General features: G+C 37.6%; 1 long non-coding RNA gene across 13 annotated transcripts; it reads right to left on the minus strand.

The window, feature by feature from the left end:
• Positions 1-4,718: 4,718 nt before the first annotated feature.
• Positions 4,719-66,527, minus strand: LOC139594240 (uncharacterized). Of its 13 annotated transcripts, XR_011680556.1 has the most exons (7): positions 65,975-66,527; positions 36,171-36,275; positions 30,329-30,445; positions 18,720-18,843; positions 6,486-9,109; positions 5,755-5,828; positions 4,719-5,672 (listed from the first exon to the last, which is right to left on the minus strand). It is a non-coding gene; the product is annotated as an uncharacterized lncRNA (long non-coding RNA). The 13 variants fall into 13 exon arrangements; XR_011680555.1 differs by having other exon boundaries at positions 4,719-6,577; positions 8,007-8,117; XR_011680549.1 differs by having other exon boundaries at positions 4,719-5,828.
• Between the last annotated feature and the right edge of the window lie 77,652 nt (positions 66,528-144,179).

A 144,179-nucleotide genomic window follows, 5' to 3' on the forward strand; every position in this document is an offset into this window, starting at 1 on the left:
AGCTTGTACAAACTGGCATAATTTCACTGAAACTGTTGACTCCAAAACCAGCAGAGAATCTGAATTCATTAGGTAGCAGACCATGATCCACATGAACTTCTGGAACAATCTCCTGCGATTGTTTTGGGGATGTACAGAGGCATTCCTGGGGAGTCTACAAAGATTTCTTTTAAGATTTGCTGTAGGCCACAGCTGGCTGCTGTCTATAAAGTCATGTCTTTTTTTCTCCTGCTGTCTCCTACAGCTATATCCTGAATGTCTCTCCAAGTTCCTTTAGTTTTGTTATCCCTCTAGCAGTTTGTGGCCTCCCTGAAGTGTGTTCACTGTCCCTGTCTGTGGGAGAGCCTCATTTCATCATGTCTGTCAGTCTGGTAACCAGCAGCATATTGATACTGAGAGAACTGGATGGCATTTAAATGTAAATCTATTGTCATGAACTGAGGCTTACCACGGCTCATTATTTTGATGCAAGCAGAGTAATTAGTGTGGGGTATACTCTATGATAATTAGGAATGTTTTACACATCAGATGGTGATGTTGACTTTTGAGGGCAACCACCTGGACTCAACTCTCACTAGCTAAAACAAATATTTTTGTATTTCTTTTTGTTTCGGTGTTTCAAAATGCCTGTGGTAAAATACTTTAACTGTTTAATCACTAAATAATAGATCCATGCAATCAATTAGCTGAATAGTATGATGAGTTGGACAAGCTGCTGGTACCCAGAGGTGACACCGTAGCTGAGATATGCAGTTTACGTGTACTGTCGTTTCTCTGGAGTGCAATGAAACTTCCACTATCTTGAAAGCCAGGCACATGTTGCTTTCCAGCTCTCCCTCCTCTTTACCTGACCTGACATTTGAACCTTCTAAACACTGGTATCATAGATTTGTGCTGTCTGGTCCATTTTTCACATTTTTTTCATCATAAAGAGTAGTGTGACATTCCTAGTGGAAAAAAAAAAGGATTAAAAAGACACTCACAAGAAACCCCACCAAACAAAACACAACCCAGAAATTTATATCATCAGGTCTCATTATAATCTCTTTGTGAACTTGTTAGATTAAAGCAGATTCGTTAAAACAAAAAATTTTAGGGCTATGTTGGAAGCAGCTGTATTTCATGAAGTAGAATCAGGAAAGATAAAAATATGCAGTGTGGACTGTCTGCAGAACTGGGAGGATTATTGCTGATTTATGTTGAAATACAGACAGTTTCTGTTCTAACTTATGGCTTGTGTAGATTAGTTTTTGTACCCGAGGCTTTCCCTAAATTTCTGGTGTTAGTTCATGTCCAAATTGAGGAGGAGGAGGGTATTTTCATTTCTAGTGGCAATGCAAAGCAGGCTCATAAGATGTAGAAGCTGGGCATTTCTGTCAGTTTTCATAAGAATTGTATTTGAAAGCTGTGCAATTTGAAGATTTACCCCATTTCCTCCTCAGATCAATAATTGCTAAACTCAAACATAAACCTTCTGTTAAGTGTATTTGTCAGAATATTTGTATCCAGTGTGTGATTACTGGTTGTTATGAAGTGAAGGCTCTACCACAGCCATGGAAATACTGAGCTTGTAAATACCCTTTAGGTGCAGACAGCAGGAAAATTTAATCATTATGCTTTTGCTGCCTCTTTTTCAGTTTGTACTCCTAAAATAATGTGGGAGAAAAGCAGTACAATGGAAAGTTTAATTTTTAAAAATTAAATCATGATATGCTTCTGCTTGTATTCTAAATTCATCCCCACTTCTATGTGTTACCATGTAGTTTCTAACACTAATTTTCAAAATATTAGTGATTTAGGAAGGGTGGGGGGGAAGTAGGAGCTATATTATGGAAAAAAACCCTCTTAAATTCAAAAAATTGGAAGTGGTGCATTTCAAGGGGATAAAATAATCTATTTTAAACTAGGAAAAAACTTGTGGACACTGTATCTATGGAATAATGTCAGATAAATTTACAAGTGTTAACTGTGTGGTGCCGTTACAAATGCTTTTTTTGGCTGAAAAGGATCAGTGATTTCTTGTAAAATAAAGAGACATCAGACTATTTCAGCTAGCCCTGGCTGGGCTCTTTGGAATGTGGTCTAAGTTTCTGGCACTTGCACTTAAGGAGGATGTATGGGAAGAAAAAAAAAACTAAAGTTCAAACAAAATTATACAAACCTAAATAAAAGAGAAGGCAAGATGTAAAAATTATTCTGTAATGCTTGAAAAAATAATTGGTTACCATTGTAACTCTGGCAAGGAACAAAGATATACGTTAATAGGGAAAAAAAAGGTGGTTGGCAAGAAAACCAGGTATTTACATGAGGTAAAAGTCAGGATTGCAGGGGCATTCTTGTTTATTTTTTTTTTAATTTTCCCAGAAAAACATGGCTGGAGTCTAAAATTGTCTAGATACTGCTTCTATTTCAACTATAAATGACTTCTATATTTAACTCTTTAACTTACTGTGTCACTTCACCATCTGTAAAGCAAGAGATGTTAATGCGGTGGTGTCAGCTGTGCCAAAAAGCAAGTCTATCATATTCATCCTGCCATGGTCCTGAATATCACAGACTATTTCTACCATAGAAACTCTTTGACTTGTGGTTTTAGAGGTACAACCAAGTGTGTTTCTGTACTTGCTGAGCAGAATTTATAGAATTGATACAGAAGCTGTTGGGTTGGATGTTTTAAATCATCTTATGCCAGAAGCCAGGGAGAAAAAAAGAACTTAGAGGTAATTAAAAATCCCAACAACTCCAAACCTCATAACAAGCCCTTAGTACCACCTCTGCTGTACTCAAGCACAGTGTTGGGCACACTGGGGAGCAGCAGCTGATCTCTCATGGATGAGAAGTGCATTCCCTCTCCTCTTCCTCCACTGCGGTAAAAGCAGTGCTCCTATTATGTCAAGGTCCATTGCATTTACTGCAACTTTGATATGCTTGACCTAAAAATATTGCTGTGAGTGAATTATTTACAATGACAATGAGGAGCAATTTTCTAGAATGTTTCTGTGGCCTGTGGGCATTGTACTGAGTACATATGTATGTTATTAACAAAACCCATGAAAATTACCGTGAAACCTTTCCACAGTATATCACAGTTATCATTGCCAAGTTGGGATTGTTCTGTGGCTTTACAGCATAAGGAAACACATGTGCAAGCCAACATTTCTTGTGGGGAGTGGAATAATGGAATTGTTTTCCAGTGAATATTAAGTAACTAGTCTGTAGATGTTGATTTCAGGTTGTATGAAGTACTACATATCTGTGCACTAAGGAGACGTTTTTCCATTTCTGTATGAAAACATGGTGTAACTAAAATCACTGATAAATTCCCATGCTAGGCACCATTAAAAAGTCATTCTTCTCTTCAGAAACCTGTAAAAACTTGCAGTCAAGGTGGAAATATTTTATATTTGCAATGAGACTGGACTATCTGTGCCTAGGTCAATGCTGGCTGAGGTTTCTGCATCCTGACTTAGTAGGATGTGAATAGCTCTTCTTCCATTAGTAAGTATATGGAATAAAATGATGCCTGAAATCAGGAGAGATGTGTATTTTGAGGGAAAGTACTGCCTTAAAAAAGGATGTAACATTCTTTTTCTTGCAGTGGAGTCTGTCCCTCCTCAATGCTAATCATTCAGGCATTATCAGTTAGCAGAGAAAACATATATACAGAAACCACTCATGTTCCAGGACATTAGCTCTTCCCAGTGTTGAGAAATTCCAGATTCTTCTCTTTCGAGAAGTATTATTTCTGTTAAAGGCACATAACACATCTGTAACAAGCATTAATAAGTGTTTTGCAAAATGAAGAGCTGGTTTTTAAGTTTCAGTAAAGAACTTTGTTTCATAGCAAAAACATACTAGCTATAACTTAATTTGAAATTTTCTTTTACTAGACAGAACGTATACCTCTGAGTCGTCCTTTTAATATGATCTTTATCTCCCTGCAATATGTAAGTCTGTAGCAATTCAAATTCCCATTTTTGTAGAAATGGGTAAACATAAAGATACAGGCTTATCTCTGAACAGCGTTGCTGAGAAATCATTTATCCACAGCAACTCTTCCTTTTAATACTTTACTCTTCTGTCTCTGACCAGGATATTCAGTGAGCAACAGAGCATGTGGGTTCTTCTCCAGTAAATATTAGAATGAAAAAAGATAATCTTCCCAAACACCACTTTTAAATAATGTCCAAATAATTTCAGGATTGATATTGCTAGTGAGGTTATGTTTTTTGAGTCTATAAATGTTAGTTTCACAGGTGACAGAGGACTGATCTCTTTCATGATTGAACTGCTGAAATGCATTCCTACCATTTAATTAGACTGATAACTGTTCCAGGAGTGGCTATAGATGTATTGTCACATGATAGCCTTGACACTTTTCTGCTGTTCAGTTCCTACCCAGAGAAACATGGATAAACCAAGCAAGCTTAGTACACAGGACTACTTGTGTGACTAATGTGCTGAGGAAACTTTGTAAATAATCAGACTAAAGTACTGTTTATAAACATTCCCACAATGAGAAGAATGATATGAGTGATATGATGATATGCTGTGAGTTTTCCTGATTTTGTAAGCAATTCCTGCTGCAGAGTATTTGAGTTGCACTGAGTCTAAAGGTAGAACTTACCTTGGATGATTGTGTGAAGTGAGAAATGTAGACTGGTCCTTTTGTGTGTCTGATCAGGTTAATAAAGGGTTACAAAGAAATAAGAACACAATTGTGAGCTTATTTACGCTTTATTTTCTTATTGTAAAACTCAGAGTGTGACATAGGTACTCAGTTTACAATAACTTTAAAATTTAACTGCTTTTCCATTATTATTTCTGGATATACATTTCTTTGTCATTTTGCAGATCTCTAAAAATAGCAAATGCAATAGTATTTATGTTCTTAAAGTCAGTTTAATGTAAAATAAATTAATATTTTTTGATGTAACATTTTTATCCATAACTCTTAAATCCCATTTGTTCCCAGTTGTATTTGTCATGACAAGTATAGAATAAACTTTTGAACTCTTCAACAATGCTTAGTTAAATGACAATTAAATATTCTTTTCTCTTATGTCAGAATCCTTAGGAGTGGATATACAGAGCTTCCTATCCTGTTATTTTTTTCTGCACACATACTAAATAAGAATTTTCACATTTTCAATGGTACTGAACCCTGTGAGGACAATACTCCAGAAAAAGGCAGCAAGTTTTTTTTTCTAGTCAGCTAAGTTAAACACACTCAAAACCAAGCAAGCAAAAAGTGGATACCCCCAACTATTTTTCTGACCAGAAAACTGTAGCTTATAACAAGTGTTTGCTTCTCACTATTGCCTTCAGAGCTGCTGCTCCTCTCAACAGCAACTGTACAATGTGGGGCCACAGTTGCATTCATTGTTCAGTGAGCTTGTCCACATAGTTAAACCCACCGACAGCAATGAATGTTGATTGTGACCTTTTTGTAAAGCTTGGCAGGGTGAGGGAGAAACATCATAAGATGGTTAGGTTGCTATCTTCGGTGTTAAGGCCTGAAAGCATGAAGTAAGGAGGAGGATGGTTAGCTGGAGGGTACAATCAACGGTCGATGGTTTTCACTTTAATTCCAAACTCACCGACAGCGTTGAATGTTCACTGAAGCAACCACTACAACAGAACTCCATTGACTTGACTGCATCCTCAAATGTCTGAAAGTAGGGGGGGAAAATCAAAATTCACACAGTGATTTTAATTATACAGATGATGCAACTTGAATCATTTTTCTCTTACCAACACCAACACCCTTCTCTGCAGATCATGTTTCAGTCTTTCTGCAAGGAGCTGGCAGTTTTCCAGACTTCTTTCTATGAAAGGAAAATATGTTTCTCTTATTCAGGCTTTAAAAATAAAGGTTAGAGATTCAGGCATGAGTGGATTAATGTTGTCTGTTATTTCACAAGACTGAACTTCACAGTAAAACAAAACATGAGATCCCATAAATGAACAGAGCTGGCTGAGAGTTTTACAAATTAGTGTTGCCAATTAGAGATTGCTCAATTGAACAAAATTTCTTCTATTGACATGGTTCAATTGGATTAAAACTTGTTTAGGATTGATAAAAATAAATTTTCTTTAAAGAAGGCTTAATTTTTCAAAAAATATCTCAGAGACAGAAGGCCTTTTTTTCCTTACAAATTTTCACACATGCAGAACCTGTTGTGATAGTTTTCAGGAGGAAAAAAGGCGACTGTATATCAAGGCTTGACCTGTATTTATTGTATTTTTTTTTGTGTCAGCATGTTGTACGCGTTCAGCTGATCATCACACAGTAAAGTCTTTATTCTTAAAAATTTCCACAGTAACACAGCACTTTTTCCTAACCTTCTGAGCTTTCCAACTCAATTGTCCTAATTATTAATAAAAATAAATAATACTTAAAAATTAAGGTTGTCGGTTTTGTGTTGCAGAAGAATTTTAGAGGCCAGATAAGAAGACAAAACATGGTAATCCAGAAATTTTACCTTATTTTCATTTGTGAGCAGAGTTCTTATGCAGGTGTTCTTGAAGCTCAACTTGTCAGATTTCTTTTCTGCTAGGTCCACTCTTAACTGTGCTGAAATTCCATGACAGATTCATTGACTTACATGAATTGTTGTTTGTTTACCTTATCCTTTGGATAACGATGCCCTCTACTCTCTCCCTCTCCCAAATGTTTGGGTTTTGTCTGTATTTGTGTTAAGGGAACCCACACTAAAGGACTGGAGTTGATCAGTGTGCTGCCCCAGCCTATTTTCTAAACAAGCACTATGACAAGGACTTGGTCCTAACTGTTTCTTTCAACTAATTGTTCTGTGTGTGGAGGTATTTATTGCATTAGTTGACTCAACTGCATTTTCCATCTAATACAACTAAAAGAAAAAGTCATTAATATAGCCTGCTGGAGAACTAGACCAGAACAGAATCAACTATTTTGGTGGATTAGATGTGTTTTTTTTATGAAGGCCACTTTTGATCATGAATATAGCTAAATCAAATACATTTTAATTAAATGTAGCTGCCCACCTTCCTTTCCCAATACAGCAGCACAGGATATTTGCTGCCAATATTTAGCTGTGATTATTTTTATTTCTCCATTTATTTGTAGTGAAATTTCCAAGGTTTAATTCCATAGATGTTAGGAGAAGACCTCTGCACACTGGCATGAGTGATGAGAGAATAAGGCTCTCCAACTCAGTCTTACATGCATCTGTTCAACTTTGTTCTAGCCAAATGAATTAACTTTATGATTAAGGGTTGCTCATGTTTAAGATCTACCCTATTATAAGCTTGTTTTCTGTTCTCCATTTCTTTCAGTACTCATTCCTGTGCCCTTATTCCCTGCTTCCATCTGTCACTTCATATTTCAGTATGGGGGCTTGCCTGGTTGATATCTGGCAATTAGGATGGGGTGCAGGGGAAGGAGAGGAGCTGTGTAGAGCTTGTGGCTGGGTGGATTGCATCTTGGAAGGAATTACTTTCACAGGTTGTTATTAATGCCTCCCCACCCCCCACAATGGAAATCCTCAGTATTTCCTTGGTCACCTAGCCTGTGAAATGGGCTGAAACTTCTAAGCACAAAAGGTATTTCTGGGTTCCAGCCCTGATTCCTGATGTGTGCAGGTTATGCAGGGTAAATATGCTTTCATCTTCTTTCATCTGGTTTTCATTTTTTAAAAATCCCTTATTGGACTTAGCTAGCTGTTACAAATGCCAGCTTTATTTTAAATTTTATTTCAGATCTGCAGGCTTATGTGAACATTCAGATTGGATGTATTTTTTTTTTATTTAAGGTTAGTAGGTCATAAATAAACCAAAGCACTTTCCTTGCTTTGAGCAATAGGGTCATGATGTACATGAAATATCGCTTTAAAAAAACTGCAACCTAACGTGAATTGACAGAGGTACATGAGGAAGTAGTTCATCGTGTCGCTGCAAAGGCCATGGGGATTTGGACTGCAAGAGCTGCCTGTCTTAGGAATAGATTAGATATCTTGTCTGATGACCTGTACTTAATTTAAGTGACTGCCTTTGCAAGTCCTTCCAGAGGGCAACTGTGTGAAGTAGAGCATCTCATCTTCAGTCTTCAGTCCTTTTCCTCCTCTTGATGGCCTGACCTAAATTGAAGATATGGTTGTTGTGCTTGCACAAATAGACAATTATTTCAATACTATGTGAGCTGCATCTTCAGTTGTAATTAATTACCTTTCCCATTTTGACTTTGCTACGTTGAATCAAAAGACCAACATTCCAGCTTCAGTGTAGTGGTTAATGCTGGGAAGCTGTTATACAATGCACTCATGTTAACAACTGCCTTATGTAAAACAGAGGCAAAAGCTCCCTCTCCCTGTTTGGAAAAGCTGTCAAGTACTACTCTGCCCTGCTTATTGCCCCACCTTTTCCTTTCTTCCTCCTCTCTTGCCCACACAAATGAGATGAGATATGGAAGATGTCAGCCAGATCGCAGTCTGGCTTGCAGGCCGCTTCAAACAGCTGCCTTAGAACTGTTACCACTCTTACTGCTGGTGCAGCAGGGAGATGGCTTAGGAACAAATGCTTAGGTGAATACACAGAACTCAGCCTTGAGGCTCTTCTAGCTTTAGGTACTTTTTCTAATGGTGCATTAAAACAATCTATGTGTACTGCTTAAAAGGCTGTGTTAGCAAATGTTAGCAAATTTATGAGGTAGATACTTCATGTGGGTTACAGCATCATTTTTCTTTTGCTGACATGGATTTGTTTGTTAGTGGAAGGTGGAGTTAAAACTTTCTGAAGCCAAATATTCGTTTGTATAAAAGGAAGACAACGGAACAGTGTTCATACTGATACTGCAAAGTTATCTCATGGATGCAGTTGTTGGCTACTTCCACCTCCCACTAGCCCTTTCCCACAGTCTGTCAACAGATTTCCAGTTAAACACTTGGGGACAGGAAGAAATGCAATGTGTAGATGTGTTTTTTTAATTGTCTTGCAAAAGTGAATTCCAGTGGCAGCGTCTAAAAATGGCAGAGGCACACTTGGGATCAGATTCTCAGCTAGAGTAAACTGAGAAAGCTCCATTGACGTCAGTGGCATCTGGGTTTACACCAGCTGACACCTGGATGCTCATCTGGAAAAAAGTGAATTAGAATGATCAGTTATTGGTTCTTATATTTTCAATTTTTTGTGTTGTGTTTGTCATTTTTATTAAACCTTTCTAAAATGACAAATTTTCATGTTGTATTGACATTTTACTTTCAATAAATCAGCAGTAATACTAAATCTCAGTAAGTATTGACACTGCTGTGCTTCCACTGAAAGGAATTAAATCCAGTTGACTGTAGTTATTAGAAATTCAATTTGTTCTTAGATGACTTTGAGTTATATGCTGAAAGCAAAGAATCTGTGCAGCTATCAAGAGGACAAAATGAAAAGTATTTGTTTCTTCTGTGATCTAAAAATCTGCAAGAACAGAATCAAGTAACAATCACTGTAATCTAAGACTCTGTGTTCTACAGACACTAACTGCAGTCGTTTCTGCAGTGTGTTGGAGTGTAGCATCGGCTCCTAATGCAGTAAATCTAAGGCTAGTGTTTTTCAAGAAACCCAACCACACAATCACCATGTTTTCATGTTGCCTGAGACCTATGGAAACATCTCTGTTAACCTCTGTTGGAAAAAAAAGTTTGAGGGAGTATTTCACCATTTACTGGAGTACAGCCATCTCAGGGGAAGAGGAGCAGCTGCATAACATCTTGAAGCACTAGTGCATGCCAGCCTGAGACAGGAGCAAAAAATTGTGATTGCCATGTTTAAATTCTCCATTCTACAAGGCTGCTTTTTTTGTACATTCCTGGTTCTTGCTCATAGAATAAGAGGGTGGAAAAACAGAAAACACCTCGAGGTGAAATATTTTCCACAAAACTGGTTTTTAAACTAAATCAAACTTGTTTGACATGCACAGCCATCACAGAGTCATCTGAAGTTCACTGTCTTATCAGTGTTCTGATGGCCCAGAAACTGTGACATCTCCAAACATGCTGTTTTGTATGTTTGTAGACTTTGACTAAGTTTTTGAGTAAGTTTGCTGTCCAAAAATTGACTGTGCTCTTGAAATGAAACCCATCAGCTAATATTACATGTTTACAACACAGGCTATGAGGTGGGATACTGATTAGCCAAGCTAATTTAGGAACAGAACAAATGTGAGAAGCAGCAGTGATATTAGTTCAATCAGATATTTGATTGCGCTTCCAGAAATAAATTAATTGCAGAGCTCAAAACTATGTGCTTTGCCCATTAGAGTTCTACCTGATTGGTATTTTGTTAAATCTTGATACTAAAGAAACTTCCAAGCCCATATTTAATGTGAAAGTACACACAGTAATATTGGCTTTTTGCTTACTATTTAGATTTATTACATCTCAATCAATATAAATTGTTACTCTTACTTAACAAATCATAGTTACACTCATGTTCTAAACAGACTTTTGTGTCTGCCCATTTGAGCCCAACTGCAATTTATTACTGCATGTTGTTAGTCCTGTTTGACATTGTAAGCACTTTTCCAGCATTCAGGATTCAGGCCCTGGCTCCATGAGATTTGCTTTTTATTTAAAGCCAAGAAATTGGTAAATAAATTCTAATACTGCCTGCAACTTCCCAATCTTATGGATCACAATTCTCTACTCTTGGTTACTGGAACACATTACTATTTATGGAAGATATGCACATATTTCAGTGTCCATAAATCATATGCAAACATCTGTTCTTTAGATCAGTAGATGGAGTATGGTAACTGATTCTTACATTAATAGCCATGAAGTAATGCTCACCTATTGATGCTATACTTAAACTTTAATGTTTTAGCAAATATTTCAGTAATTCAACTTTTCAGACAATATTAATCAAAACAGTAGCAATTGCAAGCATAGTCTGGCATAGAGTTCTGTGTAGCCTGTACCTGAAAAATGCCAAGTGAAAGTTGTAAGATAGAGGGTAAATATTCACAGCAACATGATCAACCTGGCTAAAACACAAAAGGTTCTGTTAGTAATTCTCTCTGCACTCACTGCTGCCTTTGAAGAGAATTTCTTTCCTTCCTTCCCTCCCCCTTTTCCTGTGATGGCTTTAAATAGGCACCCTTTTCTTATTTGATGAATCTGGACTGTGTGTAGTGGTCTACATTGTTGTCTTGGTAGTATGATCTATTTCCCACGTGACCCTGCAGGCAAGGCTCTAAGGCCAATAACTGTGAAGCTGTGCTCTGAAAACATATGGTGTGTGTGGAAACCAGGGCTGTGTATGAGGCAAAATGTAAGAGGTGGGAAAGACAATATTGTAGGATAGGATGGGCACAGGATGGAAAGGCAGAGGATAAGAGTTTTCTTATTCTGTCTTCAATCTCAGTGTTAGGGTTTTTGGATCAAGTGATTTCAGTTGTAAAGAGAAGAATCTTCAGCATCTATCCTGTTTAGCATTTATGTCAAGCCTTTATTTGGCTGTCATATATACTGTGGATACATTGGTTGTTTTTCAGCATCTCCTTTGTGTTTGTATTCTTTTTCAGGAGCAGAGACTTGATACTTTGAGACTAGCGATATAAATGTCAGCATAGTTGAATTTTCATAGGAAGAACATATGCATAAAAATGGAGAGCAAAAACATTCTATATTTTTAAAAGTTGAGTCCTACTGTAGTCAGCCATAGGACACGAAACTGTAGTTCTTTTTCTGCAGAAAATGGACTTGCTTTTAAGTTACCTACTAATCTTGGTATAAAACCTCCTAAACTGCTTCAGAATGAATTCAGAACCCCCTTTTAGGATTTCTGGAGTACTTCAGTACCATTTGCATGTTGTCTTTTATGTTCTTCACAGTGAATATGTTAAATAGATAGATACAGAAAAACATGCTTGTGGGCTTTCAAAACCTTTTGTTTAACTTTTGCTCCTGATTATTTAAATAATTTTCTACTATTTTCTATAAAAGGTGCTGTGAGTGTAGGTTTGCTTAAGAGATCCTCCACGTGTCCATCTCGCTGCCGGCGCAGGGTGCGATCGCAATTGGCTTTAATATCCCATCCCCCTCTTCAATCTGTGTTGCCATAGGAATGGTCTGTGAGAATTACCAAATTCAAATAATTATAGTCCTGCTGCACAAAGTTTCTTTTGATCAAGAGCAAGTCATTTGAACCCTGATGTTTAGTGGGTAATACTTACAGCCTCATAAAAGTGTAGTGATGGCTGATATCTCATAGTGCTTTGAACATGTGAAGTGCTATATAAACAATATAGGGCTATTGCACACAACTCAAGCTATTAGCATTTGAGGCACAGTGCCCCAGGCCCTTGGAGGGGAAGTCACGTCTTCACTGGAAAAGAGGCACCTTTTTGAGTTTTGTCTGCTTCCAGATTAGGTATCAGGAGCTCTCAAGGTAGTGTAGAGATATGAAAGGCTTGTTTTTTCAAAAACTGTGTCTACTACTCTGCACTGGATTCTAACAATTAGAACTGTGATTCTAAAAATGTGTGGATGGTAAATCATTGCCTGGTTGCATTATTTCCTTTGCTGTAATTGTATTTTGACATTTCTGCATTTTTTTCCTTTGTGAAAATTCTGTATGCTAATCTATTTCTTACTAGCATCCTCGGTATTCTTCACGTGTAATTTGAAACAGATGAGAAATTATGCTTCATCTTTGTTCCCAAAAGCATCACCTTACTTTACAGAATTTAGAGCACAAATGCAGTTTGAGAATGTGTAGAACACTCCATGGGTGTTGGTGTGTACATGTTGGTGAAGCCTTGTTCTTAAGGTAGCAATTCAAGTTAAGAAAATAGGCCAGGGGCATTTGCTACACAGCTGATATTAGAGCCTGTTAGAGCTGAAGGTACTGCTCAGATGGGAACAGTTTTCCCAGGATTAATGGAATTGCCTGATTTGCTTTGTTTTGACTCTTTTCCACATTTTGCACACTCTGATAAACAAGGGCTTCTGCTTAGGACCCACAAGAGGCACCTCTCCTTGCAATCACTACAACACAAACTCTGGGGCAGTAGAAAGGCTCATGACTATCTTCAGGGAGAAGAGGAAATTCCTTGAAGTCTTTTTATGCCAGTCATTGCTCCAGTTTAAAAACAAAGCAATTCTTGGTCCAGAGTTGGCAAAACGTTCTTTTTGCTTTTTGATGGCGTAACTTCTTTTCACCAGTAGAGACTATTCTAAAGGATTGCATTTTTCTGTTTGCTTGTTGTGTGGCTTTTTTAATGTCTCAGGCTAAGCTCTTAGGCATGTTAAATGATGTAAACAAGTTTTGGATTTTTGTTACTGTTATCTAGGAGCAGCCATTCAAAACAAATATGCTATTGACTCAACTCTAAAAAGCTCTGAACACAGAATAAGCTCAGACTTTGAAGGACTGGGCACACAGTTTAAATATTTAGCATAGCAAAACCCATTGCAGTACAATTACTTGTACAGGATCCAATGATTTACAGCACAAATGTGAAGCATAATCCCATGTATTCAGGGAGCAAATGCCTACTCAGTTTACTGGTGGCTCTTTTTTGTCAAGACCGACACACACAAACACAAAATACCTTTTACTGCTCTGACAGAGGCTTTTTAAAGTAATACATATTCTTCTAAAGAAATAAATAGATACAAATTACAGAACTGTTTTAAGGCCTTATCTTTATTATTGAAAAATGGCATAGCCTTTAATGGTTTGTAATCTGCCTGTGTTTTTGTGGCTTTCTCAACATCCTCCTCCTTGTCCTTGTTGAGCTCATCTACCCTTTGAAAAGCTTTTTGCTCCAGTGACTACTTTAAACTTTCTGTTGACAAAATAAAGCTGGACTCCTAATTTATTTTTCCAACAGAAGGTGTGAGTTGAAAGTGGTCATTGGCCCAAAAACCTATCGTGAAGACAGAGTTGATTTTAGTGGGAAGGGGGAGTGATGTCTGGTTTCCTTTTCTCTGTCCTTCAATTCCCACCTCCCAGAGTCCCAACCTCACAGCAGCAAGGTTTCCCTTTTTTGCAGCCTTTTGCTACAGCAAGGAAAGGTAGGCCAGGAAATTGTATTTGAGTCCTCATCTCAAATTGGTTTGTGAATCCAAATTCTGTCTTTTAAAACTGTGGGAAGACTGACTGGGAGATTGGCCACGAAGTAAATGAGTGAATGGGATAAGGAAAAGCCTGTACAGCCAACTAAGTTAAGAAATTAAACAATTCTCTTTGCTTCATGTGCACTTGTGTAGCTTAAAAATACATGCAAGCATACCTGCAGATAGAATAATGTGAAAAAAGAAAGGGAAATATCTCTTTGTTTTGGAGATTTAAACAGATCAGTACATCTGTAGCACCCAGAAGCTTCAAACATTATCAAAATGCATTTTTCAGCCACAGGGTCTTGCTTTTCTGCAGTACCCAACACATTTAAATACAAATTCTGAAATGAATTAGTAGGTTCAGGAGTAAGTGGATGGCAATTTACACAGTCAGGACTTAGTGTAAAAGTCTCAAGAGATCCCCTATCACCATTGTGGTAACCACTCCTAATCACAAATCATGATCTGAACAATCATAGGTGATACTGGCTATTCTGAGGAGTTTTGTTTCTGCATCAATACCTCCCTGGATTTATAAACCATTCTTGTGTCAGTGCCTGCCTCTTTTCTTGCTAAAGGTAATCAGGGAGCTTGAGGCTCACAGATTACATTTTCTGTGCTGTTCAAAGGTGTTCTATTTGTATTTTTATTTAGAAATATCTGGATGACATTCCATTTGGAGGGAAGTTCTATCCCTTAAGCCCTATACTCTGAACACCTAAAGCAGAGACATTGTGCTGGCTCTTAGCAGATAGGGTGAATTTCATTCTTACTGAATACGACCCAGGTGCTAAAAAGCTATAGCTGAAAGTGCTGGGTTAAAAGCACGAGTCAGCTAGGTGCATAAATATTACATGGCTGTATCTTTAATGGGTTCCTGTCATAGACTTGCTTTTGTTTAAAGATTTCCATAACCCTGCTGATTTATTGCATCTTTTCTAGAAGTATGCTGTTAGCAGGAAACTCAGTTGAAGTACTTTCAATCATGTTGGAGGATCATTATACTTTCACTTGAATAACTAATTAGTTGCAAGAAATTAACCACTGCTGTTTAGCACAAAAACACTTTCAAGAAGGGCTTTCATTTTTGTTGTGGAAAATGACCTCAGGCACTTGAGGAGGTGGGGCAGAAAGGAGAAATAATGATCCTGCTGTCTTTTAATATAACTTTTGTTTTCAATTCTACCCAATAACTAGCAGGCAGCATAGCTGTCTGAATAAGGAACTGCACTTGGACTTTGGATAAATGTGTTCTGATCTTTCTGATCCCGTGGATCTGGCAGCTGAGCTCAACCTATTGACTGAGACTGGTTTAAGGTTCTAAAAGCTGTCACTGAAGGCTTGGGAGATGGAGTACAAGACTGAGGAGGAAATAAATTAGTGAATAGGATGGAAGGAAGATTAGAATATAGGCAAAGAAAGGTACAACTAGTCTCATGTTTCTGAAACTTAATTTTCTTATCGTGAAATGTAGATTATAAAATTTTTTTTCTTGGCACAGGAAGGTCCCTGTCTTGAGGTCAGTATTATTGTCATGTGGTGTTCACAGCACTCCTAATCTAATGTCAAACACAATGAGGTGAGGAAGGGGAACAAACAGCTCAAATACTTAGTGATTCACCGTACTTCTGTGGTAAAAACTGGGAGGAATTTGAAGACAAATGATTTCTGAGATCTAGATTCTTCTCTAACAAAATTCATTTAACAAGCCAATAAAAGTAGCAGGTCCTAGACACTTTTATGTCTAGAACTACAATTTTGCCTGTTATGGGAGAAATATATATATAAAATTGATCTTAATTTATCAAATAAAAGCATGATAGGATGCACTTACAAATCAGTTACCTTCTTTCAGTCTTCTCCTCTGTCTAGTAGGGGAATTCTTCAGATATTTGATAAAAACAAGAAATATTGGCCAGTAAGGTGAGGACAAGGGTGAAAGGGGGAGTTTATTGGTATTTTTTGCTCTCCTTCCTTTTCTCTAAGCACACTTGCAAGATTAGAAAGTTGTCTTTGATATGTGTATCTGAGATGTGATATGAAAATGCTGGGAATTATTCAGTGCCAAAAGGGAGTGGGCTGCTCATGACAAACTCCACCTGAATATAAAATATAAAGGTTCCTATAATGCTTTTAGCACTTCAACTGTCTCCTCTGTTCTTTGCATTCTTTTCCATCTTGAAGCAGCTATTTTGGGTATTTTAATGTCAGGATTAAAATCTCATTCATCTCTTTATGATTGTATTGAATTACCTGCTTAATGTGCCTTCTGAAAATATTTACATAAATGTAGTACATTCTGGTGGCTATGGGTTTTGTTTTTGTTTTGTTTGGGGGTTTTTTGTGTGGTGGGGGTTCTTTTGGTTTCTTTTTTTTTTTGACTAAATTTGCAACCTTTTGGTACATGAGAATGCAGGAGTCAGAGGTTTGCATATGTGCATATCAGGAAATCTAACTTTTTGCTTTCTAGAGAATTCCCTACCAGGCTTTTTAAAACAATACATTACTCTGAAATGGCATGCAGAGAATTTCAAAAGGACCAAGGGATTTAAAAATTCTCCTTCCCTGACGCTCAGGGGAATTGCTTCTTGATAATCCCAGTGCTTTTCTTCTGTGCATCACTGAAGATTGAAATCTGAGTGTAGGAATATCACAGAAATCTGTTCAATTCCTTGCAGTTGGTCTCTCAGGTGAACAGAATGCAATAGCCCAAGATACTTCAGTTCTAGACATGGTGAGAGTGTGATGCAAACACCAAAGCTGTGGGTTCAATCCCCTATGGGTTGTTCACTCAAGTGGGACTTGCTGATCCTTATGAGTCCCTTCCCATCCAGAATATTCTGAGATATAAAAACTCATTCTTTGTAGTAATCACAGTTGAGTAACATAGAACTCAATATAAGCCCATTAAGAGACATCCAAGTCAGATGTTAATGACAGATGTCTCAATTTCCCTTTCCCCTCTATGAGCATGTTCTCTGCTTTCCTCTCATTATCTCATTTTGCTTTGCTTGCTCTTTCATTTTGATCTGTTACTGTTCAATGAGTATAAAATGTCTTCAAATAACGGGTGCTGACTTTGAGGGTAGTTTCAAATTCTGGTTCAGACTTCTGCCTGTGGTTCTCATTGGGTGCATTTGAGTTCTTAGATCTAAATCTTAAAATTCCTTTCCACTTGGATACTCTTATTCATGCCATACCAAATACTTTTTAATCTTCAGTCATCCCATGTCCCCATCTCATGAAAAATATATGGTCCTTCTTAATATTGTATAACCAAAAGTATTGGAAAATGTGGAATCTAAAAACCCAGCATATCTAGGGAGAAGAAAACATAAGACTCTTCTTAGAATAAAAAACCTTTGAAATACATTAAAACACATAGGCAGCTATGCCTGTCTTGCATTTACACTTCAGTTATTCAATGATACCACAAAATCAGAGCTGATCATGAATGAATCGACAGCAGAATAGCTCTAGACCTCTTTACTGAGAAACTGCCTTGAATACATTACAACCCTGAGGGAGAGAAATATTACTTTAAGTGGATTATAGGAAAAAGCATGTAACTATGTTCCATTTTTTCCGTCTAGGAGGCTCCTCTGTGTTACTTGTGTGTAAATGTAGCTAATTTTCTATTTTCAGTGGCTGTGGTCACATGCAGTTGAAAAGACGAAGTGAGAAAGTGGGTTGGGCTTGTAATGCATTTGAGAATCCTTGCTTTTATTGGGCCTATGCCAAGTAAACCAAATGTGTAGGGATTAGCTCCCAAAGGACATTGCAGGTGATTTCAGGCAAATGGAAAGAAAGTTACACTGTGGGAATTGGAGAAAAGTTCTGAATTGGAGAGACTGTGCTCGCTGGTCTGGTATAGTCCAAAAAGATTTTTTTTTTTTTCTTTTTCCTCCTTTTTCTCTGCATTACCTCCTCTACTGAGGATATAAGCCAACCTTATTTGTCTTCCTTTCTAGTTTACCAAAGTGTGAGTCTGTAAACATGTCCTCATGCTGACAAGTAAATGTTTTTCTGCAAAATTTTACAGAGCACAAGCATCCAAAGGCTTCATCATCTCATCAGTTAATGAATTATGATGTTCAGCACAAAACATGTCTGCTTTTCTCAAATGGTCAGCAGTTCTCCATGCAGAGCTGGTGGTGGGGGATTGAAGTTTTCAGCATTCAAAACCCCTTAAGTGCAGTGAATGATTATAAATCCACTGTCTCATAGTTACAAATAATCGTTGGAATTTTGCAGTTCCTGAGTGGAATTAGGAATAGTTCCACTGGTCAAAACAAATCTGTTCTTTTCACATTGTACCATATCTCATGAAAATGAGCAATTAATAGTCTTGCTTGCATTATGGCTTCTTTTTGTCTAATACGTTTATATATATTATGGATATTTGGCAGAGTTGCATAGTCAGAAACTGAATGATAAACAGAGTCTGCATTCTCTTGGCTTTGGTATTCTGCCCAGGATTTTTACCTCACAATCTGTATTTGGAGGTGAAAAAAAAAGTAGATCTTAAGCCCCAAAACTACTTTATTTCTTATTCTTTCTTGTGCTGTCTTGAGTATTTGGATAGCACTAGTATCAATTATTCAATCTGTGTCTTTGAAAAGCACCTACCAGGCTGCCAGATTCCTGTTGCAGAGAAGCTAGATGGTGCCAGAAATCAGTCACTCTGCTAAATATTGCTGCTGGCTCCACTCCCCGTCTCTCAGAGTCGGTAGAAGTCTAATCTACTGTTCTCCTGTGAAAAGATGGCAGGATGTAAAAATGCCATGTGAAGTTGCTGTTAGGTAACAAATGTTTTGCCATCCTGCATGGTTGAGGAGTTAAACTGGTCTCTGGTCTTAAAGTGTGGGTATCTTCTGTTACATGGAATGCTTTTATGTTCAGCTGATGTGGTATTTGTCATTTAGTTCTTCACTTGCCAGACCTTTAGCTCTGTGAATTTAGAAATTCCGCTGTTTTATAGAACTGGTTTGCTTGCAGTCAAGTCTAAGCAAAGCAGATATCACGCTGCCTTGCACACGCACAGAACACCACCCAGCAAGAGTTCCTATAAAGCAGTTCAGCTACCCCCAGAATTCAACACCCAGATGATGCTTATGCATGGTTGCCATGCTGAAAATTAAAATGGTGTAATATTAAAATTATCTTGTAAAAAGGAATGCTGATGGCAAATGTGCAAACAAATTTGTTCATAATTTGTATCTTTGCAGCATTTCCAATTTTTATAGAATCCAGGGACCTTTCTAAAAATGCTAAGAGCCATTTGTTTGTATAAGAAGAAATAAAATTAATTTTTCAATCACACTTAAGATATGCAGATAGTTTTTAGTAGGCATTTAAAACAATCATAACAAAATTAGCCTACTGTAAGACTGATCAAGCTGCTGTATTTCTGTTAAATGTGCTCCACGGCTGGGTCAGGTGCTTAATTAGCATGCAGTACCAAAATAAAATATCTGAATGCTTAAAACAGCCCATTCAATGCTTGTCTCACCATGGAGAAGCCCAAAGCCACTGGCCACAAAGATATCAAAGATATGTCACACACCTTCTCTGTTGGTTGGGCCAGGCTGGAGCTGAGCCCCCTCTGCAGAGGAGCCCCACTGGCCTCACTTCAGCATGTCCAGCACAGCAGGCTGACACTGTGTGCAGCTCCCTTCCCCTCTGCTTTCTGCTCCTCTGAGCAGGCATCAGAGCAAATCCTAAACATGAGGGAAAACGGTGTCTCCATTACCAGGTGTGGTGTATTCTCTATTGCCAAGTCAGTGTTTGAATTGCTCTTTGCTTCTTGAGGAGACATTTGTGAGCACCCGTCAATCACAGTATCTTGTTATAGCTGGGGGTGTGTTCAGGTTTGAAGTCCAAGGTCTGTGCCCTGGGTGGGTATGTGGTTTCTTCAGAGAGAGGCAGTACAAGTGCCTGCTCCTTTGTCAGTTGGCAGAGAAGTGTTTTCAGGGCCAAATTCCAGGAGAGAATTTCTGGCCATATTGTTATAAGGCCAGCAAAAGTTTAAAGGCTGCAGTTCTAGGCCTGTGGCTCTATTAGTCCCCCAAATAGTTTAGGAGGATTATGTTCAACCTGCTGGCTTCTGAGAGTGTTTTTCTGTGTGCAGTTCTTTAGGCAGCTCTATGTATCCCCTAGATATAAATCTCAGTGGATATTTTGGGTATGGATGCTTGGAAGAAAACTGCGGTGTTTAGCTGATCTGTGGGTTCAGACCTTTGGTTGCTCTATTTCCAGGACTCTTCCCCTTTGCCTTCTAATTAGGAAATGTCTGCAATGACTGTGGGTTGGCACCCCTTGTCCTTAACTAGGAAGCTAATGTATTCTTTGCTGGGTGTTGTGCTTTCCTCATAGGTCTGAGTTGATATTGCTCCTTCTGCTGAAATGACAGCTCCTGGGTGAGGTGTGACACTGCACAGCCAAGAAATCTGCATGCAAGGATGTGTTTGCTCCAGCTCCATGGTTTTCCAGGAAGAGGTTCAGCAGGTAAACCAGAGCCCCAAAATCTGTTTCCATTATCAAAAAGCTTAGCTTTAACTGCTAATTCTGGAAATATAAAGGCATGAGCCCAGTATTTATGCATATGACTTTGATAGCTGAAAATGTTACCATATGAATTTGAGGGTCTGAAAGGAGTTTTAGAATTCAAATTAACTTTTTGCTAAATCTTACACTGAAAGTTAAACCTGAGAATATAAACGAAAATAATATTTATATGTAGCAAACTGTAGGGTTTATTAATCTGTCAACAAGACAGACAAAACCAGAAGGCTTGTTGAATCTTATAAGTTCTTTTATAGAGATAGAATGTTGGAAAACAGCTCTGAGAGAAATTTATTGTTTAAAGATTATTAATATGGGGAATTACTGGTGGGAGCAACTTGTAAACTTTAAGACAGTTTTTCTCCCTTTAGAGCCTTTATTTTGGATGCTATAATTTACCTTCAGTGTAAGAGAGTTTTAGCCTTTCCTATCTGCAAAGCTGAACCTTAAAAAGTGCACTTTTCTTCTCTCTGTGTATGTCAACTTGAGTTGGCCTAATTAAAGGAGCACTTTGCTTTTCAGGTGGGGATTTCCTAAGGTATTTTCCTTGTAAATTGACTTTGAAAGACGTGAATTGAGTTTTGAGCTTCCTTACTCATGTTTGACTGCTTTATTACTGAAACTTTATGCTGATTTTTGTTTATAGTTCAGAAGATTAGGTAATTGAAATTAATTTCGTTACTCTTCACTAGATGCCTTTTGGGCATACTTGGAAAAACTACTTGTACAAATGTGCTATAGTATGAATCTTGCTGACTTTCATTTGATTTTGCATTTGTTACTTTGAGACAAGGAGAACAAAGGTTGCTTATGTAAAATGAGAGCACAGAAACATGGCAAACATGCCTATTCTTGTGAGAGGTGTGGTGTGTAATAGCTTATGATGAGGTGCTTATATGAGGTAATAACTTATGCAGAGTTATTATGACTAAAAAGATGCTGCCTAATACACAGGTCTTGTGGAACTACTGCATCTACTGCTTCTGATTGTATTTTCCCCCTTTACTTTCCTGCTTCTCCCACCACTGCACCACCATTCTGCATTTTCCCTTCTTGGGGGAGGGAGTTTGTAGGGGAAAACTGGGGCTGCCAACAGAAGCGTGCTTCCAGCTGGACTCTGAAGATAAAACTCAAAAATATGTTGCAGAAATGCACTGGAAAAAGGGAAATAATAGCCTTGGGAGCTCTCTCTGTTGTGAACTGTGGCAGCTGGGCAATTGCATTGCAAGGGGTTATGTGTCTGTGGCTTATGACTAGTTGGTAATTATAAACTGAAGATAATTCAGTGCACTATTCATATAATTTTTTGTTAAAATTTTCATGGATGTTCACTTGTGATTCTGTTTAGGTTTGGCATTTTCATCATACTGCATTTACATAGTTTCCTGCTTTTCTTATGTTTGGGAAAATTATAATCAGAAAGATTTTCCTATATTAGGTATTTTTGCAGGACCAGAATGCAAGTATAGATGTTTCTGTGGGTTTGGAAAGTCTTTTTTCTTTTGGAGTTGGATTTGGTTTCTTTACTCTTCAGGTATTCTCTCCATATTTCTTCAACTCAAACATAGGCATTAATAATGAAAGCTGATAATGTTTCATCTGCCAGGTATGTGACTGAAAATGTTTGTCCAAACCTGCAGCTTAAAAAGAGATGTCTGGATGAACAGCAAAACAGAATTATGCGAATTCACGTTCCCTCCAGAAGATATCTAATCATCTGATTAAAAAAGTAATTAATTATTGAACTGATATGCAAACTCTTTCTACTGTAGTAGCTTAAATTTTACTCAAATTTATTAGATTTTCATATCATTAAATCTATAACAGTATTTAAAAATGATAGATATGGTAGGCCTGCTGCAATTTTCTCTACAACCCTATGGATTTGAGTGGTGGTGAGCAGTGAAAAGTGTGGACAGGAGGAACAGTTTCTACCTCCTTGTGTCCCCATCGGTCCCATCACATGTCCCTGAACATAGGTGGTTACTCCTTGACTCTGCAAGGAAATGATTAAACATGTGCAGCTGGATTTTTGTCTGTAGCAATTAAGCATTCCAGACAGTCAGGCTATCATTGTATGCAAGTTGGAATTAGAAGACGTGGTTGAAAGAGTTTATCTGGAGAAACCAGGGAAATGGCTGAAAAATTTGTAACTCATGAATACACAGAAATATTTTATCAGGAAATTCAAGTTGGTCACCAGGAACATGGCTGAATGGTCTGAATAAAAGAGGGTCTTTGAGACACAGTATAATAGATTTCTCTGATGGTCAAGAGTGGAAAAGGATTTTTACAGTGTCAAATATTTTTGTTTGTTTGTTGGACTTCACAGAGCAAAAACTTTCTATGTAGTTTAGAGGAAAACAAAAGTATTTGTATTGCTTTTTGTAAAGGCTTATTTGTATCAGCATGCCACCAATAATATCTGCTAGAAAATATACTGACCTAAATATTTAATTTTGTGTTTTTCTCTACAAGCATTGAAGAACACATGCATTGGAAATTTAATACACCCATTTCTTTGTGATACATCCTAAATGTTATAATAAAATGGTGTTTCCCTTCAATTTAAAAGGAAAAAGATATGAAAACATATAACAACGTGTAAAATGGAATGCATTCAACCATTAATATCCATGAAAAGCTTGGAAACATATAGTCTAACATGGAGCTTGTGATTTGTAAGAGGGAATGCAGAGGGTACTGTTCATTTTCACTTTGGTTTGTGTTCAAATGCAGTCCCCTTCCTATTATCAGTGAATTTCCTGCTGCCTCATCAATAGGACATATCAGTAAGTTTAAAAATGGACCTGATATCCCAATTTGGAGCACGGGGCAGAGTAAAAGGTATTCTAATTTTCCCAAGTTCCTTCATTCTATACCTGAAACACAGGTTACAGCCAGCTGATTTTGAGTAGGAATGAAATGTTTGCCAGGCAATACGACATCTTTTGAAAAGATGTCTGAAGAGAATATCTGGTATTTTAACCCTTATTTAAAGGTCAGAGATCCTGTTTACTGAATCAACTAAAGGAGGCAAGCTCTATGCAGAAGACCTCCAGTTTTTGAGAATTCAAACTACGTATCTTTTAATAGATTCTTTTGGGGGGGATTGATACATTCAAAACATAATATAAACGGTGAGCTGTTCCAGGGCTACCTCTGGGCTAAAAAGTATGTCTTCAAAGCAGGTTTGAAAAGGGCCTGATGTTACTTCACTTTCCTCTCAGTGAAGTTAAATGGAAATGTCTGTGCTGAGTTTAGGAAAGGAGGATTACTTCTGTGCAAGGAGGATTTTCTGTGTGAATTGTCAGAACAAACCATCAGTACTTGAATGAATCTTGTCTAGGCTGACTTCACCAACTCCTTAAGAGCCTTTGAGGTAGTTGTAGTGAATGACATGAATTGAAAAGAAACCATATATAAACCATATATAATTGGGGCATTGATAAGTATGGTCAGATTCAAAAACTGAAAGTATCTGCAAAGGATCATCCATATCAAGATTTGGTGATCTTGCCAAGTCACCTAATACACCATTATCTAATGATCTTGTGTAAATTGAGTGCATTTAGCAGTAGTTACCATGGGTAGTATCTGACATACCACAGCTGTTTCTTTTCACAAAGGAGAACACATGTCACGAAGAATAGTTAAATGTTACAGCTAAAATGTATATTTCTTTCAATTCAGTCATTGGCTAATATAAGGTCCTATGTACATTTTTTATCACATAAATATATAAAATCTTGCCTTGTATTATTACTGACATGTGAGGGGAAGCTGGTGTCCTCTGTCTTGCTGATACTTCACATTTGGACAAGTCACCCAGCACAGGGTAAGGCCATGTTTTCCTCAGGTTTGAGTAGCACACTGGACTAGTGAGGGACTGAGGTCCCTTCAAACCTCACTTATGTCCAGAGTGTCTCTGTATCTGAATGATACTGAGCTTTCTGTTCTAAAGGTCAGGAATAGCAAATATATCCTTTGATTATTGACACTTGAAAAAAAACCCAAACATTTGGGATCTTCCTATATATGCTTGAATTTCTCCAATGCCTACAGTGGGGTGGCCTTTTGCTGTGGTTTGACTGAAAAATGATGAGTGAAAAACTGGGTGGAATTTTGTTATGATTCCATAGTCCTCTGTCCAATGCCAAATCATTGTAACTTGGGATGATATTGAAAATGGAGTGTAGGAGGAGACAAATCACATCACATTGAGGGGGGAAACAAAGAAATAAAGGAACTACATTGCTAAGATATTAAAAGTTTTCTCATTTAGAAAAAAGTAAAATAATTTCAAGATTTTGAAAGAAAGTTGTAGGCTGCTTTGTCTTCCCTTGCTCAGCAGAAACAATTGTAAAAGTTTAGTTGACCTGTTAAACATATTCAATCGCCCTAGATGTTCTTGGCAAGTTTAGAACATGCACGAAAGTTTTCATGAATTCCTGATATTTATCTCTTCTGAATTGAGACTATGCCTTTAATAAGCAAAAATCAATGCTGGTTTGCATATGACATTAAAAATAAGCCAATACAGAATAAAATTAGCTGACTAACTTAGTATTGTGCATTTTTTTCTTAATGTGAATACTTTGAGAATCTGAGTGCTTGAAATGATGAATTACACACGCAGAAAGTAGGAAATAATGGAATCTTGAAGATTGTTCCATATATAAATATTTCATCTCAATGTAGATGGCTACAATGGGCTTATAGCCCATTTGAGGGCTACAAGCAGCAGACCAGCTTATAGGTGCAGCTGTCTCCCCACACACCCCTCAGGAGTTTTGTGACCTTGAAATAGCTTGCTTGAAGCTTTTGAGATTGAAAAAAGTTTTAAATGCTGGCTAAAATTCTGGATTTGGTACCCAGCTCTTCAGTAACTTGCTATGACCAGTTTAGCTTTTTATTAGTATAAGTTAGAAAAAGAAGTGTTTCAGATTTAGTTATGCAATTGTTTAGAAATGTCAATATATTTTCTTTTAAGGTTCTGTCAAAGAATAAGTTGTTATTTAATCAATATTTGTCATTGTGAATAACTGTATGTAAAGGTCAATACATAGAGTATTTTGCTTGTGGGAAACAGTATTTCAGCAAATATGAAATACTTCACTGGAAGTAAATACAAAAAATACCTAATACTCAAAATAACCCAAAAGAAATGAGAAAATCCCTCCTGATATAGTTTAGAAATTAGTTTGCTTTGAAGCATATTATTTCTGACTCCCTAGCCATATCCTGTATTTTTAAATTCTCCATGATTTTTTTAAATCTGCCTCTGTACTATTTGTACGTCTAAAAATTTCATTGCTGTAAACAGGAGACTTGGATATGTGATGAATGAAGTGTTGCAGCTGCCTGAGTAAGAAATTTTTGTGGAGCTAAAGATAGACTTGTCTCTTGTATCTATCCCTTTGCAGAGAAAAAGGGTGATTGAAGAGAAGTAGAGTATATGAAAGCACAGCTAAAACACAGACACACTGACATTATAATGCAGTGTCTCATCGGGTGATGTGGTGTTTTGACTACATGGCTGCAGCAGGTCTATAATTTAAATGCCATTAATGGCACACAAAACAATAGTGTGGAGACAGGAATACTGTAAAATCTCTGGGTCTGTACTTAAAATGCAGATGAAATAACCCTTTGAACTTGTAATGCCAAATGTTGTCCAAAGTTACCATTCTTCCATGAGGAAAGCAGTTTGTTTTTGTGGTGTTTTATGTCTTCTTCTCCTAGCACAGACATTTTCTGTTTAGATTGCTTGGCTTATGTCACTGCAAAAATCCCAGGCAAAGGGGAGCTGGTTCTATTTTGCCTCACTCATGTCCTGTTCACACATTCGGTACAGAATTCACCATTGTCCATAGTCGTGACTGTGTTTTCTTTGTGCTCGTTGTCTTTTGAATATGCTTCTTTATCCTTTTCCTAAAGTCACACACAGCACTAGTTTCACCAGAAGCTCTTGGTGCTCAGCTGTAACAGAGTTACACATAGTCCTGTGACTGAACCCTGGCTATAATATCTCATTTGTTTCCACTTGGCTGTTGTAATGTTTTCTACCACTTAAACTTCTTGTCCTTTCCCTTGCTCTCTTTTTTCCTTTTTCTTTCTTGCCCCCATTTAAAATTATATCTGACTTAGTTTTTCTTATTGAATTTAACTGTGTGCAAGCATATGTTTCTGTACCCTCACAGATGTCAAACATTTAATGCACCTTGGTGTAATGTTTGCTCTAATTATTTGCCAAATTGGAGTGAGTCTTTCCAGAAACAGTTCCTGATCTTTGAAAACCTTGCAAAATGTATACAATATCTTAATTGTGAAGCTTTTTTCAGAGCATATTTCAAAGGAGGAGAAGAAATGCTGTGTAAGTAAAACTTGTTTAAAGTGCTCCACCACTTCTAACAGGAGACTGTTACAATAGTTGCATTATTTCTTTATCCTTATCGAATGTCTTTGTAAAATCTCACTGAGGCTTTTTTCCCCCTTTTAAACTGGTTCACTGTGTGTAGGTCTGGTACTATACCATGTAAATACTTAGCTGCTTCTAATTTTGGCTAAGTGGATGAACTCTTGTCAAAATATTCATGCAGTGTTAACAAAACTTAAAGCCAATTTATACTCCATGAACTAAAACAAAATATTTGAAGTTGTTAAAGGCATAGGTATGGAGTTTCAGCAAAGTGGTTTCTCTTTATAGTACAAGTCTCAAATTTGAATGTGGGTAGTTAGGTATGCCTTTCTTTTCTCACTTAAAAACAAATAATACATAATATTCAAAGCATATGGAGTAGACATGGATCTACTTAATACTGAAGGTAAATAGAATTGAAGAAGAATAATTAATTCTTATTAATTTTGTATTAATTTAGCAACTTTGCATCTTAGCAGAAGTAATTTATTGGGCATTTTCTTTATCTAGTGTGTCTCAAGTGTATAGAAACAGGGTCTTTCAAGTCTGTGATCATCAAAATGGCTTTCTACAAAACCTATGCATTCAGAGAACAACTCAGGTTCTTCCAAAATATTCATGTGCAATATGTGCAAAGAAGGTATCTTATGAATGTTTTGATCTCGGAAGGAATCTTGATCAGAACAGTCAATAAAATACAAAATGGTATGATTGGCCAACTGAAAGCAAATGTCTTTGTTTATTTCTTTCTCAGTGTAGTGGGTTCAGTGCTGGCCCAGCCTGCTTGGTTTTTCCCTTAACCAAAAACCAAGTCACTTCAAACCACTACACTCAATAATATTAATAAATAAAGATTTTATGTAGGCCACTATTCCTGGCTACTGAGATCAGTACTTTTCAGTTTTGTCTGAAGTGAAGCTAATAATTTGTCTTGCACTTTTTGGCACAAACTCTGAGGAGTAACATGAAACCAAAGCAGAACCTGAGAGAAGTGACAGATAACATTTACCCAAACTTGGTTTTAGTTAGATCAGAGTATGAGTTAGTGAAATAACTCTCCTTAGTGGCAGGTTTGGTAAAATCAGTCTTAGTTATCACACTGTTTTCCTACTTACGAAATAATTTCTGAAATGAAAGGGAACTCAATGGGATTTAAATATAGAGTGAATCTGCACAATTTCTCCGTGTCAGAAAAACACACCATGCACTTTGACAAATTTTCCCTTATACCTTGTACACAAGTAATTTCTTCAATACCAGGATGGTTGTTAGTTTTCTGTGATCAGCCCCAAGTATATTTTATAACCTGAGCACAGTTCATTTCCTGATGTAGCAGTGCAGTCCCAGCTGCCCTCACAAGAACAGAATTCCAGATGTTCCTGTTTTTGCTCTATGGAGCAGTGCTGTAATTGTTGGACAGCAAGGATACAATTTGGCTCTCTGATAATGCTGTATCTGTAGAAATAATTTCACTGTGGCTGTAGGAATGTGTGTATACATTAGGAAGGAAATTCTATTATGGATTTCAGTCTTTAAATGCATTCATATGGCCCAGGTGATGGCAAGAACCACTTGCATTTGAGAATATAATTATGACATTTTAAGTGTCATATAAGGAAGGAATTAGCCATTATCTAAAGCAGAGTACATGGTAAAACAGCCAGTGATTTGAACCTGTCATTCATTCAATAATTCACATTGGAAAAGGCATGTGAGATCATTGTGTCCAGCAGCAAACCTACCACTGCCAGGTCTACTACTTAAGTCTTGTCCCAGAGCACCATGTGTGCGTGTCTTTTAAGTACCTCCAGGGATGGTGACTTCATCACTTCTCTGGGAACCCTTTTCCAATGCTTGACAGGCTTTTTGGTGGAGAATTTTTTCCTAATATCATATCTAAATGGCCCCTGGTGCAACTTGAGGCCATTTTCTCTTATCCTATCACTCGTTACTTGGGGAAAAAGGACACTTGATACTCAGATATGCTCTGCTGCAGCCTCCTGTAAGGTACTTATAGAGAGTGATAAATTCTCCCCTGAGCCTCCAGACTTCATAACCCCACTTCCCTCAGTTTCTCCTGAATGAGCTTGGGCTCTAGACCCTTCAATTTAATCGTGCGAGTTCTTGCTCTAGTCATGATTACAGTTTGTATCTATCTAAGAGTTTCTGGACGTTCAGCTTTCGTATTTCTCCTGCTGTTTCATGGAGCTGTTTTTATAGGACACTAAATGCTTAATAAAGCTTGGAGTCAGTAAAAACAAAGCATGTGAGAACACCTTTAGTTGTGGTTGTTCCCATATTTTTGGTATTATTTCAGAATATGTCCTTCTATGGTCAAATGTGCATCTATTCAAATTTCTTGAATGTATTCATGACTGGGTTGGGGGCTGGTCCCAGGTTCCTTCCATACTTAATAGCTCCATTAAATACTGTGAATATTCTGGTTGTGGATTATTTCATTTTAAATCATCTCTACAGATGATTTAAATGCCTTAGTGATCAGTTGATTAGGACAGAAATCTTGTCATGTACCAACTATAGTTGCCACTTGTGACAGAAAAGATCAAATGTGAATTTTTTTCTGTTCTGAAACTCTCTGTGGCCATTTCTATTTTCCAAATTGGCTTAGGCTGAAAGTGACTTTTTTTAGCAAAATTTAGCAAGACAGATTCTTGATTTCATGTGATGATACTGATGTTTTATTGTAATAGAAATTTGTAATCAAGATTATAGAAACTGTTAACAGTATGCAGGTCTGCCTTCAGGATAAGAAAAATGGTGATGATTCCTGGAATCCTACTTTGTGGGAGAAAGATTGGAGGGGCTAACAACATGAGCTTAGGAGTGTGGAGAAAAGGATCTTCTCTCCCTTCTGGGCATGTAGAGTTGAACATTCAGTTTGCTTTGTGGTCTAGGTTTATTACTAAACTCTTGAGCAGGCCTGGAGGCATTTCCTAAATGAGACTGCAGCTACACAGCTTTTAAACTCAATTAGCCCTCTCTCCTGTGCTCTGCATGCCCTGCCAGTTCTAATGGACTCGGCTCTGTGAGAAAGGGAAGGTGTGGGGGTCTGCAGAACCAGCCCCCTTCTTCCCCCAGACTGGGGGGAATTCCCACATCTTATTGTGGCCCTTGGACAGCAGCAATTTAAAGGCTCTCCAGAATATTCAAATGTTAATTTTGCCTAATGAGGAAGGCTGGGGAAAAAATGGGTAGTCATTCAACAGCAAAGAAATAAGTTAGCTTCTACTACCTGATGTGAGACTCCTTCAGGGTGGAAGGAACACCAAACTGGGCTGGACTTTGTCATATCAACAGAATGGGTTGGCCCAGTGTCTTTCTTCCACAGTGATCTTCTGAGTCTTGTGGTCTGCAAAATGCAAACATGAGAGAAAGCAATCCTATCACAACTAATGGCAAAAGAAGTGTCTTAAGAAAATTGCTATTTCCAGGAATACAGATTAGAGTGTATTAAATAGAGGGATAGAAATTATATATTACCATTTTAAAAAGTAACAAAAATAAAGACAAAACACCTAATGACTACCTTATGGAAAATCCCATTTGTTAGTCTACAGGCACAAGAAAATACTTGACCTGTTTTGAGCAGCAGTGTTTTTATAACATGCTTTTGTTGGATAGAAATCTTTTTTTTCCTTCTCTGTTTGATCTAAAAGTCCAACTGTGTTAATTTAAAAAATTAATGTAATGCATTAAGCTTGTAATATGATTAAAAGTATTACCAGAACTTTATAGAAGTTTTTTTGTTTTTCTCATTCTGTTAGTTTTTCCCTGCAATTGCAGTTCTATGCAAAACTGTAACTACATCTGGTTGAAAACTGAATATTTTTTTTCCTCTGTGGGGAAAATGCAGGAGGTTTTGATGAAATACATATTTTAATGGAAATTTTTCTGGGAAGGCCTTTTGTGTGAGAAAAGGAAAAAAAGCCCCCTTGCTGCCCTAGAAGGGTTGATGGCCTGGTGTTTTGGTGTGCATCCAGAATGTCAGAGCTCTGTTGTCTTTGGAGAAGGGCTTGGAAACCTGGGTTTCTGATATTTTCTGTTCAAGTCTTGATGATCAGATTATCTATCTGGAAAGTGATCATGCTGCCTAAGTTTTCTCCTCCTCTTTCTTTTACGATAAGCTCCTTTTCCCAAAAGAAAATTAAAATAACTTAGACATACTTCCCTTTAGTCTAATAATAAAATTGCAAAAATCTTTTTATCACTCTGAGAAAGGAATATTATTTTCTGATCAGTCTTAACAGTAATGCATAGATCCATTGTTCATGTTGTCCAGGAATGAGAAAAGTATAATAAGGATATAGTTTGCTCTCAGTAATGAAATTGAAGCAACTGTATGTAAGGAGGATGCTGTGGCTGAAGAGCTCTGGAGCCATGGAAAATTCTTGTGTTGATTCTACTGAGTATTGCAAAGAAACACCTTGCTGTCTGTGCACTTGTAGGTGTACTTATTTTACTTTTTGTGGAAAACTAGAGCTAATGTTTAAAATGTGAGAGCTTCTTTAAAAAATTCAAAACCAAACAGAAGTAAACAAGTTTGAGGGGGAAAAAAACCCTCTTCATAAAGCCACAGTGACTCTCTTTGGAAGATGTGTCTGATGTGTCTGTGTCAGTCTGATGTGTCTAGATCTCTTTTCCATTCATACAGAAACATGAAAAAAATCTTAGCTGCTCTGACTTACATCATCTCTTTTGAAGTACAAATGCTAATTGAAATCAGTCAAATATCTGTCTAAAAGCATGTGTGCTAAGATACTCCAGATTGTTTTTTTAATGTACTTGAATACTGATAGATCTGATTTTCTCTAAAGCTTCTATCAGTGGGGGAAGAAAGGTGATCCTTGGATCATGCTCCCTTGATCCTCACTTTCATTACTTCATGTTTTAATGTTTACCACTTAAATGTGGTTTTGAATGTGCTTCTGAATCACTATTTTGCAAAAAGAAGCAGACATTGCAGTCCATCTCCAGCTGATTTCCCACCTTGCCTAAAGATTGGTGCTTTTCTCCTTTATTCTTTAGAAAAGATATTTTAAAAATTAGGTTCTGCTTTCCAGATAAACTGCTCTTCACTTTTAATTCAAGGGAACAAGAGGTAACCATTGGTGTATGTTTGATCTCTTTGAAATATTTCAGTCTACGATGTCGTTCGTTCAGATGTTTGTTGGATGGACTTGAAAGTATGCTTTGGTTGCTGTTTAGAAAAATCTAGTGCCCTGTAGGTGCAATACATAATAAAAAGAAGTAATGCTCAAGACCTATTGTGTGTGGATTGCTGCAAACTGCTTTTTCCCTTACTGCTTTTAGCTTGCTGACCTGCAGAAAAGGTTGTCTCCATGTTTTCTTCCTGTTATTGATGTGAAATTCTTCATTTCAAGTACTTTTTCATTTTGCTTTGACCTGTTTTTATAGTTTTTAGTGCTGCCTGTTTAACATGTGTGCAGCAAACTGCTGCACTACTGAGTTCCTGCAGATGTTGGGAGCCAGTATGGCTTTTATAACTGCCTCTATAATGTTCAGTCATGGAAGCCTTGATTTAGGAAGAAGAGACCCAGTTCAATCATAGATGTCTTAAAATGTCCTGACCTATACCTGGAAAAAACAGTATGGCATTTTCTTGTCTGTGTGCTGAGCTGTCTGGGATAGTTTACTTTTGTGGCTTTAAACGCGTTAGGTAAAGTTTGGAGCCATCCAGTAATTGCATGTTCCAAGTTCCTTTTTGCATCTACAGCAGTCCTGTTAATATTACCTCTTTAAAATTCTTTGTTAGTAAACATTATCAGATAAAAGGTTTTTGTACTCTGTATTTCTGCTCTGAAAAAGTCCATGAAATGAACGCAGTCTTACCAGCTAAGTGACTTCTGAGTTTAGGTTTACTGGGGGTTTTAGCAGGTTGTTAACAACTACAGTTATGGCATTTTTAACCTTCTGATTTGGGGGGAATTTTGTTTATCAGATCACCTCTGTTTTCCTGGTTACCCTGTGTATAAACCTGCCCTAAAAGAGAGCCATCTCTGGCTACATTTTGTTTATTATGAGTTCAAAAACCTGGAAATCTGAAAATTATTTTAGCAAGAGCCTTCCACTGTTGAAACAGTGGCCAGGACAGTACTATTTTTCATCTGTATTTTGATATATTAATTTCATGTATTTAGCAAATGATAATTTTCATTACTTTCAAGACAAATTTCAGAAAGACAAACCTTAAAGCCATATCAGTGCATTTTTCTGAGAGCAAAGTCAGACGTCAAGACTGTGTCACAGCCTGTGTGCTTGTGCCTGGAGGGGGGAGTTAAACTGTGGGGGGGGTAACCTTTCACGTGAGCGTGCTAGGCAATGTTTGCAGGACATAACATCTTTCTTTGTATGTTTCAGCTGGGTTTTATCTCCCTCCTATGGAAAATAGTGTTTTCTGTGGTGTACCCTAGAACTTTCTCATTACTCCCATCTCTACCATCATATCCTACGTATAAATGCAAAATTTTTCTTTCTTTTTATGGCAGTTTCTAAATAATGCTGCCAAGTTTGTCAAGTCATATATTGTTTGTCAAGTAACCAACATTGTGCACAGCAGTTTTTTAGGAAGGGGGATAGAGAGGGAAATTAAATCAGCACTACTGGTCAAGAGTTGCGTTGAGGTGTTTTCCAGGGGAAAGAATTTTACAGTAAAGCCAGGACCCATTGGTCCTATTCTCTGTGCTGGTTCACAGATTGTTTTTGCCCCTTCCTTAAGTCCCACCAAAAATCTTGGCTGCAGGCACCTCCAGTTTGCGGTGGGGAGGGGATTAAAATAGAAAGATTTAGTATTCACTCTTTAAAGCTGATATTCTAGCTCTTTTCCTTGCTAAGGTAGAATGAAACCATAAACTGCTGGTAAATGTCAACTAACCGCTAGACTTGAAAGAACCAGCAGCTGCTTTCTGCTTATGAAGCAGAGAAACTGTGTGGGAGGAGATGTAAAGAACCTCCTCAAATACCCACTATAACAGAGGGGCGGGGGAGAGACTGTACTGAATATGGGGTTTAACCTTTAGAATTCTTCTTCTGTTTTCTCATGCTCTTAGACTTGTATGAAAATGCAAAATGGCAATTGATTTGTTTCAGGTAAAAGCATCAGACAAAGGCCCCATGCCACCTAAAACTAATTGCTGATAAAAAATGGAGTGCTCAGCTTGCCTGTATCAATTTTGTGTCTGTTAAAGATTTATGGTATGAATCTCATAAACAGTTTTCAAATGTATTTAATGAATAATTGTTTGCAAAGGGCTTGAGTGTACTTTAAATCAGATGCAACGTTTCAATGTAGCAATATTATTAACAGCATCATTAGTGTAGTACTGAGATGGCAACACTTAAAAATTCATCCACCACACATCTGAAATGATGAGTTTGTCTTGAATACAAATAAACATAGAGGAAATAGATTGGGAGGTATTCATTCATGATGTATAAAATGAGATTAAAAATAGCCACAGGTTTATGTTAATATAAATTGAGACAAATTCTAGCTTAGTAACACTGACCTAAAAGCTGTCTAAACAAAGCAACTAATGTTTATTCTGCTTCTAAAAGGAAGTCATATCTGCTGTTGAGAGGTTGTTCTGGGATGGTTTTTGGGTCTTTAAGTAACTTATTTATAGATCCTTCACCACTTTCTGATATGGAAAAAATATGCATAGCCTCATTAGCTCATGACAAAAACTATTTTTAGCCCTTTTAAGATTATTTGTGAAAACAGACCAGAAAATGTAGAAAGAAAAAAGGTTGGATTGTTAGGGGGTTTTTCCCCTGAAAATAGTCAATTACAAGACATTTATTAAATGTATCTGGAAAGTGTGGTGGCAACCTGGCTTTTCTAAATGGAGACCTTTCTGTAGCTAGATGCTGACTGTACTGGGCAGATGAAACGGCTCTCAAGGAATGATCAATATTGTTCAGTATGAGAAGACTTTTTTTTCATATGAGAGTTGTTCGTATAAAAACAAAGAATAGAACTTCAACTCTGTTATTTCACCTGCTCTTCTGTTAAACATGTCCATTTCTGTTTGCTGACTACTCCCACTATGGAGCACTTGTCCACAGTCCTGGGAATTACTACTAACTCCCTAAGATGGGGGTGGGAAACTAGAACTGGTGAACAAGGGCTGGAAGGGTACCAGCTGGAGGACATTTGTGACAGATCAGAATAACAGGAAGAGAGTAAAAAACAAATGGTCAGCACTTTTGGTTTTTTAAAAGTGGGGTGCAAATGACTTGCTGTTATGTTTTTGCAATGTCTTGTTTCCAGACTGCTGGCTTAGTCAGCCAAATCTTTAATTTGCCCAGTTTATAACAGCTGCTTTGGCTGCTACCACAGAAAGAGAAATTATAATTTCCAAGCCTTCATTTCATCCCTCTTACCTATAATCCTCAAGTTCCAATCTGTCTGACCACTTGACTAGGCTTTTTAATTAACAGATCTTCTTGGGGGCCCTTAAATGTGTTTTGCATATACAGGAGCACTAAACAGACTTGGAAACTCTTGATGAGATGAAAAACATCCTGCTGGGAATATAAAATGGCACATAATGCCTAGAATAATGATTTCCATAATTGAAATTTTCATGTGCTGTATTAAAAGGCATCATTTACCTGGGGTCCTGTTCTTTTGAAAAGAAAATGGTTTAGTTTCAAGAACTTCTCTGTTTAACTCTATCTCTTCAAGGTTCTCTTGATTCCTCAGAAGAAGGCTTATGGGCTCGGCAAAAAAGGCACAAAGCTGAGGATGAAAACTAGCATTTGAATATTTTTGTGCAGTCAGTGATTCAGATGTACTTACTTGATTTGCTCAAATGAGGCAGGTGGTGTTGTTCTGTAATGATCTTTACTTTGTACCTGAGACCACTGATCATTTTGGCTGAGGTGGCGCATTGTTAATGACGTGTTAATAAACCGCATAATTTGGGAAGACAGGCTCCTCGATGGAAGGTAATAGCCCTCCCTGCTGCCAGTATCTTAATGTAATCGAAGAAAACATCTTGTTTTAATAATTTACTAATTGAATGGCACAGCAACTTGGGTCTGGGATGTACCTTGGAGACCCCATCACGTGTTTCATCGACTTCTGGGGAACTGACACAGATGATGCTGGTCAAATTGCCCTCAGCTCTCTTCATTGCTGCTCTGTGGTGATTTGTCTAGAAGGTAAAGAAATAAAGAATTTTGTTTGATACCTCAGGATATGTCCAATAGATCAGCCAATAATTGATCTTGACATTCCCCTAGGAAAAATTGCTAGTGTCACTGTAAAGGTCTTAGTGGTTTTGTAGAATCTATACTAACTTTTTCTTCAGATAAAATAAGTTTTACTTCAAGCCAGCTCTAAGTGCAATTAGATTATTCAGAATATTGAGAGGTGACACAATACTGTCATTAGTCCTTATATTTTCAATAGTTTAAGCATCCTAAAATGTTATATCAGTGGTGTTTTCTCCATGCTGTTTGGACTTGCTGTTCATGTAGGATCATATGATACAATAAAAAATTGCCAGAAAATGAGCTCCAAGATTATTTTGCAGTACTACAGATAAGTGTTGGCAAGATCAGTTTCTGAAAAATCAAATACTAGACCTGTGTATGTTGGTTTTTATCTCTTACAGAAAATTAATCCTGCTTAACTACTGAAATGCAGGTCTAGGTAACAGTCTGATCTTTACTGCTGACATGCATCAATCCTAATGAAACCGGCACCACTCCTGCAGTTTTTTAGTAGCTCTGAATATTATTCCAATCTCAGCCTGTGGTATTCAAAAGCACATGAGGAACTACATAAATGCTTCCCCCTGTCACTGAAGTGCAGTAGGTTAGGTGATGGGATTCTCAAAGCCTTCTAAATTCTTGGCATTCAGGAAAGAAAATGCCAGGGCTCAAGTAACAAATATCTGAGTTGCTTCTCAAAGCCACTTTATTAAATTGGACTCCTTTAAACAGGTTTAGTACTAAGTACAGTATATTAGATCTAAAAATATTTTTTTTCAAATCTATACTTTTTAGTGGTCTAATGGTTACTTTTTGAAGAACTTGTGGCCTTGCAAAATACTGTAATTACATAGCATGTTCTCAAAAAACCTGGTGTCTAGTATTAACCATCTTGTGGTTTCATGGAAGACATTTTGAGAATTTCGGATCCATCTTGTTCAGCTACGCCTCCTCTATTATGGTTAATGGGGGGACATGCACGTTTGAATTCTTTGAATAGCTTTAAAAAGTCTCACATTTTTTATTTGTCTATTTTATAGGACATGAAAAAGCCCCATCACCCCTCAGGGCATTAAAGCACAGTGCTTTAATTACACAATGCCCATTAATGCTAATAAATTTCATGCTAAGGACCTATGCTGTACCAGTGCCAAGGAAAACATAAGTCTCCTTCCTTTTCAAGCCCAGTGCCACACACTGCCTGGACGTGAGGCCATTAAAATGAGCTCTGTGGCAGCGACAGACATTAGACACAGATGCAAGATTTCATGTTGACTTTCAGCAGCTTCTATAGGTTGAAATAATGTTAACATTTGTTTTTCAAGTCATCTTTAAAAGTATTTAGATAGGAATAGTGTTAGGTGAGTGACAGAACATGTGTGAAATCAAGCGATAATATTTTTCACTGCTGCGCTCTTTCTATAATCTGAGTTTTCTTTGTGAAGATTACTTTGTAATGATACTCTGAAGAATGAGTTTACCAGCTGTATAAGATAAAGCATGTTTGTAGCTGTTTGTAAATCTTATTTCATTCTCTGCTGTTTCTGTTACCTAAGTCATTAACTGCAGTCCTTTTTTTTTTTTTCATATAGCTCTTCTCTCAGCATTTCTAGAATCTGACCTCAGAACTAAATCTCTTTTTATCTTGGAATATTCCTGGAAATCAGGCAGTCATATTATTCTTGATTTATGTGTACAAGGACAGCAGTTCTACTTTCAGGGTGGATGGGGTAGAAGAAGAGTTTGGGATTCAGTTTGTGAAAATTTGAAGTGAGGGGAAAGTGGCAGTAGGTGTATCTGACTTGGAGATGCAGACTTATTTTTCATCTCTGCAGTAAGACAACATCTAGGATCTCTCTGTAGTAACAAAATGAAAATGGTGGTTTGGTCTGGTTGAGAACGGAGACTAAATGGACACAGCTATGCATTTAGGAGGGGCTGAGTGATGGTTGGATGGTAAAATGCATTAAAAAACCCCAAAATAATTTAGATACTAACTGGCTTTGAAGTGTTAGAATATGCCTAGACTTACCAAGTGAGAGGATAGTGGGATCAACCAAAGGAATGTAAAGAAATTTTATGAAAAAAAAAGTGGATTTGTAACTAAAATGGGCAGTGTTCAAGTTTTCTGATGTTCCTGGTACTTCACCTCAGGTATAATGTGGAGAATAGGGCTGGGTTTTGGTTTGAGTTTTTTTTAATAAATAGTTCTGGACTATCCCCAATCCTTTTGTAACAATCAGTGTTGATATTCTGAAGGGGCTTCATTAGTTAGTCAAAGGATTACCAGCCCTTTCTTTCTTAAGTCTTTTGGCAGAGCAGTCTTCACGAGCAGACAGAAGGGGAAGAGAGGCAGCACCTGGGTTCAGAGTCAGAAATGTGCCACATCCTCATGGGCTGAAGGAAAGGCAACATGAGGGTGAACCCAGCAGAGAGCTGAGCTCTCTGCCCATGGCTCTTCCTGCAAGGCAAAGGGCCCTTGAGGGGCTTTTTAGAGTGCTCTCAGCAGTTGTTTATCCTCAGTCACAAACCTGTCGATTCAGGGCATTATTCACATTTCTAGAATGTTTATTATATATCATTTTCTATGTTCTGTTTATACTGCATTAATGTTCTGCTGCAAGACTTCGGAAGACTTTGGCTGAATTTGAGTGCCTCTGTAGAAGCAGCCTCCCATAAGCCAAAGTATATTACAAATGGAGAGTTTGTAAGAAGGCTACATGATGATGAGCACTAATTATCAGAGCTGGGACCATTTTGAAAACCTTTCTGATGACTAAAAACTCCAATTTACACTTCTACTTCCTAAACTGCCCATCTGGTGGGAGGTTGTGTTATTTTTAACACTAGCCTCTTTTGCCACTGAGTCCTGAAGGACTGGAATCACATTTTAAATAATATTTAATCTTATATGCTGTTGTGAATATCCTTTTTTATTTTTAAATTAGTGACAATCTTGAGTTGTCCCGAATCTTCCTCACCATAAATTGGACTTTCCCCCAACTTTGACTAGTTTCAAGAAGAAATCCTATTGTTGCTTTTTCTCCTGCTCTGCTTGACTGCATTCACCTCGCTCTCCTGCTCAGAGGCAGACCTGTTCCAGCTCAGTGAGGAATGCCACTCATGAAAGTAGTAAACTTGTTATGAAAAGCTCGAAAACTTGGATGTGCCTACGTGCCAGGCTTTTAAACTCATTACATCTTTATTAACAACACCCTGGGTGAAGCATCTTTTAGTAGTAAACATAGTTGAACAGATTTGAGCTAAAAAGCTGGATTTACTTTGTTTTGGTTGTGTACTACAGCATTATCAGATCATTTAGAGCAACAGTGGTGAACTCTTACTTTGAATTGAGTTAAACTGAAGGTTCTCCATGACTGAAAATGTTTTTTCTGACTTGATGGGAGCTTTCCCTCTCCTACCCCCTGTAGCACTTAGCAGTTTAAAAAGAGCCGTGCCTCAAATAGCATTTGTTGAGCTTACTCAATAAGCATATATAATTTCCCTTTTTCTTGAAACATTCATTCCTGCTCTGCTTTTGAGATTACATGTGTGCCTGTGTGCTATTCTTCTCCCTAGCAGTTTCTACATGAAATCTACTTTCCCTGAAAAAATGGAATCTTTGTGTCTTTGTCTCCTCACTAGCTTTCAGGCATGTTTTGGCAGGGGCTCTGACTGTCGAGGCACTGGAGAGGAGGGGCCTTGCACTCATTTGTCAGCTTTTCTTGCATCTGTAATTTTTGCCCACTCAGCAGTACTGGAGGGGCTTAAAAAAGGGGGGAGAACTTGCAGTTGTTGAAAGTCAAACTCCTGAAATAATTGCCAGACTGTAACAGTTTGGGAAAGAGGTGTGTGTGAGAGAACAACAAATACTTTGGCTAAAACCAGCTTTAGCTTTAAGGTTTTAGCAGCTCTCCATTTCATGTAATTGCATGCCTTTTCCCCATAGATCTTTACAGGCAATGGTACTGTGTTTTTATAGATTTGCTCATTATGAGTTGATAAACTGGCTTTTCTTAATGATGATGAAAATAATTTTGCTGGTGTTCAAGACTTGGTTATTTCTGACCAACCAACAGTTTAATTTAAAATGCTTAAGTCTTCTCCAACTTCTGTCCTAATCCTTTCCTGCAATCTTCCTTCACAAGCTGGGTGCTTTCATCTCCTCATGTAATGTAACTGAACAGAAATTAGTTAATTTTTTATTATTAGAAGACAGATCCCTTCATAGTAAGGAAAGCATTTTTCCTCTTCAGCTTTTTATGGAATATTAAAGTTGATCTCTCCTCCTCGTTTCAGTAGGCTATTTAAGCTCAGGGCTCATACTGTGAGCTGTTAATTAATCAGTGTGACAGATGAAGAAAGTATCCAACTATGAAAGGAAACCTTACTTCAGTGACTAACAATAAGGATGTGAGCCCGAGTGATTTAAAGGATTTTTTTTTTTTGTGAACGTGTGATAAGGAGCCTTAAGCTGTTTGAGGTAACGATGGGGGTTTTTTTGCTCAGATTGTGTCACTGCACAAACATTAAAGGGCTCATCAATATTTTGTCTTGAAAAGTCCAGACAGGAGTTAAAAGAGCCTCTCCTACAGTTTGAAGAGATCCTGTTTCCCATAATTAATAACAGGAAGCAAGTAAATAAGGCTTTACTGACAAATGAAACAGCAACATGTACCCAGAAACATTAGCTCCTGGCTGAGAAATGTAACTGGGGTCTGTTGGTTTTAGTGTACAGGAACAGATCACTCTGGAGGCACAGTAGAGCTTTGCTCATGTCTAATTCAGTTATGTGATAGCAGACTGAAGTCAAAAAGTAATGATATGCATTGTAATTATTGAGAGTGATTCGTGACCTTTGTTTACATCCGTGTTATAGTCCAAGAACTCTTCCTCTGTCATTATTTGAAATTCTTTGAACTCAAAAGGAGATTTTCATGTTTATGTAAAAGCTACCAGAAGGCATTTCAGACATTTCCTGGAACAAACTGTATATATGTATTTTAGGAAGATAAGAAATGAAAGGAAACTGAGGAAAAGCTTTCCATTTTCTTCCTTTTTGAAGACTGCATTTTCTCTTCAAATATACCTTTTCAGAAAGTAGCTGGAAACCCTTCTCTCCCCCTCCCAATTCCTCTCGTTAAAATCAGTTAAACAACAAAAGGGGAGTTAGACCCTCATTTCTTCTGTACCAGTGTAAAACCAGAGCAGTGCTATTTATCTGACTGAGCTGTTAAGTACATTTCAGTAACTCCACATTGCACAGACAAAAATTCAGCCTTGCCCTTGCCTGCCATACTTCTGATTTCTTTGGTTTTTTGGGTTACCCTGGAGGGGGAGGTTGGAGGTGCAGGAAAAGGAGGAGGTTTCTGTCTGTGTGGCTGGGGGATTGGTTGTTTTCCTAGGGAGCAGCAGTGACTGAATGCAATATTCAGAAGTACTGGGAAGCACACTTAACTCTGTGTTTGTGCTGGACCTTAAGTCTGGGCTTGTTGAATTATGGGTTCATCGTCTGGCACGCTGACTATATGATACAACTGTGTAATACAGACTGTTTGTCATCTTGTCTGACCTTGAAAAGAGAAGAAAAGTGAATTTGTTTCACTGATTCTTAGATACACTGGACAGTAAATTCCTGCTTTAGCTATTTAATTTCACCCTGTAGGTGAGCTGTTGGGCTTTCAGCTAAAAATGACAAGATAGGACAAAATAAGCTTGTTTGTAGAGCTGATGTTTTTTCCTTTTCTGTATATTTTAGAGGATTAACAGCCGTTGCTCCACAGAAGCATGGTGATGAATACTAAATAGTCCACCATAAGGCATTTTGGAAGGAATTCAGTAAATTCAAAGACACCCCAACATTGTATCCCATAACTTTTTCCACTGACTGTAGCTTGTACTATGAAAACAACAGACTATATCCCAAAAGAGGACCATGCTGTTTACAATACCTTGTCAGGTTAAAATGTTTCCTGGCAGTTATTCTTTTTTTTTATTGACTGATTAAGTGAGATATTTGAGCACATGCATGTAACCTTAAGCATAGACTTCTCCCATTTTCCTCAATGAGTTTCTATATTTTCACAGTTCATAATTGGACTTCTGTTATCTTCTAAATGCCTTTCCCTCCCCTGCTAAGTACTGAGTTCTGTCCCTTTGAATCATGCATGCCAATATCTAGCTAGACTTACAGCTTTTAAATGAGACAACCTGTGGAATGTGGTGCTACTTGACACAAGTGCTAGGCTTCTTACTGAAAATAAATAGCTCAGATGTCACTTCAAATGCCTATTGTAACTGGGAAAATTCGAGACATCTGTTGAAGGTGCACTTTCAGGTACCTATAAGGTATTTTATCAAGTTTTTTCCCTAGCTCAGAGCTGTAATAACTCATGAGCTCCCAATGAAATTTATTATGGAAATGGCATTTTCTTTGCCACGAAAAAGTTACCCTACACGGCAAAGCTGTGAATAAAATTGCATTACTTTTTCATTTATTTTGGACATTCGAAAATCATGTGTCTAGATCTATTATGTGCAGCATATAGGGTTAGAAATTTTTCTAATTAAAAAGAAAACAATATACAAGTCTCTTTAATACCAAACTTGAGTATCTTCAATGTCATGTCCCAGAAAATATTCTTATATTGAGCCTGATCTTTGTATTCAGTTTTTGATGTGGTTTTGCATAAAGAGGGTGGAAATTTCCATGTTTAGGGCACTTCCTTTAGAAAGAAAGGTGATCCATCAGTGAACAGTTTGAATTCTTTGAATTGTCAGATTATGTATTACCAGTGCTGTGTGCACTGGTACATGTAGGTTGTTTAAATGCATATTTCAGAGAGATTAATGACTATAATAAATACTAGACCAATGTAGGGTAAGATTCCTGATATAGCCTCAGTTTAATCTAAAAGGTGCTGATATGAAAAGCTACACTTCTAACAGGATTAGGTATTGGTGGCAACATTTTGTTATCTTTAGTCTTATAGTACATAATTTCCAACTGGAACTCTTGATAACTAGTAGTTTCCAGGTTATTATCTAGATTTCCTGTTTACTTTATGTGGTATTGTAAGGATCCTCCTGTGCCCTTTTCCAAAAGAATGAAGACTCTCTTTAATAGGGCATTATCTAAACCATACTCTGTTAAAGTTGCCAGGTTCAAAGTAACTGCAGGTACCCTGATTATACCTCACCTTTTAATACAATAATTTTTTTGTCCTCTAGGATTTTTAATTACTTTTAGCATACTTTCCGTTGTGTGTGTGCTTGTAATTGGACCTGGTTCATCCATTCTTCATATTTCCTACTTTAAAGGTAAAGATTTATTTCTGATTCAACAGAAGGCTCCTTATAAGAAACCTAACTAGAAGATAGTACAGGAAAATGAATTTTCATTCAACTTCAAATGTAAAAGTTTTTAATTACATTCCATATCATTATTTAAATATATTAAGAATATATTTTTATGGTGCTTCATATTTACTGTAGGAAGTATTTGAAAATCCCTTTAAATCACAGAAGTTGGGAAGCTCTGTTTATTTCTTTTGAGCAATAGACTTACTTTGGCATGCAATTTAAAGAAGATATTCCTATTCATCCTCCTTTTAAATTAAATAATGATTGTATGGGTGAAAATACTGTAAATTACTGTGAAGGTGTTAAAGTAGAAGTGAGCAGATGGATTAAGGCTTAAAGAATTTGCCCCAAAGTTCCTTTCAGCATGGCTGCTATTGGCTGCCTCTTGGAAAGTTTGGCCTACTGTGTGCAAAAGCTCTCCAGGCTGTCAGGGAGCAGAACAGAAGTGAGATAGAAAAACTGTTCTGAATTGCCATCAGGTAATAAAATCCATGGGTAGCCAATAGGATATGTGAGTTCAGGCATTCAATTTTCAGAGGTTTTCACTTTAGAGATCAATTAAAAAAGAGGTTTAGGCTTTCAGTTTCTTCTTTTTAAAACAAGGAACAGAAGATACCTGCTAACATTAGAAAACACCTTTGAAAGGGGCAGACAGTTACTGCTGCATTATTTCAGTGATGCTGTACAGTGAGAGGCCTCCTGGCTCTCCCAAGTCTGTCTTTGATGCAACCTACAAGGGGTTCAGAAGGAGAGGAAATGCCCTGAGAATCTTCACTGTGCTCTCACTATTGTGACATCAGTATTGGGAGTGAAAAATGGAGAGAAATTCCAATACTTCACCTGCAGATTCTGGAAGTTAAAACTTTTGCTTTACAGAACAGCAACTGCAAAAAAAATTCCTTTAATGCCCTCTTTAACCATTAGAAACTCAAATGCACCACTGTAATCAGAGGAAGAAATAGTAGAGTTGCATCTTTTTTTGGCAGCAGAGAAGTAACGGAATACCTGCAGCTATTATTTCTTGATGTCCTAGTTTAAGTTCAGACTCACTAAATCAATGTGCCTCATATTCTCACTCCTTTCAACACAGCTACCTGTATTTTTTGAAAAACTAGGAGATAGAAATATGAGAGGATGAAACAGGTTTTTTATTTGTTTACCTAAATGTTCTTGTGAAGGATTTTTTAGCTATCATGAACTGCACCTTTCCAGAAGCATAATTTCTCCCAGGTGACCTAAATATAATGTGACCAGTTAAATAAATGTATTTTTGGGTTTTTTATAGTGAAGTATACAGGGATGTAGAACAAAAGAGAGTGATACTTTCCACTTCCACTGCTTTTCCCCTGAAAGGAGGTAATTTTCTATTATCATAAAGAACAAGTACTATTCTCTTTTTTAAGTATCCAGTGCTTTTTCTTTTTTACTTTTTTAAAGTTCTCATTTTTTACTAGACTGTATTATTGACATAGGTGTAGTAAAAGCCTTCATTTATGGTGCAGGAAGGGAGTTCTGTTAAACAACTTTTACCCTTTTTTTTTTTGCCAGGCTCTGTAAAGTAGTTCCTCTTTGAAGTCATTATAGGAAGAGGGACAGAGATGGCAAACTTGTTTCAAAGGTATATAATATGCCAAATAATATTCTGGTGTATGCAGTAAGTCTTGTTTTTTTGAAGTAGTATGTCATACAATCCTTCATTTTACTAATTAAATGAGCATCTATAGACATTTACATTTAAATGCTTCTTGCCTTCAAGTTAGGGCAGGTTGTACTTGTCAAAGCTTCTTCTCCATCTTGTTTCACTTTCAGAGTTTCAATCTCCTCCTCACCTGCAGTGAGGCCGTGGCTGGGACACTCTGGGGGTGGTTCTGGCTGGCTGAAACAATTTGGCCTTTTTTTTGTTCCTCCACCACAAGCTGCACTGGCAAAGGCAGCAGAGCAGCGCGTGGCCTGGGCAGTGCTGCTGCCGTGCAGATACTACAGCCTGGCCAGTGGTGTTGGCTCATTGAAGAGGTTTCAACAGTACATTTTAGTTCTTTTCAACTAGGGGGAAAACTTTTAGATTGCTCTCTATCCAGCAAAAACATTTTGCCTCATGATGCTGAGTTCTGACATTGCAGAGGAGTGCTTTGACTCTGCATTTTGAATGCTTCTAGACAAAATTTCTCTCTGCAAAGACAAGGGGTAGCTGGTAAACTGAGACCTCCTTTGTGTTCCTTTTGTTACTCTTTTTGATTGACTGTTAAAACTATTTTCCCTCTTAATCTCTAAACGATGCAGAATTGCATATTAATTTCTTTAAAATAAAGTGTTACACAGATCCTTTTGCCTTAAAATGTGTGGAGAACCTTTTGTAAGAATTCATGTAAGGAAAAAATTGACAGCCTAAAGTAACAGGATGATTTGAAGTATATAAAGCAGTGTGCATTAAGGTTTTAGTGGTGTTTGGCTTTGTTTTTTGGAGAGGTTTTTGTGGGGATTATTGTTGTTTTTAATCTGGAGATCTCTAACCTTGATGACACTCCATTGAAAATAATTTTAGTCATCCTCCACCTTCTAATCCCAAGCATGCTGCCATGTACTTGTCTTCCACTTGATAAAGGAAGATACATATTTATTAAATATTTGTGTGTCTCTCTTTTAATCATATAAACCTTTCTAATTGAATGGTATTGTGTCTTTGTAAAGAAATAACTACATCTTTTGTTGGATAGTATATTTTTTTATGATACTGCAATAAACAAGCCAGCATTTTAACTTGGGAGGCAACTTCCTGGTGTTAGAAACCAACAAAAGCAAGACCAGCACATGATTCACAATGAGAAATTTCTCTTAAGGGATTTGCCCTAAATTTGATGGTAGCTCTAAGTACTTTAAGGTTTTGAATTTTATTTTTTAATTATTCTGCAACTCAAACAGACAAATCTTTACAGACCCTCTGAAACATTCCCCCCTCCTTTTAAAAATTTCTTTTAAAGTGTATACCATGCCCTCTTCATAGCTTTAAAATAGAAGATGAAGGCTGTGGTAAAAAGCTCTTCTGCTGAATTCCTGTGGAACATGGAGTTTTCTCCATGAGAAGTCCTCTGTAATCAGTCCCAAATACCACACTAGTATGGCTTGGAAAATGGAAGCCTGCGGGAACTTTGATAAAGGCTGAAGATGTTTCTCAGAAAGAGAAGCATCTCTTTAACATTCTCATCTAGAATACCATGATGAAGGTTTTGAAGGCCCAGCAGAAGGGTCTCAGGGACCCTTTGTCAGCTGCACATTTGCTTAGATGTGGTCATAAAGGAAAGGAAAGGTCTTTATCTTCTCTGGCTTGTTGCAGATATCTCCTATTTCGTGATGGTGGTATCTTCTGGCAGCAGAATTATTTTTAAAACAGAGCTGAATCTCATTTATTTTCCTCTTCCCCCTCAAACTGCACTAATCAAAGTCCAAAAGCCATCCTTGCCCTCCCCTGAATAAATTTGCATAACTCATAGCAATTGCAATTCTCTATTAAAACACCTGAAAAGTAGCTTTGGATCTGGGATTGTGATGAATATACTTTATCTGGGGGACTGATCTTAGGGCATTGTTATGTTTTATTAGGTGGTTTTACTCGATATTTAATTGGAAAAGTTGGGATAAGTAGATGCACTTGTCCAAAATTGCCTGAAAACTTTTTATTAGAAATTATTTAGGTTGGTACTGTTGCACATAAGATTGCTTGCAGATTTCCTCACAAATTTTGTATTTAGTTCTATCTTGAGCTGTTAATTATGCCAAACAACTTTGAGGTACTTCTGGACCACTACATTAAGCACTAAATAACTTAGTGGGAGGCCACGTTGTTGTGCTTGTTTGAGGGTAAGATAAAGCAGGATTACTCAGTATGTTGAATGCATGTGACCACTGAATGCTAGGTTGCTAATTTATACCAAGTCCTTCACATAAAGAAATGAATCACTGTATACCATTCATTGCTATTTTTTTTTAACTGGGAAACTGATAAATATTTCATGACCACAGGTAAGCAGAAAACTCACTTTTTCCAGCCCACAAAACTTTGAGTTCAAAACTAGTCCTGTTCTACTTTGAATTTCAGTGAAATTTAGGAAGAATGAAGAGATCTGTCTCAAATAGTGAATTTACTGCTAAATGTGAAACAGCTATTTTGGAGTCAGTGTGTCTGTTTTTTGACTATAAATTCCCTTCTAATCCCTGGAAATGTTTTCTGAAGGAGTTTTCTTTTAAAATGGTACCACTCCACATGAAGTTTAACTTTATGAATCACCATCCTCCAGCTTGACAGAAAAGCCGATATTCAAAGACTGCAGTACTTGTGAATAAGGAGTCAAACATGAAGTGAAATCTTCTTACGTTTTTGGTGAAAAGTGGCACTTGATCCTTGAGGCAAAGAAATTCACTTCAACCTACATGACACATCACATTGCGAGCAAGTGCACTGGCAGGGCTATAAGATGAAATGCCATTTTCTGTTAAGTTAAAAGTAGGACACGTTTTTTCCATTTCTGAGAGTTCTATCACTTCATATAGTTGCTTTTGGAAATGAAAAATGGCAACAGCCCTGTACTGGAGTGGCCTATGAATTACAGAAAAGCAGCTTATGCTGAGTAGTGTGGCACAAGAAGATGCCAGGCATTTCATGGGGAGAAAATGCAGCACAGTCATGTGGAGATTACAGAGCCCACAAAATTTAGTTATGCTAACTCTCTTTTCCTTAAATCGAGATGAGAATGAATAAAATATAATTAGTTATGTTTTTTAGCAGGCTTATAGATGTTCAGTTTATTTGCAGAACACGTGCAGTAAGTACAGAGAGCAAAGAGATAATATGGGGGATTTTAGGTTTGTTAACTTCAGTATCCTGATCTAAATTACTGCTGTTTGAGGGTGATATATAACTCTGTGTATCATATACCATACAGAACTACCTGGATTTCTCTGTTACTCTCTAGCAGTGTCCAAAAGATGGTCTGCTTTGGTTTACAGTAGGATGAATAAAGGGAATAATCCTAACACAGCTTCTCACAGCTTGGGAATCAGGGAATAAACAAAGAGGAGTTTCTCATATTACATCATTCTGAATCTGGAACAGGAGCCCAGATGAACCTGGGTGTCCTGCTGGCTTCACCAGTAGCTTGGCTTTCCCTTAAGGAAGCTTATAAAAATGTTTCAATCTACACTAATAGGTTTTGTTTAATTGTCATTCTGGCATTTATGTTGGAGTTGTGTTCTATGTATGGAGAAAAGCAACTATAAGACCATAAAGGTGATGGAATGAATGAAGAGAATTTTATTCTTTGCACCATAATTTGATAAATTGCCTTGTTTTAAGATTTTTGTTGTTGTTTTAACAGCTTTGATGCAATTTTATTTTCAAGAGTTTGAATCAGTGGAAAAAGAATGACAAAGACTTAAAAACAAGAAATAAACTGCAGTGAGGACTGTAACCCTATCTCACAAAAGCTTTTGCTTATAATAATAAAGACTGGAGTTGTAATTAGCTTTTTTGGAGTGTTTTTCACTCCAGCTGCATTAGACAATACTCTGACTTGTAGTTAATACATACGGACATATCTACTTATTTTCCTTTGCATTGCAGCATGTGTACTTCCCTAATTGGCAGCTTGCCATTTATATGTGGAAAACAAGATTGAGTTAACAAGAGGGAGAGAGAGAGTGAGATATCAAATATCTGCAGTGCACAAATTTCTGAGCTAGATTACTGAAAGGAGAGGAAATTTAAATTGGAATTTAGTTATTTGGATCACAGTGCACTTAGATCTTCTGTAAGGCTAAACATGAGTAACAAATAATCAAACTCAGATCATAGAACTCAGACTGCCACTGTGAGATTTCACTTTAGGAGCACTCATTACTTTCATTTAATGTGGAATCTAAGTGATATCCCAAAATAAAGGGTAGATTCAATAAACCCACTCAAGTTTTCACTTAATACTGAAACTTAGGTCAAACTGCTAAGATACTGTTCTCCCCTAAAGGAGGATGGGACTGTGAAGGCATTCTGCTTTAGTTTTTGGAGTTAAACATCATAGGTAGGGACAAAATGATGGAATACAATGATCTAGGAAATAAATGCTCCTTATGCCATACAAGAACTAAAAATTAGCATTAATATCCCACACATTTTTGTAAATTAGAGAATTGATGTAACAACAAGAGCTCTATCAGGTATTGTATCACTGCCATTTTAAATGGATGTACTGCTAATCTAATTGAGGATCGCTTGGCACCAATTTCATATGATCTAGCTAGGCCAGCACAGTCTATCTTGAAGTAAAGCATTAAAATCAATTTTATCTCCCTGGGAAAGTCTTGCTATGTCTTCAAATTTCTCTTGCTATGTCTTAAGTGAAATTGATCTTGAGTAGAACCAGCTGTAATTCTGGATCCTGTCTGAGAAGTCAAACTTTCCACTAGTACAAAATACTTACATAGAACCAACAAGTTTTAATGAACTTCCTAAATTCTAGAAGACAGAATTTTAGTTCTTTATAAGCATGGGTCTTACGTGTTTTAAGACATTTACGGCTTAAGGGCACAGAACTAAAATAAATTTTTAAAATGCTTTCAGAAAGACTTGGTTTAGGACTTTGGTTTCCTTAAATTCCTTTTGTCAGCATCCCTTTTTCTCTTCAGTGTTTGACAAGTGTGTGCAGTAATTCAGGTGTTGCAGATGGATTACAAACTGAAAAGTATTGTGTGTTTTGTGCCTGCCAACCTAAGGAACTGAATGAATAGGTTTTGAGTATTCAAAAGCAATGCCTTTCTAGACAGAGTACTTGAATTAGACAGACTCTGAAGACTTTCTGACACAGGCTGTCTGCTATAGCTTGCATAAATCTGTGCTGAATGAATACTCAACCAGAATTACTTGAAAAGAGTCAATAGAAGTACTGCCAAATGATACAAACAATTCTCTTAGTTCTGTAAAACTGAGGTGGTCATCAGTGAACATTGTCACTACTGTATTAAGGATTTAGTTATTAGAGGTGATAGAACAGTGGAACACAGGTAAAATCACCAAAGTTTGCCCTCTCTATTCCAATCTTGCATTTTATAGTTCTCATCCTGAATTTAGGGAATTCAGTAGCTTCCCTGATGCAATCAGCTAGCAGTGACTCTGTTCAATGCATATAATCCACTGTCTTAACAGTCTGTATGATCTGCACAGATTTTAAAAGAATTTACAACTAATGGAGCTAGCCTTCAACCCAGCTTTGCTGGGAGCTTATCCAGTTTGTCACACAGGAATTCATTCAATTCCATAAATCGAGCACATCTTCTCTTTCTTTGCCCTTTCTGTTTATTAAATATAGCAGTCCCTATCCTCTAGGCAGGTTTTGTCAGCTGAAATGCCACAGGTAAAACAGGTAAAGAAATTTTCCAGACAACACAAAGTGATTGCTTAAGCACCAACTGTACCCTCTTAAATACTTTTGATTTAGGTGTTTCTGTGAAAATTCTGATGTCTTGTGACCCGCACATCTAACTAACTTCAACTTTTAGATTAGATCCACACATCTAATCTAACTTTTGAGCTGGCTGGTAAAATGGTGATACTAAATAAGACATACGTATCAACAGAGTTTGGAAAAAGTTGGGTGGTGTAATTGCCTTTATCAATCTTCACAGAATGGTCTTCTCTCATCAGCACATCTATAATGTCTTGTTACACAACTCTAACTCTGAACTCACAGTCTTGAGGATAAACTAGTCACTTTTCATGATCCAGTTCCAGACATATAAAGCATGTTTGCCCTGCTTCATTCCACTAAAAAGATGTTTTCCTCCACAAAATCTATATTTTCCTCATCTTCTCACCCTTGCAGGTAAAACCAGTCACTTTCCCAAGTGCTCTAATGAAGCAGTATCATTTTATTAGGTGGCTTAAAGGACAGCTAGGAAATATTTAAATATCTGCTTACACTTGTTTATATAATTCTCTTTTAGTCTGAAATAAGTTTTTATTAAGTTTTCATAATAAGCCACTTATTGAACATTTGTTCCTACTAGGCATCCTTTAAGAAATACAAAAAAATGTATTAGGATCAGTGTTACAGACACTGAGTCAATTATCCTTATGAAAAAATAACGTGAAAGAACTGTTTGTATAAGAAACGTTATTAACTGAAAATTGGATTTAATTCAAGAGTATTTAGAGAAATGAGATGTTCTTTCAGCATCGCTGAGATAAAGTAGTGCTGGTCTGTTGAGGAAAGCACTTAGACTTAAAGCACTTTGTTTTGGAGACTTTGGATTTTGCTAATGTCAGTGAAAGGTAGAGTTACCAGCTCTGGGAGGCAAAAGTGCCCAACCTCCCATTTGCCTCAGCAAACTTCTGCTTTTGTTTTCAATCAATCTGGAAGTAATTTGAGTATGAAAATACTGAGTATTCTCATGAAAAATCTGTTTTTATGCTGCTTTTAAGTGTCATGTTTAGGAAAAGCTAGGTATTCTGGTAGGTAACAACAGGAATGGCACTATATGAGGGAGACATTGTCTCCTTGTCTTTCTTAGAGCGGGATAAAATGTGAGTCTTCTGAGGCTGTGGGAAATGACTTTTGCATACATGAAATGTTTTGACTTTTAACTAAAAGATTGAGTTCTACAGTGCCACCATCTTTTAAAGATTAAATCCACATGGCACTATATGGAATACAATATCCATTGTTCATAGTTCTTGAATGACTTGGAATCATGTGTTAACATGATGAAACCAGATGGGATGTTCAAACATTAAACTCCATTCAGTGGTAGCCAGATGTCTTTCCAGGAGAATGGGGGAGGGATCCTCCAAATAGAAATTTCAGAAAAGATAGCAACTGTCAAATTTTGAGCAATTTATTCAAGTGATAAATGTGTGTTATATTTGTGATTCAGTAATTGCTTATCTTTTCTTAGGAAAGTTTGATCTCTCCTCCTTGCTCCTGTCTTCAGATAAGGATGCATCACCTGATCCATAATGTTTATTCTCCCCTGGCCCTGCTTTCCCCCTTAAATGAGGAAATAAAATAACTTGGCAAGTAAGCTGGGAGATACAGCATTTGCTTTTGTGGCTTAGCTAACATCTTACAAACAAAAAATTTGGAAAAAAAGAGAGCAGCAGAGAAAAAAGTTGGTAAGTCAAAAGCAAACTGCAGAATGTAGTACTAAATTTTAAAAAAGTTCATCAAATGGTTAGGAGCCACTCAAGAGAGTTTGTGTCTCTAGATTAGATTAACAAATGTTTCTATTTATGAGCCAGCTATATCTGCAGCTAGATTTGCAGAAAATTCATGGATATCTCCTTGTGTCTTAAAAAACAAACCAAAACAAAACCTCTTCAGTTGTGCTACCTTTGACCCTAAGAAAAATTCCACTACAGTGAGCTTGCAGGCGTGTGGAGAGACTGTAAATATGTTTAGACAGGTGGTACAGTCTGAGGCCTTCTTTAAGGAAATGGAAAACAATACAGAAGGTCTTCATTTGGAAATATTCTTGTATAATGAAGCATGCCCAGTGTCTTTCAGTGCAGAATGCCTTTTCCAGTGAATCTCACTGCTTGTCATGAAATAAAGTACAAGTTTTCAAACAGAACAATTGAGAAGCAGTCTCCCCCACGTTTTTCTTTAATGCTATCTTAACATCACTTATTTTACATTTGTGCAGTAAAAGAAATGACAGCCAATTTAAGTTTCTAAATTTAAAGCTACTGGATGACAAATCTTTGGCAAGGAGGGGTGCACGATTCTAGTCTTTGTTATGCTTGCCGCCTCCTGTTGTAGAGAGCTAAGGAAAAAAAAGAGCAGGAAGCTCATTAAGATCTTGTAGCCAAAGGCCACAAACCCCTCTCCCATAAAAGTCTCAAATTTTCTTGACTGTCTCCTCTTCCTTTGCAACATCCAAAACACGCAGTGAATCCTGAGGGCATCCAGCAGGAAATCATTGCTGTCTGTTCTGTGTAAATCCCAAAGAAGGAAAGAAAAGGACAGGATATAGGCACTACATGGTGAGTTACTCATCAGAGAAACATTGGAGGAGGACAGAGGAGAGACCTTTTCTCAATACAATAAAAAGTTGGGATTCAGCCAAGTCCCACTGGTCCTTTCAATGGCCTTGATGTTCTCACAACCTGTGCAGGCAAGGCATCATTCTCCTTTCTCCAGGAGTGTGTTGGGAACACAATGGAGCGCTACCCCACTGCAGCCTGCTGGGAGGAGGCTAGAGGTGATTCTTCTGCTGGCTGCTACAAAGGTACAAGTGTGTTGCCATCTCCTCAGAGAAAAAAATGCAGTTGTGCATCTAAAAAGTAGATTCATGAACCTGATACATGTTCACTGCTGGTCCCTGTTCCCTTTGAACTATTTCTTAAAGTTCAGGATTTTTTCCTGTGGTATAAATTTAAACCGGTATCTCAGCAAAAACCATCTTGATTCCTCCTCGAAAAGGACAGGAACTTCATCAGCTTTTTAAGTAACTTAGGTTTCACTTCCTTCATTAGCAGGACGATAGATTTTTATTTTTTTTCCATGGAAAAGACCTTAAGTTACCCCAAATTTAATACTGAGCCTGAAAAACTCAGCTAGAATACGAATATGGAAAGAATAGTCCTGATGAATGATTTGCTAAATGAAGTTGTGTAAAATTTATTCCCTGAATATAAGTACAAAACTGGCATACGATAGTGGTTAGAGGGATATTTTCTCCTCTTTAGAAAAAAATCAAAAAACAAACAACCAAAAAAAATCCATGTGTTTTGTGGATTTGACTATAAAATAAAGCAGTAGAACTTGATAATTATAATACAACTAAAAAATAAGTTTGCCAGTGAGGTGAGGAAAGAGGAAGCTTGGCCTTACAAACAAAATGTCAGATGAATCCCACAGATTGAAATACCAATATCCTATAAGTCGACTTAGCGAAATTTCATGAGACTGCTGCTTGCTTTACTGTACTATTTTGTGTTTTGAGGAAATAACAAAAACTAATCAGATTGCAACCCAGTTTTTTGAGGTTTCCACAATAATAAAAACGTAGATTTGAAATCCTGATCTTTCCTGTGTCAGTTTTGTGAAAGTATTTCTGTATCTTCAAACTGCTCCATTAAAAGGCACTATTTTACTTGCATTTATGCTTTCAAGTAAAATTTTTAAAACTCTCATCATATGTAGAGTAACATTGTATATTTATGTAACTAGTTCCAATTTTTACATCTTCACATTTTGCTGTTTGCAGAGGAGTACAGCAATTCAGGGCAGAGTTGTTTAGAGAAGCAGATTGGATGGGGGTAGAAGAGATGGGTAAGAAGCTGCTAATCAGCAAATGGATTTCACAAGAGGAATCTGTCTCTAGTTTTAGAATTTTGTGAACTGATGCTTTGAAGCAAACCTGAGCTCTGGTCCTGACATGAAGAGAATCTGGAAAGAAGGATGATTCTCTTCCTTGTCTCTGATATATGAGGAAATCATTTACTTGAAGAAAACTGGAGGATTTTTTAAGTATTATGCAAGACTGAACTATTACATAAGAATACAGAAGGAGACACCTGGTTGTTTGGCGGTTTTTTGTTATGGCTTTTTTCAACTGACATGAAAAAAAATTACAATGAAGCACAATTCAGAGATGTTTTGCTTTAATTTCCTTTCTTCAGGTAAAATGTGTAGTGAAGGCACTAGGAATGATTGTAAGTTAGAGGATGAGGGAAACGTCTTCACAGGAAAAAGAAGATTCAGTGGGCAATGTTTTGTATTTCAGGTGCACGTATTGCACGTAGGAGAGACTGATAATTCATAAGAGTAAGTGAACTGAAGCACAAGAATAGTATCCTATTTCTGCCATGCTACCTTTTTTTTGGCAGATTTAGTTTTCTATCTGACAATTGTAACAAATCAGTTTAGAATTTACGGACAATAAGACTGAGTCTCTTCTGAAAGCCATGATTTTGATGTTCCAAAATAGCAGAAAATGAATTTATATTTTTGGTAATGTAGCTTTTATTTACTTAAATTAGAATCTTGATTCATTTCAGTTTTATTCATTTTTATACTTGTAAACCATCGTAATGTCAGTTATTTGCAAATATTGCAAAACCTTCATCTTAGGTTGTAGTCCTGAAAAAAAAAATTGAAAATAGCTCCCTAAAGCAAGATAAATGAAACCACTTTTCCAGACAGAGGATTCTGATGTTCTGGGAGTGAAGGACCCAAATGGCTGCTTGCACTGATATACAGCAGACTCAGAAGTGATGATCTTGACAAGATAGTAGGTGAAAACTGTGAGAATTTACTTCATTCTGTTTATTTCAAGTCCAACTCTTCAGTGCTCGGTATTTTCTTTACAGAAACAATGTCTGTTTTCAGTCTGCAGAAGTAGTTGAATTCTCAGCTGTGCAAAAAATACAATTATGACAAGTACACTTGACCTTCAGTGAAATTAAGGAGAGTACCACCTGCACTAAATATGTCTTGTAAACAGTGTTGGGAGCAAAGGGATACAGTCTGACTAGAAATCAAATCCAGTTGCATGGCTTGCTGTAGTAATAACTTTTCAGGTTTTTAAAGTTTTGACTTCTAGTTGTACCTACTCTTAAACAAGGAGTGCTGATGAGTTGTTAGCAGCTGCACTGTGAACAGGAGCACTCTTTGTGCTGAGATAGATAAAGCTGCCCAGCTCTAGAAATAGTCTGTCATTCAATAAACAACCTTCCCCACACACACCCCACCTCATTATTCCCTTGTAGTTGCAGTGTTAGAAATTATACTGAAAAACATAAGAACACTGTTTCAGGACACACTTCCAGAATATTTTGACCCCTTGACCTGCGCCTGCTCCTGGAATAAACTACTATATTAAGATCCATATTTTGTTTTAAAGAAAATTCTCCCCCAAAATCAGACCCTGTCGAATTATCTAGGTAATAAAGATGGCCTAAGCTAATTTTTATTTAGCAATGTCATAGGAAAACACCGAAATAGTCTTTTAGAGAGGTTCAGTGTCCTGTAACCAGTACAGCTGCTCAGTGTATCTGAAAGGTAATGCAGTAAAATAAATGTTTTAGTCTAGATGCAAACACATCTCTGTCATAGCAATTCCCTAAATATAAACCCTCACCTGAGCTCTTTTTTATGTGATTCTCACCTTGAAGTAATGCTGTGCATAGAAGAGGTGTTATCCTGGGTTATTCTGGCTAGACCAGTAGGGTTTTCCATAAAGCCTACCTGCTGCTATTCACCTCTTTTTAACCAGTCCTTTTCCTCCTTTCTTTTCCCTCAATGTAATGAACATTTGTCAGCATGGCTCAGTGAGGAAACAATGTGTGGAAGTCAGTCAGCTATTTAAAAGTTTGAAATTTATAAATCATAATTTTTAATTTTTGGGGGGCATAGTTAGCTGGTGTGGATCACAAAGTGCAGGAGCCATGACTGGACAGTCTTGGATTTGCAGTAAACTTTATGCCACTGGAGAAGGGTGAATTTTAGTACCTGGTATTACACATTTAGTACCTGGTAAGCAACACAATATCTCTAGTAGTCTTGAAGATGATGGTACCCAGATTACACTTTCTCCTCAGAAAAGTTAAATTGTAGACCTCAAAAATCTTAGAAGCTATCTACTAAACATAAAGCCTAGAGAAATAATTATGTGTGTATTTTTATATTAGCTTCATTACTGAAAACTGTGGCATTTATAGATTTATAGTACTCTTGATTTTTAAAGTAAAAACTAAAATTGTACAGACCTTATGTAGTTTAGCTCTTTTTATCATTAGTTTCTAAAACTGTTGTTTTTCTTTAAAATTTATATCACTCCGAATCTAATTAATAACTCTACAAGAAATCAATTTTTTTTCCTGAGGAAAATGAGCTGTATTGCCTTGACTATTTTGTAGCAATGGGTTTTGTTTTTGCCTTCCATTTCCATAGCAAAGAGAATTAATTTAAGAGAGATCAATAGCATTGCCAGCATATGTTGCACACTCCTGGTATAATTCACAGTGCTGGCGAGCATGAGATGAGTTTATATTTAATTTTTTATCTTTTTGTATGGAATTATGTAAATCAAATACCCTTACAAAGAAGCTTTTGTTTTTATTAATTTAATGCAATAATACTAATAAGGGGAAATGTGTAAAACAAATCATTGTGTGTGCTTAGGATAAAAAATGCGCTAACTCTTGGTATTGGGTGGGCGTAATGAATGTGTAAAGTGCTCTGTGCACTTTGCAGCGTGTGAAACCTGCAAAAACTTCCAATAATGTTAAAGCACTTGCAAAAATGTTGCACCTGGAGCAGGGAGGAGTGAAGAGGGCAAAGGTCAGCATTAGGCATTAAGATACTGACTAAACAGACTTTACACTCGGTGAAAAGTCCAGACAACCCCTGCAGTGTCATCTTACAACTCTGGTTTTCTTCTTTTCAGGACATAGTAATCCATAAATACACTCAAGTCACCAGCAGCTTAGCTCTTCCCCCGCTTCTCCCCCTTTTTAACTCTCCTTTCATTTATAATTCTTACATAAAGATCTGAATTTTTAACCCTTTCCAAGGCTTTTAATCAACCTTGGGAACTGCTTTTCTTCACTGTTGTCATTTGCTAGACTTATCTTTTTAAATCCTTTTCTTTGCAAATTTTTCTCTTAGAAAAATGGTTTCAAATAAGCTGAAAAAAATAATGCTTGAAAATAGTAGTACAAATTCAGTGTATGGATAAGACATTCTGGGAAATTATCAGAATTTTACTTCTAAAAAAAGGCAGTTATTAAACTCTGTAAATTCCTTAAAAGCAGTCTTTGTTTCTGAAGCTTATTAACCAGACGCTCTATGTAAAATATCTCATGGGATGTGGTGTAAATTTTTTTCTGCAACTGCTTCTGAGCTTATTTGTTTGGATAGATGAAACTAGTTTCAGCTGGGATGCTGCAAGAGAAGAATCGTCTTGTTTGCCATTGTTGTTTTTTTCAATCAAACAAACAGAGAAAACCTCATCAATTTCCTAAACTGGAAAAATGCAGAGGTAAAACAAAGAGGTGTTTGTACTTTTATTATACAATTAAGTCTTTCAGTTTTGCATCTATTACACTTAGCAGATGAAAGCATGAGACCAAACTGATTTTAATCATTTTATCTGATCCCATTATCCACATCCCATGGCTTAAGAGACTGGATAGACTTCTAATATAGTCTGGAGCCTCAACAGTAAAAATAGGCTGGTGAAATACAGCCCATCAGTTGCATGTAACCGTGCACATTTTGCTCACTTCCTCTCCTTGTTCTGAGCACTACACGAGGCTGGACTTCCACGCAGGATATTTTCCTCTCACCCTCTTTTCACTTCCCTACCCTTTCTGTAAACCTGCTGAGATGTTCAGCAGCTCTGTCACATTGTCTTTTTCATTAATTTTTGCATCTTGTGAGCAGCACTGATGCAAGATAGTTGAAAGTCTGAGTGTTCCTTTCATACCATATATGAATACTGATTAGTAACAACATTAATAAGAAAATGTTTCATGTTTTTTTTTGTTTTGCACAGAGATCCCTCATATTTCCCTGGGGAGAGAAAGCAAAGTTTCTAGTTCCATGTGTGTGACATGGTCATTACTCAGTCACAAAATGGTGGCCTCAAAAGGTCTCCTGTCAAGTCTCTTGGCCAGTGCAGGCTCACTGATTCCTGTTCCTGTGCAGTGATTTTTAGCGCTGCTGATGAAGAGCTTCTAGCTTGGTCTGTTCAGTGGTGGGACTCAAAGCACCATCGATAGAAACAGAAAAGTGAACATGGCAGCACAGTTTAACAGGGGCAGAACCCAGCAGAGGTGTTGACTTTTCAGGGCAGTGTGCTCTGTAGAAATTCCAGGCCTGTTTCAGCACGATGCTTTGAGCACATGCTGAGCTTCGAGGCGGTTCTCTAGGTGGCCTTCGGGCTTTGTAAGTAAGAACACGCTCGATGCCATTCCAGGGTCAGCTCCTTGGTGCAGAACACCAGGGGCAGGATGTGTCTGGGGCCAAGGACTGAACCCTGGCCATGCAGTGCAGCATTTCACCTGCTCTGTCTCACTGGCACCTTGGGGCAGTCTGTTAAATAAGCCATTACTGGAGCTTTTTAGTGGTAGGCCTTGCATGAGTGTTGAATCTAGAGCATCCTTACAAATGGAGCAGTATCTTCCATTTATCCTATATTCTGATATTTTGTTGCAAGTTAGTGAAAAATAAGAAATGAAAGTTCAAGCACATGAAGAACTTTTACGAAATTAAGCTAGAACTGAATGACATTGATCTCTTGAGAAAGAGGCTTTGTATCTTGTCTTTTTGTATCTTTCTTGTAGAAATACCACACCAAAACCAGTCTCACTTAATTACGAAAACAAAAAACCATTGTTCAGTCTAGTATTTTTTTGTTGTTTTCAAGCATCTGAGGTCTCTCCTGAATCCTTTTCTGTGGTATCTCATTGCTGACCTTGTAATTATAATCACACATTCAAAACTTAAATTCTGATAATGTGACATAGATGAGAAGCCAGGCAGTTAAATGACTTGCCCAGGGCTATGAAACATCTTGCTGGAGAGCTGAAATCAGACCTTTTACCATGTCTGCCTGGCCAGACCCAAGGTCTGTGCTTTGTTTTATGTTCTCAGGCATGTTTCTTCATGCAAATGTTATTTGGACTGCATGCTTGACAAATAGCAAAGGCCATGCTGCCCACTGAATTTTCTCCTGAATTGTTTTTCACCTTAAGTTTAAAAATTATATGGGTTTTAATGAAACAGTTCTTTTCTTCAGATTATTCAGTGAAGCCATTTTCATAACTCTTTTTCAGAACTTATATTCTACAGGTGTTGTTTATTGATTTAAGCTTATAGTGACAATATGAAACTACCAACCATTCAAGCATAATGTTAAACTAAACTGTGACTAGAGTGAATTTGTATAAAAAAGTACAGCCATAAGTCTGTTGCTACTTAGTTTAACCAACCAAAGTTGCTCTATATTGCTCTCAATTAGTCTTTTTCCCCACCCCCTTTTCTTCTGAAGGATTCCTTTTACCCGCTTACCTTATCCATGGGCCACGTAAACACATAGGTAGGACTTTGTGCATCCTTTGCATACTCTACTTGTTAAATCTCAAATACTGTTATAGTGCTTCACACACATCTCACTAAATGCAGATAAAATAGTACGTAAGGCTGCAATGATGTCCTCTGGGTGTGTATTTGTGTAGGTAATGTTTGTGTGTGATACACACAGTTTTTACAGTCTGTACCTCGCATGTAGATCACACAGACACAACTGAGGCTGATCACAACCAATGTGTTGGTCAGCAGGTGGTTGTGGGACGTGTGTGGGTAAAATCTATGTAGGTAAATTTGAAATATTTGAAGGTTACAGATGTTTTAAGGGTCAATATTTTGGACAGTGGAAATATACATTTTTCAGACTCTTCTAAAATGTGCTTTTCAAAAAATTCTTAAAGTGCCATATCCTTCAAATCTTCCTTTATTAGGAAAGGTAAAGCAGTTCATGCTTTAATTCACCCACACCTTTCAGTCTTTCTGGTCATTCTTTCCTTGAGTTTGTTTTGGGAGGTTTGTTTGCAGTTTTATAGGGTTTTGTTTTGTTTTAATATTTGGCCATTAAATGATGTCTAGTACTTGCTTGTCTGGTGTCAGACATACATCTTCCTTGTTACATGCATTTCTAAAAGAGGAACTCACTATGAATTTTGCCTGAATGTTAAAAGATTTGCTGCTGTACAAATAATATAAATGAAATATACTTAATTATTTTAGCTCATACTAGAAAAGATTCAGGACAAAGGAGAGATTGATGCAGTGTGCCTTACAATGGTCCCACTGATTTCTCTACTGGCCTTTCCTCTGCACATGGTCAATTAGAATTGAAAATCCTGTGCTGATTTCATTCGCTGGAATTTTTAAGCAGGTCAGGAAGAAAGATGTTATTGAAAGGAAAAGTCTCATCTAAATAAGAAAAGAACACGTGGCCATCTGGTCTAACTGTACCATGCTGAAAGTAGTTTTGACTTTGCTCTAGTTTGAGCTTTGCAACAGTTTGCTAAAATATCGAACAGAAATATGTATACATTAAAACAGTCTGTGTTTTTTATCTACAAAAATGCAATGTGCAGTTCTCTTCCTCTCTGTAATGCATGAGCTCCTTTGACCCTGTTACCTTATTGAAACTGTCTATGTTTCTGGTAGGTTCTCAAGTTACCTCAGCTCTGTAGAGGTATAAGTGAAACACCAATCTTTTGCAAGTTTTGGATGCAATTCTCAGCACTTTATTCCTAGGACTAAAAGTCACACCTCTGCTAGAACTAGGAAAGGCTCAAACAAGCCAATGCAACAGGAAGCATGGGGGGAAGAGGGGAGAGGACAGTTTAAGAAAGGAAATCACTTGAAAAAAAGGAAAGAACTTGAAGTTTGAGTGAGTAGCACCGTGGAATTTGCACAACCAAATGTAGGCCACAGGCTAAGAGACAAGCTGTAATTCATATCAAATTTTTAAGGAATGGAGTCATAAATATGCATGAGATCCCATGATTGCATTATTTCAGCATCAACTTAAGTTAAAGTTAAAAAATTTAAAGACGACACTAAAAAAACGAGAGTTCAGCAATTTTCACACAAGGTAAATAAATTCTTGCTGTAAAAAACTAAAACACACAGCTCCAAATTTCAGGTATGTGGATAACAACAGGAGAGGATAATTCTATTTTTAAAGCAACACTGGCCCAGGTATCTCCTCCCTACGCTAGGCAGAGCTTTTGTACCCAGCACTCACAAAACCCAAGAGACCTTACTGGGAGAAAGGGAGAGTGTTGAACTAAACATCCAGGCAAGGACCCTGTATTCATATTCTTCAGCTTAATGCTTATCTATTATGTGATTAGACATTACTTCTACACTGACAAACAATGCATAAATTGCCAGTTGAAACACCCTTCTAAGACAAGATAGTGTGTAAATCACTTCTGAAGTTTAGAGAAATTGATTTGCATAGGATTTCAGCCTTTAGGAAAGGATAAAAATATGATTGCCTTGTCATAACCTTAAGAAAATGAAAGTGAGCACTTCATAATTTAGCTGCAGACATTATTTCAAAACACATTTTTTGAAACAAGTGACAAATTTTGTTTTAAAACACAATATGCCAGGAAAAGTAGAAGGGAAATTATCACCTTAATATTACTGAACATGTCTACATATAATTCACAAATGTATACTCCTCATGTATGACCATTGTGTAGAGTTTGCTTGTATATTTCATATAAGCAGTGTAAATTGTTCCTTTAGAAAAGCATTTAATCCCTTATTTACAAAAAAATAAAATGCAGGAATACAAATTTGACCACAGCTCTTGATTAATTCACTTAATTTTCCTGACATCTCTATTCAGGAATTTTTACTATGCAGTGGATATTGCTGCCACTACATGCAATCTTTTGTTTGCATGTCTCCACTGCTATTTGGAAAGGAAGTTTTTTTAAGATAAAATTTATGGGATACTTATGCTGGGTTCCTTTTCTCATCGTGTTTCTAAGCAATATTAGAGAAAAAAAAGCTAAAAAATTTCTTATATTTCCATTAGGATACCTGTTAGAGTGATTAAAATTTAGTTTAAGCATTTTCAGGGAGTAAATTAACAACATTGTACATCTGTGCATGTGGTTGTGTGTTTTAAAATGTATTTTCTTTTAGGTCTTTTTCATACAAAGTTCACATTGAAAAGCAAATATTATTCATCATATTTATCACACCATAATTCATATCACAAGACAATGAAATTCCAAAGAATTTAGAAAATAGGTCGATCTGCACAGCATACGTTTAAAAATTAAATAGAATACAGACTTTGAATCTGCCTTTCCCCTGTATGTCTCTGCTAACCCCACCCATAGCCACACCAAATGGAGAGTAACTATTTTGGGGAGTGCTGCATTCCCCAGCCCAACTTTGTGGCACGGTGGCCCTGGGCCACTCGGCGTTTCCCTGGGCTGGGGCAGCAGGAAGGCCAGGGCTTGCCGGGCCAGCTCCGTCCCTGCCACGCTCCCCTTCTTCGCTTTGAAGGCAACCTCTTCACAAAGCGTTTTGCTACTGCCTCATTTAAAACTATCATAAAACTGTCTCAGAGCTCCTGCTAATCTCTTTAAACACAAGTATTTTGTAAGATTTCTGCTTGATGGGCATTCAGGAGCAGGTATCTGTACAGTAGCTACTTGCCTTTATGTAATATATCATATGCACATACAAAATCATTACACATATTTGAGCTACACAGCAATTATGTAAGTGATGCATGAACTTAACATAAAATACTGCATTGACTGTAAACCCAGAGTAGAAATCACAGTAAAACGGGAAACACTGGATGTCCCTAGTTACACTGTGTTGGAAAGTGTGTGTGCCTGTGCATATGTTTTGTGCAATAATGTGTATATATGTTTACAAAGTTTCTTATTTTGTATTTTTTTTTTTTTGCAAATCACAACAAAGTTGAAACTGAGCCTGGCCGACATAAGGAGGGAAGGCTTGTGTTTGTCTTTAATCTTTCCTGCAGCACGGTTCAGACTTCTGTCTGATCTGCACATAGCAGAGCAAGGGGCTTGCCGTGCATTGCGTGCAGGCTCCTTGATTGTGGAAGGGAGGAAAAAAAAAAAAAATCTGGCTGGAATCCAGACAGGCGAGCGCAGTGCTCTGTTGATCATTGTGTCTAGCCTTCAGGTGTCTCAGCTCACAGTGGGCGGCGGTTGGGGGAGGGGGAGATAACAGGAGGGCAGACAAAGAATATAACACTGTATTTACCAAAAAAAAAAAAAAAAAAAAAAAAAAAAATTCATATGTGGGAGATTCACGTCAAATCCTTTTTTTAAAAAATGCTTCTTTTAACGTTCCTTTCCCTGCAGTGGGAGCAAGCAAACATCTGTCCAGGAAGATTTATTTAAGCCATAATTAGTAGCGTCTGGAGTCTTTCAACAATTTCTCCTTATTGCACTTAATTTTATTTTTTTTTAAAAGAAGTCTGCTCATCTTTCACTTAGAAACTGTTTTCACTTCATGCATTATTAGAGATCCAGCCCAGCCAGGACCGAGTCAGATTTCTATTGTCTTTGCTTTTTCCCTTCTGATCGTAGTTTTCAGAATCTAACTTTTGGTAGGGAAGGGGGGTGGGAAGGATCGTGCAGGCAGGGGGGAAAGACCTTTATAAAGGTCTTAGAAGCATGTGGGGGGAAGAAAAAGAGCAAAAATACAAATCAGCGCTGTTTATTATACGGTTATTCGTTTGGGTTGAATTTCTTTTCCGAGGAAGAAGAAGAAAAAAAGCGCTGCTTTGTCTGTTGCTTCTGTTTGAGAACTCTCATAAATCTTGCCCAGAAAGCAACTTGGGCTTAAGGAGATCTGGCCAGTAAAGCTCTGGGAAACAATTTCAATGTCTCCTGCTATGGATATTCTCTTCTTTCTGCCCCCTTCGTCCCCGCTCCCCCTCCACCCCGACCTTCTGACGTTATACCGTAAAGAGACCCACACCCTTTCCCACCCCATCAGGAATCTGAGTGAATGCAAACTGCAATCTAGAGGTAAAGTTGCTTATCAAAAAGCCTCTCCTCGTGCTGAGTGAGCCCAGATATTGCACACTAGTTGTGTGTTTTCAGTCCAGCCATAAGCCTTTCCTAACACTCCCCCCGATGCCTTGCTTCTCCCCCTCCCCCCGTGGAAGGGGTGGGATGGGAACCTTGCTCGACTTCATTGTTCCAAATGTAAGAGCTATTTGCCCCAAAGTGTCTTCGCTGTCTTTCATAGCTAATTATAATAACTGTCAGATGTCTGCAAAGTCTGGGCTGCCCTTGCTGGCGGAGTTAAAGTTTGCCTTTATGTTTTCCCCTTGGGGACAGATCAGGCCTGATTAGACACAGAGTACAAATAAAAGTGAACAACATACGTGTGTAGGGCTTTTTGTCTTTGTTTTTCTTTATGAACAAAGCAGCACGCTGGCTATGTCAGGAAGCAGTGTGTCATGCAGCGTGCATGCAGGCACTGCCCTGGAGGATAACTCGCTTTTGCTTTTTTTTTTTTTTTTTCCCTCTTTCTTTTATTGAAGCATGCAAGAAATATTTCTGAATTTGAATAACACTTTACATACTTGTTCATCTTATAAGAAAAGTAATCCCTGATTTAGGGCACATAGCATTTTCACATTTTTAAGAGATTTGCTTTTCTGGGTGAAAATAAAAATAAATAGAGCCTGTACTCACAGTTTTGTTGTGCTGTGCAGGTCGCTGTCTCCTTCTGCAGCGACAAGGAGGGTTGGAGAATGTCAAGGGTGCAGAATCCCAGATAATTCAGGAGAAATGTACAAATGAGCTTCCTGAAGTCGCCTGGAAGTCAGCTACTTGTGCTCAGACATCCCATTGCTGCTCTGCACGCTATACTATCTGCAGTTCTGAATTGAACTAAATACTGCCCATGTGAAAGACAGGGGAAACACAGTCATGTGGGACACACAAATCCACTCTATTGGCTCTGAAGGCACAACTTCAGCATTCTTGCATTTCCACCATTGGTTAACAGTTCGAGCTGAAAGAGTCTAGGTCCTCCTAGTGAGTCCGTTTTCCCTTTATGTTGGAAGAATGACTGTAGGATTTTACAGTGACAGGATTAGTTAAGAAAGGGACTGAAGTCATCCCTTTGACTGAAGCTGGTGGGTGGGGATTGGAAGCTGTGCTTTTCTCAAGTCGACGTTTTTCCTTTTTCTGCCTGCATTCTCAGCGTCAGGAAATGCTTGCAGTTAACTTGGGCAGCAGAGAGAAACTGAAGTGACTTTTTCGGGTTCGGGGTTAGGGACCTGGTTTTTAGAGTAACACAGAGTTACAGATAGTACAATGATTTTCATGGGAATAACTAATCTGATTTACTAACTGGTTATTTTTCCCTTTTCAGATTTTTTTTTTTAAGCTCAGAAAGGGCTATATCAATATTGTTTATCCTGAACTTTTGCATCACATAAGCCAGATAAATGAATCCAGCAGTTTGAAAGCCTAGACTGGTAATTTGACAACAGAAGAAAGATTTTACAGAACTATTGGATCTCTGGGAAATATTATGATATGGTAATAGTAATATTTTGAAAGAAGCAACAAATTCCAGAAAAACTGTAATTGCTGATATTTGAGACTAATGAAGATATAAAGACTAAGTAGGAGGGAAGAAGATTGACTATTCCCTATTTTGGTATTCTGTCATTTGTCTAATTTAGTTATGCCAGCATGAGCAGTAATTCGAAATGGTATTCAGTCATGTGTGACATAGTTCTCCAATTAACCCTTATTAAAAGGACCTTTCCCAAATCCCATATGCATGTTTTCCTAGAACTACAGAAAACAGAGGTATGACAGATTTACAGGGATTGTGTCCATCTTCCTCTCTGGGCAGAGATTTATTTCCTCCCTCATGTTTCCAGTGCTATGTCGAGTGTAGTTCTAAACACACCCAGCGTGTGACTCCTGTTGTGGACTGTTGAACTTGGGGCCCAATTTAGCAGTTGAAGTGCTTAAATATGCTTGGAAATTTCCCAGAATAATTAATCCGGAATAGTAAATTCATTATATGTCTGTGGTGTACGCAAGGCCAAGCCCAGACTGCTTGGCTGGCAATCATTGTGTGTGTGAGATCCTATTTAGCAGCTTATGCCTGGCCCTGGCTGTCAGGGCATCTTTTTGCTTCTTCCAGTCAGGCTTGTTCAGTCCACCTTAACCCAATGCTTCTCCCTCCGCAGAGTTCACCCTCTTAAGCTATTTATAGACTTTTATCATCACCTCACTGACCACCCTTGTCATCACGTAGCTGAACACCATATTCCAGGTGTAGCTGTGTAAGATATGGGAACATTCCTCCATATCCTGTGACCTGGTATGGCTGCAGCAAATCAATATGTGTTTGCTTGATATGCGAGCAGGAAAAATGCATCTCTTAAAAATAAACTGATACACCTGACAAACAGAATTTTAAAGAAGATGAAGACAGTAAATATTCTACTCTGAGTTAAGAAGGCCTTGTAAAGACCTTCTTTGCTTCCAAGTGCTAAGAAGATGCAGGGGGTTTTTTTCAGCAGGCTCACTTATAAATACTGTTTAGTAACAATATATAAAAGGTGGTTTGGTGGGCGTTGTTGTTTGGCTTTTTAATCTTCATGAAGAAAGATAGTTGTCTGGTTTGGATAAAATAAGGCTACAGCAGTAGCATCAAAACTTTCTTTCCACCCTTCAAAAATGTTTTCAGCTCTACTAGGCTTTCCACATCTGGACTCCAGAACACTGAGGGAAGAGAACTGAAAACCCTGGGAGATATTTTCTTTTTTTCACTGTGCTGGTGGTCTTCATAATTTTGGTTGCTTTTTTTTTGTTGTTGTTTAATTCAATTAAAGAGGGAAGAAATACTAATAAAAGAAAAATTACTCTAGAGAGCAGTAAACTCTTTGGTTTTAAGACCAATACATGGTCTTGTCTGAAATACATCTTTTTCATGAATGTCAGTTTCTGATTTTAAAATGCTGAAAAGCTCTTTATGGAGAGGGAATAAACATCTGGGTTCATTTATTATTGTTTAGCTTTTTCCTCAAATAACTCAAGAGTGGATTTCAGGAAAATCTAGGGACTCTGGAGCAGTGATTATTTACCTGCATTTCTTGAACTATGAATGAGAGACCTAGATGATACAAGCAGACATTTTTGTGACTCACAGTATTTTGGAGACCAGAATAATACTTTGCATCATTGTTGCTTCTAGAGAGAGGAGTGCATCTTTATATGTATTTGTGCATCTAAACAGACATTTTTTTCTCCCTGTCATGTCCATTGAAATGAAAACAAAGATTTAGGCTACATCATATTCACTCTCCTTGAATAACAAACTGCTTCTTTTGCCGCTATTGTTGGTAAAGATGATTTCATAATTGTAATAGTCAAAGAATAAGAGCATCATTAAATTATCACTGTGTGGAAAATAATGTTGCTTTGCTGGTTCTGTCACTGTGATAAAGTTTAACACATGAGATAAGATGCTGCATAAACTGGGCTGTCAGAGTCTGGAGATCCTACTGCTCTGTGACCCTCTGTTACTCCATCCTTGAACACCGCAGGTCTCTGTTTCTGGGTTTGGGTTAGGGTTTTGTGGCTTTGCAGCTTTTCCCCCCTGTCTAGCAAAGATTGAGGGACTCTTAACTCCTGTCTAATAGACATCCTGTTCCTAAGAATTTTTACACTTCCCTAGCCAGGAACACTAGGAAAGAAAAGACATGACTGAAGTTAAAAATTATAGTTACCAAAGGAGCATTTTCAATATTTGGAAGCATTGGAGAGCAGATGGTTGGTGTGAGGGCGAGGAAAAGTAGGATGGCCTTGAACATCTTGTACAGGGTGCATTCACAAATAACTTTTAAAAACAGCTATTGGTTTTTTTTAATGTGGAAATATAAGCTCAGTGTCTACTTGGGAGGAGGAGCAGATTTGCCCCTGGCTTCTTCTTAGATGCAGTCCTATTATGTGTATGATGCAGATTTCATGTTGCCCAGCATTTTTAAGCCTTTCCAATTTTTTTCAGCAGAAAGTAATTGAACTTCATAGATTGTGTATTTGCTTACAACTTTGCCAGAGAATTTTTGCTGTTCTATACACCTTTGCTTTTTATAATTCAGCAGTAGGTGGTATTTGCTAAAGTTTCAAGCTTATATTAGTCACTGCTAGTAAAATCCCTTGAGATTGGTAGTGCAGGAGCAAAGAAGAAATCAGACAAAAAAATATCTCAGGAGATACTGGAGAAGCCAGGAAAAGGCAGAGAAGAAGAAAAAGTAATTGAAAATCTTTGAGAGCAAGTGGATGAAGGACAACCAAAAACCATTTCATGGAGAGAAATTACCAGACCCCAGAAATATGCACATGCAGTATGTGCACATATTCTAAAATGGTTCTGTACACAAGTTAAAACAGCCCAAAGCTAACACGAGGAGTTTTTCAAATGTGTCTGGTACAAAAGGGTTGTGAGCAAAGGTTTTTCTCATCTCCTGCACCAGGAGGGGTGAAAACAGCTGAAATGTTGTCTGAGCAAATAAACTTTGCTGTATATGACCTAGTTGAGCAGGCTGCAATATCTACCATTGCCACAAAGAAAAGAGTTTAGCTGTTAATATTGTAATGGATTTTGTGAGGCTTTGAGGGGGGGGGGGGGGTGGGGGTGTATGTTTTGCTTTTGTTTTTTCCAACTGAGTCTTATTCCTTGGTCTCCTCTATTTCTGTTGGAGAAGTGAATGAAACCACATGAGATTCTGGGAAGATTTTTCAACAGTCAGAGAGGAAGTTGGTATTCCCCCACTAGTGAAAGCCAGAATGACTTACTCCTCTTTCATCTGCAGGTCTTCTGTCTGCTTAGGCACAGCTTTTGGTGGGTAGCTTAGATAATATGGCTGTAATTTAACCACTATAAAAAAGTGATCTTGATATCTTGATCTATGCACTGGAATTCATGCATATGTTGAGCTTGTAGTTGTTGTGCATTTATAAACCTGATTTTGGTTACAGGACTGTTAGAGAGGAATTCAGATCTCATTCAGGTGAACTTAATACAATAGGAAAAAAGCCAGAATTATTAACTAATTGATCCTAAAATTTTTACTAATTTATTCAAGTGAAAATTAAAATAATGTGGTTAGAATTGTATTTGTAAAAGTAAAATTCTAGATAAAACGAAATGTTATTTAAACAGTAGGTTAGTGACTGCAGTATACCTTAGATCAAATTGAGTGACATGAGTCTTTTAAAGCTTGCCTACAAATGGGCTCACCGTAGAATGAAGCTATCCAGAAAGACTTGATCAATAAAGCTATAACCATCCATGCTTTTGGTCACGTAAACCTTAAAATGAAAGTTAGGCAAGCAGTTTCTCTATCATATCTGTGTATTCCAGAAAGTCTGGTCTTTTCTTTTGAATAATGCTTTTTTTCTTTCCTGGGTAATTTCCTTACTTTTCAAAAATTCTTCCATTTCTATCCCTTTTCTTTAATCATTTGTTCTCTTACATCCTTTCAGAATAAACAATTTATTTTCCCTAAAAGATACTTGGCTGATACTCAGCTGGCTCAGTTTTTATCCTAAAAAATGAAGGCTTTATAAGGACAGTCAGACTTGGTGACCATAACAGGAATTTTTCCCACAGACTACTCTTACAAGTTTATGTAGCTTTTTCTGGTTTCAGATCCAAGTTGTTTAATCCCTAATTAACCCACAGTAATATATCTACGTATATATTTTATAAATTATTTATCAAACTGTCCTTTCCTTATAGTTGTCTGTAACTGGCACTTCGTATTTTAATTTTCTTGTAAAGTAACATTGGTTTCAAAATCTAGAATTTATCATATTATGTGCAATCCAGTATTTGGTGAAGAATGATAGTATTTAGCAGTTCATGTTTCAAATGTAGAAGTCTTTTCATTGAAAAAATCCTACATGGTCTAATTTTGAATATTTTTTATTGAATCTATTATTCCCTGGGATAAATCATCTCTCTCTTCACAGAGAAAATAGATGAATGTTTAAGTATTTCAAACTATATGAATTCACTAAATTAAATAATGTATTCCCTGCACTGTCCCACCCCTAGAGCACTAGCTGCACAGTACTGCAGTGTTCTAGGTGAGATTAAAGCATCACTAGGACAGAAGCCTATAGCAGTTGCAACATCTTTTTCAGTAAAAATATATTAAAGCAAAATATATATTCCCAATTTTTCAAAGTAATATAGTGTTTGTGGACCAGTATAATAAATCTTGGAGATTTTTCTTCTTCTTTGTCAATAATTTTGATGTAATGAGATTTCCCATTTTTAATTTGTAGCTCTTGCCTGGTATCTCAGCCTACAGATTTAGATAGTAGATAATTTTCCCCATTTCTGTTCCAGTTTTGGGTGGTCTTAAACCAGGACAGTTTCAAAAGGATTTGTTTCTTTAAACCATCTGCCTTCCACATTTTACTCCTTAATGAAATAATTTATTTTGTTGTTTGTTTAAAGATGTTAATACTGCATAAAAGCAACAACGATACCATAGTTTTCCTTACAAGAAGCCAGACCTGTTACTTTAAGGAAGTGCATTTTTCCTCTGGTAGCTTATGAAAATTTAAATTAAAAGGATTTAATAATTTAAGCAGCATAGTTTAGTGACTGAGTGTTGAAGAACAGAGGAGTTTGAGATTGCTGGCAAAACACAAGGCATTTCAGAGAATATAGTTCAGTACTGCCTTCAGGCACTGATCCTTACGAGGTGCATGCAGGGTACAGATGCTTTCTGAAATAGATTATTGTATAGTTGAACAGAACTGCTACTCCAGGAATGACATTTTATCTTAAATTATATATTTGGTATTGATTAATGAATTTCTTATACTCTACAGAGCAAAGAATTCATTTTACCAGGAGGGTTTTGATCTCGGTTAATGAACAAGGTGTTGACAGAGGGGACGAAAGTGGCAGGGCAGAGGGAGCAAGACAATGCAAACTGCACTTGTTCAAATATTTCCAGTTGCAAAAGTATGTTTGCATATATGTCTGATGCTTGTAGGGGAATAAAATTCTACCCTGAGCCCTTCTGCATGTCATCCTACTTAAAATAATCTCTATTATGTTTTTTTACCCTTTTTTTTTAATAGAGCCATCATGATGATATCTAAATATCCTACTACTCTGTCCCTCGCTCTGTATCATTTGTTCCTTCCCATTGTTTAATTATGGACCTCATTTATGGTATTATCGCAGTGTAAACTGGAGGTTTCTTGCTTGAGGGACCTTGACTGAGATCCTGACCTTAGTGAAATCAAGGAGAGGAGTGGGTTTCAGTGTCTTAAGTGGCACCAGGATTTCACCCTGACTTTATTCAGGACACCTCTGGACAAAGGGAACAAGTAAGAATGAAGTGCTTGAGTATTAAGCCAATTATCTCTTCTAATTGGAACATGTATAGGGAACTCTTAAACTGAAGAAAGGGTGAAATCTGCTGAATAAATTATTCCCAGTAACTAGTGCACCCAGCTCTAGTCCTGACAGAGATAAAGCTGCAGTGGCATCAAAGTGTCTGCTCTTAGAGGGTGTTGCTCTGACACAGATGTCAAATGACAAATCAACATGAGGGGAGCACATGAGTCTTATTCCCTGCCTTGCTCAGCTGGAGAGATTACAAAGGGGGTGGTCAAATAAGCTCCAACAATGCTCTTATAACCTCCTTTAGCTGTAAAAGATAAATAAAACTGGCCAGGAGGTGAATTCTGTAATTCCTTAAATCTGCTTTGCAGATACTACAAAGTGGAGACTGCAAATAGCTTGGGACCATTTTCCACAGCATGGAGGGAGGCAGGGAAATCAGTGAGAACTTGTGGCCAGCCCCTCCAAGACTGAAAAGACACCTGAAAATTAAAACCAGTTCTTTTTGTCTGGTGAAGTAGGTGTTGCTAAAAAGGAGTTTAGCTCTGGTTCATTTCCCCAGTATTGAATTTACCTCCATATCTTTTGCTGGGCTGTGGTGAGATATCTCTGAGACTAAGTAACAGTGATGGAAATACTGAAGATATTAATAAAAAGTGATTGAAACCCTATGCTGGGGACAGTATTCTGACTGTCCATATTCTTGAAAAATGCCATAAAAATCATAATTTTGTTCGGGCTTCTTTTACACTGGTGAGTGGCATAGGTACTCAGCCTGTTTCCCCTAAAATTGAGTTCTTAATGAGGAAAAATCAAAAGTATTGGAGAAAAAGTGGTTTGAGTGTTTCCTGAGGACAGGCGTGTAGGGAAGGGCCTCATTCATAATATTCATAGTTCTTGTAGAACCCTGGTAGAACAGTCTGAGCGTGTGCTGCAGGAACAGAGCAGTCTACGTGCAGAACCTGCCGTGGCAGCTGGGGCACATGGAGTCAGGCAGCAGCTCCAGCTCTGCAGCCTCAGAGAGGAAATCAGAGAATTCAGATCCAATGCCTCTCTATCTATCGAGATGTCATTCGTGCATATTAAATGGCATAACACTGATAAAGTCTAATTTTAGCTGAAATAGTCTTTGCAACACCAGATTTTACTTCAGGTAATAAAACAGAATGTTATTAAAAAAGAAAATATTTTTTCTCTCATTTCTTCAAAAGGACAGGAAAAAACCCCAAAACTAAAACCAAAACCCGATTACTTCTGCTTGCCTTTTCTCCCTCCTTCTCAGAGAAAGCACTGCCTTTATAGTCTTTGTCCTAAATGTAGCATCTCAATCCATAATTTAAAAACAGTGTAATTTTGTATCAAATTTTTGGTATTTTTAATTCTCCTCTACTTAAACTTCCCAATGAATCTGAAATGCAGTTTGTAGACCTTTAAAACAGTGAAAATCTTTGGTTTTTTGCAGTGATGGATTTTCCCAGAGTAAAGAGGATAATTAATGTATCTTGGTTAAATTTCTGTAACTTTAATTCCAGTAAATTTCTAAAATTTCTACCAACTGGTATCTTTCACAAAAGTAGAATTATTCTAAAGATTAATTTTATCATAGTGTTAAAAACTGTACATCATAGGCAAACAATCCATGTAGAAATATGTGCTTGTTCCTTTGAGAGAGGTGAATAGATAAACTGTCCAAGGTACAGGGAAATAGAGCATGGATAATGCGGGTTTGAGATATTCTGTTGCTTAAGTGATGCATTAAATCAATATTCTGCAAAGCTTTTTCTTGTTAAGTTATTTACTTGGCTGCTGTCACAATTCACCATTTAGGTCATCATCTTTTTAAAAAATATATTTTCTTGTGGCCTAATTTAACTTCATCTAAATACTCCAATTCCTCAAGTAATGAAACTGCTTCAAATGCTGAAATTAGAACTGTTTTAATGCAAATATTTACACTCACGTTCCTTACTTGGTTAATATGTTAAGGAAAGAATAGAATTTCAAGTGAATTGCTAGTTTATCTGCATGGAAATCTATTACTACAAATTAATATCACAACGAATAAAAAGTGGTCTTAATAATTTAATACAAAGGGAAAATTCTTTAATCAAGTTCTGAAAAGAGACTCATGAAAAGAAAGACAAGTGTTCTTTCTTCAACTATCCTCACTTTAACATAATATATGCATAAATGAAATGTCAGAATTTGCTTCATTTCAACAGTCAAAACCATTCAGAAATGATCCTGGAGATAGGCAGTGCCTTGTTGTAACAGGAGCTGAAGGAATGCACTCGGTGAGGGCACCTCAGGGAAACCCTCAGCCCTCACAGGGCTCAGGGAGAGCTGCACAGCTTCAGCACCCTGCAGGGATTTCGTTTGTCAATAAAAAAATAAAAATACACACATCCTGGATTGTCAATCACCTCTGCTGTGCTGGGGTTCTACTGAGCACCAGATAACAAAATCATTTTAGACCATGCAACCCATCCAGTAATTTTTTCCCCTTAATCAAGATTCAAAAGGATAAGGTCACTCGCTTCCCTTTGTAAACTGTGCTAATGGTCTCTCATCTGTACAGTGCTGTCTGTGAGATGCTGTTTATGTAAAGGGGAATAAGTGACAGGGTCTACAGAGGCATGGCTAAGTCTGCACTTCAGTTTAGATGGTTTTGTACTTTTTAAAAGAATTTTTGATGAAACTAAAATTATACTGTGGTTGTGATTTTCTTTTTTCTTTCTGAGCAGTTGCCTTTAATTTTAAACTAGGCTAAGAAACAGTGTTACCAAAGAGAATTTACTCATCCTTTTTAGGGTATTTTAAAAATACTGGTTGTTCAAATGGTGATGAAAACTGTCAAGTAAATGCAGGGCATTTATTTGTGTGCAGGAAAGTGCAAAGATTGTGATAGATTTTTAAAGAAATTATAAGTACTGAAACTTGTAGAAGAGAGTTTGGGAATGTCTGCATTCCTTACCTCTCACAGGGGATAATTCAGCTTGATCTGGAGAGATTAGAAAAAGATAGAGCAGATTCATTAGTTATGAGAGGAAGTGCCTTTTCATACAATGTGTCATAAAATTGTGGCTCTCACTGTCAGGATTACTAAGATTAAACCTGTCTTAATTGCTGTATGAATATCAAATGGTTTGATTCCCTTGCATTTTTTTTTTCATAGTCTCTGCCAATCCCATCAAGTTTTTCTTATCTGTTTCTACAAGCACCTATCTTTTCTCATGCACCTTTTCCAGTTTGTGGGAACTAAATGCAAAACAAAACATCTACTGTCTTGCCACTGCTCTTCTTCAAATTGCAGAACCTTTTTAGGAACATACACAAATCAGGCAGCACAGTTGTATTTCAGTGAAGGAAGTTAAAATTTTCTGGAGGTATTAATTTGAAAAGCAGGCAGCTACTTTTCAAATTAATAAGGGAATGAAGAACTACTTATATAAATATATGTATATATATATATAAACACTGAATAAACAAAAGTGGCAAGATCATCTTCAATTGTTTTCCCCATCAATAAGGATTAGTTTAATACCTTTTATAATCTTTTAGTTTATTAACATGAAGTATGACTATCAAAAGCAGTGGAACCCCATGTCCTTTCCAGATAAACAGTCTAAACTGCATGAAGCAACAGTGTGTGTAATAAGAGCACCTGTAGAGTAGAAAAATGCATGCAAACTGAATCTCATGCCAAACCTCCTTTTAGTGTGTTCTTTATTGGCCTAAGAGGGCCAGAGCATGCTATCACTGGCATGGAACAAAATTACAGAATACCTGAACTGATGAGAACAAGAAGTTCCGATGAACAAAAAATTCACCAAATCCAAAAATGTAAAGTACTGACCCCCTTTGACCTCAGCAAGTTGTTAATTAGCAGAGGATTAACACCCTTTTCATGTGGTGGCAATCACTAGAAAATAATGTGCATGCATCAAAGAACTTTGGGGCCTTCTAACAAAAGATTAAACACAAAAATTCTGTGGATTATGAAAGTGGAGTCTGAAAGGGTCGCTACACTGTCCAGTTTGCAATTTTGAACATATTATTGATACCTTAGAAAGTAAAAAAATATTTTGGGAAGAAGAAGACTTAAAACGGATTTTTATACAATATTTTATACAGAAAAATTATTTCTATTGCATTAATTTCTTAATTTTGTGTCCTTAAAGATTTAAAGCAAGAGTTACTAGAGAAAAATCTTGACACGTTTTAAAATATTGCCAGTTGAGGTAGACAAAAAGGGATTTTATTTTTTAATTAATTTTTCAAAAGGGCTTTAGAAAGTTTAATTCCCATTATAAATTACTATTGACATCAAGTTTTTCAGTAGTCTACATAAAGCCACGACCTAGGATGAGTACTGTAGAGCAAGTGAACAAAGCCAGAACTTTTTCTATAAGATAAAGCTTCTCTCTAAAAGTTGGTTACTTCTTAATCCTGAAAATATGGCTAATATTGTGAATGCACCTGCTGCAAAATAGAACTGCCTTCCTTTCAAGATGCACCAATACTTCATAATTTACTTCTGTTATAGATTTTTAACTTTTGTTCTAAGTGGGGCCCCTGAGGCCTCGCAGGTGTTGGGGTGTCCCCTGTGCCAGTTTGCAGGTCACCGACAGGGCACAGAGGGAGGGCTGTGTCCCTGCTGGGTTCTCTGCACCACGGCCTGTGCAGCAGTGAAGTGCACACCTCAGTCAAGTGGAGAGTGTGAGGACGCTGAAACCTTGTAAATTTAGCCAAGAATTGTTTGGCTCTCGCTCCTCTTAGAATTGCCAGCATTGGAAACTTCTGCAAGTCAGCTGTCCATTGGGGAAATTTATGCACAGCCCTGACTCCATGCAAGCTTGTGATTTTACAGCAGGAAGCAGTGGGCTGGATAAGCACCTTCCTCTTGTCATAAAGACCCTCTCTAATTTCAATATCCAGACAAATATCTGGGTCACTAAACAAATGAAACTCTTGGTCTATCTAATCACTTGTGGGTAGTGAGTTCTGCAGAATAGTTTTGTTGTGAAAGTGTATCTCTTCCTTTGTAACCTGAAGAGAGTATCTTTGTAACTTCTTTTAGCAAAACTAGAATTTTGGCTTTTATAGGGTGATAAATGCCTGTTAGACAACTTTTGCTGGTTGTGTTTACTTCACCCATGTCTAGTTTCATCTTATTCAAGTCCCTTTCCTTTTGTTCTTTCCACATTAGGGATTTGGCATATTTAAGGCTTCACGATGGACAGGTTATGGAGTGAATTGTATCACAAGAAGCAGTAATAATGATTCCACCTGCCATTTTTAGTGGTGTGTTCATAGTTGCACTCATCACAAGTGATGCCTGGAGAGACTTCCTAGAAAGGAGGCAAGACAGAGTTAAAGGATAAAGGCAGGTTTTTATTGAAAGGCCTTCATAGGATACACCTTGGGCAGTGCAGGAGTCTCACAAAGACTACATGCAAGATGGATGACAGTCACAAGTTTTTTAGACAGAAGTTTGGTCTATTTGCATATCAGAGGTTAATTGTCCAATTACAGCTTCAGGTAATGCAATCACATTCCCCTCAGTTTGCTGCCCCAATTCACTTTCTTTTTTTTGAATTCACATTTTTTGGGGCCTGAGACAGTAACGTGTCCTTGAGTATCAGGCCTAGAGAAAAATTGTTTTGTCTGAACAAAAGGGGAGAACAGTAGCTGACAGGCCATGGAGTTTTAGAGTTACACCCGAAAGCAGTACTGTTTTGAAAAATATAAAAGCTAAAACTTTAGGCATCACAAGGACCCCATGCTTTGACTTGTACTTAAGGTCAGTCTCACAGGGCAGACAACTGAGAAAAACACCTTTCAGATAGATTGAGTGAATTGGACCTGGAAGTTTCTGAAAGATCATAAACAGGAAGCTTTGCAACTTATAAACTCATTTCTTAACAGAGGCATAATTGAAGCATAAAGGCCTTCTCTCTATTGTGAATTTGATCTCCTAATACTTGTAATAGATTCTGTATCTCCAAGGGGATTTTTCATTCTTAATTATACTCTGATGCTGACTGGGACATGTTCTCTTTGTATGTTTGGGTTGTGTCGCTCACCTGTTCAACTAGTGAATAAACTGGAGCCTCCTGTGGGTGCATAGGTCTGCCAAAATGTACTATATTGTCCAGTTACTCCCCTGATTTTTGAAACTGATTCAGCTTCAAACTTTCTATGTTAATAGTTAAAAATAAAATTAAAAGATCCAAACTTCTTAAGAGGAAATTAGCGTAATGGTCTCTAATCATATCTAACTGTATATGATGCAAGCTATTGGTAGCCTAGATAATGAATGTATAAATAGGCACTAATTTAACTCTTCTTATTTCAGGTAAGTAGGAAGTTAATTCAGAAAGGGATCATATATCTCAATGAAAAACATGATTGTGTTTGATTCTTTATTATGCTTACTTCAGGATTCTGATTAAATAGTGCTTGTCAGTTATGTCTCTAACTAATAGATAATTCTTGGAGGGCCAGACTTAAATTGTGCTTCCAGAAAAGTTCACAGAAGAAACTTTGACATTTGCTTTCTGCAAGTATTCATGCCAGCAGAGTTGATTATTTGAATACAGTTGGAAAGCAAGCAAATTCAAATATCTATTCATAAAAGGTGTTCCTCTCTCAGATTTAGGAGCCAAGAGTACAGAGCTATGTTGTCTTGGATTTTAAGCTGCACAGCTGGAACTGTTTCCAGCAAAATCTGTATTGGTTTATACAGCATTAAAATTCCCTCTTTTTTTTATCTAAGACAATGGTTCTGTAAATACCTGGAATCATTCAATCCCTGCCTCACTGAAAGGCAGCACTGCCCTTTCCAATAGAAATAAGTAACTGCGGATGGGAGAGGTGGGACTTTTCCTTTCCTTTTGCTGGTATCATTTTAGAGTGGTGTAAATCAACCATGAACTTCACCTTAGAGTAGGATAGAAAAGGAAAAAACATAACCAGGTATATTCTATTTAATATGATTTCCTACCACTTAAAATTAGATAAAATAATTTCTTCAGAGTTCTATTACTTTCAAGACTTCTGACTCTTCAAAGGTCACAAGCAGCATGACGAAACCTAGACTTTTGCTGACAATAACTACAACTCATGAGTACTCTCTAAAAATACTCTTAACTGATGTATGAATTTTTAAGATCCACATTCTTGGAACTAAGCCTGTCTTTGAGTACTTGCTGTTTGTGTACAATCCCTTCTGTTAGCATACACAAACACAGTTTGCAGCAATAACTAAAATCCATGTGAGGCAAGGACCAGTTAGAATTACTTACAATAAAGATGGTGGCCACAAATTTACTCATAGGTTCCACTGGCTTCCCTTTTTCCTTGAGCACTGGATCAGATATGTAGGATACGCTGTGTGCTGAGGGGAGGTGAAACGCTTTCCATGTCCAATAGGAATAAAAGTGTTTACATGTGCATGGTTAATGAGTCTATGAAATCCTGAGCCTCTCTTCTAAAACAGTCCTGCAGAATTCAGTATTGAAGTGACTGTGAAATGTGGGCTCAGTTCAGTTATGAGACTGTGAATCAGTCCAAGGTTTCTTTCTTGAAGGCGCAGGCTTTCACAATTTTGCACTCTCTTTCCCTGTAGAGGAGTGGGAGGGGAGTGAAGGAGCCCATTTCCTTGTTTTTCAGAAGTTGAGTCATGGAAAGCTGAATGGATCAACAGAAATTAAAGTGTGGAGAAGATGTTGATGCATAATAACCCTACTCTTCTACTGCTCCTGCTAATTCCAGACTTACCTGCTGCTTATCACATGGTGGGAACTATTGTTGTTATTATTTTCCTTAATGCTGTTCATGTTCAAAGTTAGATTAGCACTGTGCATCCCATTTATCACAAACTCTGTATGGAAAAGCCATATGGTGATCAAGGCTGGGAATTATGCCCCAAGTTTCACACTAAATGCACTTATATGGTCTTATGGCTACTTACACTTGGTGCCCATCTGTTAGGATGGCAGGGGGCCCACTGCTAAGTTGGCCAGACAATTGCCCTTGAGAATAGTTGCCAGACAATGTTTGAGCTTCTGTGGGCAACACAGCAATGGAAAAACCACCAGCTCTGCTGAAACTGCCTCCTTGTACCAACAATGGCACCTGACACAGTTATAGCTTCTACTTAGAAAATGTATGAAGAAAAATGTGGAAATTATGATTTCTGTCCCTTGCAGAGATACAGGTTAAGATGCAATGAGCAAATGTAAAAATCATCCAGGAGAACTGTTTCAAGTCAGAGTGCAGTAAACAACAATTACATATGTACAGTATGCAGGAGATTTCCCATCAAGTAGGAAACTACAAAACAGACTGATGTAACACATCTGTGGCAAAACTAAAGATGGGAGTTCTAAAAATACTTCAGGGATTTAGCACTCAACATCAGAGAGAGAAGATCCTATGACTCAAGTTGGTATTCACCATGTAGGAGGTGGGATGATCCTTGCTATTTCAAACAACCAAACATATTTTGCTTCATACTAAATCTGAGGAATGAAAGTATTATTCTGGGGAGAGAAGAATCCTTAAATCTTTGCAATTGAAAACAAATTTAGATTTTGAAGACAGTTCATGAAAGTAAAGGTAGGAAGAGAAAAAGTAAGGAATAATGGTATGAATGGTATAGCAAATGCATTTTGGAGAGTATAAAGGTAGAGGTTAAGCTAAGAAAAGAGAAAGTAGGAATTAGGCAGCATCACGAAGGTATCAGAAGCAGGGAGAAGTGAAAAAAAGCAGGTGGGTTTGTTTATATCAATTTTTAAAAGTACATTGTACACAAAGTCTTTGGTTTAGACTTGGAATTGACTACATTGAAGATAAAAGCAGTCATGACTTCAGGAAGGAGAGGGAAAACATAAGCAGGAAAAAGCATTTAGTCTAAGAAAGAAAAATAAGCTTTCATGTGTAGGGGAGCTTGGAAAAAAAACCCCAAGAAATTAAAAGCAGGTGTTAGCAATTGAAGTTCAGCTCTTCCATTGACTGTGTTTAAGGCCTTGGAAGCTCTGAAGCCTTGGTTCCTGAACAGTGTTACTGAGAAAAAAAAATAAAAAATCTGCTCCTCTTAAGTTGTTTCTGGGTCTGGGCAGCTCTCTTGTCTCTAGAAGGTCTACTCTGTCAGAATGTCATCTTTGCCTATACAGATGGTGATCGCTTCAGTAACACTGCCTTCTGTACCTGTAACTTTTCTAGGGGCTTTAAATTCTCATTTGAAAAATCAAATTAAGCAGATTTTGTGTTACTGAAAAATAGCAAGATCTTGAAATTAAGACTTCTCACAGGAGTCTAAGAGTTTTAATAGAGATTTTATTGGAAAAGATTTGTGTCCAAATGGAAAAACTAATTAAGATCACAATTTGGTGGTCAGAATAATTGCTTATGATGGAGAAAGTTGCATGCCAGGTCTTGAACCTGATTTATTCTGGGAAATATTGATTTCCTTCATGCCAGACAAGTGCACTGGTCTCTGAATTTTCTGGAGGAAATGGTCACCTTTTCCTTATCTTGTTTTCACCTTGTCGGGGATAGCTGGAACACAACATTTTTAAAAAACCCGTAACTTCCAATGTCGCAGGCTAAAGAGGGCACGCTCTGTGAAGAGGAAATGAATCTAGGCTGTCACAGACTCTGGGCCACACAAGGATCTAGCAGGTGAAACTGGCTGCAGATCCATTGCCAAATCTCCCATTGGAGTTGTGAGAGGAAGGTTTAATTTCTGCTGTGCAGGGGTTACTAACCAGGTCACCTTTTCAGTCTGAAAGGGACACCATTCTCTGTTGAAACGAGCTGGCCAAGGAAATGCTTGAAAGAGAATTCCTCTTAGTGAATTTTCTTCTTGGAAAATTCTTAGTGAATTTTCACTTTTCTTCCATTTCTAACGTTTATTTAATAAATGTGTATTTTCTAAAGTAATCATGGCAGATACAGTTGTGTGTTCCAGGAGATTAGGTTAAACATGCTATATGAAAATGGAATCACTGAAGTAAAACAGTGGTTTTCCTTAGAATCATATTTTTGTAAGACACCTTCACTCTGTAAATAATTTCGGTTTCTTTGTGTTGGCTTTATTGCACTTTGCAGCAATCATAGGATTAAGAGGTTTAATCTGTAATCTTTAATATGTGTTTTGGCTGTGTAACATTCATAGATTCGCATTGGAGGTTTTCAGATGTGAATAGAAATGTGAATTTAATTTTGAGCTTGGCCCAACATCTAAGATTAACCCATGATAACCCAGTTACATAGTTCATTCTGGACCTGAACTCTAGCAAAAAACTTGTCTTTTAAGTCTCCCTGAAATAAGTGAAACAAAGCACCTATTAGTAACCAGATGTAATTGAAGCAAAATACTTTCAGTTTTAACAGATGGGCCTTTCAAAACCAACCATATGAAACTAGTTTATTTTGAGTGTTTTGTTCCTGGAGGGACAGCATTTTATTTAGTCATCATAGCTCTCATTTGCATATTGTGTCTCATTTGTTTCATGACCACATTAATTAGAAGAAAAGACTATCTTGCTGTAGATGACATTTCAGTTCCTGAATGAACAGGGACATGAGCTTCAGGCAAGTTGCATTAATTTCATCTGTATAGAAATTAATAACAAGTGTACTTCAAACTTTCCCTTCAAAAATAATAATTTGAATATTTATGCATAGGAAAAGGCCATTCCTGACCCTTGGCCAAGAGATTACTTTGTTGGTTTTTCCCCAACAAAATATTTTATGTTGACAAGCCATTACATGAGTGATTTTTTTCAACAGAAACAGAGCACACAGTTCTTACAAAGCCTTGATCACAAATTTGTTTCATAGAGGTTTGATTATGACCTGAGAGGCTACTCTTGATCTTAGAAATGAAATGTCCAATGTTCATTTCTACAAAAAGTTCTAGGCAGAAATAGCATAGTCCCTAATAAAAATCCCAAGTGTTGGGTTGTAGGTTATGTACTGGTCAAAGGCAAACAATAACAGGAGGAATATTGATGGAGTTAATAGGTATTTGAAATGAGAAGAGCCTATACCAAAGTTAGTCCAGGATATTCCTTTTGAAACTGCTTCCAAAACTACCTGGATAAATGTCTCAAAGTGAGGATTCCCCGATGAACTCCCTCTTACAGTGGCTACACTGAAAAAGTGCACTATTATAGGGACATGTGCACTTCAATGCCATCCTTGAAGAGGGAATTCTGATGGGTAGTGCAAAAGTAGAAAAAATCTGTTCAGAACAAGAAATTTCATCATGTGCATCTCATTTCTGGAATGTGAACTTTAAAATCTCAGAAGTTTTATTAGGTATTATTGATAAGCAAAGCACATTCAGAGGGCATAGCTTGAACAAGAAACCTCAAGTAGTCTGTAAAGCTGTGTTGACAGAAATATTTTTTTAAGATATTGCAATCTCATGCTTTCCATTGGAGGAAAAAACTCCTTTTCTCCCTCCACCTTTCATGAAGTGCTTCATATTTGCAGCCTGCATACCTTTTAAGGTCAAGGAAAACTAAAGTTGTCCTTTTATCTCTGGCTTTCCAATTATTTGCCTGCACTTAGAGCTAAACATCCTACTCTAAACTTTACAAGTTTGTTCATTCTTATGCACTTTAAATTTTAAAAAATCTTATCTTTAAAGTCAGTTTAATCAGGGCTTATAAATATATTTTGTTTAGAAGATATTTTTAATAACAGTTCTGATTTTGGCAGGGGGAAATTTTATAGCATCTCCATGTTTTGATTTTATTCACAATATCTTATTTCTTCCCTTCACTTCCACAGGTATTTAAGGAATTTAACTATATTCCTACAATGATATCTTTCTCAGAACCATCTCAGAAAAGGCAGATTTAATTTTGACTTTGAATTTTCATTAATATTCTTTTTTTTTCATGTCTTCTCCTTCAAGCTTATTTTCCTAGTAGTTCTAGTCCCATTTCCAGCTCAACCTGAATGCTTTGAATTTCAGATGGATTGCAAACGACCTCCTAGACTCTCAGAGCAAATGACTTGAGTTACAGAGAAAAGGACAATAGCTTTTTACACTCCTTGGTGTACCTTCTCCTTACCTTAATCTGAAGACAAAATGTCTTAAATTTGATTATGATAATAATAATTTAAAAAGCTATAGCTCCTTTCATGTCCATTGCAACAGTAATTTCTCTAAATGAACAACATAAAGAATCACCTAAAATAGTACAGATGGGTTTATTTGGCAATAATGGTCCATCTTTTGCACTTGATTTTACCTGTACAGTCAGCAATAAGGGTGCCAGGTTATGGCAGCTCAAACAAGGGCAAAGCATGATTTGTGACTTGAAATATTTCCTGGGCAGTGCAAAGGAAAGCCTCAGACACTGGCAGCCACCTACTTAGCACTGAAGTCACTGACACTTCCTCTGCTTCTGCAACAGTTGCATGAATTCCATTCATTGACCTATATCTATTTTTTTGTCTCATTCCAGATTTCTCAATACATTTCTTGCAAATCATTGAACAGCTTACAAATCCAGTCTATTAAAACAATTGTATCAGGTTTTGCACCTAGTCTGTCTGGGTCCCTATTTAATCTTAGAAAATGAGCTGTATTGCAGAAGCCATTATGTTGTTAATGCAAGCAAATGATGTTTAAGGGAGCTGGGGTACCCCAGCAAATCTCCTTTTATTCTGCAGCTCTTTTCTTGCTTGAGTTTTGTTAATTTTTGAGTGCTGCTCATGAAGCCAGGAAAGCAGTAAAGTCTTTGAAAAGCATGAAATAAATTCTGTTCAGTGAGTGGGTAATTGTTCAAGGTCATCTGTTCGTTGTCTTTGTCTTGATTGTTTGAATTAGTAGCTAATAATGGGGCTGAACCGTGAATGAATTATTATCCATAGGGCATATTTTGGGGAGTGTCAGGAAATATTACAGGGTAATTAAGGTTATCCAATAGCAAGGCTGTGTTACCAGCAGATGTCTAGTAATTACTATGTTTAAAAAGTGTGGGGATTAAACTAAGATTATAGCTTTTATATTGACTGCCTTTACAAGTCAGACTTGGAATTTATTCAGTTTATTCTGCTGCCCTTTTTCTTTTGTTCTGATTCTGTCACTTAAATTCCAACTTAAACACAGGCCTTTCCTGCTGAATTAAAATAAACATCAGCAGATGGTATGCAGTACATGTGTATACAAAATAGCAGTGTGGTTATTGAGGACTACAAGATAACTGCATTGATAAATACTGCTACTATTTATTTGTTAACAAGTTCTGATTCCATTCTAGGGCTTGAACATTATGTCTCTCAGGTCCTAAAACAGTGCAAAGATTCCTTTCTCTTAATATTTTTCAATACTGTAACAGTATTTAATATGACAGGAGAGCTCAATTGTTCATTTAAATTTCATTGTTGAGTTGGATATCTTCATGCAAAACCAAAAGTCCTGAGTTCAAAGTTTTGTTGTTATTACTGACCCTAAGCTGGCTTAGTGCTACCGGAGGCCAGGGAAGGGGAAGCATTTGTTTAGTCCCCGATCCAGCAAATTTGATTTTAGCAGATGGGCTGAAGGGAGATAATGTAATGGACAAGTATCTGTGGCATCTGGAATGTCTGGATTTAGCACAGTTGACTGGCACTGGGGTGGGGAGGGCAGCGTGGAAGCTGTCTGTGCACACTGAGCCTCAGAGGGAATGAGAAACCTCTCAGGAGAAAAGGGCGATGACGAGGAAGAAAATGTCAGGGCATTGAGTGTTTATAGCCATAAAAAAGGAAAAGTAGGAGGTTTGAAAAATGGCGGAGAGCTGCAAAATTAACATGACAGGAAAGGGAAATGTGGACAACAGTGAGTAAAGGTTTTGAGCGAGTGTTTATGTGGTATTTGGGACCTTTTCAAAGAGGAACTCACTGGCAGATTGGATTTTTCCTTAGCCATAATTTAAAAACACAGTTGAAATAAAAAGTTCACTTTGCAAATTGTATGTAACACCCCAAAGTCTAAACACCTTTGATTCTGGCCTACCAAGCCTATGCATAATTTTTTCATCTGACTAGCATTAAGCAGGGTAAGTTTTTACTTATTTATTTTGCATGCTGCTGGCAGTGCAAGAGGGGATTACACAGGAGCGCTATAGATTTGGAAGTCTGGCTCCCATGTTAGTGATTTTTGTTGGTGTGGGGCTACCAGCAGGTGAATCAGCCCATGGCAAACACTGTTGGTTGTTGCAGACCAAGCCCCTGCTCACTCTGCCTGTAGCTATCTTATGCCAGAGATACCCATTGGTGCACAAGCTGTAATTTCAGAAATTATTATAACCACACCAGAAGGAATACACTAATATTTTGTTGTCAGCTTCTTTGGCTTTTAAGTTAAGCACGGCAAATGTTACATGTTTATGGCAAAGGATTGTGCTGATTCAAAAATGCTGATTATGTACGTGCATGCGTGAGCAAACAAAAATAAGCAACAGTAACCTTACACGTCAATGTGGGGAAGTGGCTTACTGTAGACACAGCACTAGGATGAAACTTAGTCATGAACTGTCTAGGATGTCCAATGCACATTAATTGTCTTAATTGCATGTGGGATCTCATGAAAGTCAAGGCATTTTTCATATCTAAAATTAAGGGCCATGTGAAGTTTTTTACTTGGCTAAAAAACATTCTTACAAAGTTCTCACTTGAAGAAATTAAAAATGAAAGCTAATACAGTTCAGAATTAAATCAAAAATCTGATATTTAAAAAGTTACTATAATCCAAATGGATTTTCTTTGATATAAATTTTCAAAAAACCCCAAAATTAGGACTTTTCACTTATTAACCCCTATTGGAATTAATGTTTGACTGGTGTAGAGGAAAAGCTGAGAACATGGAAGGGGAAGGACAGGGAAGGGCAGAAACAACTAGCAAAATATTTGAGATTTCTCATTGAGATAAATGATACATTTGAGGTAAAGATAGAGGTGAAATATGAAGTGTCTCTGAATGTTTCTGCTTGTGATTATTCTGAGTTCAAGTCCATACTCATCCATGCACGTTATAATGGGATTTTCATCTGTTTAGGTTTCCTGAATTTTTAAAGTGCAGACTCCTCATCAAATCAATTAAGAACTTCAATACCTATTAGTCCCTTCAGTGAAATACTGCAATGCCTCTTGTTGGTATTCCAAGTCATTGATATCCATATGTTAACATGATAAATGGTAAAATCTGATGCAAAATGCTCCAAGCCTTGTGGAAGACATCCATATTTCTTGGTTGTCTGGTTACTACCATACAAATGTCTGAGCCTGAGCCTGTTTAAACTTAATGAGAGTACTTTTATGACCTCATTGTACTTTGGGTGCAGATAGAAAACTATATAACTATTTTCTTTGGGTTTTTTATTCTATTTTATTAGCAAGTTATTAGTTTTATTTAAAGAAAGTAAGATTAACATTTTTTGGTGGAATTAGTTAAAATACAGCAGTAGGGAAAAAGAAAGTTCAAACACCTAATCATACCTTTTGATCTGATTATAAATTAACAAATAAGTAAAAGCACTGCTGCTTTTATAGCATTTTGTATAGCTGAGAAAGGAGCTTAATGGAAAAGCTGCATTTTACCCTAAAGCTTTTCTTTTACTTTGTAAGGAAAAGAAACACCAATGATCAAGTTTCCCTATGCTGAGTTCACTGTTGCAGCAGTAATGCTTTTACTGAAATCTCAACCTACCAAACATAAGCAACAGCAGTAAGCACACAGGGCACTGCATTTACTCCCTCCAGTGTGCTAATAATGACCTTGGGTACCTCAGAGAAGAAAAGCAGACTCTGCAACTTTGTGAGGCTCTTTATACAAGAAAGAGGATAAAATCAGAGTGTTCATTAATAATGAAGGAATAGCCAATGTAGTGATGATCTGTCATGTGTGAGAGCTGGACAAACCCAGTAAAGGTGGAAAATGCAGTACTAGTCATGGTCTGACTTTAGGATATTTGCAGGTTTCCTTAACCGTAATCAACATGTGGCAAAGCCAGACTTTTGCTTACTTAAACAGAGAATCTTCTACACTCAGATTAATGTTCAACAATCTTCAACATTTGTAAGAAAAAAAAAATGTTCCTGATGTGGGAGAACTTGTTAGAGACCTCAGAAAGTGACCAAAACACTAAAGCAACAGTAAAAGTTGGTTGAGCCAATGAGGTACATTAGGGACTGTGCAGAACATCCCTGGTTTAAATGTATGCTAGATTTTACTGGCATGTGCCATTTTGCTTTTCACATTGATGCTGTTAGGCTAAAGTAGATTGTAGAGAGGTTTTTAACCATTATTGTCCATCTTTTCCAAAATGAAAATAAAGGGTACAGAAGAGTATATACAGAGTCAATACTTCACTGTGTGATTTAAAGTAGAAGAGTAATCATTGGTGTAGTCCCACCACATTTGAGTCTCAAGAGCAGTGAAAGGTTGCTATAAAACAGATGTAAAATAATGAAGTTAAGAAATTAAAGAATTCTGGTAGACAAAAAAGGACATTTTAGTTTTCTTTTTTCAGCATTGGTTAGATTTAAGAAATGGGAGAACTTTGAACACCCTGTGTTTTTATTTTAACCTCAGAACAAACATGTAAAAGCTGTAATTTTGGGTGGATGATTACTAATGACTTTCTTTGATTTAAACCTTAGATATTTCTAAAATTATCTCAACAGACATAAAATTAACGGTGTATGGAAATGAGTGAAACAAAATTGCTCACATATAAGCAGCTAAACATGTGCTGGCATGAGTGGAGTTACAGAGATAGGGAAGTTGCGCTGGAGCCCTCGATTTGCTGTGCCAAGGTTTTTAGGATTGTATAAAATGTCTTTTCTGTCTGCAGTCTGGGCTAGTGGAAGGAGTCCCTGCCCATGGCAGGGGGGTTGAAATTAGATGGTATTTAAGGTCCCTCCCAACCCACAGCCTTCTATGATTCTTGGTTTCCACACCAACCCTGTGGCGTGGGCCAGCGCCTATCCCAGTCTTAAACCCAGACATTTACAGCTTGAAACTATTCATAATCAAAATGAAGTTTTAATAAAGGTTAGTTTGCAAATCAAATAAAATATTCTATTATCATTTGATCTAGGCCTATTATTTATTAAAAGGTTTTAGTTAGGCCACTCAAGTAAGACTCCCATTTTTCAGAGTTTCATTCTTAATATCATTGCATGGAATTTGTGGCTGTAACTCTTGCTCTGAGAACTGTGCTAAGAGTACAGCATGTGTGGTAATTCCTCATCTAAAACATGAACTCCAAGGTAAAACATGGTGTGAAAGCCTGTAACTTTAACTGGTTTTAATTTCAACACCTTTCACATTATTACAGCTTAAATCTGAGGTATATTAAGCATTTTTGTGGACATTTGTTTTCTATCAATCAAGAATGCATGCTCCAACATCAAATCTTAAAAGTAGGGGAAAGAATTTCCTGTAATTTCTTCAGATCCCTTTTCTACTTTTGTAAATATCTTTAAAAATATTCCACCTAAAGGTTGCTCTCTTTTTTTACTTCAAATATAACTAGTTTTAGATGGAAGAAGAAATAGTTTGATGTTTATTTTAGATCTACAATTCTCTCATCTGGCTCTGGACTTCATGAGCAGTATGGCTGGTGTTTATTTTTAACATGTTAAATCAGAAAGGAAATAAAAATGGTCATTTCTTGAAACATGATTTGCTGAACTCTTAAAAAGAAAAGGGTAATTTAGAAGGGTATCCTGTGACAGGAAATGACAAGCTGCCTTCACCCTGGTATATTGATTTAGGAAGGGAGATGCTTGCACAGAAAAAGCAATACTTGTTCAAGCCACTGGACAGTCTGAGGATTTGAGGAGGAGGCGGGGAGGGGCTGAGGCTTTACACTAAAAAGACTGGAGTCATCAGGCTTTAAAATAGCATATGTGGCCTTTTTCAGTGAAAATAGAGAGTAATGTGGCTATAAAAAGCAAAGTAAACTACTAGTTGACTGCCTCTTTTATGCCATACACATCTCTGAAGGTTAAATTTGTTATTTTAGAAAAACATAGGGTAGATTTGAAAAGAAAACCCAGGTTGTTTGGCTTCAGTTTTTTATTATGTGAAATCAAAATTCATCTCACACTGAAGAAGCAAAAATGCTTGCCTTTAATGTTGTGTTAATGAACACAACTGTGCCATCTTTTAAAATTCCTTTAATAACATTATCTAGTGTTTAATACTTAAGCATAGTTTGCAGACATAAATTTGACTGTCATATTAACTTGCAAGTATAAAAAGGAAATTCACAGGTTCACAAGAGTGTGAAGAACTAAATGTCCATACTGCAAACATTTCCAGTTTTTAAACTTTACCTTATGCTTTCTAAAAAATGCTGGGTTTTTTTAATATTAATGTATTTCAGATATGAGAAATATGCAAATCACTAGTGACCTTTTGATTTTATAGGGTTATTGAAAGAAATTGAAAGAAAAAAGATACACAGATTTGAAGAGAAAAATGAAAGTACGTATCTTATTCTCAATGAGATGCCTACCTGTAATGTAGGCAAGTCTCATAAAAATTAGAGACATCTCTGGGTTGCCTGAAATAGCAATGCTTAAAATATGGTTGTCTCATTTTGTTAACCTTTTTTTAAATTTTCTCTTCCTTTATCCATGTAACACCAAACATGATGAGGATCTTTTTTTTTTTCTTTCTGTTTTAGCAGCAGTGGAGCTCAGATCTGTAAAGACAGAAATATGAAAATATTAGTGTACAATAAAAATCAGATTTGGAAATGGGCAAAAATACAAGAAACCTTTAAAAATCTAATTTTATTCATCCAATGTTGAAAACACACTGCTTGCTCTATTTTATCACAGCCCAAATCTACTAAGTTGTTCAGAAGTCTCAGGACTTCATCTCTTTAAAAGCCTCTCTTCTCTCACTGACTGGTCTGGAAACTGTCCATCTTTGCAAGAACTATTCTTTGGCTTCTTTAGACATTTCACCTCTTTGGCTCTCAAATCACCTTTGACAATTAGAATTAGTAACTCATGCCCTTTATAAGCTACACAATGCAATCACCCTTGATTTCATTTAGAACATTCATTTTGTTTAAAACTTCAACTGTTTGAGACCTCATTTTGTAGATGCGAATTCTTTTTACAGTTAAAATCATTAATGATTATAGCTGTTCCAGGCAAAATATCTGTATCAAATCTTTCCCTTTCTATGCCTCTACAACCCTTCTTAAATACATTGAAAATGACATTTGCAGGGATTCATGTTCCTTATCTTTTTTTCTACCACAGCTTATCTGCCACCCTCCTTTCTTCTATAGGTTATCCTCCATACTGAAAGTGTTTTCTAATGCTCAGAAAATCACTTACTAAAATATAAGGTTTATTTGGGGAACATTGGAGCTGTTGGACAGCAATACCTTGTCTGTCTGAATTCTTTTCATCTACATAATTTTCTGGCTACTCTTAATGTTGCCTTTCCTTCCTTCCTAAAAAAGCTTGTTTTTATATCTCAGGCCCTTTTTTAAATATCTACATACACATACAAATGAATTTATAGAAGAACTGACAACTTGTAATGATTTCATGAACACACACTGTAAAAAGGCAACTGAGTCATAGCCGTGGTATAAAACATTTGGGTGATCTTGCACTTTTAACTTTGGGGAGTTGAGTAACTAATCAGTTCATTCACAATTTAGAATGTTGGTTTTTTTTCAAAGTATGGTCATAATTTGTTCTATTATTCAGTTTCCTATTTCAAAGAAGCAATAAAATTTTCAGAAAAGCTTGTTGAAGTGAGTGTAAAATTGCTTGCAAAACACGTTTACCTGAGGAAAGTAGCTGGAAAAGGAGCACAATGATACAAACATGCAGGGAAGAGAAATGTTACTTCTTTTGGAGGCTGTTGCACTGAGAAGTTCCTCCCTGCTAAGATTACATTGTGAGCTGATGTTTGGATATTGGTTCAATGCAATGTGATAACCTGAACAGTTCATGTCTGAAGGAAGTTCATACATCTGTTAATTAGTTTAAAATATCTGCCTCAGGGCATGAAATCAATTAGGCTGAACATCTCATGCAGCAAACTGGTAAATAAACATACAGGTGTTCCAGCCAGCATGCAGATTAATAATAAATATTTTTATTATTGAAAGCCTATTTTGTCATTGACACAAGGTAGAGGGGAAGCAGGGCTGAGGGGTTTTCCCACCGGTGACAAGCGGGGAGGGTTGCCCAGTCTGTGTTCCCAGAGTGGGAGGTGCAGAGCCTAAAGTGAAAATATCCCTGAATATTTTCAGGGACTGGTGGTGGGAGTGAAGAGGCAGCAGTCCTTGAGCTGGGCAGACAAAACAGGAGAAAGAGTGATGAGCTGGCCACAAATAGAATTGTGTTGATTATTTCATATGGGCTGTGTCTAATGACATGGAATGACTGTGCCTTGCTGAGTAGGCCAGGCCAATATGAGAGCATAATCCAGCATTCAAAAGATGATGATGTTCATCATCTCCTCCATCTGTGCCTGTGTATTTTCACAAAAATGAAACAGAATATCTTATTTTCTCATGTAAGTGATATGTGATAGCCTTTTTCTGTCTTTTTTCTCTATTATTTAAAAATCAGGGGCGAGAAATTTTTAGAGATCTGTGAGCTGATAAACCTCAGGTTGTTGCAAGCCAGAAGAGTACAATAGAAAAGTGTGACTATTTGATACTAATGTACTTCACTAGCATTTGTTGATAACCAGTGCTGCAAGCAAGCCTGAGACCACAACACACTGACACCACTCCTCCAGCAGGGTCACTTGACCTGCTCATAAACAGACCTGTCCCACCCAGACTAAAAGGAGATGGCTGGTATGGTAGGGAAATTGTTTTCTCCAGCTTAATACTTAAGGAATCTTCCAGGTCAGAACATTTAGCCAGGCACTGTTCCATGTCTAGAGGGCTGGGAAGAGTGAAATTTTGCAATAGCTGAAAAAGAGGACAAGAAGCCGGGTCTCCTATGGAATTTCTTACAGTGAAACAGAAAACTAAAGATGGAAGAAAAAGATGAAGCAATGGAGGAAAAAAGCCAAAACCACTACCACCACCACCAAAACCTAGTACACTTTCCATATTTCAGTAAAGAATGTGGAAAGGTTTCTACCTTTCCAGGGGTCATTCCTCTTGGAGCACTCTGTAACAAGGCACTGTGTACTGCACCGCCTTTTTTTTTTTTCCCCTGTCCCTTTTGTTTCGGAATCTTTTGGGCGGCCCATCAGTCTCTGCCTTTATGGTTTCATGTACTTAAAGAGGTCTCACTAAACTAAACAGCCCATAGTACTAGAGCACTAGAAGTTTTTCTTTGAACCTGCCAAGTGTTGAAGTGCCACATTGTGGGCAGGGTGACAGACTGTTCTGAAAGCAGAAAGTCTGCCAAGAAGGCGAAGAAGGAGGCAGCTGCCTGGCTATAGCAAAGGAAGGTCAGGGGGATGTGGGATGCAGTCAGGAGGATATGGAGTGACAGAAAGGTACCCAAGCACAGCTGATTTGTTTAGTGTCCCATGGAGGAGCCACTGTTGAGGCTGAATAACAAGAGAGCACAACTTGGGTTTTGCCAGACAAGGTGAGATCTGTGGTTCACCAAATGTTACACAAAAAAATGATGAATCATAGATGATGGTGTATTTTGACATTTTCCCACCTATAAGTACTATTTTTACCTTGCAAAACACAAACTTTGTTGTATTCTGAAACTAGAGGGTCCTTTTTTCTTCATTATTTTTTTACAGATTTGATAGACTCTCCCTCAAGACCCTGTAAGATGATATTAGCCAATAGTGCTAACATCAAAGGTTCTTTATTGAATATGATCAAGGAACCTCTAATGTCAATACAAGGGGCGTTTGTTTTGCAGCTGGTTGGCAGCCAGCCAGTTGCTGTGCAGTTATGAAGCTCCTTAATGCTGAAGTGGCTTTAAAAGTGTGGTGAAAAAGACTGATGGAAGGCCTACAACTCTAGACTGTGCAGGAAAGGGATTGCGTGGATATTACAAAGGTAATATGTTTTAGTTTATGTTTAAAAGGGGTGGAAAGGAAAGGAAAAATGAATGTAAAAAAGCAACTCTGTATTTTTTCAGCTGTGTATGCCAACCTGGCAACCAGTGCAAATTAGTGAAATGTTACCAGTGACCCCTTTTCTCATCAAAGATGAATAAATTAAGTGAGGTAGAAAATTTAACATTAAATATACAGTAGAATAGCAGAAACTCTTGTGACCCTCCTTGCTAGGAATTTTGTGCCTCTGGATTTCAGTTCTTGTGGTGGCAGGCAGAAACACGAGATGCTTCAGCCCTGACTTGATTCACAGAGTGAGCCTGAAAGTGGCAGCTGCCCATGTGAATGACCAAGGGTTGAATTTGTCCACTGTAAATTGTGCGTTCCAAGGAAGCTTAACAGCCAGTTATTTTGGAATTTGTCACATTTATATCCTAGGCTTGTGAGATCCAGCAGCACACCTTGTTTATGGATGATTCTTTCAGTACCATTTGGATAAATTATCCTAAAACTGCAGTGATGTTGTCAGGCATCTTATAGTGGTGTTGGAGGTGTGGAGCTGGCTGAAGGCTGTTTTGATGAGATAGCTGAAAGACAAGCTAAAGTTTTGTCTCTGCTGTGAGATTTTGGAGCAGTGCTGCAGGAGTCAATGTATCATCCATCTATATAAAGATCAGATACAGATGGTGGCATAGAGTAGCTGCAATATGGACAGATTATTTTTACTCAGTTGTCTGTGAATGGATTCTATTCAAGTTACTGTGTTGTCTCCTTGGATTATGTATGTTAATTTTTTACATTGAAAAACATGTGTATCTCTGTCTCTGCTAATGCTCTGTCACCTATACAAAAGAAAGTGTGTGAATAGTAAAACTCAGTCTTCACCCTGCTTTCCCAGCCCAAGACCAAAAATCCCACAAGTTAAGACTTTAAGCTACCCTGAAGTGAATGAAATAAGACTCCATTGGTTTGGCACATTATCAGCTGATGCTATTGTTACCCATGAAAGCAGTGATGAATTTTGAATACCACAGAGCATGGGAGCAGCGAGTGGGGCCTGAAAAGAGCCTCAGTCAGTGAAAGCTCCTCAGCTTGCTGCACTTGCTGACACACAAGTGAGCAAAGTTTGGTTTATAATCCTCATGCTTTTATACTAATGTTGGTTACAAAATCTAAACTCTGTCTTAACGTTGCAGAATGGGTTTGCACAGAGTCTGAAGGGCAGGGTGGAAGCTGTGACCCACAGCAGGTTGTGGTGAGCTGGGCACAGGACAGGGACCTTGGCCTCAGCGCATGTTTTATCGTGGAGGGAGGGAAGCAAAGTGTGATAGCTGGCAAGCTGGAGTTTGGTGTTCACACTGACAAATACATGCATGGCTATGGATGAGAAATTTCCAAACAATCTCTTAGGGTTGCATAAAAATAAACAATCAAATGCTTACAGTCTGATAAGGGCACATATTTACTTCTGATTTAGAACAAGCATGTTGGAATCTGATTCTTGTTTTGTTAGAAATTAAATTAAAAAGGGACCATGCAAACCACTAAAATTAGAAATAGCTCAACACTGAGCTATTTCTAATTTTAGTAGTTTGCATGGTCCTTTTTTAAAAAATGAAACTAAAATGTATAAGATGGCTGTTTCTTTATAAGGCTATTTGCATGCAGAGTTTAATTAAGATGTGGTAATTTTAAGATTTTTTTACAAGAAAAATAGTCTTTGAAGTCTTTTATAATTGGTGAATATACTCATTAAATGAGAAAGATTATGAAATAAAATTTCTAATTAAACCAAAATGTTTAAATATGTTCTTAGTGTCTAAATTAAAATTTTGACTTGAATTTAGGCCATATCCATAGCTTTAGTTGATGTAAAAAGTATAAAACTGGCAAAAATTAAGTAACTGCTTTTTTGAAAATAGGAAATGCAGAAAGATCATATTTTTGCAATAGAAAAATTTTGTACATGTTCTACATTTGAATGTTTGCTTCAAATCTCATTCGAATTTCTTACATTAAAAAAAGAGATGTTTTATGAATTAGAAAAGTGAAAAGAAAACATAAACCATAGGATGAACGTGCCTGATATTTCAACTCAAACATTAAGTAGCTGAACAGCATTGACATCAAACTAAAAAAACCTATAGTTATGTATTGGCAGTGGAAGTAAAGCTATTTTCACTAAGTTCTATAAAAACATTGCTGATAATCCTCTTCTAATTTTTACTTGATAAAAAAATCAGTGAAAAAACAGAAACCTAGGATTTCAGAATTTTCGTTTGAGGTACTCTCCTAAATAAGTAGAGGAAATAAAAATAGTCACCTACTTATGTATTGTCTTTGTTGCATCTTTTTGTGAGTGGTTCTCGATACTGTTCCTTTCTTTTTCCCTCCTACACTAAGTTCAGTCTTTTGTCTCTTTCTAACTCTCCCAAATCAGCATCCCAAACACCTTTGTGAACTGCTGTAGCAGTCAAGTAAGCCTAAATGGTTCTTATCCTTACACCACAAAAAGCTTTCTAATATTAGAATTTACTGTGAATTCCCCCTTAGATTTTAACTGTTCACCTAACTTTTGATATTGTCCTATTTCTTTACAAATTCCATTTTTTATTTTTCCTGTACTCCTGTAATAGGGAACCTCTAACAAAAATGGAATTAATGCATTTGAATGCATGTTCTAGCCACACAAATTGAATTTTCAGCACCTCATTCTCAGGTTAAGACCTATTACTTCAAAACTCTGGATATATTTTATATAAAAGCCCAAATGTGAATTAGCACACTTATTAATATTAGCAACATAAAACAGTGTTATCAATCTTACTATTAATGCATTAGTAATGTTTTTTGGTGGAGGGAGAGGAGATGCTGGCTGTTGTGTTTGTGCAGTGGCACAGCCATCCCAAAATCAAGGATTGCTAATAAACACAAATTGATTAGAGTGCCCCTTTCCCCCTCTGGGTCTATCAGAGCCACAGAGACCAACCTTGAGATTGCCCCTGGCTGCCACACAAACCATAGCTGAGGCCCTGGCTGGGCTCGGGTTTAGTGCCAGAGCACTGGGCTTTTTGGATGGAGCTTCCTGGATGATTCTCTGTGAAACCTCTACGTTCATTTTGCTGTTTTGTTCATGAATACCTCAGAGCTAACCTTTCTGGTAAAAATTATTTTCTTTTTAATCTAAATTTAATCTACTCCACTCTGTTATTAATTTGACTGAGTGGAATCCTGTGGTTGTGAACAGCCTTCTATTTTCAGCTGGGTGGGGAAAAAAAAAGGTTTTAAAATATGTCTTTTAATGTTTGTTTTCCCTTTGATTGCAGACAGTGTCCTTACACTCAATAAATACTTCTGTAGCACTTTTCAACTTTAGTCCTTGCAGGCTATCTACTTAACATTCTCTCAGTGATGTTAACGTGTGCTTTATGAGGTCAGAGGATATCAGCAATGACTTTATATGATATCCTTTTTTAGCTTTAGCTATTGATTAACTGATTTTATAAATGCATTTCTGTGACATTTTGTCATCAGTATCTTCATGATTTGATTTTAAAAAAAAGCACTTCTCTTTTTTCAGGGGTGGGGGTGGCAACCTTTAGCATTCTGTGTGGAAACTGATTTGTATTTTCGTTAGAGACAGGTCTAAAAACAGGTGGCAGTTTAGAATTTTTGAATCATGTAATCATCTTTTACCCCAAAGGAAGTTTGGGAATATTCCATGAAATAATGGTCTATATGACCAGTTACCAGACTGCATTGTGTACAAGTTCTGCTGCTGCAGCTGTCCTTGTTTTCTTTCTTACAAATAACTAAATCAGAGAAAGTGTACAATATTTATAATAATTTAGAGTATATGTCACTATTAATACACACTGATTTTCTAGGCTGTTCTGTATCTTTTAGATAGTATCTCAGTACTATCTAAAGAAACACCAGTTAGTTAAATATTTTACTGCGATTTTGAATAATTGTGTAGCTGAATAATTACCCTAATAGAGTTAAAATATATTGTTGTTAATGCAGTGTGAGTTTAAGTTGTCAATTCAGTTGATTGCCAGAGTCCTCTGGAAAATGAAACAAACATTAAATTTCCCAGAAAAGTCAGCAGATAGTGGCTCTTGGAAAAAGATGTGTTTTGTAGGTTTCAGGAAATACTTTTTAAACTTTCTTGTAATTCAAAGAACATGGGATTATTCAGAAAAAAATGGACTGTATATAACTGTATTAACTCTTCATCTTATACTGTATGGAAAAAGAACACTTTTTTTTTTTCCTTATTGTAAAGTTTTCAGTAAAGACCACTGTAATCTTAGCATGGGAGAGGGTATATACTGAAATTTTTGGTCCCATCTGCTGCCTCCACACAGTCAGGACTGCTTTCTTCCTCTAGACAAGAATTGTACACCTAATTTTAAGTTCTTTCAGATACTATCTCCTTCAGCAACCTGGTGTGCAGGTATTTGTAAACCTTCTCCCAGATGAGTATTTTTTTGTCCTCTTTTTTTTTTTTTTTTCCTCTTTTTCTTTTTTCTTTTTCTTTTTCTGGCAAGGTGGAAGTGGTGAGGGACCGTTAGAGCAGTGGTTTAGAAGGTAGGTGTCTGTGGGTATTGATGGGAAACAGTCGTTAGAGGAAAGCTGCATCGCCACACAGGAAGAAGCACAAAACTCTTGAAAGCATTTTCTCCAGCTGCTGCGGAAGAACAATTTAGACAGTAGAACTTGAAAGCCACAGATCTCATACCTCATTTCTAGCTGAGAGAGTCCCTTCCAGAAAAAGGACTGATTAGCTGCAGTCTTTTAAAAGCTCCCTCTCAAAGGCTCAGCAGTTTCACAGAAAAGATGGATTTAGCAGTAGGAAAACAATAAATTGCAAATGTGTAATCAAATTTATATAGGATGGCCTTCAAACTTTGCAATGAAAAACACAAACTATGAAAGAAAATAGTGAATATCTTATTTTTGAAACAGAGTGTGGCTCCATAATTTATTACAAACCTGCTTGCCAATAAATAGTAGCTAATGAGACTTTTGAAAAATTGCATTTAAAACCATTTCTGAATGTAATTAATTTTCTGCCCCCACCCCCCCCACCCCTCCCACCCCTCCCCAGTCACACAATTTCTTTATTCTTTCAGCTATTTTGCATTAAGGGCTGAGCAAAATTTCCCTGTGACTTGGAGTCATTCAGTTATCTGCAGGAGCTGTGAACTGAGAGCTTGGTTCCTCCTTCTTGCCCCACTTTCCTCAGACTGTCTCAAAAACTAGACAGAGACAGACTATTTTTCCCAAATAAATGTCCAGCGTTCTGCCATCAAGTAACTTCATCACTTATTTCTCATGACATATTGTTGGTAGCTATTCCACTTCTAAAGGATTGCCCACTAGCACCCTTGGAATAAATATTTATCAACTTTTCTTTGAAGTATGTATTTGGAGACAAAGCAGACCAGCATGAGCTTTAAGCCAGTATTTTTCTTTCAAGTGAGATTTAAGGCAAGCAATATTATAGTTTATAAGAGTAGTACATGATTCACTTAACTGATGGCACATTTTATAGTCCCACTTCTGTTACTGACCTGTTACATCACCATAGGCAAGATATTTCATCTCTGCTTTTGTCCTTTCCAAGGCAAGGGTGGTCAATATTTTTTTTTAAGCTGTACATTTTGAAGCAACATTTAGTAAATTCTATCTTGTGTAGTGAATGTGTGTTCATGTGTGATGTCACATCTTGCAGCTGTACCTTTTGTCATAATTTTAGGAATTTAGGGATTTTTTGCAACACCTTAGAGTGACATTTAGCTAGGGAAAGCAGCCTGTCCCCGCCCAAACTCCAAGAAGAAGCCATGACCCATTGCTCTCAGAGACACCCAAACCCGGGTGTCTCAAGCACACAGGAGCTTCTCCTCCTCAGTGACAGAAAACCTGATCTGCACTTGAGGTGGCATGTTTTTAGACACATTCTGAAGCCAAAAAATGTCCCAAAAACATTTTCCAAAAACTAACTATCCTCTAAGCCTGTAGCAGTCTCAAATAGTCAAGCATTTTTTCATGCTCCCTCCATGGTGCAAACCTCATGTTTCTCTATGTGCTATGTATTTGCATAACTTAATTTAGAATAGCTTGGTTTGAGCTGCTTGTGATATCCTGCATTGATAAACATTTGTCATTTAAGAAGTACACATTTTATCTAGGAGCAATCTGCATAATTTCATATGCTAAGGGATGAAGAAGAAGGTAGAGATGTGATAGTTCACACATATTGAGAGGCACAAACTGGCAAATTGTGCTACAGGGAGAAGCTGGGGAGCCTAACTGAGAAAGGGAAACCTAATGATGGCAGACAGGATTATTTTGATCATCTTTGGTGTTCAGGATGTGAAGGTTGTAATAGACAGGAAAGTTCCTCTCTGTAAGTATAGGTAACTTCATTTGCAAAATAATCTGTGCTTCTACTGTAGATTTCTTTGGTCATTCCTACCTACAGTCATAGGAAATGAGGCACATGTGGGTTTTAGATGATATTGTTTTGGCATCTTTCTTGGGAAGGGGGAGACCATGGTACAGTTGTTTAGAAAAAGGCTCCTGAATGGCAATAGTGATCCAGAAAGCTTTGTCATGGCTGGGCAGATCTAAGCACGTGTATGTCAGCTGAAGAAAAGGACCCAGGATAAGGTAGAACACTGAATAGTCTGCAGTTCTTTATTGTGTTTAGCCTCTGCAAGAATAATCGTAGAAAAAGCAACTTTTCTACAGTGCAGACAACCCCAGAACTATAAAAATACATAGATGATGATGCATTTGGTATGCATTAGCTTGACTTTAATGTTGTGACCCAGAAACACTCTTTCTCATACTGACAATCTGTTTTTTATGTGAAGGAGGAAAGTAATGGGACTAGTATATACCTAGCATAGTGCAGATGTTGCTATTTGATACCAAGAACCAAATTGACTATGCTGTCTTTACTGGAAATCCTAGTTAATGTTTTGCTTGTGTTAATATTTCCATGTGCTGATCCTCTTGGGCAACACCTCAAAGTACTTGTGTTTCATTGCTAAAAAATTTTAGTCTCGTTGAAAATCATTGGGATTTGAATTTTTGAGGTTGGTTGTTATGTTTTGTTTCAAGTTTCACCAATTGCTACATCAGAGCAATACATAAAACAAGGGATTTAACTTCTTTGGGCAGATATCCAAAAGGTATGTGGTCTGAAATGTGGGAAGCAAGACTTGACTCTCTTCTCTGCCAGAGATACCAATGCCATTTTGAACAAGCCTTTTAATATTTCTGTTCCTCACATCTCCAGTAAGGAAAGGAAAATTGTGGTAGTTCTCTGCTTGGAAATACCACCCTTCAGAGGCCACTGTATTTGTGCTTGTATGTCAAATATCTTTGGTTGCCTTGTTTTCCAAACAATCTGTTCCTGCATTCTGAACCAGTATTGTAAATTTGCAGAAGAGAGTTCTGCTGAAGTCTGCGTCTTGGTGGGTTCATCAGGTGCTAATTCTGTTCTGAAAGGGTCATCTGAGAAATATTTTAAAGGCAATGAAATTCTGTATCATTATCATTTTAACTCTTCTAATTCAACCCCCAAACAAAAATGAGTGGGGTGGGATGGGAGGTGATGCTCTTCAATGTCTGTGTACTTCATACATGAGTACAGTGACACACTGGAGATGGATATTCTTATATGAGCAGATGGTATCTGTCCATAGCTCAGGCAGCCTGTGAAAGCCAAAAAGCTTCTGAAAATCTTCCAAAAATAATGACTTGTTCCCCAAGACAAACTCACTCAGGATGCAGTTACCAGACAGAACTCAACATTCTGTATTAAGAGAAGCTGTTTGAGCAGAGGCAGTTATTACATGCCATGACATTTTGAAAATGAAATTGATGGATTCTTCTCACGGCTGGAGCAGACACTAATGGAAACTCCTGTGAGAGTGCTGAGAGCATTTGAAGGAGCCGCTGGAGAGCTGACTGCTGAAACAGCACAGCTCCACACCACAGCTCCTGCTCTGGGGCTGCTGGTGCATGACTCCTCCCCACCACCCATAAAGTCATCCAATGAGGAATCTTATTTGTTGCCAAAACATTTAAGGAAAAAAAAAAAGATGATGCATGCTATTTAAGCCCCCTTTTTTTTATGGTTTAGAGCGAACTTATGGAAGTTTGCTTTCAAATCCCCTTCTTTGAAAAACTGGTGGAAATTTAGTGTCAAGGGAGTAACAAGATTAAGTGACCACAGATATTTGAAGGGTTGGGGAACACTCATATTCCTTTGGCTGACACTTTTTCTATAAATTCCCTTTGAAACATTGCTCAAGGGTGTAGGCAGACAAAATTTTAGTTGTTAAAGCAAGCAGAAGAGAGTTGCATACTCTTGTTGTCCTTTGCCTCTGCTAACTCATTGAGCCCAACTTAAAGTAAAATTCAGATACTTGTCTGCTGGAATTTCAAATAAACCATCTGGCTAAGCAATGTGATAATTAAGTGTCTTGAATTCCATCCCACTAAATTGTCATTTAAAACAACAATGACAACACTTTAGTAGTTGAAGCTTTTTTAATATATTTTTTTTAATTCTATGCAGATCATATTTCAATCTCAAAGCCTGGGTAGCTGGGCTATCAGACAGACTCTTCATTTTGAAATGCTGACACACATTAGTTAAAATCTCACAGATACTATAAGGGACTGATTAATTACTCATTAAACAAAACCAAAACAAACCGGAAAACCCCCCAATACTAAACATAAAAACTTCAACGGGCCTTCTTTGGAAAGTACTCTTGGTTTTGCACAAGTATTTATTATTCCTTAATTTCACTGAATGGATAGAAAGAGTTTTCTTGTATTGTTTGCAAACTGCTCATAAACGCTGTGCAGTTAAATTTGTTTTGTGGTTATTCCCTGTTGACACTTAGATCTATTTGAAAATACATGGCTAAAATTATGAATTTTTCAGTACAAATGGTGACATTTGGAAGAATTTAATGTATTTTAATGCTATGTAAATATTGTGGAGTAATAAAGTTATAAAGCACTGACCAAGCATTGGGCAGCTCTGAGCTAGAAGATAAGAACACAGGGCTGAAGGCAATTTCACCAAAGTTTCCTCTTTACACAGACCCCTCTGAACACAGTACAAGCTGTTCCTCACAGTACCCCCCGATGGAGCAGTTGGAGAGTTGTTGAGTGACTGAAAAGTGCTGGCTTACACTAATAATTCTAATAAACTTGGTGAGGAAACTTGTGATAAAGTGTCACTGGAAAAAATAATATCTTTACAGTCTCTATTGATTTTTGCGATTGGCACAGTGAAAAGTATAAATATTTTTATTTTCTGTGGGTAGACAGACATAGGGTAAGAATAGGTATGAAAATCTCATATATTTCATTCTTCAGCTGTAGTAAAGTACCGAAGGAGCAGATAGATTCTACAAAGTCAATTTATAACAAATCTTTTTCTAGGGAAGAGTCAAATGTTTAAATCTTCCACATCATAATTGAATGCCCAAACCAAAGGTGTCTATAGAAACAACTTCTTCTGTAGCCCAATAAATTTCTGAGGTCAAGAGACTAAGTAGCTCACTGCTTGGCTCTCAACAAATGGGAGCCATGATCTCACTTGGCATTGGATAAAATGAGGGAGCAGCAGGCTGCCAGAAAAATAGCAGCAATTCTTACTGGTGCTGTGACTGCAGCTCTGAACAAACGTAGATGAGACAGTGTCTCAGAAGTGAGATGGAACCAAATGAGGACACATTATTAGGAAAAACACGTTACAATTTACAGTCTAGTCCTGAACTGAATAATTATCATATGGTGCTAATACCCATTTCACTCTTCTGTGAAGCAGGTCTGGGATTTAACATCTTGAGATTGGCTTAATCTAAAACATATGTGTTTTCTTTTATTTCACATATGTGTTCTGCATTTCCCTTTTTCCAAGAGCTAGGATCAGCATGATAATATGCTGTGATGAGAGAAATACAGAGAGAATTGTTGTGATATAGCCACAGAAACAATATGGGACCTACAAGGAAATGCGTATGTTCTCCTTTATGGGTTTATTTTGTGGTGCAGATGGTGTTTCTATTAAGATTAGAAAGAAAAGTTTCCCCTGTTGGTCATGCTACATGTGTGTATATGTCCAATCCCCAAAAAAAGCTTTAGTAACTTAACTGAACATTTACTAAAACTTGCAGCAAAGGTTGAAGCATCCTGAAATGATAAACCCTAAACATGTGTGTGTCTTCTACCATGGGAATACTGTAGAAGAGGATTCTGTCACAAAGCTTGGGATCACTTAGATTTTTGTGGGTCTTTGTGTCTGGATCTGTTTAAATCTAGCATTATAAGACAAAGGACTGAAATAGTTTTTTTTAAAGAAAAGGATGATTTATAGCATTAGTTTATCAAAGTGGAATAAAAAAATATATATAACTTGAAAAGCATTTCATGGAAAGATGTCATTTCCTTTCAGTACTAAAATATAAGTCTATACCATAATATATTCTTTTGTTATGTAGGCTGCACTAGAATATAGTACAAAATAAATTAATTCCCTGTCATACCAATGTGGTATATGCAATTCTTGCAGAATTGTTTGTCCAACACAATTTTCTTTCTAGTCAGAAACCCCCTAACTGTCACGCTGAAACTGTCTTTTCTGGCAAAAGAAGCTCCCTTGATCAGTGCTGCATACCCACAAGGGATTTTCTTTTGTCTTCTTTGGTCATAAGGTTGCCTTACTGTGTGAAACTAGTTCAGTATGGTAAATGATGTCTCAGCTGAAAACTCATTATACATCATTATGTAGCACGGTGCCTCTCCCCAATGTGTTGTTTCCTTTTGCTAGAACTTCTGCTTTTAAATAAGTGAATATGGAAAGTACATTTGAACTATAAATAGTCTGTAAAGGAAAATCCAGAAAAGATACTTGCTATCTTTTCTAAAAGGAATCAAACATCTTTTATGTATTTGAACCATTGCATTTGCATGGAAACTCCTCTTTACCCTCATGAGAATTCTAGGGAATTTATTGGATGTATTTGAGCATGCTCACTGGTGTTAGGAAGTAATGACAGAGGTTATCTAAATGAAACCTCCTATTTAATCTAACCTACAGCTTTCTTTAGTCTTCAAAAGACTGCAAACATAAAATTCTCTTTTATTATAACATGCATGTAACAAGTCGGGGAAGAGCCTTAAATTCTGCTGTATAATTAATATTGAACACGGAGTCTCTGTGCTGATACTCTAAATGGAAAGAGTTGGAAAAGAATCATCCTGGTATCATCCTGCACAAATTGAGTGGAGGAAAAGTTTCAGTACCTGGTTATAGGCAGACACTTAGGTGGTCACCTGCTGTGCTGCCCGAGGGCTGAGCCTTGATGCTGAGCATTGACCAAACACAGTGAGGCAGAGAGGCCACAAAATAAACCATGCAGCCACACCTTCACCAGAATGTGAACATATATAATGGGAGAAATGTGCAGCAGTGCCAGCTCTTCTCTTTCTTTATTTTCTGGGTTTTACAGGGTGTCATTTCAGGGGACTGAGTCTTACTTGTGTAGATCAAGCTAGAAAAGTCTAGCCTAGATTGGCCTCAAGACCATTATTTTCTGAAGCTTTTCTGCATCTAAAAATGGCAATCCTTATGCAGCCAGCACTGCAGTGCAGCATGGCCTCTGCTGAAAGAATAGTACATAAGGTGTACATTGTTTACCAGCAGTATACAGTGATTAATTTGTTTGGTCTGAGATGATACCCTGAAGTGGCATTTACCAAATAAAAGTGATTTGCATTTTGGTCTTAGACTGTTACTGCTTGTTACAAAGAATGGATTCTTTGCAGCACAGTCTCTAAATCTACATTCAGAGACCTTATAGAAACATTCTTCAGATACAGAAATTCACAATTAATCTTTTGTCGTAGTGCTACCCAAATTGAATTTCTTTGGCCACTGTGTTGCATAAAGTATGAACATAAAGTTTTATTATTCACTGGACAAATGTTTGAATTTTATTGAGCAAGTGGATTTTCCAGTGCAGAAATGCATGTTCTAAAGATGGACCAAAATGTATGGATTTGTGTACAAAGGGAGTGGGTAGCAAGGAAAGTTCAGTATCATTTCTTCTGGCTGACTATTAAAATGTACAAGCCTAATTTTTTTTGCCATTGTATTGTCATTTGAGTTGAAAACATTTAATGATGGATGGCTAAGCTTGTGCTATTGTATATACAAACATGTTTGTCAATTTCTTTGTTCTCTGAAATGAACCAAACAGGAAACTGCATGTCAGGTCCTTTGATGATTGCTCTTCTTATCACAAGTAGGAAAGTCTGCATTCAAGTCAGTATTTTTTCCATCACCTGTATTCAAGTTCTACGTCCAAACCACCCTACATTTTAGAAAGAAGTCAGCCTAAATCTATCCCATAAAAATATTTCATTTATGTTGTTATGAGAAAAGCAACAAAATTAGTCTTAGTTATTCTGAGTTAAAACAGTGTTTTAGCAAAAGGAAACAGTTCCAGACAAAAACATAAACATTCTTTAATATCCATATGGTTTATCTTTCTGAGAAGCTAGGGAAAGCTTGATTCCTTACATCCATTTACAAATATTTAAAAGCCTTCTAGCTTCTAAACTTTTCAAACTTAACAGCCTTTTTAACTTTTCAACTATTCAAAACTTAAATTTCAGGCAACTGCCTTGGCAACAAATGAATAATTTATGTGATGGGATTCCATGTTCAAATTCTGCGCTTCTGCAAATTATAAGTGTGATGTTAGGAAATAAAGGTCTTCCTTTTAAAGAGGTTGTTTCACATTGGATAATAAGGCATTTTAACAATTGTTTTTAAGCCATCTGTTAAAATAGAATGAGTTGTTTCAGGGTTGGTGTTTTATAAGCCTGATTTTGCTTCACCCTTATCTCTGAAGAGAACTGCTGTGCAGGAGAAAAAAGTGGATCTATAGAAGGTACTGCCAAGAGAAAACAAAAACCAAGAACAAGAAAGAAATCATTAAAAAATTGAGAACATATATTTTTCTTGTAAAGAGAGTGGGTTCACTATTTCCAAGTTCGAAACTCAAGCAGGAGAAGGACCAACTGGGCTGTCAGACTGACAGTTGTGTAACAAGCAGTGAATCCAGGCTGGCCCGGGGGACATCATCTGCTCCTCCTCTCAGAGACGGCCCAGCACTTCTAATACCCTGTAACAAGCTTAAACCCACAATAAAAGATCTGTGGTCACAATGACAGTGTGCCACAGGAAGAAGGCAGGAGACTCAGCAGCTGCATTGCTCTCACAGGCCATGGCAGTGGCAGGGACTCACTGAGTGAAATTTCCAGGTGAGCCTCAGGTGCGAGGCTGGGTCTGAGTGAGAGGGGAGTCCCACAGCCCCACTTGTGCCAGGCAGTGATCCCTGTGGGGAAATGCCTTCCTGGCTGCAATCTGGCGATCTCTAAGTGCCTGAGCCAAGCATCACACAAACTCCAGGGATTTTTATATCAGCCAAAGGGTTCTGTTCCTATTTCTAGCTACAGCTACTTTTCTTCAGAAAAATACCCCAGGAGTTAGCTCATGTGTCACCTTGGGGAAAGTGCTGGGGGAGAATAGGTGATGGAAAGAAAAGCTGCTAGGTCCTGCAGCAATCAGTGAGAGTGCTGGAGCAAGGGGGAATACAAGCTTAATACAAAGGTCCTTTTGAACCATTTTGTCACCACCCTCACAGGATATACTAACAAACTCTGTGGTTTTAGAAAAATGTGTTCTGTCTGCAGAGAGGTGCCTCTTGCTCCATACCCCTCCCCACCAAGCAGTTAGGTCAGACATACAAGGCTCTCTGGATTTTGGTTGCTGTGGCCATAAAGTATGGCACTAGAAAGAGAAGTAGGAAGGGGATTTTCTATGTTTTGCTGAACATCAAAGCCAATCCACATCTAACATCAGCAGCTGGCTTCTGTTATGGTTGAATGAAACAAAAAACAGAATTCAAGAACACTTGTATCATTAGGACAGTCTCTCCATTAAACACTTCCCAAAATATTCATGTAATAAAAAGCTAAAAATAAATGTTAACTGCAAATTTGAGATATTTAAGTATTAAGTATTTTGCTTTGTGCATATTTCTGAGAGAGGCCTGTTTTGGAATAAATAATGCTTGACCAAATCAGTTTTAAGGTGGTTGTAAATCATGCATATGTTAGTATTGGCTTGTTTTAATTGATACTTCATGAAACTAGTATGTATTAGCCTGGCTTTGGTCTTTCTAAGGTGCTCTGAACTTTAAGAAAACAGATGATCAGGTCATATACTAGGCCTTTATTAGCAACACCTTTGTAGCATTAATACTGAAGTTGAGAACCTTTTTATACCTGACACTTTGCATTCCTATTTTTCTGTTATTACCTTAACACGTGGTAACGAGACTGTGACAGAGCCACCCAGCCAGGCTCTCTGCACACAGAAAATAACAGCCTGCTAGGTTTTATGCCTTTCTCACCAAAACACAAAAGTTTGATGCCTCTTTGATTGTTAAATCAAACCCTGTTTATTAAGCAGTGTGTGTTTGATAGGTGTCTGTCTCCAGATGCCTGGTTCTCATTACTTTAGATATTTAACTTGAATGATCGGTCAATTCCCATGAATGATTTAAAGAATTTGATATAAGCTGAAATAAGTTAAATGACTAATTTTAAGCATAGATAATTGAGTGACCCACTTCCTTTCTGCTTAAGATGTTCAAAGAGGCTTAGTTTCAGTTTCTGATGGATGTGTTGCTGTTTTATCCAACTCTCTTAATCCCAACCTTATATAAACCCCACAGTGGTATTTCTTAGCAGAGACAGAGATGGGAGTTTTTGTGTGTACACTCAGAGGGTGAATGTCATTTGGCAGCCTGAAAACTTTGAGTCAGACTGAGTAGTATTGTTCTATGGGCCTGACAGGGGTACAGCATCCTGTGGAGGGGTGCAGAGGAAACATTTCTTGTGCACTGTGTGCCAGAGGGTGATGGAGCTGCTGGATAAAGCACCTGCTCTGTTACCCCAGTCCATTCAGGCCTGGCTTTCAGTGTGGCAGTTCCCAGGCCTTAATCTGCTCACTTCCCAAATGAATTGCTGTAGAACTCAGTGGGTTTACATTCAGACAGGAATGTTTTTATCACTATCTTAAAGAATTACCCTTTCAGTGGTGCTGAAAAAGAACAGTGGTACTATGATCCTTGTCTTCAGTAACGTTATGTCCTCTCCACACTAGCTCACAAATTATGTAAGCCCAGGACCCCAGAAGGTCAGCTCTGAATCCATTCTTTTCCCAGTGTGAGAAGCTCTCTCCGTGGATTTCAGCTCCACCCCCTCTAGAATTAAAGGCCAAATGCTAAGGTTTGAGAGGGACTGGGCTTGTACAACTGGAGTTGGGTGATGTATAATAGTCTGTGACTGCTTTCCAGTTCTAAAGATAGTGATTCTTGAGCTTTGATGGAAATAATTCTGGAGCACAGCTATAACTAGCATCAATCCAGTGTGGCTCTGTGCATTTTAAAGGATTGCCTTATTGGAAGCTGCGCCATCCACTATGTGGCTTACTCAAACAAACTTTTCTACAAACACCAGAGTGCAACTTTATGGACCCTGTCAGTCCAATGGATTTACATTCCACATCATTAAACTCCTTCTGCCCTTATTTTTTGTTTTCTTTCACTTTCCCTGCTTCTTACTCCCTGGTCCCTTTGCGTTGCTGCCAGGTGTCCCCACACCTCTTCACCTTGCCGGACTGAAAATAATTCTGCAGAATTATTAGTATATTTGGTAACTATGAGTGTAATGGAAATGATACTATAGGTTTTGATCTCTAAAAATTCAATGCAAATACCAAACAAACTGAAATATACTACAATTTTTGTCAGATTTTCAATTGCCTTTTCCCCACAATCTTTGAGGTGGTTGCAGTGCATCCAGATCTTAAATCATAGCAGCTCTGAGTAAATGAATCAGAGTTGTGAAAACTGAGAATCTTGGAAAATCAAGCAGCAAATAGTTTGCTGCAGCACCCAAGAGCAATGGCTGATTTAGAAAAAATGTCTGTCTGCTTCCTGGGGGTGGTATTAAAGCACTTAACTTCTCCTCCTTTATTGGAAGGACTGAGGAAGCTTTGACATAAAAGTGCTGGTACTTTTTCACCCTTAGTAAACTTTTACAAAGCTTTTGTGATTTTTAATATAGCCATAAAGCAATGGAAGTTTATACCATATCCTAAGTTTGAATACTGTATCTCAGGTTCAAGTGATATTCTGGAAGCCCTCAAGCTTTTTCAGAAAATTGACTTGGTTTCCTGTGCATGAGCACTTTTCCAATCTGCTTTACAGTAAACTTTTTGATTGCTGAAATTTTTTGTCCACCATGACTAAAATAATGTAAGGGTTTTTTTCTTTCTTGTCTAAGCCAATTCATTTCATGTTTGAACCAAGATGCCATTTTTTTCCAAAGGCTGTAGATGCTAGCAATGTCAGTTAGGACTGTAGGAACAGCAAAAACAAGATCAGTTAAATAATACCAGAAATAAATTTGGTCATAGACTTTTACAACAACAACAAAAAAAGACATTATCTTTATATGGAAAGGTTCTTCATTACCACTATGTTAATAAATCGGTTTATTCTTGTTTTCTTTCTTTCCCCATTAAGGCCTTGTGATTATAATTTTATTCTCTAACACCTAAATTTAGTTCTGAATCAAGTACAGTAGCTCAATAGAACACCACACATTAAGATCCACATTGAATTTCACATGACAGGCTTTACATTTGCTGAAGGCTTGGGGGCTGTGGTTTTAACAGTCATCTCACATTTTGGTTGAACACAGTTTGATGCACGTCTATGAAATTTGTGCTTTGCTCACACAGGGGATGATTCAAGTCTACAGCTGTCGCAAACAGTATGTAGGACCTAATTCATGAATAAGCTGTCAGTTACTATAACCCCAAAATAAAAACAAATTACAATCACAAGAGGAAATTGGTATGAAACATGCGTGGAACAAAAAATCAATCCCATTAGTATTTAATTTGGACACAGATTCACCTTAAAAAATTAGTGTACCTACCTCTGCCTCAGCTTGTGTTATTGCAATTGGATCTTTGTAAAGCACACCTCACTTATGAATCTAGAATTCAGAACACTTGAATAGTATTATTTAACCTTAAAATATGTTAATTCATTTACAGTGCTCTTAAAATAGCTTTAATGGTAAAAGCAATGCAGTCACCTAATCGTGCTGTTGGCCTTGCATTTGTCAGCAATCTGCATCTAAGACAAATACTAAAAAATACCATGTGAGGAAGTTACCCTTTTGTAGCTAAGATCAGGGTTCCTGAAGAACTTAAGAAACCCAGCAGTCCTTTCTGGAAGTGTCTGATGTTGTCTCCTAAGGCTGGGATAGAAGCACCCAACACAGAATGTATTTAGCAGCAGGTTTAATTATGTCACTCTTCTGTGGGTAGGACTCTTCCCATTTGGCCATAATAGAGTGTTATTCATTTATTTACAGAAGTTTACTGATGTAACGTTTCAGACAGTCAAGTGACATTTCTAGTCTTATTCCAAGTGTGAAAATAAGCATGAAGTGCCAATTTATGGAAGTGCTGATGCACTGAAGTATTTTGAAAGCTATTATTTGATCCCATTGTGTGTTTTAATACCCAGATAGTAGTAAAATATATGTATTACTCAGATAAACATGAACCAGAGTTAAATATATATGTGTGATATATAACTAAAATATATAACTAATCTATATAATAACTAATTATATTTATATTATATTTAACTGATATATATAATTCATATATATATATAACGAGTATATATAACTAATTTAGCTAGTACTTGGTGAATAGTAAAAACTTATAATGATTTGACACCAAAAAGATGTTGTACAAGAGTAGACAGCCACTATTTTTACTGAAGTAAGGAAACTTCAGAAAATATCACAAGAAGCCTACTTATATAGTAGTAGTACCTATGATTTTTGATTTTTTTAGCTCTCTTATTGGAAATTTTGTCCCCTAAAAGACCATTTCCATTCATCTCATCTTGTATCTTCAATTTCACTTGCACTTCTCTGGCATAGTACTTTGGCTGTGTGAATGTCATTAGGCTTTATTTCCAAAACTTATTTTCTAATCTAGATTCAGAGCATCAACATGAATGCAATTCCCCTGTTTTTCTTCTGTGTCACCTGAATAACCATCTCCACCCTTAGCCCATTCTTTGAGAAGAAACTTTTCCTTAAAGCCTCTTCAGCCAGAGCTTCAGAGGTGCAAAGGTGGCTCCTCATCATAGGAGCTGGCCTTCCTCTCTCATGCTCAGAGCTTGTTTGACAGCCCAGTGGGACTGAGGGTGTGTGTGGTGACACATGTGCCTAGGCTCACATCTCAGGGGACGTGTGTGCCCCAGTTTATACCAGCTGTTGGGTAAGAACAGTTAAATACTAATCTGATCATTATTAGCACAATGTAAGACTTACAGTGCAAGATAGTCTGGCTGGTAGAAGCAGGTGCAGTTCATAATCATCAATTTTTTTGTCTGGGAAAGCTCTGTCTGTAGCCATTCCTGAATGTCACATGTTGTGCAGGATTATTGTGTGGCACAGTTATTTAAAATCATAAATTACTGCATTTTAAATGAAACCAAATCTGAACAAGCCTGGAAACAAATATTTCCATGTGAAGTACCTGTAACCACATGATAGCAGCATAGTTTTTGTTGAAGACCAAAAGCATGCAACCTGTGTGCCTTGAAACATACATGAAACAAGAACTTTGGAAAATGGAATATCATTGCTACAAACGAGGCCCAGGAATTGTTCGAGGTAATTAAAGCTGCACCGCACAATAGTTAATTCGTGTATGTAACTTCACTTCCAGTTCAACTGTCTCTGTGTACAGATCCCTCAAGTGCTCTTATCTAGTTTTCTCAAGCTTGTTCTGGCAAGTTTGAATAGTGGTGGTTTGTTCAGAAGCAGTCAGTCCTTCTGACAATGCAAAGAATTAATCTTTTGTCAGTGCATACCATGTGCAACAAAGACACCATTCTGTACAGCCCAATTCCGTGGCTGTTTTTCAGCAAGGCTGATGACTGCATTTCCAAATTGTGAAAATTTAACACTGCTGGCATGGCTGGAGATTTATTTTTTCTCATGTGCTCAGTGAAAAATAAGCTCACAGTTTAAATTGTTGCTATTTTAGAGGAGCTCATTTTTTAATTATAGTTGTTGGATTTTAAGACTACGTGCCTTACTTTACAGATATACATAGTCATACTTGGTTTTATTTGGCATTTAGGAGAAATGTCATACCATTTTCTGAAATGTCTTGAAATATTTAAAAAACACTTCTGGCCATAGTTTGTTCTTAATTCTCAAAACCTTTAATTTATATTTTTGTATTCAAAGAGAGAATCTCAGGGAAGTCACAGTTGATTATAATAATAGCTATCAAGTTTTATTTTGGTTTATTTTATTTTAATCAGCTTTAGCATAATACCTATTTACTTTTTTAAAGTTACACAGATTGTTATTTTATATCTAAATAGAAATTGTAGCTTTTGATTCTTTAGATTCCTACTTTCATAATGATACGTGTTCCTACATCAGAAATTGACTGTACTTTAATTTTATTATGAAGCCTTGGGTGGTTTTACTTACAGATATATGAAATATTCTCTGTCCCTGGAAGTCTCCAACCCTTGTGAAAGATCTTGCTGTAGCTCATGAAAGACTATTACCTATAAAATCTTATTATGGGCTGTAAAGAAGTATAACTTGAAGAGATATGAAATATACTGTGAAACTTTAATTACATATAATCTGTCAGATATAGGCTGACACAGACCAAGCTTTATTAATGATTTGCAGATGAAAACCACCAAGGAACCTGAATAGAAAGATGGACTCCTAAAGTTGTGACTGTAGGTATAGAGAGGATTCCAGACAGAGAATTATAAGCTTCTAGTAAGGATAGCACTTTTAGTTTCATTTATTCTAGGTTGTTTTTTTGGTTTGGGGTTGTTTGTTTGTTTGTTTGTTTGTTTGTTTGTTTAAATGAGATTTGTTTGGGATTCTGAGGATGCATCTGTGTTCACATTCCCTTGAATTATGCCTCCACTTTGTACTGGTGTCAGTGATTCAGCAGTGTCTGCAATGAGCTGATGTTGAAAGATGCACCAGGAGTGTTTGGTTTCCCTTCCCACTTAGTCCTAGAAAAGACCATTGTGGCTCTCAATGCCTGCACCCTGTGCATGTCTCTAAGAGAGAGTGTGCTATAGGTACCTTTCCACCAGCAAAGATTTAATCATCTCAAACATCATCTTTGCTCTGTTACTGCAGTTGTTGTCCCCAGAGTGATCTACTTGATATCAGTCCTCAAGTGCTAAGCATTATATTTCTTCTATTGTATTCCAGCATTGGCTTGAAAAATTAAAATTATGTTGGAATGTCCCCAAATCTTTTCAGTGTATCAGAAAATGGTAACAACAAAAATTGATGCAGATTTTGTGAGCAGCATAATCTACAAGTTTCTTTAGTTATAGTATCACTATTTCAGTTGATCAAGTGGATTTGAAGCTAATTCTTCCCTCTGATGAATGGACAAAATTAATGTCTCAGAGCTATCACTTCCACAATCTGTCTCTTAAAACTTTGAATGTAACCTTCACAACTAAGGGAATCAGAAGCTTCAGGTCTTTAGCTGAAGTTTCAGGTCTGGTTTACCAAAAGATTTTCTATGAACTAGCTTAATTTAAACTTCTTCCTAAGAGAAATTTCTCCCAAAACTTTCATTTTTCTCTTCTATGAAGTTGCATGCAAACTCAAGAGGGTCCTTGTAAGATTAGTGACCTCTTGGTGAGTCCAGATAGAGTACAAAAGTTATCAGTCATCTTATCAAAGGTATCAGTCTCACAGTTGCGTTTCTGTGCTTTCTTATAAAGACTCTGCCATGGCCCAGTGCTATAGAGATTGGTGTGAGGGCTTCTAGAGGCTTTGAACAAAGATGAACTTTTTTCTTCAGGCAAACAATTACTGGGATTAATCCTGGAATTTGATTGTTATTTCTAACTCTGATCAACACTCTATTTAGACTAAGCTGAACTGTTTTACCTACCTTGCCCCCCTGATTTATTGGGTTGCACAACCACTAATGGGAAAGTTACATTTGGGAGATGATGGAATTACTCAGCTACCTACAAGGCTGTTTGCAGTGGTTGCAAGGTTTTAGATCTTTTTATTTGAATTGCAGTTTATATGGACTCTGACAAAGCATAAAAAGTGTGAACATGGGCATTTATCTAAATATGTTTAATACTTTTGTGCAATGAGCACATCATATGGCCATCCTTTTAGCTTAAGTGACCATTGCAAATTCCTCAATCCTATATTCTATTCCTCACTTAAAAAGGCATCTGTCATTTTCATCTCACTACAAAATCAATCTTTCTCAATCTCTTTTCTATCCTGTAAGCATGGTTCATAGGTGTTGACTGGCTAAGGAATGGCATGTGGCAGAATACATGATGTTTCAGTTAAATAATGTGACCCTGGTAATTATCTTCAAGAGCAGTGTAAACTCTAGAGTGTGTAGATGCTAACATTTCATCTTGGTTTCCTATTTGTTTCTTTCAATTTTTTTAGCACTTAATTGATTCTTGCATTTTCTTTTAGGAAGGAACTTAGTGAAATTTGTTTGCAGCAAGCCAGCTGTTTCTAATATAGAAACTATTTTCTTAATGGAACAGAAATTTCACTATGAAAATGCAGACTCTTTCTTTGTGGTTGTGGCTAAGACATTTGATTTCAATAAGACAAACTTCACAGTTATTTTTCTAATGCAGGGTTATTCCTGGTCATATTTTTAATTGCAGGGTTTCTAGTAGACAATTTATGTAGGCTGCTATGTTTTGTTCCTCCATTTAGAATGGTAAATGTAAGAACAGGTACTTGAAGGAAGTCTCTAGCCAAGGATAAGATAAAACTATTGTTATTTAGGTCTTTTATTCTGTGATAAAGTTTTAATCCATTCCAGAAAGACTTAGCTGTCTCTTAAAGAAGCAGTTGTTCATGTGAATGGGTCTGTTTCTGATGATATCTGGGCTCTCTGTGAGATACAAGCAAATAGAAAAAAATTCTTGCCATGCCTATTGGAAGACCAGGAGCTGTGGCAGAGGGCTGTCCTGTTCTTTGGCATTCTCAGTGGCCTCTTCACAGGCTCAGTCACCAAAGGAGGAAGGCAGGGAGCTGTTTCAGTTTGAACAGGAGAACTGTTAGATGAGGACCAGGTTAATAACTTAAACTCGTTCTACTGAACCAAGAAAGTGAGGAAACATACTCTGAGACAGAGATGATGGCTATCTGGAGTGTTAGCAAGACAGCCAAAACACTGATTCAAAAAGACAGGGGCTTCTTTTGAGACTTTACCTGACCATCTACTGGAGATGCATGGCCAGTACCTCCTGTCTGTGTTTGGATGTGCTGCAGGGCAGGGAGGAGCTCTGATGTACAGCCAGGGCACATTTTGGCTCCTGTGCAACTGCACTGCAAACCCAACTGCTCATTCACCATAGATAACTCTGGAAAATTTTCAATTTACACTGCATTTAGTATGGGAATTGCCTGAGAAATAACACCAAAGAACCACTGAGTGTGTGCAGGCAGAGGATTTAGCTTCAAGGTCTTAATAGGGCTGTACATCCAAAAATCCTCCTGAAAGTGCACAGGAATTTTCCTTCCTCCAGTGGCTGCAGAAATAACCTCCTGTCACCAGCCCATCTACCAGCAGGGAAGCTTCTGTATGTTCACACTTCAGATCCTCCTCCTGCTCTGCCTGCCTATTTTGACTTCTATAAGGCAGTGGTATCAAGGTGATAAGTGATGTTTCCAGTCAAGCAACCACCCTGAGGATATCAGCCCTCCCTAAAACACCCTCTCTGGCAACTGTCCCCAGCCATTCTGGCACAGCAACAAGGGCTGGATCCAACCTGAGCCCACATGCCTTCTGTCTCCCTGCCACTGGAGATAAACCCTCAGGAATCTCTCTGCACATCCCCTCATGTTTTGTCTGATTTCATTCCTACACCTGCTGATATTTTTGTCAGATTAATGGAGTTTTTTATAAGCTTCGTGAAAGCTCCATCCAATATTGCAGTAGAAATCAGGGATAAAGGAGATATTTCTGTTGTGGCTATGCATAACTTTTCTATTCTCTTTCTGATTTTAAAATTTATTTACTCTTAAAAGGCTTTAATTTTGACTTAAAGGGATCAAACTTACCTTCTCCTTCAAATTGAGAGGTGAGATAGCCTTTTCATGGCTCTGGGGAATCTTGTTCTTGATTGCAGTCCACAACTGACTACACAAGGACAGAGCACAGAAGGAGGGATGGCTTTCACCAGTGAATCTGTTGGCAGCTTGGGTGCACGTTTGCTTATACTTTAATAAAACATATCTTTCCTCAAGGCAGGTCATGTTAAAGGTTGGAAACAATACAGATTTTTGACAGAAAATTCCATTTTTTGAAGTTTCATACAGAAAACTGTATTGGAAATTTTAGATGGGTGGATTCTCTGGCTATTATTTATCTGTGTTTGGTTCAAAGATTGTCATGGGTGAGAATGTTGGTATTTAGGAAGATGATGTTGACAGTACCACTGTGGTATCTGGTGACTTTGTCTGTGCTTGGGGAATGCAAATTCCATGGATAGATTCCTGTTCTGTTGTATCCATTTTTATTACACGCTGCCATCACAAAATACTCTACTGCTGCATCTTGTTCAGACATCAGAGTCATGGGAACTTTGCACCTTCACTTCTGGTTTCAGTGTGCTGTTCATCAAATTTGTAGCTTTGAGACCCTGTTATAAATATATCAGCCCAATTTTGCAACAAACTTTTAAGTACCTTTTATGTGATTTTATTACCCTTTAGTGAATATGGCAAATTACATCCAAAGGCATCAAGAATGAATACAACAATTTAAACGCAAAGGCCCTGAAGAGCTCCTAGCTGGTGCTGATGGTACAAAGCTCACAGCATTGGTACTCAACATAAAGAAGAGTCCTGGGGTGTAATAAGGAACTGCAGGCCATGTTTGGGGGTGGCAGATAGTCAATCATTTGAAATGAAAGGTGTTTACTTACAGAGAAGGAGAAGAAAGGTCAGACTTCTGCTACACTCCTAGTTTCTATGGATTTTATACATACTTATAGAGCACAGAATGACAGAATCAGCTAGGCTGGGAAAGACCTTTGAGGCCATGGAGCCCAACCTGTGACCCCACACCAGACCATGGCACTGAGTGCCACATCCTAAGTCTATCCTTAAACACCTCCAGGGACAGTGACCCCACCAACTCCCTGGTAGCCTTTTCGAACACCCAAGCACCCTTTCCATGAAAAAACTTCTTCCCAATGTCCAACCTAAATGCTATATTGGATCTATCAGGATGATATCAAAGATGGCAGAAAATAAGGAGTAAAAAAAAAAAAATTAGTCTGCAACTGCAGCATTTATAACAGGCTTGAAATACAGTTAGTGCTGAAAAGGTGGCATTTCCAGAAGATACAAAGATTAAATGCTTTTCTTTATAAAGCCTCTTGCTGAGTGTCAGCTGCAATCTGGTTTCTCCAATGGAAACATTTTAGTGCAAACCATAATTATTTTCTTTGTCAGACAAATTAATTTGTATTTTACTGAAATGTATTTCTTTGGAATGCCACTGTTCAGTTATATGTGGACAATAGGAAATATTTATTCAACACCTTAGAATGAAAAACTTGTTAATGTGAATGTGGTTATTAATCGATGCCTCATGTATTACACACTAAAATTATAGAACTTATTTTTCAGAAAAATAAGGCAAGATTGAAAAAAGTCATTCCCTTTCATACTAAATCTACTTAATAATTATTTTTTTATTATTATTCCTACAGCCCCTCAAGCAAATCAGTCTTGGATTCTGTCTGATGTGCATTTGTTTGTATTTAAGACATTAACTTGTCTAAGAAGTGAATATGATAAAGGATCATATTTCAAAACTATGAATGTATTCCAGCTTTGTGAATCAAAGACCTTCTGACAGAGCTTTTACTTGTCAAAATAAAATATGTATTTTAACATTTCTATCCGCATACTCCGATGTATATCCTCTTCCAACCCATATTTAAAATGTCAATTGCCTAACCCAAATTGAGAACATCCATATCTGAAAAGACTTTGTCTACATGTTTGGAATTATGTCATTTTTACTTCAAAAATGCATAACTTAAAAAGAAGACCTTACAGTTTCATTTTAATGTTGATATTAAAAACCACAAATATTTTTTAAATGCTTCACTAATTGTTTTATTTTAATTGGAGCAAATTTTATTGCTCTGTCACAAGTCCATGTTTTTTCTATCAGCATTGTACTCTCCTGTTTAGGGTTCTGTAGGAGCACATTGTACACATAAATTTAACAGGGTGATCACAGTTCACAGGGAGCCACACATCTATGTCATGGTGGTTTTCAAAGATTTTATGAAACAGTATATGACTGCAGATATTCTTAGTTCCAGAAGATTGTTTTAACCAAAGGACTATTATTATCTTGAAATAGCCTATTTCAGGCTCTCAGGAGTCTCTTCAACTACTGACTTTGGAGGAGATTTATCCCTTCTGTTCTGGTGTCTCTTTCTTCAGAAGTCCAGAGACACAAACACAGCAAACCAAGCAGGGAATCACAGGAGAAAACTCAGAGCATTTTCAGTTAAATACCAATGGCATGTTAGTATTCACTTCAGCCAGCTTGCAAATCTCACTGATTTTCCAGAAAGAAGAGTATAGGCAAAATTTGCAACAACAGCACTGTGCAGGACTCTTTCAGGTAGAGGAAAAGTCCTTAAAATCCTAAATACCTTGCTGGCACTTGAATAGAGATCACAGCATTTCTTCTCTGCGTGAAACTCATCTTTCTTACCAACCTCAGAGTGTACTTCTTGTTTGTCAAAACGGCAGCAGCCGGGCCAGCTCTGTGTAAGGTGGCAAAGCCCAAAGAAGGGGGAGAGGGGCTCCCCTGGCAGCGGCCGCGGCTCGGGTGCTGCCCTGCCCGGGGCCCTGGAGCTGCGCGCCGGCTCCGCTGGGCCGCGGCCAGGGCAGAGCGCTCGGAGGGCGGTGCTGGCGGGGGCACCGCGCCGCTCCGGCGGGGTGATCTGTCAGCATAACACGTTTTGTTTGTTTGCCAAAGAATATATCTGATCAAAGATCTCGGGGCTTATCTGTCTCAATGTTTTTGTCATTGATTATACAATGTCTGTGTTTTCTAGGTCACTTACGTATTATGCTTATATATGAGCATGTCAAAGAAATGTATTCGCTAATGTATGTTTAATGTGAATGCATCTGAACTCTTATTCAAACAATGAATGTTTCCTACTCTTTAATATCTTCCACTCAACTCCTTTTGGAAATTAACATATTTTTTTATATATATTATCCATAATCCCAAATATTATCAGCAGATATAATAGGTTTAAAAAACCGTAACATTTACAGTTGAGCCTTATAGTCTGATGCATGTTTTTCACTAATTAACCCATTTTAGTTGTTTTGTATCCCAAGACGCTCTGTATTCATCATTTATATGCTCTATTTAACTCTTTTCAGGCAGAAGACAATATGAATATATACAAGCAAACTCCTGCATATGTTACCCTAGTGAATTGTTCATTCTTTGATGAATGTGCTAGCTGGAAAGTGATTATTGTAGCTGAATAGAAAATTCTTGTTCTCTTGTTTAAAAAAGAAAAAAAAAGAAAAGAAAAAGAGGCTTTTTTTCCAGGACATGGTGTTCCTAAAAGAGACAGACTGACTCTATTTGAAATAAAAAATATGTATACCAAAATTGTCAACTTTTTTATTAAAAAGAGGTTTTCAAAATTGTCATAAGGCTAATATATAATAACACTGGAATACTGTAACTGTATTCTGCAGCACTCCTAAACAACAGACCCCGCACAAACACTGATGTTGCCTCTCTATTTTCTCCACAGAATCTCTGAATGTATTTACGTATTTGGAAACCTGTTTTACCAAAAATATTTGAATCTGAAATGTGTGATTCATATCCCAGCAAAGTGACATGGTAAGTGGATGCTATTTCTTTTGCATAATTCAGTAACTTTAAAGGGAATTTTAAAATTGGAAGTATCTGAATGTTTTAAACAAACAGAGTGTTCCTATAGGAATTTTTCTTTTCACACCTGGAAAGCAAAATGCCACTGACCTATATACTGTAATGCAGTACTAACCATCTCTGGAAACCAATGTTTGTTCCAATTGTTCCTTGAGTGAATAACATTTTTAATAATCAAGAGCCTTGAATGTCTTGTTGTGGTGTACACGTCCTTAAAACAGATTTGGAAATCTCAGCTTGCCTATGTAATAACACAGTTTCACCTTGGATGAAACACATTATTGAGGATAATGTAATGTCCCAACCTTTAGCTTTTCTTTTTATTGAGATGATTATCTGTGGTTGTTTCTTTGGACATGGGTCTCTTGTGACTAGACAGACAAACTGAGATCTTTCAGTACTTAAAGTCAGGTAAGTCAGAAACAGGGCCAAGTAAGAATTCATGGTGCTTGGAAACCACATATTATATGCTATAACATTTTGAAAAATATTTTTTAAAAGTCTAAAGTCATGCAAGAGTGAACTCCATTCCATAATGTGTCACAAATATCTGTACCATCCCCTCAGAGTACAGAACACGTGCTGGCTGCTTTTTGTTTTGTTCATGAGATGTTACAGTTCCACAGTGGTTGTTGGTCTGATGGACATTTCCTGAAGTCATTAGTAATAAATTTAGAGCAAATACATGTGCAGGATGATTGTTTTGAGTATTGAGAACTTTAAAATGGACATCATTAAATCAAATAAATATTAAAATTTGGTTTGTGATTTTCTTTCTTTTTTTTTTAACTATAGACTGTTTTAGATAGAAACTGTGGTCACTCTCACTCTTTTCTTAGTCTGTATGAGGTAAAAATATCATTGTTATATAGTTTATTGCATTGAAAACATGAATTATAATTAGATTGTTGTTTCCATCAAAACCTATCCTAAAGCTCCTGTTAGAAACAACTAGACAGATTTACATCACTAAAAGGGCAGCACAAGAAATCAAGTAAAATATAATTTAGTGCCTATAAGCAGATGAGTAAAACCTCCTCACCAAACCACCCTCACTCAAAGAACAGAAATTAAAATCCCAAATCAAGCACAGACAGGATACTTCAAAAGACAAATTTGAGACTGGTTAGAAAAGGGAGTGAGAAAAATTTCTGTTTGGAGCAAGTAATTATCTTTTAGGATTTTTACCCCACATTATATGAATACATTGGTACCCAATTTAGCTTGCAGCACCAATCTTTCATTCAGAACTAAACTCTTTCTGTTCCTGTACATGAATGACATGTTCTGAGGCATCATCCTGCAGTTTCAGTCTTTCTATTATATTGTTTTACAATTTGACATTAATTTTTGTCATTTAGTAATTATCAATGTCTCAATACTTATGTCTGCTTATTTATAGGAAGTTTTTCTCTCTAATATATCAGAATAATCTGCAGTTTGAATTTTGATGTACAAAATCTGTAATGATGGTAGTTCTTTGGGAGAATTCCGCTTCAAATTAGAAATAGGTCATTTATTCAAGAAGTCACAGAAGTAGGAGTAATTCTTTCCTCCTTTGGCATGTCTCCTTTTTTCCTTTCATGCATTTCATATGACCAAAGTCCATTTTTTTTCCAGCACTCAGTTTTTACCAGTATGTTAAAACGGTTTTGTCTTGTTGAGATTTGTTCGGTACTCGTGTTTTATTGCAATTGCCAGTTTGGGGTAGTGCTGTCCATAGAGGTTTGTATTTTATTTTCTATTGAAATGTTTGCCATGTTCTGATGATCTCTGTCAGGGAAAACAGGAAAACAACCAAAAAAAAGGAGAGCTGATGCCCTTATGTTAGAATCACTGCAAGGAGACCAAAGATCAGAGAGACAGACACTGGAGGAAGAGTTATTCAGAAGTGATTTGTGAGCAAACATAAGAGCTGCCTTCCTTCCTGGTTAATATTGGCCATTAAATGTGTGAAAGTCAAGTCTTCCATTTGCCTGGGAGAGCTCAAAGGCATTTGTAAAAGGGACCATAATTCCTAAAGGAGATCCATCATACAGATCAATAGCTTGGGTGAATTTTGACTGTTTAAAGTTCAGCACAGCATTTCAGGCTGGATGATCCCAAATAGGGATTTACCAGCTTAGCATTTATCAACATTCAAGTTTAAAAATTTGGGCTTTGTGCAAAGTTAATTATATATTGCACTATGTTATAAAACTCGAATATTTTTGTTGTATTTTAACTGATCCAAAAGGGAAAATATATTGGACATGGACAGATCAAATTATTTTGCCTGGGGAAGCATCCTCACAGTTTGATTTTTGAGAGTTACAATGGGCTAGGTGCAGTGAATACAACAGTGGTGGAAGACAGATGAAAAGGACAGGCTGTTCCCCAGTGTTCCATAAGATTTCCTTCCTTGGCCTCACTGTGTACAGGAGATTTGAGCCTTATGTAAAACTGGCTCTTATGCAAGGTCTTTGACACTTCTGTGTGCACTGAGTCACTGGAGAAGGCTGCAGGTATCCCTCTGCTTTTTAATTTTTTTTTAGTCAAAATATTCAGAGCTTAACAACTGAATTCCAAAGAAGCAGCAACTGCTGAGAGCATCTTTATTTCACACAGAGCATTCAGCATCTTTAAGAACTGATGGTTTCCTAGATGGATTTGGCATTGTCCGCTTGCTTTCACTGTTATTTTCTGAGTGTTTCATCTACATTTTTCCTCTAGTTGTCATTGGTGTCAAAAGAGAAATAAGACAACTGATTCAAAGGTCAGAGACATCATTTCAGATTTGATGAGTCAGTGACAATAGAGCTCAGAGAAGTAGCCCTTGGCAAGTTTAGAAGCAGTGACAGTTTTGATGGTGAAATAGTTCTGGGCAGCTGGGAAGGCGGCTTCTTTCCACATAGGAAGATAAATAATGAACCAATTCTCCTATTGGTGAGATATGCATAAGATTTATTTAGGGACAAGTTTGGTCCTTAGTTTTCACAACCTGAAAAGTGATGAAGGTTTGAATATTCCAGCTGCTCCTATGGTGATCACCAGCTGCTGGTAGGAAACTGATCTGCTGGGATGGAATCTCACCCCTTTACTGATACAAAAGGATAGAGCTTTCCCAACCATATCCCTTCTTTTGCCCAAATATATTTTTAGTTCAAGAGGTCCTGTGCAACTGGGAGACAAGCTGCCTCTTACATGGCACCAAGAATGGATTTTTTTTTCCCTGAAGTGAGGAAGAAACTAGGGTAATAGTGAAATGTAAACTTATATTAATAAATGCAGGACATTTATGCTGAGACCAGTTTTATTTGCCCTTCTTCTCCAATTGGAGGTATATTTTAAAATGAAAGTAATGAGCTGGGTTAAATCACACAAATTTTCTTATGTTGTGGGTCCTCAGCTGGCAAAAGTATGTGCACTGCTCCACATCCTGGAAAAAAATAGAGGAAGAATGAACATAAAAACACATTTCTCACGGGGGAAACCGCTCACTCTGTAACCTCTGTGTTTTGGTGTGCAATAGACTTTCACCAAGTATGTCCACATCAAGTTTCTTTCCTGTTGACTCAAATGTAGAGTCTAAACCAGAGACAGAATCTTTGATAATATTAATAAAACTTTCCTGCTTTATGCTTTGATTCTTGCCTAGACTAGGAAGCTGGTCACAGAAAAAGTAGGTCACTGAAATAATTACTGTACTGAAAATAATATAGCCTGACAGTTCTGGGGTTGAGCTACTGTGTGTCCATGGGGCTGCAGCAGGTTTGGAGTATGTGTATTACCATGAAGATGTGTAAGTCTCTAGTATTTAACTTTAACGGGGTACTTGTGTCTAATCTTCTACAAGAGGTGCTTTCTTGTCAGCTGGGTGACATCTCTTTTCCTTTTCAAAGCTACCTGCCAACTAGGTTAAAAAAAAAAAAGTGAGATCATCTATAATTGATCTTGCAAGTACTGCATTTTTATTTTACCAGAGTGTGCATATCTATTTCCTTTCTGTTGTTTGCTGCTGTTGTCCAGATTTGTCCAGTCATTTAGCACTTACGTCCTCTGATTCTTGCACAAGCTTTAAAACTGGATTATTTCTTGTAGTAACACTGCAATTCACTTATATACCAGATGTTTACATTGAATGGAGAAAAAAATAAAAGGTGATGGATGTCTGAAAATGTATCCAAAGGACAGCTGAAGGTCAGGCTGGACAGTCTTTATGTTGCATTAATTTTCTACCATTGCCTTGTCTTACATACAGGGTGTATCATAGGAGAAATATTTGACTGTGGGGGATATGTTTTCCTGCAATTGTGATGATTTTGTGACACACAATTTCTGTGTCAAATATGTGCCATAATAAAAAAAAAAATTGTAGCTCAAAGGAATGTTACTAGTAAACATACTCCTTTCTAAAGCCTTCCAGTAAAGATACATAAATCAACAGAAGAAAAAGGGTCTACAAAAGATAGGAATGAGCTCCAAACCATAGGTTTTACTGAGGAAAATATTAGGAAAATAAAATATGATTGTAGTCTTAGAGACAATAATACTGCTTTTTATGTTTCACAACTCTATTTTTAGACAGCCAAAAGCTCTGGTGTGTTAAAAAGCTATTCCTCATGAATTATACATTTGTTCTTTTTCATTTGGCTACAGTGACTTTGTCATATGAGTCCTGAAGATGCTGAAGATGTATGTATGTATGGTATGCTGAAATTTTCTGTTGGCAGTATGCACAGTTGTCTGTTCGAGCTTTTTGACTTGCTTTGTATATTTATATGTTAACTAGATTATACACTTCTTTGTGACAGTGATTTTTTTTTTTTAATCTGTATTTTCAGATAGATTTAGTGCATTCCTTCTGCCTGGACTTTTTTGGGTTTTTCTTAATTAAGAGTTCAGGAAGGTAGGAATAATCTTTTTAAAATTTTTCCTTTGATTTTTAAGGACTGGTAGGACAAAAGTGTTCTTCAGTTAGCTTCCTGGCTGTCCTTGAGCCTTACAGAGAAAGAAGAGACACCATGGAGTTTGTTGTCAGCGTTGGGCTAAACCTGTTGACCAGATTGTGTTGTAACATATTTTAGGCAGCCATCTTAACTCCCAATTTCATGAAAAAGAATACAGCCTGCTTATGTCTGCTGGAAAGAATTCATTTCCCACTTGGTGTTTTATTCCTGAGATTGTGTTACCAATGCTGCCCATCCTTGTCCTGCTATGAAGATGTGCACTCAGCTGTTCACCAGAGCGAGGACCTCATCCTGCCAGCCACACCCCCCTCCCCAAACTGTCCTGCATGCTAAGGAGATGTGTGGTGTACTAAAAAACAAAGAGGAGAGGCAAGTAACCTCCAAAGCTGCTGATCTATTTCTCATTATGGTGTATTTAACTGGTGGCATAATTGGCTTTGAAAGGATGGCTTTGCAGCAGCCAGTAACATAATCTAGGTTGTGGGCTTCAGTTTGTGTTTTACCAGGGATGATTTGTGTCACATCTGTCAGTAATTTAGTTTCTCTGTCTTCTCTATCTGCCCTATTTCACTAAAATATTCTGGAGGTAAATAGATCATCCTCTAGCATTCAGAGTCCACCTCGTGGAATTCAGATAAGGATCTATCAGAGATCAATTAATTACATAAAATGATGTTTCCTGCCATTGAGAGGACAAGTGAACATACTTGTTTCTCATTTTCCAGAAGAACATTTACTTTAGTGTTGAAGGAAAGGCACTATCTCACTCTAAGTTCTTCCCCAACCTCAGCTTCCTTTTTTCCTCAGCTATTTCCATCTTTTCAGATGCCAAAGATTCCTTTTCACAGTCACTTGTCATCTGTAACCCTGAGTATTTTGCCTCTGCCTTTCTCGGGCCTGGCAAAGCTACAGATTAGAAATAAAGTCAATTCTCTTGCTTTCCAAGTTCAGTTCTATTTTACCAGATCAAAAAAGGTGAAGCTCCTCTCAGATGGGGATTGTCTGATTTAGTGGTTTGGATTTGGTTTTGGCGTATTTCATTTGTTTTTGGTTTTTTTCCTAATTTGATTGTGAGTTTTGTTGGTTTGTTTTGTTGGTTTGAAATTGTGGTAACGGTGCTTTGACATAAATTTAAATTGTGAGCTTGAATGAATAATATTCAAGAAAATGAGAAAATACAAGTTAACAGTCACATGGATGGGGAAATTTTACCCATGTTACAGTACTTCTGGTTTCTTCTGTCAAAATACCTATCTCTGATTTATTGCAATTTTAAACATGCAGGAATTGTAAATTGCTATTACTTTGACATCTTTTTCTTAGCCTCTTTCTTCTTTATTTCAGTGGCCATTTAAAGTAACTAGTCATTTTTTTTTCTGAACCATACTTTTGTTTGGACTCATATTTGCCATATTGCTAAAATCTAGAATTTCTTTGGGTCTTGCATGAGCTTTAGAAGGAAAAGGAGCTGAAGTGGAAGGCAGCTGTTTCCCTGCTGCTGGGATGTGAACAGCAGGGCTGGCTGGGGGGCTGCAGGTTCCCCCACCTCAGGACAGGGAACTCATGTGTAGGAGTTATATAAATATATATATATAACGAAATTATATATCACAGGGGCAGGAGAGGCTCTATTCCTCCTCTTGGTCCCAAGCACCAGGGAGCTGAGCCTGAGGTGCAAAATCAAGTGTAATATTGCCAATACAGCTTTCACCTGCATGTGAACCCCTACAGGGTGTACCCCAGAGTCTGTGGGAAGGGGAAAAGGACTTTGCACCTTCCACTGGCCTCAGGGATCCCTAAGGACCACTAAAATTACTGCTACTCTTAGTAGAAAGAAACTTTATGCATTTTTTATACAGCAGGAGAAGAATGTAAAAGGACAAATGACTCAAGGAGATGGGTAGAAATTCTTGCAGATTCTTGCTTTACTGAACAATTTAAAATTATATATTGCATTAGGAAACCATGACCTTCATCTATCTTTATTTTCTTTGTAATAAACTGAGGACAATTTTAATATGTGTTCAGTTACTCATAGCAGTTTTAAAATGACAGAAGTTCTGTAATTAAAAAGTGATAACAGAGCAAATGATAATGATATTTTAGAAGGTACTTGTGGCAGCCCCCTGGTAGGCTACAGCTTGTCTAAATATAGGAACTAACAGAAGAGGTTTCCATGTTCCATGTCAATGACATTATTGAACTGCTGATTTCATAAAAACAAACCACAATTGTACCTCTTTCAAATCCTCAGCACAAATGGCTTGTGTTTATACTAAGTAGTTCAAATTATGACTTCTTGTTTTGTTTTTTAAAATAATGTTACCTTTTTTCATTTTTTTAGACATGCTTATGCAGTAGAATTTCACCTAAACTGAAATTTTGAGTGATGATTGTTTTAAACATGTACCAGAGCTCAATTTTTTACTTGATACACCATGGAGGTGTCCTTTTTTGTATGGCAAAAAGGAAAAAATGTACAAAAATAATCTGAATATGTCTTTATCTTACATTGGGAAACTGACCTGCAAAGCCTCCTAACTTGTGATAGGGTTATGATGATGTAAAACTAAATTATTTTCTTTATGTACTTCATTTTGAAATACTTAAAGTGTTCAACTCAAAAAGCTGACTCAAAAAATGTTCAGTCCTCTGTTGTATCTTATCAGTAATTTGATTGTGTTAGAAGTGAAATCTAGGTGGTATTTGGACAGTGCTAAGTTAATTCAATAAATTAACTAGAAAGTATTTCTATAAAGTGGAGAAGACACAACTTTGGAGACCAAAAACTTATGAATGTTACTATATACTTCTGACATTTCATTTTTATCTCAGTGTCTATGATTTTGTTTTCTTCCAAGTCCTAGGCTTGACACCATTAATAACTTTGTACGTATTTATAGGATATTTTTAGCCAAAACAGAAGATGCTGGACCTCTTTTCCGCCACAAATTTGCACAAGTAGAGGGTCACATGCCTGTCACAGCAGTGTTCAAGCAGCAGTTACCAGAAAACTCTCACCAAAACCCAAAGTATGCTCCAGGGCCATCCCTGAATTTGTCAAGTGTTGTTTGCACCATGCGGGCTGCAGATCAGGGGTCAGCAGGACAGCAGGGAGGAACCTGTCCCTGGGAAAGGGACGGGAGGGAAGGGCAGGTGAGGCCGAGAGGAGGGAGGAACCTGTCCCTAGGAAAGGGCCGGGAGGGAAGGGCAGGTGAGGCCGAGAGCAGGGAGGAACCTGTGCCTGGGAAAGGGACGGGAGGGAAGGGCAGGTGAGGCCGAGAGCAAGGAGGAACCTGTGCCTGGGAAAGGGACGGGAGGGAAGGGCAGGTGAGGCCGAGAGCAAGGAGGAACCTGTGCCTGGGGAAGGGCAGGTGAGGCCGAGAGGAGGGAGGAACCTGTCCCTGGGAAAGGGCCGGGAGGGAAGGGCAGGTGAGGCCGAGAGGAGGGAGGGCGGCGGCACGGGCGCGCTCCGCGGTGCTGCAGTGCGGGGCGGTGGCGATGGTGACACTACGGCGATGGTGACACTGATCCCTCCTGATGGGCTGGCCGGGCTGCCCTCCCCCACCTCGGTGATGTGCGAGGCTGTCTGAGGGCAGCCCTGGAGGAGAAAGGAAACGCTGAGGGCTCTGTTCCCCCGCGGTCGGGTTCCAGGCGCCCGTACAGTCACAGAAAGGCTGTGAGGGCCGTGCCGGGTTCCTGCAGCTGTGCCCGCCCAGCCCGCGGGCAGGGTCAGCGCTGTGCTGCGGCTGTCTGTCTGTCTGTCTGTCTGTCTGTCCGTGTGCCGTGAGGAGGCTGCAGCGGGCAGGAGATCCGTGCAGGACCGCAGCAGGAACCCGCCGGCCGGGGCCTGAAGGAGCGGGGCAGGGCTGAGGGTGCTGCTGCTGGCCCGGCCCAGCCATGCCCGGTGCGGCCGAGGCCAGCCCGGCAGCCACCCCCGCACAGCTCCGGCTGCGGGGCACCGGCGGCAGGGCTGGGCGGCTGCCGTGAACCGACACCACAGGCATTAACTCTAGAAGGCCTTTCTTGTCTTCAACAAGCAAACAAAACAATAACGCAGCAAAATTCTCTTTTCCCCTCCTCCACCTTTTTTTTTTTTTTTTTTTAACTTGGGGAAAGATGTCACAGAAAGTTTCAGACCTCTAGAGGTAGTTTTTGACTGTCAGCTTTACAATACCAGCAGAATGCATTGGATACTTCTAAATAAAAATGAGGACAGAACACTAGCTATGTTCTAGGCATAGGATTTTAAAATTAACTTTAAAAAAACCCCATGTTTGGCTGAATTGATCATGTTTTCATTTCTCTTTGCTATGGAGAGACCTGAAAATAATTATTTTATTATTAATGTAAAGAATGCAGTAAATACTGTGAAAAGGCAATGCTGTGTAGCTTCCCTAAGAATTTTAGGATACAGGCTTGACCAAAGTGTCACTGTAGTTTTTTTGCATGCCCTGTGCCGGTCTGTTCTGGCGAGTTTGTATTGCTCTTGCCAGCAGGGTTTGGAAGGGAGTAAATCCATCTGACAGAGGTGAAGTTGAAGGAAATGCCCTTCAAGCCTCCATGCAATCAACCCAGGACTTTTGCATGGTGCAAATTGAATTGCTCTTAACCCTGCAATATGCAGGGACTGTGCAAAAAATGCCTGTCTGTTATGACAATCAAAAATCCCAAACTTGAAAAGCAATTTTGCAGTTGGACTTTTCAAAGTAACCCAGAAAGTTCCAGACACTATCTGGAAAACTCCTTGAAAGTGTTCCTAACTAAAGCTGGGTTGGGGTTTTTGGGAAGGGTTTTTTTTTTTTGAGTGTGGGTTTGGGTTTTTTTGTGTTTCTTTTTTGTTTTGTTTTGCTGTCTTCTTTTAAAGAGAAAAAAAAAGTTGATATCATTAAAAGCAAAGCCATTAGGAACTGGGTGAGTTATTTGGATAGCATCACTTAAGTGATGTCCCAAGTGCATTGAAGCAGTATTTTTTTTCTCATAGACTTTCTGGAAAATAAATGCAGAAGTCACAGAAGGAGATAATGCTTTTTTTTTTTTTATTGCAAAAAAAGAAGAGAAATTAGGAGGGTGATTCACAAAAAGTCTGAATATAGATTTTTAAGACCATAATAAATATAAAACTGCAGGATTCATTGACCAAGATACAAGGACATGGTTCCCTCTCATTTTATAAACATGTTATCTGTAATGCCAGAATGATTATTAGCTGAAAGTCAATGTTCTTTCCTTGACCACAGATTGGATTAATGGTTGTTCTGGAATGATCAGTGCTTTGCATTCTGGCACATACTGAGAACAGCAGAATTTCCTAACATTTAAATAAAACTGAGCTGCAGAAATGCAATACTCAGAACAGACAGGTTAGATGGATGTTTGCTACAGCATTTGTTGTTCTGTCCATCTGCTTGAAAATTATCAGCTATATTAAATTTACAGCAGACATCTCTTACTCTCATTCTGTGCTGGCTTGCTGGCAATGTGGAAATAATTTATAGAAGTATAGGTAGCATCTTCTGTAATAAAATTATTGCTCATCTACTACTACCTTAGGGAAAACCATGAAAATTGAGGGCTTAGAAATAAACTAAGTAAATAAAAAGTGAATAAAAGACTAGGTATGAAGGTATGAGTTGCATAAGATGCATACAAGTTGATTTATACTGAAGAAAAGACTCAGATTTAGTCCTCACTGTTGTAAGCAGTAAGTGAAAATATGACAACACTTGAAATAATGAATTCTCTGTACAGGACTATATTAGTTTACCGCATTAACAAAGAAAAACCAAACAAACACAAACCCAAAAAACCAAGGCACTATGACATAAGATTGTGGCATGCAAATGAAGAGAGAAATGGGGACTGGAAATAGGGGATTATCTTTGATATCTGAAGGATTTTTAAATGTTTCTTAGTTAGTTTTTCCAAAAAAAAACCTGAAATCCCTTACTTCTGAAACCCATGAAGTGAGTACAGATGCATTGTCTCTTAAGCAGTTTTAAATAATGATATTAATAATATAAATGAGTGACTCTGAGACGAGACGAGGACAAAAAGCCAAACATTTATTTCCTCTTTTTTTCATCACTTTCCTGGAAGGCATTACATCAGCTTTCCTTCCTCACGCTCTCCGTTCGGTGCCTCTGCTGGCAGGAGGCAGCCTGAACGTGCCGTGTCTGGGAGGAGGGCGGCCGCGGCAGAGGCACGGGGCTCCGTGTGTGACCCGGCCACCCCGCTGCCGGCTGAGGTGACACAGAGCAGGGTGTGTCCCCGTGTCCCCATGGCATCGGCCCCTCTGCCCCGTGGGGCTGCTGGGCAGCGGGAGTGGCCGCTTCTCTGCAGAGCCCCCCAGGACACCGTGTGGAGGCCAGGGCAGAAATAGCCTTGGTTCTGTACAAGCAGGCAGACAGAGCCAGGTGAGAACTGCTGAGAGAGAATGTGGTGCTTTTTTGAGGGAAGGAAGAGTCTAAGGAGAGTTAAAAGTGATTGTTAAGGCAAAGTAAAATGGGAAGGAGTTTGATAGTACATGGAGAATTGTTTATTGCAACTTGCTAATTCAAGTTGATATTTAAATACCTTAGAATTGTTGAAGGAGTTAAAAAATCATAATGGACAGGGCAGCCAAGCCTGTACAATTGCATGAAAACCCAGTTACACCAACAAGAAGCTGCTCTCAAATGCCAAGCCTGCAATAGCCTAATTTGAAATGCTGGTTAGAAGCTGTGGGGCTGTGGTTTGCATGCTGACTATCTGGGTGTCAGTGATTTTTTTTCTTATTCTGTGCTGTGATAGCACCTAATAAATGGATTATTTTCTTAGCAATCTTTAAGTTTGGTTATTGGGATGCTGGAGGCGGACGGTTCTTGCAGGAAATCTGTCAGCCCCAGAATTTGTTTCCCTGTTGGTTTGTCAGAGCTATTCTTTTGACCTTCAAGGTGCAGAACAGGGTTCATCTATTCACTCAAGCTTTTGCCTGAGGAGAGGAGACTGAGGGAAATCAAGCCTGTTCTTGGATCACAGTCTATTTGGCTTGACGTTGTCAGTAAGTGTTATATATCACTGTAAATGTTTACTTAGCCTGTTGGTGAAGCACACTTTATAAGATGAAGGATATATAAAAGCAGTGTGGATATGTGTAAAGAGGGAGACAGTTAAATGGCACTAGGGCAGAACAAAGAGAGGAAAGAAATTAAATGCGTTGGGGTGGATTACAGTGAAATATATCTGCACTGAGGTGGACATTGGCAATTATTTTGTATGATTTTTGGAGGCTAAAATGCGTCTGCTAAAACAGAAACCTCTAGGTTTTCATTAAATTTTGTTCTGCATCTGGATGAAAATCTGTATTTTGATTTAAAATATAACACTGAAAGTAGCACGGTAGGAGTGATATTTACAAAAGATGGATCTGCTAACCCTTGATATGTAGACTGCTTAAAAGGAAAAGCTTAAAAGGAAAGCCCTGGAGCCAAGGGACAGTGGGTCTCTGCTATTTCCAGGCTGTTCATGGTGTGTCCATGCTGCTCAGTGGAGCTCTGAAACCTTTGCATGGCAAGGCTGACTCCAGTTTCCCTGCACAAAGTGCTGCCTCTGCATTCCCCGTGGGACTATTGGGAGCCCAGGATTTCTTGGTTCAGAAGCTGTTGTCAATGTTATGTCAGATAAAAAAAAGTCTGCCCCATGGGCATTTACTTGCATGGATGGATATTCACATTTTAAAAGTTTTAAATAAGTAGCTTTTATAGATCTGATAGATCATGTTTATAATTCTCAAATTATCTTCACATTTCAAACTGACTGGAATGTCTTGCCTGAAAAATTTGTTACAACAAAAGTTGGAGTTTAAATCAAAACCAGAAGTTTTGTCTGGTAAAAGAAGTAATTAATTTTATTTTTTTTTAGATGGGAATTTTCTTTAATTGTGACTTTTGTTCTGTTTCTGCTTGGAAATGAAATGTTAAAAGTCCAGATCAAAATTAACCGAAAATTTCCTGAGAAAAAAGATTTTTTAAATACTCCCATTTTTGGGCAGGAGAAGGAGTTGCAATTTTGGATGAACTTTTCCTACAAATGTTTTATAAATCCAAAACAAGGTATTGTGGAATTAAAGAAGGAAAATAAGTCTTTCCCTGGTTTTACAGAATTCATTGAAAAGGTAACTTCTTATTCCGTGGCCTATTCCCTGACCCATGTGCAGCAGAGGCAGAGCAGAGGCAGAGCTGAGCTGCAGCCCCACAGGAGCACCCAGAGCTGCCCCAGGGGCACCGAGCCGTGCCCAGCCCTGCCCTCTCAGCTGCCTGAGAGCTCTTGGGCTGTGCTGGAAAAGCCTTTCTGCTCCCACTGGGCACAGGAGAACCTTGCTCTGCTCCTGTGCAGGCCCAAGCAGTGGCAGCTGTGTGGTCACAGCCAGCACCAAGCCATGCAAATGCTCCTGTCCATTCTCTGTCCCTCAGTGTAAAAACAGAGCAGGGCTGGATCAGCCTCTGGCTGCACCAGCTGAGTGTGCATGAGAGGGAATGAGAGAGATTTTGTGAGTTTGGTTTTGGTTTTTTTAATAATAATTTCTAAAAACTATAGAAATCATCTTATGTATCAAATTTCTGAGAAATTATTTTTATGAATAGATCTGATTTATATAAACTTTGTACCCATCCCCCATCTGACACACTTGGTGCAAAACCTCGTCTCTGAACATGCCTTCAAATGTTCTGAAAGTGCAGATCTGAGCATCCTGGTTATTGCTAACATATAATGTTGCTTTAAAAAAAATAATTTGCCATGAAATTCTGTAGGCAATGTGTTAGGAAAGGAATTAGAAAATACAGTGAGTAAGAAATAGATTAGCTTGGGCTATTATAACCAACCTAAATTTTTTAAATGGCTGTCCGGTTTATCTCTGCTGCAGCTGCATCAGACCTTGTAATGGGATTAGGCTTTTCCTTAAAATCTTTTTTTTTTTTTTCCAGAGCCATATATTTCTGGCAGGGAATAGTATTCCAGTTATCTCTCCCAAAGAGATGATGCACTTTAATATAAAAGCAAAGAGGGGGCACCTCTTAAAACTGAGTCTGAGTGTGAACTCATTTCAGCGTGGTGGGAAAGGGTGCACAGGGTCTGCCTTGCACAACAGGGTGGTCCTCATTTTCTTTAGATACAAACACTGTTACTGGAATAACTTTGTGGCTTAGTATTGGCCTGGACGAATGCTACAGAAATCCCATCTCCTCACTAAAAGAGGAGAAGGAATTCACTGGCCAAAAAATAAAATCCCATGCTTTGTCAGCTCTGACCTGAATAAGGACATGAACTGACCACAAGTGCCCAGTAAACTGCAAGTGTTAAGATGTTCCCAGAAGGATGGAATTCCTGTAGTTCAGCTTTTCAGTGATCTCAGCTGTAAAATGACTGCCACACTCTATTTGTAAATTTTCCCAGTAAATGGAGCATCCTCATTGTAGAGCATCCTGACACAGCTGGCACCCAGAGTCAGGGGATCAGTTGCTAATAAACAACTGCTAACAGTAGTAATGAAAAAGCAGAGAGAGGGGCGGGCTCTGTGAGTATGCAACAGTTGCTGATGCCCTTGAGGGTATCTCCAGAGAGACCTGCTCTATCTAGCATATGGAATATATCTAGGATACAGTCAACTTGGTGTAGTAAGTTATTTATTTCTTTGAGAAAGTCAACTCAATGCATCTGTGATAGCTGTCCATACCCATGATTTGCATCCTGGATCCATGGAAAGCACACAGGACTCAGTGGATGCTCAGCATGCTCCTTAAGTGGATGCAGAGACCTTTCCTGTACTTCCAAAGGGATCTGCCTGGGTCACATACAGAGCACTGAGAACAGTGCTGTCATTGCTCTTAGTGATTTATTTTGCTCCTGATTTAAGCAGGATTATGAATTGAGGTTAAATTGTACATCTCTTTAATCCCTATTGTGGGTAGTTTCAGGACAGATATGCATGTGTCAGGAATTCTTAGCAGTGTCTGTGTTTAACATGGATGAGAGCAGAGAGGGCTGTGCTGCACAACCTGCTCCAAAGACAAATTGAGAGGGGTTGAGTGGGCTTGTTCCCTGGCATGACCTGGGTAATCCTCTGTAGGTGTGGCACAGTTTGTCCTGCCAGCCCAGCATGACTTTGGGAGGCAGTTCTAAAGTATAATCAGCAAAACCATTTTGCTGTGTTGCGCATTTCTCAGTGTGTCTGCCCAAAATTTGAGCAGGATTTGAAGCAAATGCCTATTTGTAAGAAAAAGGGTTTTAATCCATATCTTACAATGCTTTAAATACACATTAATAATTAATATATGGAATACATATGTGTGTGCATCCCCACATGAAATGTGTGCATTTGTCCCTGCTGTTAGGGCCACTCCAGCTGCAGGTGTAGCATCTGCCGAGGGGCACAGTCTGGCTGTGGCAGCTGGGGTGACTCTAAGTGACCCTGACTGGCACAAGTCAGAGTGGGAGTAGGGCAGGTGTTTTTATGGGGCAGGGTAGCACAAGATCACAGTGGGCCATAGCAAACGAGGCTACAATATAATTACCTATGACTCCAACTCCTTTGTGTTATGTGTTGGAACCAGGCATGGAATGTACTTTGGAAGTTCTTTTGTGTTTGCAGAATACAGCAATATACAGGGCCTTATGCATTAAGCATGACAATCTGGTTTTCAGGATGTTATCCTGAATTTATATGTCCCAGTCATCCTTCCTCCCTCCTCTACACATATGTGTAGAAAACACTGCTGTGGAGTAAGGTAGAGCCCTTGATTTATGGCTTATATTTTTTTTTGTGTGTGTGTGTGTGTGTGTGTGTGTTACTTGGCTGATTCCTGTGTAAAATAGTTGCATTGAGTAAACATGATGCTGAGTATGCCCCAGGTCACCTACACTCTGCTAAGACATCAAACTAAACTTCCTTGAACAACACTTCCATTGGGTTGGGCTGCTTCCAGTAGAAAAAGGACTGATAATGTAGGTTTCCAGTCTCCTGGGAGCTCATTTTATGGCCTGTCTTTCTACAAGCTAAGAGGTGTTTGTCTTGTGTCCATATGATTATAAAAGAAAAAGCATACTCTGTGCTCTGCTCCAGCCATATAAACAGAAACACAGACACAAGTCTTTATTGAGCTACAGTGAGCTGTTCAGCACAAAATTGAACTCCAGCCAACTCCACCTCTCAACACTGTATTAAAAACAGCTCAGATCCGGTTTTACATTTCCCTGTTAGACTTGTGTTGGGATTACACAGGCTAAAAGCAAATGGAGGGGAAAAAAATCTCACCTTGAGGTTCAGACTTGCAGTTAACCAATAAAAAAGAAGGAGGCACCTAGGCAGGGAAAAAACATCCACAGAAGTCTCCTGCTGGAAAAAGGTTAAAAATTGGGAGTAAGAGAATTTGAGTGCTCAGTGTGAATAGGAAGCAAATAAAGTACTGTGGATTGCAGGACAGGGAAAATGATAGTGAAAACTGAAATCCTTCACGAGTCTCTAAAGAGCTGCTGCAGAAGAGTTACAGGGGCTGGGAAGAGAAGAGTAAGTCACATGGAATAAGTCAGATGCTTTGCTTGAGCTGTGCCCATGTGCTGCCAAACCTGCCCATCCTCTTGTGTTCCCTGAACCAGGCAAGCACTCCAGGAGGGGAGAGATTTTTGATATGACAGCATCAGTCAATAAACTGTTCAGCAGCCAGGACTCAGGGACATGAGAGCCCCATCAGGCTCTCTCCAGCTGTTTAATAAATTGTCATGTGTTCTGGGAAGTGCTGGTGTGACCACAAAGCATTGAGTTGGCTTGTAAGAATGGTAACCTGGCTTGGGTGAACCAGGGCTCTTGACCCAAGCTTTGATTTAGAATGGTTTTGCTAGTAGGAGCAAGGTGAGAGGAAGGATGGAAACAACATTTTTAATACTTTTTCTTGTTTGGGTTTCTTTTTATTTTTCAATTTCCAATAAATAGGTAAAAGTACTAGTTACAAAGAGTAGTGACTCTTCTTGTTTTTTTAGGTCAGAAGGGAAGATAAGACATTAGTACAAATGCAAGAAAGCTCATTCTTGGGAGAGATGTGACATAAATTTTAGGCTTAAAGAGCAGGCAGGTAAATTTTGGCATTCTAATTACTGTCCTTTCAAAACAAGTAAGCACAAGGTACTCTCACAGTGATCTGTAGTTTTTAAAATTAAACTATCTGAATAATCAAATTTGAGTCTAGCAGTAGGTTGCCATATAAAATCAACAAAGAAAGCCTGTTCTGGAGACTCAGTTAAATGTCTGGCTTCTTGAGGGCAATTATCCTACACAATTTTCCAAGTTATCTGAAACTACACTGCCATAATTTACAGCAATTCGAACATATTTCAGAAACTCTCAGGTATCATCCAAATGGAATTAATCTCTTACTAGATGAGGGGCTCTGTAAACAAAGTTGTCCAAGCCAAGGACTTTCAAAGGTTCTTTTAGGGAAACAGGACATGCCAGAAGTTCAAAAGCTGCTCAGGTTAGAGGCTGTATTAAAAAAGAGAGTTATTTTCCTGCACTCATTTCTCTATTTATATTTAGAATGAACTTGACATCAATAATTAACAAAGGTTAACATAGGATTAAAGCAGGATTACTCCTCTTACTGATATTCCGAATAGTCCACACTGCATTTGAAAATTTGATTTCGTTTGAATATTGTCAGGGTTCTGCACAGCACTACAGCACAGTTTTGTCCCTTCAAATATCATTAAAGAGGACTTGTTGAGACTGTAATATTTATTAAACAGTTTAAATCCTCTAATTTCATAAACAAATGCTCTGGCGTCCTTTTTCATCTGGGTGTAGAAGCTGCTCATATGCAATTGTTAATTGAAATCACTTTGCTTAGTGACCCCCAGGCAGCTTTGATGCACTGCATCCCTGATTTCTGTTCGTGAGACCAGAAGTCAAAAGCAACAAAAGATAATTCTTTTATTTCTAGTCTTTGTTTTCATTCGCAATTTTGAACTTAAGTGTTTCCAAAGTTGCCAGACAACAGTGCTATTTCCTTTTTAATTGCCTAATGTGAGAAATGTTTGCCAAATGCTGTGGTAACAAAAGAAATACTACAATTTACTGATTATAAAAGCCTTCTGTAATTTAGCTTTATGTACCATGCTGACTCTCAGTCACCCACAGAAAATGTCCTTTGACATGGCCTCCCTTGCAATCCTCGATCATTTCAGCACAGCTATTTATCTGCATTTCAGATCTATTTATGAACAAATAAATGCCTTAACAACAACAAAAACCATAAAAAACCCCTCGTATGAGCAATATGCACAAATTCCATGCCTCTTCTGCATGACTTGAACTGCCTAATTGTACAGTTAGTACTAAAAATGGATGACTTACACAAGGGAACACTAGCCTGCAGCCATGGTTGAATGTGCATATTTCTGTGAAACATTCAAATGTGAACCTCAGTTCCCAGAGTTAAAATGAAGATTTACATATTTGATAAGATCTGGAATTGCTGTATGTCTTGCAGCAGACCTAGATGTCATATGGGTCACTGGAAAGTACACAGATTATAGCAATAAAAGGAATAAAACTCAGCAGCAAGAGTAACACAACACAGACTGTCATTAGAAATCATCCCCCTTTATTTGGGTTTTAGTTACAAATTAGGAATGTTCAAAATGTTGAGATCTCTAATTTGGACAAGTCTTTGTAAAGGAGAGCCCTTAAAAATTTCCTTTTTCTAAAACCAGTAGTAATTGACTTTTAAAAAAAATTCTGGTTGCGATGGAAAAGAATGATCCACTTAATCTGAAGTCTGCAACCAAGTTGAACAAGAAATTACTGTAATGATCTTACATGCTTACCCATCACTTTGGTTTCACAGAAAATAACAAATTTTACAAAGACAGGAAAAGATTTTACATGGATGGGTTAACCAAAATCCAGCAAAGCTAATGACCAAGTTATTCAATATTTTGGGCAGCTGCAACTGCTGGTGAAATCATTTTAATTCTCATTCTAATAGCTTTTCCAACAATTTTTCAGTAATTTACCTGTTCTGTGAGATTGAGAAAAGGAGGTCAGTTACATACAAGAGAAGACTTTTTGGAGGGACTCTGCCCAGGGGTATGAGAGATTTTATTTTATTTAATTTATTTATGTTCAAAGTATTGAGAGCAAAACTGTTTAAGGCATCGTGATGTGAGAAGCGATTCTTTGTTATGGTTTGGGTAATAACACAATTTGGAATCTGTTGTTGCTGAGCATATGTTCAGATTTGTTTGCTAGTACTTAAATCTGTATGATCAGAACTTGCTACTTGGCAGAGGGGTCCAAATTCCTCAGTAGCAGGAAAATACATTCCTGAGCATAGATGAGTTGTCCAAGTGCTCTTGCTGGCAGCATGGAGAAGGTTTGGGGACCTGTGGCAAACACCAACATAAACAGAGAGCATGCCTAGAACAGCCTGCCTGTGAGCATAGTGTAACGTGCTTGACTGGATGGTCACGGACCTTCAGACACAAACCTCTGTGCCAGAAAATGTTGGAATTTCTTTCAAAATTGTAAATTATAAATATCCATTTCCTGTCTTGATAAGCATTACATCTTCCATGGGAAATCCATAGTAATCCTCATCTTAATGCTTATGTAGGAACCGATCTTGGAACTAAATATTGGTGGTTGTCCTGATTATGAAATGATTAGTTGAGATATATATGAGTATAATAAAATCCCACCTAATACTCATAAATCTGTAATTGATTATGAGTTCAGTCATAAGGGAAAAATATAAATATTGATTATACTTGGGCAGTAGTTGGCAAGATTTTACTTTTCTATCCCTAAACCAAAAACCTCAAATCTAGGAAAGAAAACCTATACTGATTTAAAAAGAAACATATGGGGTAAGAGGAAAGTATTTAAATCCAGAAGAAGGATAATTCAGCAAATGAAACTGAAAAAAAAGCAGGACTAATAGAAGGTTTATAAGGGAGGAAAAGAACTAGGAAAAGTCTATAGTCATTAGAAAATGGCAATATATTAAAATTAATATATCAAATAAATTATATACAATTACTAGATGAACAGGTAATAGGAGGAGTAGGTGTTTTCAATAAATATTTCAATTCTATAACTAGAAAGCAGTAGATCATATATTAATGGGATAGGTTAATTACATATTTTCCATTTTTTAAGTTATTCAGGAGAATTTTTAAACATCACCTGAGTCAACATTCAACAGAAATTTCCCCCCAAGTGTTTCAGGAGATGTGTCTCATGGAGTATTTTTGACTGCTAGTATTTATTTTCAGCAAATCTTGGAAAACTGAGAAAGTTTCAGAAGCCTGGGGGGAAAAAATCTCACATCCCATTGTTTAAAATGTTAAATGGGATAAGTCAAGTAATTACAAGTGTTGTCCACCTGACTTCAGGCATGGGAAAAATGATGGAATGGCCTTTAAAACTCTAATACAGGTTGAAACAATGGTAATGTAAATAACATTGCTCAACAGAGGATGAGAGAAGTTTTTGTCAGATCAGTTTATTTGCAAGACTGTAATAAAAATAGTGCTAATAGTGCTTTATAAAGCTTTCAACTTGGAGTGGTGCAAAAGTTTGAGAAATCAAGTTGCCATGGCACATATTGAATGAGTTAAAACAAGTGACAAAACAGAAGTCTAACCAAGGGCTTGTCACAATGTTTTTCTCCAGCACATGCCACTGAACATCTGAACTTCAGAGTCGCACTTCCTCTTTCATCCAATCCAGGTGTCATGGTTAAAAAGATATCAATACATTCTGAATCCAAAAGATTAGGTTGCTAAATTTGAAAGGGTCAAAAGGACAGGTTATTCAGTATCAGATGGAAATGGATTAGGATTTTCATCAATGATGAGTCTCTTTGTATGCCTTCTGGAGGGAAGCTCCCATGAGCATTGAGAGGATTTTTCAAAGTACACCAGCCAGTGCTAGTACACCCACCAATGGGGCAGCACATGCCTCAGTCACCCCTCTTACCTCTCACAGCCTCCACCTGTACAGAAGCTAATGCTGAACTCTGTAAAGGTCTTGCAAACATCACCACCATCAGGCAATTCACTTTTACTTGGCAGTCCTTAGAACAACTTTGTATGCCATGCTGCAGTAATTTTTTAAAAAAGAATAAGATAATTATGCTAGTCAGGAGCTGACACCTGATTTCAGTGATCAAGCCTGGAACAGCTTTTAAATCCTACTTAAACTGGAAAATTTCTAATAGAGATTTTGTGTAAAACAAATAAAATCCTAACTGTCCGTGGGAAGCATGGTGAAGATAGTCATGCCCCCTCTGCAGGGTGCTTCTTACATTTTCCTGGACTGATTTATAAAAGGTTGAAACACTTTGCAAAGTGTTTAGATCATAGAGATAAAATTATGTATTTTATATATTGCCTTCTAGCCCCTAAATGATGGAGTGCAGTTTCAAAGACCACAGATTCTATAACATCTTTCTGTGTTAGCTATGACATCTAAAAGCTCTTGGAGAGAAAATTTGAACTCGAATACACTATGCTATAAAAAACACCACATAAAAATGGCTTCATGCATAGTAAGCATTGGAAATCTTCACAGATATTTTTGTCCCTTCTGTTCCATCTGGGATGTGCTATTTTAGATTGGGTTTAGTTTATAGTATTGTTACAGTTTCCTTAGTTATGAAAACATAGATACAATAGTGTAGTTCTGTGCTTCATACACTGCAGTTTTTGTTAGGAGTTTGTTTATTGGCTATGGGAAGTGTAGAAATTAATTCAAGATGGAGAAATGTACAGTAAAAGACACATTGTCTTGTTACACAAAGACATTGTAGTCTTAAATCTTAAAAAAAATACATTCTGACTGAAGTAAGAGTTTTCCTCTTTGTATTTGAGGAGCACTACACAACCAAGCCACTCCTAAGGCATTGGATTTCATTTGGAGAAAGAACCATGATTCTCTTACAGATAACTGACATAATTTTTATCTCATCAAGATGGAGCTTTTCAAAAAAAGCAAGCTGCTTTCTTAGTAGCATCTATTTGCCTCAAAATACTTGTCTCACCTAATAGTTTAGACATTCCAAGGACAGCAGGACTCATTTTCCAACTGACTTCAGTTTCTGAACTGAACTCTCTGATTCTTTTCTGAAATATTTAATTTATACTTTCTGTCCATCCATGCATAATGATACCATTTTTCCATGTCGTATATAAAATGCACTTGTAACAAACCCTGCATTCACAGTAATGTTTAA

The sequence above is a fragment of the Agelaius tricolor genome, unplaced genomic scaffold (genome assembly GCF_023055355.1).
Source record: "Agelaius tricolor isolate 1412-34295 unplaced genomic scaffold, bAgeTri1.0.p SCAF_11, whole genome shotgun sequence".
Taxonomy (NCBI): domain Eukaryota; kingdom Metazoa; phylum Chordata; class Aves; order Passeriformes; family Icteridae; genus Agelaius; species Agelaius tricolor.